The following is a 144,179-nucleotide window of genomic DNA, read 5'->3' as shown; positions in this document are numbered from 1 at the left end:
TGTACAGAAAAACCATGCATAGTTACATCCTACCCCCAAAAAAGGGCTGAAAAGAAAAATACCTCTATTGTAGCAATGATTGTTCCAGGGTAGCAGAATTTATATTTTATATTTCTTCTCTTTACACAGTTTCTATGCTGAACTCAAATTAATTTTGTAATTGGCTGCTCAATTCTATTTCCTTGTGCTCCCTCAGAAGGACAACCATTTAAAAACGGTAAGTTACCTATGTTCTGCTAAAATTAATGAGCTAGAACTTGTTTCTGGAAGGAAATTGCAGGAAGAAATCTTCCTCCAAAAGGATCAACTAGTTCCCCTAAATAAAAATCAAGCAAGCAGAATTCCATAAGGGCTCTATTTATATAAGATAAATTTCTAAGCTAATACAGACCCAAAATTAATAAGATAACCGAATATCATGTATATAGCATTTAAACCAGTTACACTAATTGGAAAACTATGAAAGCAGTGGTGTTCATTTAATTGTGGTGTATTTCCCTGCCTCAACAAGGTAATAATCAGAAAGCATGTGTTACTCATTATGCTTAATATAAATCACCAGTTACAGCCACTAGGAAAAGATTGGCCGTGAGGTAACTGGTAAATTAACCTGAGATAAACATAAATGTTAAGATCTTTATAGCAGTGTATTATATTTGGTCATTACTATGATGTTGTGCTCCATTTCATGCTTGCCTTCTAAGCTTCTCTGGTGCTCATATAGAACCAATAAATTATTCGGACTCTCTTTATTTAACACTCAATGTTTTCTCTTTGGATAATCTACACTTATGAACTTATTTTTATAAGTATTTCTAAAGTAGACTCCACACATCCCCAGGATGAGTTTAATGACAGCAGATAACTGGAGTTTATGATTTTTCCCAGCTATTTATGGAAACAAAGAAGAGCCTATTTATTATTCAGATGTAGAACCCCTATTCATCAAAAAGGCATTGATTTCACATTTTCAACTGAAAGAATCCTGAATTATTTTCAAGTCATGAAACAAATGCCATCCAAATTGGAATTTCAAGATAAGCTCACCATCAAAAGGAATGTAGCGTGGAGTTGAAATTCAAATAAATGTTCAGTTTCATCTCATTTTTTTAACTTGAGTATCAGGAATGTGAAAGAGAAAAATACACACATAAGTACCAAAAAATTAAAAAAAAAAAAATCCCCTTAAACCAATAGACATTCAGAAGAAAAAGCTGCTTGTTGTTGTTGTCAAAAATAGAAATAGACATAAATGTGAGTACCTTAGTTGAAAGGATAAAGCAGACATACTCATACACACACTTGGCAGTGTGGTGCCAAGATAAAGGACCAAGGAGCACAGGAGACTGAAGTCGGGCTCCCACGATGCTCACAGTTGCACAATGATCAAGCCCAGGGCCAAACCAGAGAACTTGTCGATTTCTGTTTACAGCCTCTGTGTAGAGCTCAGGTTCTGAGCTTTCCCCAGTGCAGAGATGCCCACGTTCCTGGTGCCATTAACCACATGCCACACTCTTGCTTTCAGAGTTCAGCTGAATACTGTGGACTTTTCAAAACTCCTGACTCACATCTGCACCCTCGCCTGATGCCTCCCTGCTTCTCTACAGCAAAGTCGGATGAAGCTGGTGATCATCTTAAACATCTTCTCTTTCTACTCCTTTCCTGAATCCCTTCTGGTATCCTGCCTAAGAGAAGTAAGTGACCACCCAGCCTCTGCAAGGATTCACACACAGAAAATCGTCCACCCTCCCCCACTCCTCTACTCACCCCAAATACCAGTCCTGAGGACCTTCCAGGACCACACAGAAAGAGCTAAATTTCTGTGCATTATCAACATCCCCATTTTTACTAACATCTCTCAGGTCTTTACTCATGCACCAGACACTCTGTTAAGATATTGATTTTTTTTAAGATATTATTTATTTATTTATCTAAGAGGGAGTGAGAGAGAGAGAGAGAGAGAGCGAGCATGCACATAAGTTGGGGGAGGGGCAGAAGGAAGAGAGGGAAAAGCAGGCTCCCCAGCTCCAGACTTGATTCCAAGACCCGGAATCATGACCTAAGACAAAGACAGATGCTTAACGGACTGACCCAACAGGGCGTCCCTCTGCTAAGAACTTTAAATGGTTTGCCTCATTTGATCTATCAAACCCTTCAATCAGCCGGTCCTAATACTTGTTCCATTTTACAGAAGAAGAAATCAAAGGTCAGAGCCGTTGAGTAACCAGCCCACAACCACAAAGCTAGTGAGTGATAGGGTCAGAATTTGAACTCTTCACTTGTAACCATACATTGCTCTCCACCTATTAGGCAACAGCTTTGTCCACTCCGTGAGATGGCTCTCATGAACCCGAAACATTCTTGTTTTCAAAGAAAAGCAATCATCTCATTCTGTCTAATGCAGTGAACATTAGGCCATTGCTCCAGAGATCCTAACTGAAATGCAAACAGCTCATCAGAGTAGCTGGTGAGATTCAGAATATGGTGAAAATAGGATAAGGAATGGAACTGAAAGCGCTTTCACATTTGCAGTGTCAGAACGGAAGTGAGGATAACTATGTCAAACTACCCACAATCGCACTTCCCAGAATTCCCCAGGGTACCCTCGCCATTCCTCCTTCTTCTGAACATTTCAAGAGTTATGGAAAAATCTCAAAAAATCTTCTATGACTATCTGGCACAATAAGCTTTTTTAGATCATAAGCATCTCAGTTTGTAAACTCTGGGCATAGGAAGAACATTTCTTAGCTTTGTGCCACATATGCATACTTTTTTTTAATGAAATAAAAGGGAAAGAAATCAGTAAGCAACAATCTGTATAGAACTAAGAAGAGTTGACACTGCTCTAAACTCACAGCCAAAAGTTAGCCCAGCCAAGGCACCACTTGTCTTAGTTTAGGGTCCCCAAGAAGAAAACCCTGAGACAAAGACTTGGAGCACATCATTTATTCAGGAGTTGATCCCCAAAAGCAGGAGTAAGGCCATGGGAAAAGTAAAAAAGAAAGAGAGAAAGTCAGTCAATGGAGTCTTCATGAGCTAGATAACACTGTGGGCTTCTGTGGCTCAGTCTCACTGGAGATGTGTTGGGCAACTGTGCAGAAGGCTCCTCAGAGTTGTCGTACAGGGCAGTGAAAGGCTGAAACAGTGCCCACTTAGAACATTGCCTCTGAAGATGCTGAATCCCCTGAAATCCTGGACCACACCTGACCAAGGTGAAGCAGTCTTCAACAGTTCTGGTGATAACAACTCTGAGAGCTTCTGGCACAGGTGACTGGGGAAGAACCTTGGCGGTGGTACTTGGGGCAACTATCCTGAAATTGGGTGGTCTGAGGGCATGTGGCCTGGCACATCACAGTGTTTGCTCTACCATCTTCATCCAGCCCCTCTAAAAGAAGCTTGTAGTAGAATGTCTCCTGTAGTCTTAGATCTTCAAAGAAGCTCTGAAGTTTAAGACAACTTCAGAGTTAAAGAGATAACCAAGAAAAAGACACTTCCCAATTTGTTGATGTGGGGGTGCCTGTTCCAAGTGGAAATGGGGACCTATATTAGTTTGCTAGTGGGGCCATAACAAGTACCATGGACAGGACAGCTCAAACAACAGAAATGTATTTTCTCACAGTTCTACTATTCTCACAATCAAGGTGTCAGCAAGGTTGGTTTCTTTCATGACCTCTCTTCTTGGCTTGTAGATGGCTGCCTTCTCCATGGTCTTCACATGGTCTTCACCAGTCATTTGGCTCATGTTGTCTTCATTACCCCACTAAATATTTATCTTAAAGTATAATCACATTTTGAGGTACATATTTCAGCCCATAATAATTTCTCTCTCTCTCTGTAGGCTTGCTAAGGTACAGAAATGCTTAGTTTCCTGAAGAACAACATGGTGGGATTATTCTCTGAAGAGCCTGACATGGATGCACTTGAGTTTAGGGGTATCCGTGAACATAGAGTCTGTGCCTGCCTCCCATTGGAGACTGTAGAAGACAGAGATGCCAGTGGGGGAAAGGAAAGGAAAAGCAGAGGAAGGCTGAGTTTAGAATGGCAAGGAGTTATGTGTTTTCCCACGGATTCAGTGAACACTGTAAGGGAGCCAGGCTTGAGCCTTATTATTGGGAGGGAAGAGGCTAGCAGTATAACACAGGGCAGAAGGTGATCGAGGGAGGGTTTGGAAAAAGGCCAGCTGTGGAGTGAATCTCCTGCCACACCATCCAGAGTTCACCGAGAGCACACAACCAACCGCACAGCACTCACAAGGGACCCAGTACTTGGAGGCCTACCACACAAATCAGTGACACCAGAAGGAACCTACAAATAACATGAACTCTGGAAAAATAGCTTTCCCTTTTCACTTTCTTCCTCCTTTCCCATGTCCCAACCCAGGATGACACACTAGCAGGGGGTAGAAGAAAGAGCCAAAACCAGGAAAGAATAACAAAAGAAAAGACCATAGCTCTATCCCAGATGATGAATCAGACCTGAGCTCGGGGAAGGAGAGGAGCTCGGAATTGAATTTAGACTGGATGGGAATGTTTAATACCTGATAGTAAAATAGGGCTTTTTTGATGAGGAAAAGGACAAGCAAGCTATGAGACCTTCCCCAGTTTCATCCAGGGATAAGCAAAGGGAATTGGACAGAGAATATTTAAATACAATAGATGAAGAAAAATAAAATCTTGCCTAATTTCTATCCCTCCTGAGTTCGGCTCTATCAATCAACCAATGTTATTTCATGTTCTCAGGCATAGATCATTGAAAAAAGTATTCTGAACTGGCCTCTTTCCTAGAAAGCCTTCAGGTTCTTTTGTGCCCCACTTCATATGCTTTGGACCCTACTTCTTACCCCATTTTTCCTCTACCCAAAAGTTTTCATTGACGCTTCGGTCTAAAGGATAAAGCCCAGGGTTTTCAATTTGACCCTAAAGACCCTCCCCACCAATCCTTATCTCCAGATGTCCCAGGATTCCTCCTTCCCAGGGAAAACTACATTCCAGTCGTAAGGTTGGAAGGGCTACCTCATCAGTGTCCTGGGGATCCTCCCCTTGTGCCCTGGAGACATTCTGAAATGAAGATTATTTTCAATAACCTAGATCAGGGAACAAAAATCATCCACCCCATCACGAACCTATCCACAGCCGGAGTTGGCTGTCATGTGTCAGGAGTCTAGGGCTCTTCCTTGTCGTGACCTCCTTACAGAGTTCATGTGACCAGTAAATGGCACCCCATTATCTTCATATCTGTCCTTTCCCATTCTGCAAGACTCTACATCATGACCCGATCATGAATTCTATTTTATATATTGGGATGCTATGGAAGAAACTAAAGTCTATCTCTTTATATTTTCCCTAGCCGTCTTCAATATACAAAGTGAGACAAAAGGAAGAAAAAGAAAACATAGACTTTTTTTAACATGACCTGAATTTCAAGGAAAATCTACATAAAGAAACTTGATCCTACCACCCTTAAAGAGATAGAGCCACATAAAATACGGCCCCCCAGGAGTTCCGTGTGCTTAGAAAACTATGGGGTAGGTATTGAGCCTCAAGTAGACAAGTCTGAAGAGGGTCTCTTTGGCCTTGTACATTTTCTTGCAACAAATGACACATTTAAAGGGCAATAGATCTCCTTCTTCATCTACCAAGGAAATACATTTGCAGAATCTAGAATAGAGTCTAGAATCCAGATCAATATTTTTCTTTCCTGTCCTTTTATTTATTCCTTTAAAATCATTTTATCATTATCATGCAAGCTTGTACCTGAATTAGAGCCTTTAATAAAAGCAGTGACAGTTTTATTTCTCAGATGCCTCAAGACCATATTAACCTCTCCTCAGTGGAGTTATTAATTGCACTTTCTGCCCACACTCCTTTGGTGTGGCCTCCGAGGACAGAGAATCAGAAAGCGTCTCTCCAAGGGAAGGACATGTTTATAGCCAGCCTCGTGGGAGAGTTTGCATAATTACTGGGATGATTAAGGAGGTGTTTTCTAAAATAGACAAGTGTACTAAGTTTTAATATGTTTCGTGACAGTGCATAAGACGAGTGCATGTTGTACCTGATATAGGACCCTGCAGGTCGCCAAAATAAATAATTCTGTGGAGAGGCACCGGAATGGACCCAGTCATGGGTATAAACAGAAACCTCAAGAGGAAATGAGCTTTGATTCCTAAGGAGAGAATTGTTTGTGATCTGAATGAGGACAGCTGTATAGGAAAGGTAACAGAGAGCCCGAGGACATGAAGTCTTAGATGGTTCGCTCTAATCCCACGTTGTAAAGACGGCTTAATGCGAGGGAGGAGGGGAGGGGTGGGGGCTTTGATGAGTTCTGAGATTGGAGTTAAACCTTTTCTAATTTGACTCACTGATATTTAATCGTGTAACTGTGCATTCTTAATCAAAACTCACAGGGAATCTCTAATCTTGTATCTATAAAACAGAAGATGATTAGGAGCCTCTGACCTACTGATGCTTTCCAGCTGCTTCCTACTTTTTTATTTGCTAGGCACTTCTACTACTCCCTTATTCCCTAGTAGCCCCAGTTATAGCAAAATGGTCTCTGAAGTTTTAGGGAAAAAAATACGAAGAACGTAATAGTTAACGTTAATGTTCAATCTGCTGTCCGGTTGTTCACTAATTCCTTCCTTCTTTGAATGGTTAAACAGCATCTATTACATGGCAGGTGTTGTTTTACGTAGTAATATAGAGCGTGAAATGGACCGACATGACTATTTCTACAGCCTGCGTCTAGTAAAGACTTTTTCATCCTTTCTTTGCCAAGTAAGCAACTGTAGGTGATCCAAGAAAATAAATAGGCTTTTAAGGAGTCAATGATACTCTAAGAGAATTCTTCTTTTTCGGATAACTGCAAGGTACAAATTCTTTACTAAAGAAATTCAGTCATTTGTCTGGTAAAATGTTTGGATGCTGTTAGATAGTTAATAATCAAATGATAAAATATGTCATTACAGCATCACAGAATTTTAATAACCAGACAAAGGTTGTAGATGGTCCCTGATGGACCTGGTATATACAATAAACAGAACTCCAGGGGTAAGTCCCCCCACCCATGACCCATCCTGAACACAGCTTTTATAGAGAAATGTCCCTGGGGACAAGAAGAATGGTACTCTTACTGCACCTGTCCCTTGACCCAAATCCTACGACATCCAGGCAATACCTGCCTCCTATTACCTCTTTAGAAAGCTATGCATTTTAACAATGTTATTAAAACCTTTCAATTCTTCAGCATCCAAATTCCATTTCAGTCATGAAACCAAATTTAAATAACCAACAATTGACAGAAAACAAACAAAATATCTCCACAACAATGAAAGATACTAACATCCTGGGGAGGCATGTCCCTGTTACTGTGACCAAAATAATAATTCTAAAATAAATACAGATATTCAGGAGAGAGAAAACATGCTTTCAGGTTTTGAAAGAACCTTCTAGGTTGGATCTTTCTAAATTTGCATCAACCCAGGCAACTCCTCTGTATTCTTTCCTTCCCTGGTCCTCCTTAATAATAATAATATTAATAATTAACCTTAATAATGAGGCTGATATGCAAAATGCCTGTAAGAGGGCAGCATTATTGAAAGGACACAAAAAGTCATATTCTGCAATCAGATTTATTCTTCCCACTATCCTACAATACTTGGGCAAAATTCACAGTAGTGAAGTAATAATTTCCAATACCCACATCCAAAATGATCTCCTCCGTTGACACTGGTGTATGGAAAAACATAAGCAACAGCAAGATTATTTATCAACTCCAATGGGAAAAAAAAGCTCCTCTTTTCAGATGTTCTTTTTGGTTGAGCCCAGATAGATTCCCAGAGAAGTGTTATAAGCCACTCTGGAGACACCAGACTCCAAGCTCTTGATTCTTATTTATTGCTTGTCTAGAAGACCCTTCGGTTGTGTAGAGGGGCAATATTAGCTCATGTCAGTCACACTTTATTTGCTCACTAAGAGCATGTTAATAAAAAGCACACTAGAAAACATTGAATCAAAAATACCTTGTCACACACGAAAGACTAGAAACCACAGCCACCCAGCAATAAAGAAGTACTCACTCTGAGAAGAAAACTTCTTGTTCAGATAGTACCTTATCTAAAGCAGGAGGAAGTGAATCCTAGGACAGAAACACGGGGACTAGGGACCTCAGACAGAGAAGGAGCAAGGTTCTTACGGCACCTCTCTTTCCACCATTATTCCAGAATACAAGGGGAGGGAAGGAAAGCCAGAGGAAGCAGAGATTGTGGCCACTTCTGACCTTTTCTGATCTGTAGCCCCAACATTTGACTTTCTGATGATTCGCTTGTGTCTCACAGTTTTCAGTAGCTGACAGCCAATCTCTTTTCACCTTAAAAAACGTACTTTGGAGCGCCTGGGTGGCTCAGTCAGTTGAGCGTCTGCCTTTGGCTCAGGTCATGATCCCAGGGTCTTAGAATCAAGTCTCTCTCATTGGGCTCCTTGCACACTAGACAACCTGCTTCTCCCTCTTCCCTCCCCCAATGCTTGCTCTGTCTCTCTCTCAAATAAATAAGTAAATAAAATCTTTTTAAAAATGTATTTTTGCAATATTTAAGACACAGAAAAAGAAATAAAGAATAATCCAGGTACCTATGCACCGACCACCTAGTTTAAGAAATAAAATAGCATGAATCCATTGTATTTGATGCTTCCTGTTTACCCATTCCAAATTACAACTTTCCCCTCACTCTCAAAGGTAATCATTGTCCTGAATTTAGGGTTTGCCTTTTCTAATAATTTCTTTATACTTTTACTCTACCTATATGTAGTGCTTCACAATTTTTGTATTGTGCTGTATGCTTTTAATCTTATATATTCTTTTGTTTTTTGGCCTTTATGTATTCTTTTATTTTTGAACTTTTATACAGTCCTTTTTATATGTTTTTAAGTCTTTTTTAAAATGTTTTTTACTTATTTATTTGACAGACAGAGATAACAAGTAGGCAGACAGACAGGCAGAGAGAGAGAGAGGAGGAAGCAGGCTTCCCACCAAGCAGAGAGCCCGATGCGAGGCTCAATTCCAGGACCCTGGGAGCATGACCCCAGCTGAAGGCAGAGGCTTTAACCCACTGAGCCACCCAGGAATCCCATGTTTTTAAGTCGTATACACTCTCTGCAACTTTCTTTTCTCTGGCAACATAATGTCTGGGAGTTCTTTTCATGAATGTAATTTGGCTCTGGCTTAATGTTCGGTGCTGCATAGTATTCCATCATGTGAGCATGCCACATGTTTAATCCACTTTTCTGTTGATGGATACTGAGGTTGTTTCTAAATGTTTGCTATTCAAACAATTTTGCTATGAACATGTCCCGATCTCCTTGACTATCTGAGCAAGTCTCCCCAAGGTGTATTCCTATGCTGAATGATAGGACACATGAAATTTTAACTTTACTAACTAGTGTAAAATCGGTCTCCAAAGCAGCTATACCAATCTACATTAACCCCCAACATATATGGGAATTTCTATGGCTTTATATCTTTGTCACTGTTTAGTGTTGTCAGATTTTTAAATTTTTGCCAAGATAACAGGTGCACAATTGTCATCTTTTTGCATAAGTATTAGTCATTTATGTTTCTTTGTCTGTGAGGCTCCATGTTCTGTTTTTTTAGCCCATGTTTTGATTGTGTTGTTTCTCTTTTCTTACTGATATGCCAAATTTCTTATATATCCTGCATTTTAATCCTCTGTTAATTATACATGTTGCAAATATCTATCTCTTTTTCACTATTATTATGAGGTCTTTTAATGAACAAAGTTTTGTTCATTGTTAGTGTAGAATATGCCATCAATTTTTTTTATAATTTGCATTTTCCCATCTTATGTATTCCTTGCCCTAAAGTCTTACAGAAATTCTCCTTTGTTTTCTTTTAAATTTTTTGAGTTTTTATTTTCACAGTTGAGTTTTTAATGTGCCTTGAACTAATTCAGTATGATGTGTAAAGCAACATAGCATTCTTAATTAAAATCATGGAGTCAGGAGCCAGACTGCTTGGGGTCACATCCCAACTTCACCATTATTTTAGTCAGTCACTTTACCTCAATGTGCCCCAGTTTTTTAATCTGTAAAATGGGTTTACAAATGATAGAACCTGCTGATAGGTAAGCATGAAGTCACAACTAGGAAATGTAAAAACCTCCTAGAGCAGCACTACTAAATGCAGTGGAAGTGAGGACTTTGTCATTATTATTATTATAGTATGAAGTAGGAATCTAATTGTATTTTTGCATATTGACAGCCAAATTTCTCCCTCCTATATATTAACAAGTTTACGTCTTTCCCACTGATCTAATAATGCCATTTCTCTCGTGCATCAGCTCTCGTAGATGTGGACATTTTTCTAGCTTCTTTCTTCTCCCATTGAGATTTCAAACCTAAAGTTTCCTAAGTTCTAGAGGTCCCTGAACTCATCACTCTTGGCTCTTCTTCTTTTGTGTATGTTCCTACCTCAACAATATCATTTTAGGTGTTTGATGAACAACTGAAGAAGGGCCCTATTGTTTTCTCACTGCTGCCATGACAAAGGATCGTAATCCACTTTTCTGGATTGACTAAAAATCACAGAAACTTACTGTCTCTTGGTTCTGGACTTTTGAAGCTCATATTCAAGGTGTTGGCAGGACCATGCTCCCTCTGAAAGCTATAGAGGAATTCTTCCTCACCTTCTGGTGAGTTGCTGGCCATCTCTGGTATTCCTTGGCTTGTGTATGCCTCCTTCCAACCCTCTATGCTCACATGATATTCTCCCTGTGTCTTCGTCTTCACATGGAGTCTGCTCTTTGTAAGGAGGTTAGTCATATTGATTAGGGACCTGCCCTACTCCAGTATGATCTCATTTTAGCAGATTACATCTGCAACAACTCCGTTTTCAAGCCGGGTCACGTTCTGAGTTATTTAATGTTGGCACTTTACTGTCGTCATACAGTTCAATCCATAACCAAAGAATCACCAAAAACAATAACCCTGGGCTTCCCTCAAAGCCTCTAAACCTCACCTGGACATCTCCATCCACCTGCTGAGGATTCTGCCAGGCCTCCTTCAATTACAGTGATTCAATCCTCCTAGATCCAGTTGCCCTAACTCAGATTATAAAACAAATAATTGCAAACATCAAGTAACCAACCACCCCAGGTCTCAGAAACCTACCCCCAAAGATTCTGATTCAGTGGTTCAAGTGACTGATGCTAATACAAGTAATCAAAAGACCACACTTTGGGAAACAGTGATCTCGACAGTGGTGTTAAACGACACATCCCTAAGGAAGAGGCAATTAGTGGAATAGCCAGTCTCAACGCTTGACAGTCAGACAGCGGCCCATCAACCAAAAGGTCTTAGAAGAGCCTGCTGGCAGAGAACTGGAGTTTTCTTGATAAGTACTCTGAAAAGTTAGATTAATACTACTTCACAGCTTAAATCCCATTTTTAGAGGATCATAGAATTGAACTGGTTCCAATTTTAAATTAGCAATTCAATTGTGTCTTCAATTTTCACAGGCTGCAGATTCCCCCAAGGCCCAAAGTAGGACACTGCAGGAATCTATTCCAATTAATGAAGCTTGAACTAGGGGTTACCTCTTCATTTTGAAAAATAAAATAAAAAGACAACAGCTGGTATTTGTTGAAATCCTACTATTTGCCAGCGTTCTTCTGGCCACTACTGATACAGCCTTGAACAAAACAGACAAAATCCCTGTTATCACAGAGATTTTATTCTAGTGGATGGAAGATGATTGAGGAGCAAGGTAAATAAATAAAATGTATGTAAACTCCATGGTGATAGAGATTTTTGACTGTTTCAATTCACAGGGCATTCCAAGTGACTGGAACAGTCATTGGCACATAGCTGAGGTTCAACAAATTTATATCAGTTACTAAATGGGGATGAGTGCAATGGCAGATTGTGGCTGTATTTCATGGATATTATACATCAGTCAGAACTCATTGAATTGTATACTGTAAATGGACAGAGTTTACAAGACATAAATTACATCTCCAAAAGTTGATTTTAAAATTTTTTTAAAGAGGATGAAGCCAGGTTGTTTAGCCTCAGTAACTGGAAAAATGGAGTTGCAATTTACAGAAATGAGAAAATCTCTGAGAGAAGCCAAGTTTGTTAATGGGAAAATGTCAAAAGCTCAGTTACAGACAAGCTATGTTTGAGATGCCTACTTGACTTCAAAGTAGAGAGGTCAAGTGGACAAGCAGATATATAAATCTGGAGTTCATGGACATCTGGGTAGCTCGGTTGGTTAAACGTCTGCCTTCAGCTCAAATCATGATCCCAGGGTCCTGGGATCAGAGTCACACTTTGGGCTCCTTGCTCTGAGGGGAGCTGGGTTCCCCCTCTGCCTGATGCTCCTTCTGCTTGTGCATTCTCTGGGTAGCTCAATCAGTTAAGCACCTGCCTTCAGTTCAGGTCATGATCCCAGGGTCCTGGGATGCAGCCAGCATTGGGCTTTCCACTTGGTGGGGAGGCTGCTTCTCTATCTCTCTTTGTCTTTTGTTCCTCCTGCTTGTGTTCCCGCTCTCTCACTCTCTCTCTCTCTCTCTCCTCTCTCTCTCTCACACACCCATGCACAAATAAATGAATAAACCTTTAAAAATAATAATAAAAATAAAATCTGGAGTTCAGGGAATGGATCAAGCTGGAGGTGTATATATGATAGTCGTAACACATAGATAAAGCCAGGAGGTTTTTCAGACTATTACAAGAATGAATATGGTTTGAAAATAGAGGAGCTCCAAGAACTATTCCCCAGACTCTCCAGCATTAAGAGCCAGCGGAGAAGGAACATCCAAGAATCTGAAGAGAAGTAGAATGATTAAAGAGGGAAAGAAGTAGATGATGCAGTAGAAGAAACAAGTAGTACCCAAGAAAGCAAGTGAAAGCAGGTTTTCATGGCCAAAGGAATAATCCTCTGACACAAGCTGCTGATAAATCACTGTAATGAGGACTGAGAACCTGAACCTGGAGGCTGTTACTGACCTTGATATGTGATGGTAAAGAAAGAATGAGAAGAAGAAGGTTGGAATTAGCCAGCATAGTTAGTTCATGCATTCGTGGAACTCTGTAAGAAATGGGGGAGTAAGTGATAAGTAGAGAAGAAAGTGAGGTCAAGGAAGAGATTGAAAGGTGATGGGACAATTATTAGAACAATGTTCCTGAGTAAGTGGGAAGCACTGGTATATAGCGCACAAGCAGAGGAGCTGGCCTGTGTCAGGAGTCCAGAGAACTCGTGCAAACAGAGACATGGGAGAGAATGTGGGCACAATGATGAAAGGGGTGACAAGAGAGCCAGAGCTAGGTTTTTCCTAGTTGCCTCTATTTCCTCAGTGAGAGAAAAAGCACTCTCATCATTGAGAGGGAGCATGAGTAACAAGCTGTTGGAGACTCGAGAACAGAGAACAAACTACATGGTAGCCAACTACTGCAGGGACCACCCAACTCCAGCCCGTTGGCCCACCTGTTTTTTAATGGCCTGGAAGCCAAGAATGGCTTTTACATGGTTCAAAGTAAGTTGTAAAATGACTGTAGTTTTTCAGTGAGTACAAGAGCCTTTTACGAAAAAGTTGGCCAACCTTTATGTAGAAAAATGAGAGTAAATGTACTCAGGACCCACAGCATGACATGCCGGGCAACAGGAGAGCAATGGGCAGGAGCCTGACAGAATGTCAATCCCTTAATCCTCACACAAGTACTGCAAGTTAAATATTAATAACCTAATTTTAGGGATGAGCTAATTAGGTTTCAGGGAGGTTCAATAATGCTCTCAAGGTCACACAAATAGTAAGTAGTGGGATAAAGACTTAACAAATAGACACGTACCTCAAATTCCTCTTTCCTTTCCACTCTGCCACACTGTGTTGCAAAAGACTGGCCTCTTTGTCTTTACCTTGAATATTTGCATCTGCAGCTGCAAGGTGATTTATAAAGAAGCAGGATGTGCAGCAAATGAGCCACCTTTTGAACCAAACAGACGTGGGTGAAGACCTCAGTGGGCTCTTGCTGGCTTTGTGACCGGGAACAAAGTATGTAACCTGTTGAAGTCTCTACTTTTCTCATCTATAAAATCAAGTTAATAATAATTGAACCATTTGAAATTGCTGCTATGCAACCAATTTTGACCTATAAAAAGATAATCTCAACAGTTCAAACTAATACCTACCATCCCAGAATATTGTGTGGATTAAAGTTAATATATATGCAGCACAAGTACTCTGCAGACATTTGGATGGTAGTTATTCTGTGGACAATAATAATAGGAACAAACTTAAGCCTCAAGAAGTTTTTATTTAAAGAGAAGGGGCTCTGGAATGATCTCAGCTCGGCACATGTAGCCTGGAGCCACGGGGGGAAATGAGAGGAGGAAGTCTGCAGGAATTCTGGATGTAGCCACTCAGTGTCAAGTCATAGGAACCCTAAATGCAAGATCATATTGATATCATTTGGCCTGAAGGAGACCTGAGAGCCCCTTGAAGGCCATCTTCCAGTACCCAGAAGACTCTCATGGGGAAGACAGGTTCATCCCACTATTTGGCTACACCGGATAGAAGCAGGGCTAGTGGGTAGAAATTATATGGAGATAGACTTATACAGCATTCAGCTAAAACTTTCTGATGATTAAAATTATTAACCATAGAACGAGCTGCAGAAGGAGGCAGGGAGTTCAAGGGGAAACTGGGAAAGCATTAGGTAACATATTGTAAGAAGAATCACTTAGCAGGTAAGTTCGCCACAGAGTGAATTAAATGACCTCTGAGACATTTCCCAGCTCTCAAACATCGTGAGTTGGTGTCACTGGCAGAGTAGTGTTCCAGAGTTGGACCAGCTAGTTAAGCATCTAGTATAGTACCCAGCACAGAGCAGGCATTCAGGGCATATCTTCCTGGGTCCTCTGCCCAAAGATGCATGAAGTCCTATAAAATTGTCCTATCACCAGCAGTTGTGCCATACCTCCCCTTTATTTCATCCATTCTGATTTGTCATCTGTCTACTAAGTAAGAAATAGAGGAGGAAAGAGATGCTTTTAAAAGTAGCAAGTAGAATTCCAAATTTGAACCCAAGTGTATTCTCATGAAACTATTATCAGATCAAAGTCAGCATTTTTATGTTTAAATTGGTTTTTTCCAGAATAGATCACTGAGATTTATATGGCTAATAAGGGAAGAAACTGTTTTCAGAGAAGAAAATATTAAAAATAAGCAGTTGGCATTTGAGAGAGATTCAATCCCTTCCCTCACAGGTGAATGAAGTAGAAATGCTACCTGTTTTAGTTAGAGTGGCCAGAAAAGACATCAACTTGACAGACAGTATTTAAGCTGATTTCCAACAAAGGAGTCACATATGACAACAGTGGAGAGAAAAAAGCAGAGGTAGTAGCATTTATGAGAATCTTGAGAGTGGAAAGACTTGGGTCTGTCTGAAAAAGAGTGACTTTGGTACAGTGTGAAAACGGCACACCTGATGTTGGAGAATTCAGCAGAGACTGATCACCTAGATCCATAGAACCATCCAGCCCTTGTAAGGAGTTTGGATTTATTACAAGCATAATGAAAAGCCACTGAAGGTTTTTAAGGAAGGTTTTATTTGTGAGTTCTAGAAGACGACTGCTCTTATTTATAACGTGGAAAATAAATTATAGGGGACTAAATGTGGAATCAGAGAGACAATTAAAGAGGTGTTAATGTAGTCCAGGATGGGGTACATCCTGTAGTGAAAGATGGGGTACATCCAGAGTTAACTGTGAAGATGGAAAAAAAATTAACAGAGTCCAGATATTTTGGGGGATAGAATCACACAGAGCTATTGATACTTTGGATATAGGGTTTATGGAAAGGGAAAATCAGGACTGACTGTAAGTTTTTGGATTGAGCAAATGGAGAAGAATGGAGCCATTTGCTGGGATAAGACAGATGGAGGAAGGATTCATTTGTAGAGAGGAAATGAGAAGTTTTGTCTTGGATACTTCAAAATGTATACTTAAAAATGTCTGCAAAACATCCAGGTTGAGCTATCAGGTAAGAAGAGTTTGATATGGTGTTCAGAAAAATTGTCTGGGTTGGAGGTATAAACTTTGGGGTCTTAAGTCATAATGATTCTTAAAAGCCTGGAAAGAATGAAATCACCCAGGGAGAAAGAGTAAAAGGAGAAGAGAAGGGAATCAAGAACTTAAACCAGAGGAAGGCCAACACCTAGGGAATGACAGGAGCCAGATAGGAAAGGAAATTGAATGGAGAAGCCAATGAGTTTGGAAAGCTAGGACATAATAGTGCAATGTTAGTAAAGAGAAGAGAGTGTTTCAAGAAGTGAATGGCCAACTCTCCCAAATGTTGAAAGGAGGATGCAAAGAGGACAGAAGAGTGTACATTACATATGGTTGCCTGGGATTACCAGTGATCTGAAGACCAGAAATTTCAGGAGGGTGGTGGGGCTTAAATGGATGAAGGAAGAGTTAAAGACATGAAAACAATAGAGTTAGCAAACTCTTGGGAAGTTTGATTATTCAGGATAATGGAGGAATGGTGAAACATTCGGGCAGATATGGAACCAAGGAAGTGATTGTTTGTTGTTGATGTTGTTTTATGATAGTTGGAGGAGAGCCTGGGTGGCTTATTCAGTTAAGGGTCCCACTCTTGGTTTTGGTTCAGGTCATGATCTCATGGGTTGTGAAATGGAGCCCTGCTTCAGGCTCCACACTCAATGGGGAGTCTGCTTGAGGATTCTCTCCCTCTGCCCTTTCCCTCAACTCTCTTGCTCTCAAATAAATAAATCTTAAAATAAAAAGCTAGAGTTGGAAAATTGGAATATGGTTAGAGAAATGATCCAATTAAAAAACAGAAAAAGCTGATACAAGGAGAGAGGAAAATCAAAGTGACATGCTTTAAAAGGTCAAAGAGCAGGAGTCCAGAGGACAAGAGGAGGAGCTAGAATTGGCTACAGTGAATAACGTGCCCTCCATACATCATGACAGAGGGGAAAGTGAAGAGAGCTACAGATGAGGATGGTCTTTGTTAAGTTTGCATTCAGAATTTTAGAGTTACCATGCTCGCTTCTGCAGCACATATACTAAAATCAGAACGATACGGAAAAGATGAGCATGGCCCCTGCACAAGGATGACAGGCAGAATTTTAGAGTTATCATCTGAAGGCTTTATTTCACTTAAGTAGAAGGCAAGGTCTATGACTTAGGGCGGATAAAAGAGTGAGGAGTTGTGGAAGGTTTGAGGAGAACATATGAAATTATTCTGGGAAACAAGGTGATTTCTGAGTCATAGTAGGTGCAAGTTGACACTTTAGGTCATCAAATTAAGGAGTTTTCATTTCAGTTAGATATTCTCTGGTCAGCTGCTTAGACACAGGTGCAGAGAAGATAGAGAGCTGAGGTTTTGCTACACCCATGTGAGGAAGGTAAGGGGTAGAAATGCAGAGTCCCTGAGGGAGCGATTATAATGATGGACCATGGATATTGAATGATATGCATAAATGTAGAATAGGAAGAAATTCAACAAAGCGTTTAAAAGGGATATTTCTAAGTAGGGAGAATACGGTAATTTTCATGTTCATGAGTCTTTATTCTCTAATTTTTTTTTTTACAATAAGCATATGTTAGTTTTAAGCACAGTTATAAAAAATAACCAAAGTGATATGGAAGCAGTTAGGTCCTGAGTTTTAGAGCAATCCTCTTAAAATTAAGAAAGAAACGAATTGAGCACCCATTATAATCCATTGTAATGGATTGAAGTATATAAAATAATAATTAAATATGTCATAAAATCTTTAATATATTTACTTATAAAATATATACATATATAATATTTTTAAGTTCTTAATGATATTTTGAAAAGTAAAAACCTCATTGGTCACATTTGAAGTTGTTGAGCTCATCATTCTGAATTAGATAAAGGTAGAGAATCAAGCATTTATCCTGCTTCTCCTTTATAATTAAATTAATTATACTTTAGATAATTAAACCCATGTTTTTAGACTTTGCTACCAGTGAAGAAATATGGGACAATCAAAGTCTTTATCACTCAAAGTCTATAAAGGACCTTGTTTGGATCCTGACTGAACAAACAGGACTACTAAAAAAAAAAATTTTTTTTGAGACAGTCAAATTTGAACATGGCCTAGAATAATACTTCAAATAATAATTTTGTTAGGTGTGGTAATACTATTGTGGCTATATTGTTTTAAAACCCTTATCTGTTAGAAATTAATTCTGAAATATTTACAAATAAAATTAATGTGGCCCAGGAGTGCAGACCAATTAAATACCATCAGCAAAATAGGGATAATTATGAAGGCTGGATGGCAGTATTGTCAATGTTCGTTGCACTATTCTCTCAAATCCTGGGTATGTTTGAAATTTCATAGTAAAATATTTAAAACAAAGTTGAAATAAAAAAGATAATGTGCCATTAAAACCAAAGGGAGTGTTAAGACCTGAGGCTTATGAACCCTTTAAGAACCTGAAACCACTTGCAATTTTATATTACGCAAGAATGATCCAAATATCAATGAGTATCATTATTCTGTTGAGCTGACATTTGCCTGTTTGCAGTGTCTTCATAAGAACGTATAATAACTGGAGCCATCCAGCAACCTGTGAAGAGCTTCTTGTCTTTAGCATTTGGCAGAGAAAGAAGCAAGTTACCAACTCACTAAAGCATCCGCCCACCCCAATTTTTTAAGCAGGTGAATGACCATGAAGATGGGATTAAAATTCACAGCCAATTATCTCATAGCCAGCAATTTAACTGACTCACAGATGCTTGGGAGACAGAACAGAACAAGGAAACATAAGTCATAGCTGTGTGCAGTCAAATGCGCAAATATTTATCTAACTTACTCTGCCAGTGCACAGAGTTTTAATATGCAGTCTGAGAGCATAAAATGCAGATACCAATATTCTATGAGTCTGAGATGTGACAATTAAGCTGTCCCTCTGGGGTCCTGAAGCCATCTAGGAGTTTCATTACAGTGAAATCCAAACAGAAGATGCATCCGGCTATCAGGAACACATCGGGTTTTCTTTTTCTCCTCTCCCCTCTCACTTAGACCTTGGGAACCTGGGCTCATTCCAGAAGCTCTACCGCTATCTCACCATGAACTCTCTGCAAGCTTTTGTGTGTCCAGATGCTGCCCTGGTCAAACCTACCTCTATGCTAGCGGTCCCACCACCTCCACAATTACCAATAGGCATGAGCGTGGCGCGCACACACACTCACACGCACACACACACACACACACACACACACACAGGAATTCCTATTTCATGCACAGAGCACAGTAGCTGTAGATCTCAAAACCCGCTGTCCTGAGACAGGCAGCACCAGCCTCACCTGGGAACTTGTTAGATATGAACATTCTTGGGCCCTGCTCCAGACCTATGGAATCAGATACTCTGGAGTAGTTCTAGCAGCCCAAGTTTTTAATAAGTTCTTCAGGTGATCCCGTTTATGTAAAGCATGGGAAAAATAGAGGAGAATCATGCCCACAAAGGAAGGGTGAACTACGGGGGAATACTGCAGCTCCTCCTCTAAGTCTTAAAAAAAATCAAGGGCTCGATGAGTATAAGGCATTCTTCTTCTACACGGGCAGAAAAGGGAGTAATTAAGAAATCAAAAGATACATAGTCAATTTGAATTAATTAAAGAAAAGATGGGAGGGGTGAAGTAGGCCAGATAATGTAAATCAAATGTTAACAAAGTAAGTGTTAAACAACTGTCATGGTTCCAACATGCTTCCAAATAGAGGTTAATTTAAAATTGGTTTGTATTGAATCAATTTGCCAACAAGTGTTAAATGAACACTTTTATGTCCATTTCTTCAAAATACACCAGCTATAGCTACCCAGAGAGCATTTGGGGAACTCTGAAGGACTTACAATTTTAAAGCCATATTGTGAGCCATGTGTATAAGTCATAGCGTAGTAAACGTTAGTAAATTCCTAGAAAATTAAAAAACACACCAGAACTTCAAGAGGAGTCACTCCTCTGTCTCTCTCTGTCTAGAATATAGAAGAAAAATCTATGTTTTTTAGAGGAACAGATGTAAGGGAAACAAAATCTGAAGACTGTATATTTCTCCTCTGTATCTCAATTCAAATAAAATAAAGTAAATTGCAGCTGAATTTATTTACTTCATATCAAGCTTTATATTTGCTAGGTCCTGTAGAGAAACAGACTCATGGGATCCCCTTCTTTGGACAATCTCCCGGGAAAGAATGAAGATTCTAAAGTGCGAATATGTTGGTAATGTTTCTAATTTCCCAGAATACATATGATTTCTCCTAATTAAAATGCCCAGGGATTTTCTTTTACTTTGATTTTTATTAGGTTATAAAACTGGTAGGATAATTATTCATGTTAAGAAGAATTATTTTCACGTTTTAAGCTATCACCATATTTCAAACCCTTTTCATTTTATCTTAATTACGGTGAGACTGTATTTATCAATGTGGAATAAAGTCACCCAGATGATAATATTTCAAATACTCCCTGCATTCTTTTTAATTAATAAACCCAGAAGCCATCTTTTCACAGAAATAACTGCCTTAAGCTTCAAAAAAAGTTTTCAGCTTAAGAGTAACAAAATTCAACATTTTAAAGTGGGCTGTTCTATTACAATCAGGAAAAATCAGAAAATGGAATCAGGAGGAAATTCGAAATGTCCTACAGGGAAGATTTCCCCCCACCACCCCTTAAACTTTTACAGAATACAAAAAATATATATATATATTATTTTTCCTCTCTGCTGTGTTTTATCATTTTAATGAAGGCCTTATTATTATTTTGATTATCTAAGTAGTTAGAATTGAATTTACTGCTTGGAAATAAGTGAAGACCAACCAAATGAGAACAAGCAAAGGCTATTATTTCAGAGTTAAGATAAGAAGCGGGTCGACCATGGTCACTTGCATTTTGGCAAAGACTCAAAAGCAGGCAGGGAAGTGGGAATGCTTTTGAGTAGGAGAAGGGAAGGCTCCGGTATGCCCTGATGGGAGGGTGTGGGCACATGGAAGCTGGAGGATGGGAATCACTAGCAAAATATCCTCTGAGATTGACGAAGGACGCTTATTTGACTTTTTCCACTTCATCCTCAGTTGGAGGCAGGAACAAAAGTTCAGGAAACTGTCAGTTGTTAAGCCAGTCCTGGCCAGTTTGGGGCCAATTTTTACAGAGGCCCTTGTTCAGGTTTCTAGATCATTCAAGATGGTGGTCTGACTTATACAGTTTGGCTTCCTGTGTTATTTATTGTGGATAAAGGGGGTTGGTTTAATAGGAAGGTGGCTGCAGGTTGTGGGTCAGCGTTCTATTTTTATATATGGTTTTGCCATTGTCTTTTTGTATATTTCGTCTCTCATTCCCAAGTCAGAAATAATTTAATGTGCCCTCGAAATATCGGTATAATTCAGATCCAGAGTGGCACGCCTGTCTCTATGGAAACTTGGGTCCAGCAAGTAGAGGTGGCCTTGTATAATTCCACTTGTATGAGGACTGGTCTAAGTGGGAGATAAGCGGGGAGGACACTTTAAGAGACAAATTAGAGCTAATAGCCCCTGGTCAGAGACCAGACCCCAAAGAAAGGTTTAAGAAGAGTCTGGCACAGCAGATGGTTTTCAGGAAGCCAGGGTAACATAAATTAGCAAAGCCATCAGGCTCTTAGAAATGAGACAAGAAGGGAAACTGGGAATGGAGAGTGTGTGCCTAGCCTAAAGGCTCAGAAACAGATTTCAAAACCATTCTGCATATTGAACAAAGCTAATGTACTGGCAATGAGGCCCAGGAGCCTGCCTGTCTGGGACCCCTGCCCAAGCTGATACTCAACCAGTACGCACTGGTTTGGCCATACTGATTGTTCAGGGCCCAATTCCATCATGGTGACCAAGCCAACTGGTCATTAAATATGCATGTTGAATATTATCCCACTCGGAAGTAAGGAAGTGGGGGTTTTCCCTCAACTGTTGGTTGCCAAGAACAAACAATTTGGGATGTACTTTTGTAGGTATGCTGCTTTCCTCCAGTCTAGGTGCTAGGTAACTTGTATCAAGCTCTGAGTTAGGAAGGCATAGGAATCTGAAAGAAGGAACCAAAAAAAAAAAGTACCCCTGGTTAAGAAGTGGATACTCTTCCCTTGATTGGTGAGAGCCACATGGAAGCTGTGAATCTTGAAATCACACACTTGTGTCACCTGGGTAAACTGGAGGCAAATCACTGGGTCCTATAGACACTCCAGGAATTATGTCAACACCGCTGTTGAAGCCATGCCAGGAGCTGCAGGAATGAAAGCCCCACCGAGCGGAGGAGAGAGAGGACAAAAAAGAATATGAATTCTGGTAGCCTGAGCAAGAGAACTGCCAACCCCACTGACAACGTGAGAGTTACCCCCATGACTCAGCCAAGAGGTCATGGGGATGGAGGTTCCAGGGGCATTTCTGGGGGTTGCTCAGAGCCCAAGGCAGCCCATACCATTTCATAAGTTAATGTGCCACCTTTCCAAGGTAACATCTACTTCAAACTAAAAGAAGGTGGGGAGAGGACATCTAATGTACCTTTTTTACCACTTGAATTTTTCAGAATAGCTAAGCCTGCTTCCGTGATGGTAAATTAAGATGGTATTTGAGAAAAAAAAAAAAATTTTTTTTTTAAATTCACAGTTCCATACTGCAAATTTGGTGACTTTATTTACTAAAATGACCAAATAATATAGAGGCAGTTTTAAAATGTCTTTTTTTTTCCTGGCCAAATTTAGAAATCCTGTACATCTGTAGTTTCTGAAAATAAAATTTGCTGAGAGTAAATGTGACATGAATTTTTTTCTAGTCCTTTCTCTTCGATGAATGTGCATTATAAACCAAGATATCACTCATTCTGGAAAAGGGGGATTCCTCCTCTGTTTTTTTGCATTTTTAATTTCCCATCTTAATTCTGAAAAATACCTGCCTGGGGACAGTGTTGCAGCTATAATATAAACCAAGTCCACCCTTAAATCCATAGGCCTTTGCCCAACTAGACAGTCTTTACGTGAGACACCCTTCTTGGCAGTGTCCACAGGCATGTTTACAGACGTTTCTAAACTTTAGTCTCAGATCCTTCCAGCTTAACTTTTCAGAATATGGGAGGAGTAGATTGTATGGATCTCTTGTTCCATATGCCATGGGGTATTGATGGTATTATTTCTGTTGTCTCAAAACTGGTTACCAAGACCCAGGCCTGAAGACAAAGACCGATCAAGAACTCACAATCTAGGGGCGCCTGGGTGGCTCAGTGGGTTAAGCCGCTGCCTTCGGCTCAGGTCATGATCTCAGGGTCCTGGGATCGAGTCCCACATGGGGCTTTCTGCTCAGCAGGGAGCCTGCTTCCCACTCTCTCTCTCTCTCTGCCAGTCTCTCTACCTACCTGTGATCTCTCTCTGTCAAATAAATAAATAAAATCTTTAAAAAAAAAAAAAAAAAAGAACTCACAATCTAAAGAGAGCTGCCAACAGCTGGAGGCTATGAACCCCTCCAGAAGGTTTTAATCAGTTGGATCTACAGGTCCAGCTGCTCCCTGGAGCAGGGAGCTCCTACTCTCCCAATCATCTGCTCCCAACGGTACTGATCCCAAGCATCCCCAGACCCATCTCATTCCCCCACCCCCCAAACAAGCAGAAGATTAAGGAGAACAGAGGAAAGAGGGATTGCTAGTTGTAAGTCATCCGTGGAGAGTAGAGTGTTCCGATACTTTCCATGAAGACAGGGGCGCACTCTCAGACATTGGGGGTATCAGAAACAAGTCGAAATGGTCATCTTGATCCACAGGATTACACTGGCTTATGAAACAGACATTGCTGATCTGCCTACTCTCTGAACCTGTCTCAGCCAGAGTGTCCTTTTACATCTCTGCTCCCCAGGAAAGGAGAAAGGTACCAACAAAGGAAGGAGTAAAAAAGCAGACCAAGCCTTCTCCCTAGTCTGAGTCACTATGGAGAAGCATGGCCCGTGCTGGGAGGAGGGGAGGAGATGGTTGGCATCAGAATGGATCTGAAATGGGTATTTTAAATTTGACTGGTCTTTTGAAATAGTCAGAAATAAATAAGAATGTATAGAACTCTGTGAGTACTAGATAGAATTTTCCCCCAGAAAATTAACAAATATTTATAGGCTTAAAATTGGGGGAAAAGCCCTTCCATTGTGAAGAATGTGGCCCTGCAGTCAGGGAAACACCACGATAAACCAGAAGCATCTAGGAAGTGAGCCTTGTACAGGATTTAAATTCCAGAATACCCTTTCTTTGGACCGCAGGAAAAGTAAAATTAAGCAGCAAGGTTTAAATTATTTCTCTCCTACTTGCCCCAATATATTGATAACACTTGGCACAGGGTTTGACAGTTTGAAATAAGTGAGAGGCTGGGCCATAAAAGCAAAAGGAGGGAGAGCAGATTGCGCCCAGCCTCCCTCTTCACCTGCAGGGTTTTGCAAAGGTAGCAGCACTGAGCCCAGGCCCCTGCTGGAAGGACCAGGTGCCCAAAGGCTGGGGAGGAGAAGGCAGCCTGCAGAATCAGAAGTCAAGAGGACCCTGCCAGAGCAGACATGCGGGAACTTCCCAGCTCAGTGAACACAGCAGAGCAGTGACTTTCAAACCTCTGTACCAAGATCCACAGTAAAAAAATACATTTTACATCGTGACCCTATACATGCACAACAGACTCAAGTTTTATAAAACAATATTTACTCCCCATGTGCAGTGGACACTGATATTATATATTCTGTTCTGTTTTGTTTTTTTAATGCTGGTCACAACCCATGTAAATTGGTTTCTGGACCCTAGTCGTCTATGACAAGCAGCATAAGCAACTCTCTGCAGAAGGAGATGACCCTTAAGAGGGAGGGAAAGTTAAGGGCATACAAGCATGGACAATGTCATTTCTTCTCTCTGAAATACGCCTCCCATTTCTGCAGCCCCTTCTTTACCACCAGACTGGAATCATGTATTCCTGATAACCTAGTTTCCAGAAGAGTCCTCTTCTCTAGCAGTCATACCTCTCTACTCTTCTCTTATCTCACTACCTTCGTGTCTTTCTAGCTCTCCCATTATACATGGACTTCTTGGACTTCTCAAGACTCTCTCCACTAAGTAATACTTTTCAAGCCCTTCACTACCCATCAGGTTCAAATCATCCCGAGAACCTTCTCGACACACATGTCTAAGCAATAATGATAACAAGCCACATTTGAAGAATGCAAGTAGGTATTAATCATTGCTCTCAGCCTTGTCTACCTATGGCTCTCTATCCATAATCTTTGTAAACAACCCATAATAAGGAAACAAAGTCCCAGAAAGGTTAAGTAAAGTAGCAGAACTGTTATTCTTATGTGGTAGACCTATCCTTTGAATGAAGGTGTTTTTGGAAAACTTGCAGGTCATAGAGAAGCATTAACACAAAGGCTAAGTGTAACCTTCCAATGGGGGGCCTCTTCAGGGCTCCCTTCTAGACCAAAGGGTTCAAATTAAGAGACATCCTGCTGTCTCACCGAGACACACATTTATTCGTTGAACTTCCCCATTGAGCGACTGTGCTTCCTGTAGACCCCGAGGATGAGACATTTGAGGATCTCTTGCTTCCAGATATAGGAGCAGAGGAGAGACAGAAAACACCTGGCACTCCTGGCTGCCTTGTTCTCTAGACAAGAGAGATCACTTAATAAGTGCCTAAATATCTGTCTGAAGCTTTCAGTCACCACCCCTACTTCGTAAGTGAATCTTAAAATAATTTGATTCCAACAAAACATCATGATAGCATTTAGATTTGTTAACCATGCCCTCCGCCCATTTTCACTTCTTTCAACAACTTTACATTTTGTGTCACTTGGGGCACTACTTAGAAAAATCTTTCTCAAGGGCAGGCCTCTCAGAGATCGTGTCCTCATAGCTCCTGGACTGGTCCTCAGGTTTGCTAGTTTATGATGAGAGGAGTAGTCTCTAAGGGCACTCAAATCATGACGATGCTAGATCTTTCATGGAGGATGGATGCTATTCTTTTCCACTCCTCCAGGGGGCACCATTTACATAGACTTCAATATGAATGGTGTTCATAGAGAAAATGCAAAGAGGTAGTCCTGAAAAATAGTCATACTTGCAAAGCATCCTTCAGGTACCAGATACCTGGGAAAACAAAACAAACTAATCAAACTAATTAAGTTAATCAAAGTAGTGTTCATAAGGTTGATTGGTGTCCCGGGAATCAGAAGGAAAGGTAGAAACTAACCTTTTAATCACTTCTTCCTTCCAGATGGAAACTGTCAGATACATTTCCTGCCCCATTATTTAATGCTCTTATTCTGACCATCCATCCGTGATAGACATAGTCTCTTAAGAAAGTGTTAGTTTTATTATCAGGACCCATTCTCAACCTTCTCTCTATGTTGACTCTGCAGATCTCTGATTTCATTCCCATCAATGTCCATTTTCACATCAAACTTGGCTCTCTGAGTTGACCTGAATGCCGTGGAGGTTCTCCAGTGCAGTCCCCAGGTCACAGCATCAACATCACTTGGGAACTTGTTAGAAGAACAAATTCTTGGACCCTAACCCAGACCTGAATTGGACCCTCTATGTGTGATGCCAGACATCTCTGTATATAATAAGATTATTTTTTCCTACGACTGTATGTATTTATTTGTCAGAAAGAGAGGGAGAGTGTGCACAAGCAAGGGGAGCAGCAGGCAAAGCAGGCAGAGGGAGAAGCAGATTCCCTGCCAAGCAAGGAGGTTGATGAAGGTCTCAATCCCAGTACCCTGGGATCATGAATGGAGCTGAAGGCAGACAGCCAACCAACTGAGCCACCCAGGTGTCCCTGTGCGCAAGAAGAGTTAAAGGAGATTGTAATACATGCAAAACTTGGAGAGCCAGAGCCTAATGTACAGTTTCCAACGCAACCAACACTGGAAACAATCATGGAGCTTTTTAGGTGCCCTGGATTCTCCCAGAGCCACTGGGAGAGTGGGAAGAATTTTGGAATCAGAAGGATCCAGTTCAAATTTAGGGTTTTCTTTTTAATGTTATTTTATTTTTAAATTTTTTAAATTTTATTTTTTTTCAGTGTTCGAAGATTCATCGTTTGTACACCATACCCAGAGCTCCATGCAATACATGCCCTCCTTAAAACCCATAATAAGGCTCACCTAACCCCCCAGTCCCTTCCCTTCCCAAACCCTCAGTTTGTTTCTCAGAGTCCACAGACTCCCATGGTTCTTCTCCCCCTCCAACTTACCCCAACTCACTTTTCCTTTCCTTTTCCTAATGTCCTCCATGTTATTCCTTATGCTCCACAACTAACTGGAACCATATGATAATTGACTTTTTCTGCTTGACTTATTTCATTCAGCATAATCTCCTCAAGTCCCCATCCATGTTGATACAAAAGTTGGTTATTCATCCTTTCTGATGGAGGCATAATATTCCATTGTATATATGGGCCATATTTTCTTTATCCATTCATCTGTTGAAGGGCATCTTGACTCTTTCAACAGTTTGGCCATTGTGGCCGTTGTTGCTATGAACATTGGGGTACATATGGCCCTTCTTTTCACTACGTTTGTATCTTTGGGGCAAATACCCAGTCGTGTAATTGCAGGGTCATAAGGTAGATCTATTTTTAATTTCTTAAGGAATCTCCACACTGTTTTCCAAAGTGGCTGTGCACCAACTTGCATACCCACCAACAGTGTAAGAGGATTCCCCTTCCTCCACATCCTCTCCAACACTTGTTGTTTCCTGTCCTGTTAATTTTGGCCATTCTAACTGGTGTAAGGTGGTATCTCAATGTGGTTTTGATTTGAATTTCCCTGATGGCTAATGATGATGAATATTTTTTCATGTGTCTGTTAGCTATTTGTATGTCTTCTTTGGAGAAATGTCTGTTCATGTCTTCTGCCCATTTTTTGACGTGATGATCTGTTTTTTGGGGGTGTTGAGTTTGAGTTCTTTATAGATCTTGGATACCAGCCCTTTGTCTGTAGTGTTGTTTGTTAATATCTTCTCCCATTCTGTGGGTTGCCTCTTTGTCTTCTTGACCATTTCCTTTGCTATGCAGATGCTTTTGATCTTGATGAAGTCCCAAAAGGTCATTTTTGCTTTTGTTTCCTTTGCCTTTGGAGATATGTCTTGAAAGAAGTTGCTGTGGCTGATATCAGATAGGGTACTGCCTATTTTCTCCTCTAGGATTTTGATAGATTCTTGCCTCATGTTGAGGTCTTTCATCCATTTCTAGTTTATCTTTGTGTATGGTGTAAGAGAATGGTTGAGTTTCATTCTTCTATACATAGCTGCCCAATTTTCCCAGCATCATTTATTAAAGACACTATCTTCTTTCCACTGTATATTTTTTCCTGCTTTGTCAAAGATAATTTGACTATAGAGTTGCAGGTTTATATTTGGGCTCTCTGATCTGTTCCACTGATCTGTGTTTCTGTTTTTGTGCCAGTACCATATTGTCTTGGTGATCACAGCTTTGTAGTAAAGCTTGAAATCAGACAACATGATGCCTTCAGCTTTGTTTTTCTTTTCCAACACATCCTTAGCAATTCAGGGTCTTTTCTGGTTCCATACAAATTTTAGGATTCTTTGTTCCAGCACTTTGAAAAATTCTGGTGGAATTTTGATCAGTATGGCATTGATCAAACTTAGTTTTGTCACTCACCAGTTGTGTGCCTGGTTGTGACTCCATTTTCTCATCTCTAACATGAGTGTAGTAGGATCTCTCTGATAAGAAGGTGTTTGGGGTGAGATGCAGCAAATGCCTCATACACAGATTGACCCTAAATCTTCTTCCTTGGCTGCCATAACAATTGGATTTGCCTCACCTGTGAGGGTGCAGTTCTTATCTTATTCCAGAATCACAAAACAAGTAAGAGTTGTTAGAAGCTGCTTCCCAAAGTTTCACAAATAGCCTAACATTTTCACAGCAGTTATTGGGGGTTTGCCATGAATCAGTGGGAACAACACAGCCCTGAGATCTCACAGAGCTATTTCAAACTCTAGATTGATGAGTAGTGGAGTTCCTGGGAAGCAATATTTACCAACTGAGGGCGTTATAATTGTCAAAGTAGCTCTCATGAGCCAGCTCACATTCCTGCTGACAACAGGGAGGAAAAGAATTAAAATGGTTGCCTAGAAAATTTAGTGGAAGCTCCCCAAGTTACCTGCCACACACAGGTTTGTTTTTCCTTAATTATCTGGGTAATTGCTTTGGTTCCTCTATTTGCCTTTACCAAGAGATACCTGCGCAGAAGAGTGAGTATTTATGGGGGTCGCCTGTTGAGTATGCTTCGGGCTACTCATTCTGGTGCAGTTGCTCCTCAGCTGTCAGTGGGATGTTCCTATCAACTCTCCCTGCACTGGAACTAATGAGGCCTTTCTAATTAATCTAGGTCCCTGCTCTTCTGGAATTGCATGGATTGCTTTTAATGTATTTGAAATTATTAGCTTAAAATCAAATCAAATCATTATATCTAAAATCTATACTCAGGGGCACTCAGGTGGCTCAATCAATTAAGTTTCTACCTTTGACTCAGGTCATGATCCCCAGGATCCAGGATCAAGCCCTACATCAGGTTGCCTGCTCAGTGAGTAGTTTGCTCTCCCTCTGCCCCTCCCCCCTGTTCTTGCTCGTGCTCTCTCTCTCCAATAAAGAAATAAAATCTTAAAACACACACACACACACACACACACACACACACACACGCAATACTCAGATTGATTTCCTAATACACAAATTTGGAGAATAGTTAAGACAAAAACCCTCAGGTTTGTCCAGGGTACAGTTGTTTTCTCAAATATACTTCTCGACAACTTTGCACAAATCAAAACAGAGTTCATCAGTCTCTCTGAATTAGTCTGAGTACAGTGCTCATTAAACAGCTATCATTACAGTCCCTGGAGGGACAAAAGTCAAGATAGGAACTGGTGAGAAAGTTAACCAATATGCCACTTAGGTAGAAGAAACATTTTGGAAGAGTAAAAATATACTTTTTGGCCTGACATGAAAGTTCAAGTATAAATCAAAGAGTCAACCAAAAGGCTCATAGGTCTCCAGTCTGCAGATATCACATAAAATAGATCAACACCCCCTACTGGATGGCAACAAAAGATACAATTGTCCATGATCTACTTCCTTTGTGTTTATGAAAAATCCCAATGTATGAGTCAGGACAGGACAAGTTTTGTTGCAGTAAGAAATAATCCCAAGGTCTCACTGGCTAATAGCTATAAATGTTGATTTTTTTTGCCTACTCTATTAAGTTAGGGTTCTCCAGGGAAACAGAATAACTTGTAGATAGATAGATAGATAGATAGACAGACAAACAGATACTTGATAGATACATAGATGATAAATTGGCTCAAGTGAGTATGGAGTCTGAGAAGCCCCATGATCAATAAGCTGGAGACCCAGGAAAACTGGTGTTATAGTCTGACTCTAAAGACCTAGTGCCAGGACAGCTGACAGTAGAAGTCTCTGTCCAAGGAGAGGATAAGATGAGATGAGATGTCCCGAAAGACACAAAAAAGAGCAGATCACCATTCCTCCTCCTTTGGTTCCATCAGGCCTTCGGTGTGTTGGATGATACCCATCCATGGTGAGGAGGGATATCTACTTTACAGAGGCCCCCAGTTCAAGTGTTAATCTCATGTGGAAATACTCTCACAGAAACACCCAGAAATACTGTTTAGTCAAGTATCTCGGCACCTTGTGATCCACTAAAGTTGACACATAAAGTTAACCATCACACCCACACACGTCAAATGAAAGTTGACTGTGGCTTTCTTCACCTCAAATTCATTCCAGGATCCTGAGTGATGGGGCAACACCAACTGGAATGTTGCCAGGCCCAGGGCTGAGGAAAGGGAGACATGAAGAAGTATGCTCTGATTCTTTTTCTTCTGCCCAGAAATGGTCTTTCCTGAGTTAGCAGAGTAAGAAAGTAGAATCCTTCCACAGCAAAAAGATGGAAGAAAAATAAATATTTAGCAAAGAGAGACACAGTCTAAAATACCAATGGAATTTGTACATGGTCCACAAATCAACTCTCATTCTAGACCAAGCTCCAGGGACTTTTTCCACAGATCAGCACTGCATCTCTTATCATTTTTCCATGGAAGCCAGGTTCATTCCTATATCCAAGGAGAATTGTAATCCCCTTTCTTAAATCCTAAAAGTATAGCAAACATCTGAATGAGCATTTAAGAAAATTTACTAAAGTATTAAGAATAACAAGGAAATTATAATAGAGAAAAAGAAAACAGTAGTACTGGATAGATAATATATCACTGCTTCTTGAGTTTTGGCAGCTCAAGATATTAGCTCAAGGTATCAGTCCTCTTTCTTCTTGGCCTCCTCCAGCCCACCCCTATCACCATGATCCTATCTATAGTCCCCAGAGTATACTCCCCAAACCTCCCTTTCCTCAGTGAAAGGACATAATCCACCACTCCTCACCCACAAGAAACACCATCATTCTCGCACAGAGATTCAATTCTGCTCACAATGATTTCAGTCTCTAATAAATTTATTCAGAGTTGTTTAGTATGTGAGGTTTAAGCTTTTTGATTCAAGGATAGGATTTTGATTTTGCATAAACAAAGTATCCATTGAAGAGTAATTGTACTGAAAGATAGTAAGTATCTACTCTCTGAGCAAGAGAAAATTACAGGTGGATTCAAAATACAATTTGCTACTACTGCACATCAAAAGAAAATGTGTGTGTGTGTGTGTGGTGTTGTGGGTGTGTTTGTATGTATAAAGTGGGTACTTCATGGGTGACCTAATATACATAGTGTAAATATTCATGTAAATACTATTTTACTCAATTGACAGTGATTGTAAATAATTTTACCACAATATTAAGTAACATTTTAATTTGAAATTTGTGTAGTCCAGTTTAATCTGATAAACCAGTAATCTCTCGCGAAATACAGATATTAAAGCTTACTTCTAACATGAAAAAAATTCATCCCTCTCCAAAAGTAAGCCTTAAAAACTTTACACTGGAATAAAGAAAGCCTCTTTTTTATATAAAGTCCCTCTGATACGGGAAAATTGTCTATGTGGATCATAATCCCTTGTCCGCAAGTAACAGGAACCAAGTTTATAGTAAGTTATACAAAGAAGGGGAGTTTGGGGAGCTATGGAGTAGCCCACATCACAATAAAAAAAAAAAGCTCAGATATCACAAGAGACCTTGGTAAGAACAAGAATATTATCAGAGGGCGCCTGGGTGGCTCAGTGGGTTAAGCCGCTGCCTTCAGCTCAGGTCATGATCTCAGGGTCCTGGGATCGAGTCCCACATCGGGCTCTCTGCTCAGCAGGGAGCCTGCTTCCTCCTCTCTCTCTCTGCCTGCCTCTCTGCCTACTTGTAATCTCTCTCTGTCAAATAAATAAATAAAATCTTAAAAAAAAAAAAAAAAAACTTTGACCCGGCCTTAGGTGGTCAAATTCAAATTATAAAAAAAAAAAAAAAAGAATATTATCAGAACTCTCCACCTTCCTTTCCCATCTGCTTCCATGTAGAATTTGACTCTGTCTTCATCTACTGTAGACAGACATCTCCACATGGAGCTCATTCCCAAATGCTCCATGAACAAAAAGGAAAGAAGTTGTTGTGATGTATTGGAAGACCAGTATCTCAATTCTTCATCCTTCCATGTATCCACACACTAGCCGTGGTCCCCTCATGGGTGGTGTGTTCTTCTGCCCCAGCTTTGGGCTTGTCCATGGGACTTTGGCCAATAGTATATGGGCAGAAGCAACAATGTGCCATTTCTAAGCCTTGGTCTATAAGACTTTGCATATTGTCACTTGCTTTCTTATAGCTCATTCTCCAGCTAGTATGCTGGAAGGTAAGAGGCATATACAACACACACGCAAACTTGCAGTGTGGGGTACAGACACCCCAGTGCCACAGCCTAAATCAGTCGACTTATCTCCACCCTGAAACCATGTACAGAAGCCCAGATGAGATCAGCAGAGCCTGCCCAACCAACGTGCAAATATATGAGCTAATAAATGCTCACTGTTTTAAGCCACTTTTATTTTATGGTTCTTTGTTATGCAGCAATAGCTAACTAACACAGATGGTTTCTCTCTCCTGGCTACAATTTGAAAAGTCCCAAAGAAGGATGCTCTGACCCTGCTTGTTTCAAAGGTCCATGTGTGTCTCCCATCAGATACCATAAGAACAGAGTACTGGTGCTCATTGTCAGACAAAAATAATAACCTTCTATTCAGAGTCAAATTTCAAATATTCTAGTCATCCATCATTTTAAACTAACGTAAGAAGTGAGTTCAGTTGGGGTACCTGGGAGGCTCAGCCAAGTGTCCAACTCTTAATTTTGGCTCAGGTCATGATCTCAGGTTTGGGGTATCGAGCCCTGCATGGGGCTCCCCACTTAGCAGGGAGTCTGCTAGAGATTCTCTCTCTCTGTCCCTCCCCACTGCTTGTGCCCTCCCTCTCCTAAATAAATAAATAAAATCCTTTTTTTAAAAATGTGAGCTTATTTAATACAGAAAATAATAATACCATGGGTCATTTAAATCTCCATTACCACCAGAAACTGAAGAGAAAGGGGAAAAAAAAGTAATATTCAGCAAAACTCTGAGAAACACCAATACTTCTTTAGATAAAGAATACTAAAAAGCATATTTGCAAGTAGATAAAATCTATTACTTATTCTTAATCTGTTACTTAAAATCTAACTAAGAAAGTAGAATTTTTAAAAATATCATTTTACCCCCAACTAAAACAAAATAAGAACTGTTTTTCCAGGGATGTAAAGAGTATTGTCTCTCAATTCACAGGTTCAAAGGGCTGCTTTTAACATCTTATTGCCATCTGGCTGACAGCAACAGCTCCCAGCGAGGGATTAGAGCAAACTCCTGTTTGGTGCCAAATGCAGAGCGCTGGGAAGAACAGAATTAATGTGAGTAGATGGAAAAAGAAATCCACCAGAAAAGTGAGGCCGAGGAGAAGGGAACAAGAGGCTCAGATCAGGGATTAAAACTCACAGCTAGAGAAAGTACAGAGAAGTGGGAGTTTCACATGCATTTGACCCCAACAGACTAGGAGCCACCACAGCGGGCAGTCTTTGGTGAGCAAAGCAGAATGCAACAGAGCGGAGAGCCCTAGGACACCAATGGGGGCTTCCAAAGGAACGCATCCAAAATCAGAGCAGGATCCATGGGAATGAAGGCTGCAGGAGGGAAGGAGTTGCCTGCTCCTGGCTAGGGAAAGGACATAATAGCATTTGAAAGCCAAGCACTTCAGTGTCAAGCAGAAAGAAGCAGGGTCCACAGCCTGGCCTCCCCAGGAAAGGCCTTTTGAGGATCGATAGCTTTCATTTATGAAGCGGCCAAAAATTATTTTCAAATTTCATTATTTCCAAGGACAGCTCTATTGATATACCGCCCCAGTGGTCTTCCACTGGACCCTGGATGAATTGAAAACAATCTGCAGATAATTGAGCACTTAGGAGAAACAGCTGGGATGGGTCTAGAGCAAGGCAAAGACTGTGGAGTTCAGGGGCCCTTTAGGATTCTGCTGCTGAAGACTCCAAAGATTATGTTACATCTTTATAACTACAGGCATATGTTGATCCAACTTTTGCTATTTGAGGAGGAAATTGGGTTAAGTGCCAGAAGCTTTCTACCTTGCCTCATATCTTTTTAAGCATTTATGACATCTATAAAGTATGAAGTTTTCCCTGGTCATGAATTAGTAAGAACAATGAGTTGTGTTAGGGTTCTCCAGAGAAACAGAACCAATTGTGTGTGTGTGTGTGTGTGTGTGTGTGTGTGTGCGCGCGCGTGTACACATTAGGCCCCATTTCTAGAGATGGAGGTGGGATCTGTGTCACCCGTAACACATGTGTGCCTGGCTGGAGAAGGATACCTTCCATGCTGGAAAGCTGACGATTGCCAGATGGCAAAAGAAATGTCAGGACCCTATCCACTTTCCTCATTCCCTCTGTCACGCTGGCAGCTACAAATAATTACAAGGAGAAGAAATCAAAATAATTTGGGGGACACTTATCCTATAACAGCTCTCCTACAGGCTTTAAGGGTTAACATGCTTCAAGCTTATGCACTCCTTGCTCGCTGACCTAAGTCTCTTGATCTGTAGCAGAACGAACTTACTTTCTTTGAGATTTGCAGACCACTGGCCTTGAGGAGTGAAGAACCAGACCCTCCCAGCAGATAAGGCCTGGGTACATTTGAAAACAGCAAGTCTGTTCAAGTTGATGCCACCCATGAAGAACCCCCTGGCCACCTGCGTCTCCTACATGCATCCTCCCCACCCCATTTCTTCCCATGCCCCACCCCCTCTGAAACTCTCCAGATTTGCCTGGGCAGGTCAGATGGTCTTTGAGACATTAGTCTACCATCTTCCCAGGTTGCTGACTCCCTGAATAAAGCAACCTTTTTTTTTAGACCTCACTTGTCTCTGGAGTGTTGATTTTCGATCAGCGAACACCAAACCTGAGCTGGGGACCGGCTCTGTCTGTTAACGATTCCATCTTTGAGTGCTGACTATGTGCAAGTAAGATGCACAAAATGCTCGTTCTCACCTAGTTGTGGCTTCAAAGCCCTTTCTCGCTCAGCACTTTCCCACATAACAGCAGCTCCAGAGGACAGAACAGTGGACGCTGTTGCTGTTAACGGCTGTTAGGGGCCTGAAGCCAGTCAGGCCTCTCGCTCTCATGCAGTGGAAATGCTCGACTGGCATGTAGGCCCTGAAGGAAGGTTCCAGGAGAGTCTGCTGAGAGACAGACAGCACAGAAGGAAGTTCAGGAAGAGGAGGAGAAAAGGTTAAAGACAAGAAAGGAAAGAGACAGAGTTATGGAATAAAATCACCACTACCAAAAAAGGAACTATCTTTGGTTCTTTGTACTAATTAAGTACAACAAAGAGGGTGGCTTAAAACACCAAAACGAATTGTTGCACAATTCTGGAGGCTAGAAATCCAAAATCAAAGGGACAGGAGGGTGGGTTCCTTCTGAGGGCTCCTGGGCTCTCCTCCAGCCCCAAGGTTTGCTCACAGTCTCCGGCCTTCCCTGGCCTGTGGACGCATCACCCATACCTCTGTCCTCCCTCTGTGTGTCTGTCCCAGATTTTCTCCTTTGACAAGGATATTAGTTATATTGGATTGCAGTCACCCTAATGACCTATCTTAACTTAGTTAAGACCCTATGTCCAGGTAAGTCACATTCTGAGGTACTAGGGACTGGTCCTTCAACATACCAATTTTGGAGAGATGCACTTCAAACCATAACAAATAATGAGGTTGGACATTACAGTGACCACTGGCGACACACAGAGATTGAGCACTCGAAGTGTGGCTAGTCTGCCCTGAGATGAGCTGTGGGTAAAACACATACACCAGATTTTTAGACTACTTGGTATAGAAGAAGGGAATGTACAATATCTCAATAATCTTTATATTGATCACCTGCTAAGTATTTTTAGATGCATTGGGTTAAATGAAATATTATACAGAATTAAGATTAACATCACCTCTTTCTTTCCACTTTTTTCAGTGTGGTTTATAGGAAACTTAAAATACACAATGCAGTTATCACAGGTAGCTCACACCTGTGCTTTCGTTTATATTTCTGTTGTACAGCACTGATCTAGAACCAGAAGTTCCCCAGGTCTCTGACGTCTGGTCACGTTGTGAGAAGAGTTTCTGAACTCTTCACATAGCTCTCTGACAATGATGACAAGATTAAGCATGTCACATGCAACATCCAGTGGTTAGTAAACATCACGCTTTATACCTGTGCACTCTAATCTAAACATTAAATAACTTCTCTAACTTAAGTGGTGGACATATTTGATTGATAAGGATCACACTTCATTTTTATTACTAAGAACTTGATTTGGAACAGGCCACCCAATAATATCCCGAATGAGTGGCTTGTATTTAAGGCAATCCCCTTTTCATTTACCCTATGTAAGAAAAATGAGGCTATGTAGCAAAGGTGACTTTTATTAATGATGACATCAGAATGGTAGCGATCCTTATTAAAGATGGTTTCCATGTAAGATTTTGCATATGCTTCCTGCAGATAAATCATGGGTTCCTTAGCGAACTTACATTAGTGTAGATGCATTTTGCTTTATGAAATGCACCATAGTTATAAATACCCTGACCTTGTTTATAAAGGAAGGCAGTTAGTTCAGTTAATGAAGACATTAATTTGCCATTCAGCTTGGACTGATTACTCATTAGCTGCTCTCTCCTGACCAACAGCTCTGACTTACGAACTCAGCCTGTTTATCTGATCGTAGGCAGTGGTGTGCTGCCATCTATGGCTGGGAAAAAAGAGAGATCATGTGCAGTAAGTTCTGACAAAGCCAGAACAGTTGAAAAGAGTAACAGTGGGGGAGAGGGAGAGGTTAGACCAAAGTCCATTCCAAAGTAGACTACTACGGAGCTTTCTTCATGTGAAAGTCGCTGTAAGACATCGATTGATTTACATGCAGAATAAACCTAGATAAATCAAGCCATATAATATCACAGCTGCACTAACCCAATTCTTCTTGGGGAATTGGGGGGGCGGGGCAGGTGCCATAGGGTCACCAATACCGGTAAGTCAAAAGGCATAAGATTATAACAACTTTCCAAAGAAGCCACTGCTCACATTGCCCAGAGCTCAACTAAGAATTTTTTTTTTTTTTCACTCTTCTTCCTTTCTCTCATCCCGGACACCAAAATCAGTAATATTCAACAAACATTTTGGACATCCTCCTGTGTCCCAGACATTGTCCTGGCTACTTGAGGTGCAGCGTGGATCACTCAAATCTCCCGCCCTTGAAAGCCTACACTCTGGTAGAGCCAGACAGATCATAAGTCCTAGACAACAGAAACAGGCTAAACCTCTAGTATGTTAGAAGGTGACGGGTATTATGGAAAGAGAAAATTGAGAGTGGTGGACGGGGGTTGGAAGTAGGAAGAGAGGGTAAAGGTAGGATGCACTTTGAGCTAGGGGATTCTCACTGCAAAGGGGACATAAGACAAATGTCATCCCGAAGGGCATTAGGGGTATCTACAAAAAAAAAAAAAAAAGCATTCCAGGAGAAAGAACCACTTGAGCCAAAGCCCATGGAGTAAAAACACCTAGTGTGCTGAGAAAGAAGAGTCTTATGGAACTGGGGAGCCAAGAGAGGGACAAGGCTGGGGTGGGGGGAGGGAGACTAGAGAAAAGGGGGCAAAGTTCAAAATGGCAGCCCTTGGAGGCCACCAACAGGATTTTGGCTTTCAGCTGAGTGAAACATGACTTCTTGCTTTTAGATTTCTGGCTGTCATACCCTTACATTTTTCTCTTTCAGCTTTTTATTCTTTAAAATTATATTTGATAGTTTTATTGTGGTGGTAGTTACTGTCTCTAGATTCATGTGTACTGACAAAAGCCAATTTGAATAAATAAGAACAAATGTTCACCTTGGATGGACTTCTTTTCAATTTTTTTTATCCACAGAGAGATATTGATATGCATGCTTATAATAATACTGACTGATATAAGTGTCTTACTTTTATACTTAGCATTTGCCAAGAGCATTTCTCCTTCTATTCCATGTTTATCATAAACAGTTTATTAGCTGAACAAAATTCTTAAAGGAGGATAAAAATGGTATATCTGCCTTTTGAAGTTATTCTGAGGATTAGATGAAAAAATGCATGAAAAGCACTGAACATAGTGTCTGACACCAGATATGCCCTTAATAAATCTTAGTTTTGAGTCTATGTATAGGGATTTCTTTATTTCTATTTCTAAAGGAAATCACAAGTATTTATTAGACTAAATAACACTACAATGAACATCTTGATACATAAAGGAATTTTTAGGATTATGCCTCAAAATAGATTACTAGGAGTACCGTTACTGGGTCAAAGGTTACGGCTAATTAAAAGTGTTTTAAATAATAATTGCTTTCCCAAAGCATGAAATGTATTTTATTTATTTTTACTTAAAAATTTTTTATATGAGTCTAGTGGATGCATAATATTACATTAGTTTCAGGTGTACAACATAGTGGTTCCACTTCTCTATACCCTGTGCTGTGTTCACAAGTGTAGCTCCCATCTGTCCCCACTCTACTACAATATCATTGTTGGTATTCCCTATGCTGCGCTTTTTATTCCCAGGACTTCCTTCTTCCCTCACTGGAAGCCCGTATTCCCCTCTCCCCTTCACCTGTTTTACTCACCCCCCACCCCCTTCCCTCTGGCAACCATCAGATGGTTCTCTGTATTTATAGGTCTGACTTGCTTGTTCATTCAATTTTTTTTATTTTTAGAGTCCACATATGAGTGAAATCATAAGGTATTTGTCTTCCTCAGTGGCTTATTTCACTTAATATAATGCCCTCTAGGTCCATCTGTGTTGCTACAAAGAGCAAGGTCTCATCTTTTTATGGCTGCGTACTATTGCATTCTGAGTCTTATGTGTGTGTGTGTGTGTGTGTGTGTGTGTGTATACATGCATACATATTCTCATGAAATCTATTTTAAATCCTACCCCTGTGTGAGAGTACTAATTTTACTACCCCTCATTGTTCCTATTTTTTCTAATTTAATAGAAAATTTCGATCCATTGTTTTTTCTACTTAGCATTTTTCACATTTCAAATGAGATAATAATCATCATCATCTATATCATTTAAATAGTGTATGTCCTAAGAATAGTCTAAGAGCTTTATATTTATAAAATCACTTGGTACCTGAAACAATCATGTTAGGTAGTTGTTATTATTAATACTTTATTATTTGTACCATCATCATCCCCATTTTACAGATGAGGAAATTGAGAAATAGAAAGATTAACTAACTTGCGTAAAGATACACAGGTAACAAGGGGAGGCGGCAGAATGTTAACCCATGCTGTCTGGCCCCAAAGTCCTTGAATGGATGCTTGCTGGGTATCCCTGTTTTCTTTGGTATCTTGCTTGTTCATGTTTATTACCTGTCCATCCTTCAAACTTTGGTGTTCTTTTTACTGAGCCTTACCATATGGTCATATAGGAAGGATATTAGCCCTTTGGGAGACTGCTTTAAACTTGCTACTAAAATCGTTTTCCTTTTTACGCTTAATTGCCATCACCTCGCAGCTCCCTTTAGCCCCTACCCATGAAGAAAAGGGCAGAAAAAGTGACATGACCGTAGTGGTTAGAGTCCACCTTCTTCCCTGGGCCCTGGATAGAGCATCTGCGCATCTTCCAGGACCAGCCATTCCAGCAGGAAAGCTTAAGAAAAGAACCGAGGTGAGGGGGCAGAGTTCAAAGGGCTCGAGGAGACAGTGGCAGTGAGATGATGGGACAGGAAAGACTTGTAGCAACTCCAACAGATTCATAGGAGAAAACAGACCTGGCCTTTGTGAGGTGGGCTCATAGCCCACCCAGGTCCCGATCTTCCTAGCCTGACACTCCACAGTGTAGGTAAGACACGGTGGTCCTCAAAACAGTTTGGCAGGAGAAATAATATGTGATTATGCTGTTTAAAGAGCAGATTACACACACATACATATACACACACACTCTCACGCAGCCACCATTGTACATACATGCACACACACACATACACATACCCTTGAATCCATATATATTTTACATAATCGGGAAGAGAGTCAGTAACCACATGGCAACCAGCCAATGCAAAGGGAGTGCCCGCACTATGAATTAAAATGTTTCCTCACATGCTGCCATGACATCTTTCATTCAGGCAACAAACGGTTTTTATTATTTTTTATTTCTCCTTTTTAAACATACAGAAGTTTTTACTTTTATCTACTAAAATGTATCTTCCATATACTTTTACTGCCATTACTTCTGAGTTTACAAAGTACTGGCATTGTCAAAGGTTGGATAAAGATTCACTTGCATTTAATCTTTCTATGATTTGATTTATTATTTAAGTATTATATATCTGGAATTTGTTTCTGAGTACGATGTGAAGTAAGGAATTTTTCCTCAGTTGCCATATTTTCTAGCATCATTTATCACTCACACACACACACACACACACACACACACAAATATAAACTTTTTTCCTGAAGATTCATGTGTATATTTTATACTATATAAACACTGAAATATATATTTCATGTGTATAATATATATGTTTATATATAAGTTTATAAATATATAATACATACTTTATATATCATATTGTATTACATATAAAAATTACATATGACATATAATTAATACACATTATATATAATATAAAATAATAATATAATAATATATCATGTATAAATATATTTATACATGCTTAAAAGTGGATATTCAGGGATAGCTATTCTGTTCTACTGAAATGCTAACCTTAGCCCATTTCCACAGTGTTAATTTATGAAACTTTATAATATTTTCAGTACATAGTGTGAATAATGTTCCCAACCTCGACCTACCCTCATTTATCTTCTTTATTAATTTGTGTTGAAGTATTTATCTTTTCAGTTAAAGGGAAGAGTAATTTTATTTGAAGTTCTACAACCCTGCCAACACACAAAATCTTTTTAGTATTTTAATTGAAAATTCATGGATTTGGCCACAGCCAACATCTGCACATTTTCCTTCTGCTTGGACTGAACTGTGTCCCCTCAAAATTCATATGTTGAAACCTTAAACCCAGTGGTACTGTGTTTGGACATAGGGCCGTTAGGGAGGTAATTAAGGTTAAATGAGTTCCTAAGAGTGGGGTTCTAATCCTATAGGGCTGCTGTTGCCGTCATATAAGAAGAAAAGACATGAGAAATCTCTCTCTGTGAGCATACATAGAGAAATCCATGTAAAGGCACAGCTAGAAGATGGGTGTTTACAAGCCAAGGAGACAGGCTTCTCCAGAAACCAATCCTGTTGGCACCTTGGTCCAGCCCCTAGAACTTCAAGAAAATAAATTTCTGTTGTTTAAGCTACCCAGTCTGTGGTGTTTTGTTATGGAAGCCCAAGCTGACTAATACACCCTTCTCCCCACTCAGAAATGCAGTATCACTCTCCATTTATTTAAATTTTCCATGACATCTCTCAAAAATAGCTTTTCAACTTATTTTAAGTAAGTTTCAGCAATTTCTCACCAGAATTACTTCTAGAAATGGCTATTTTGTTTTTATCATTATATAAGGTAACCCTTTTATCTGGATGTTTTCTGGCTGACTATTGCTGATAAATAGGAAAGCTGTTAATTTCAATATCTTATATCTATCTACTTTATTGGACTATTATATAAGATAAATTCACATATAAGCTACAGACGAATTGAAAAATAAATAATTTAACAGAAATGGTGTTAAAAAAACACATTGCTTCTATAAAGTTCTATATAGTCAGAAGTGGGTTTCAAATTTTCTCTATCTTCCAAACAAAAAAAAGCAGCACAGGAAGAGACACAATTGGTTCTAAGTTACTATAACTAGATATGATTCACTTTTCCTACTTCTAAAGTCTTCCCTACTACTGAAAAACATTTTTATCATAAAGCCTCATTAAAAAAGCACACAGCTTCCTCATAAAAGAAACTACTGTGTTTTTTAACAGATTATGCTTTAAACAGGTTAACTTCTCAAAAGAAAGGACTGAAGTATTTTTGAAATTTCTCCTTATCTTGGACTTCCAGGCAAAAATCTAGATTCAGAATCGTATTTCAAAAGGAAGTCACGGTATTTGCACACACAACCCAGTTTCTCTGCAATAACTTGTTTTTCTGTGACTTGGGCTCACAAATATTCAACTTACTCAGCTCCTACATGGGGAAGCTTCTAGAAATTTCAGCTAATTACTAAACCAGATCAAATAGTTCATTTTTCAGTTCTTTCTCCAGAGATGATGCAATTGGTAGACATTCCATCAATTCCAAAAAACCACACCCAAGCTCCCTCAATCCCCTGAAATGGAAAGTCCAATCCTATGTACAGAAACTTCTCTAGGTTTTCCTCAGTGATAGTGCCTAAAAGTAGACATTAATCTCTCTCTTGAAATTATGCAGGAGTTAATAGATGAGAATACATAGTCATACAAAAGTCAATGGAGAAACATGCATAACTTTCTCTCCTTATTTTAACTCAGTAACTCACCTTATACAGTCATTAAATTTAATATGTATTATATTATAAAATATGTATTTAGAGTACACATATTTAATACATACTCATTTAATTGCATTCATCTGTATCTCACATTCCCCTTCTTAAAACCAAATTAATTTTTATTTTACGTATAATTCCATATTCAAGACAACAAATGTGTTTGCTTGTTCTCTTTACTCATAATGGTTAATACAATACTCCATAATTTTTAAAGTAATTAATACTAGAACGACCATTACTTTAAAACGTCACTGAGGATATAGTCATTGATATTTTAATAGCCACATAATAGGACATATGGTAGCTATACTGTGGTGAATACAGCATAATGCATAAACTTGTCAAATTGCTAAGTTGTACACCTAAAATTAATGTAACACTGTGTGTCAGCTATACTCAAAACAAACAAAAAATATTGAAACAGATGAATGGATAAAGAAAGTGTAGTATATAGATACAGTAGAATATTATTTGGCCTAGAAGAGGAAGTTCTGAGACATACTACAATGTGGATGTACCATAAAAACATTGTGCTAAGTGAAATAAACTACACACAAATGGATAAATATTATATGATACCACTTATATGAGTGGTTAAATCATAAAGACAAAAAGTAAAATAGTGGTTATGGTGGCTGGGCAAGGGGAGAATTGTTATTATTTATTGGGTAGAAAGTTTCAGTTTGGATAATGAAAATTTCTGGAAATAGACACTGGTGATGGTTGCATAACATTTGAAATGCACTTAATGCCACCGAATTGTACACCTGAAAATGGTTAAAATTATAAATTTTATGTTGTATTTATTTTACTATAATAAAAAAAATAAATTGAGGAAAACAAACCCATTATAATATGCAGGGAGTCCCCTACCCTAAGCCTTCGTCACCCTACCATTCTGTTCTAGCCACATTTCTCCAACTAAACCATAATATCTGGAACAATCTTGTGAATAAATCTGTAGGTGTTGTCAAACCACCATTAGTTAGTTTGCACCAATTTACCTCTCAAACGATAGTACTCATTCTTCACCTACTTGTTGACATTAAGTTTGGATCATCTTTTAAATCTTTGACTGTAAAACCTTGGTTTTATTTCAGCTTCTTGTTATTGTACTTGAAGATCTTTTCATGCATTTGTTGGTTACAGCAAAACAAGTATTTCCTATAGATGTTGTTTTTGCTTTTCTGCCTCCCACTAATCAAGTTCCCCAGTCCCCCTAGACTTGGTCATGGTCAAGCTCAGTCTGAACATTTCATCATCAGTGGAAATGTCCTAGCCTTCTTTTTTTTTTTTTTTTTTTTGAGATTTTATTTATTTGTTTGACAGACAGAGATCACAAGTAGGCAGAGAGGCAGGCAGAGAGAGAGAAAAAGGGAGAAGCAGGCTCCCTGCTGAGAGAGAGCCTGATGTGGGGCTCAATCCCAGGACCCTGAGACCATGACCTGAGCCAAAGACAGAGGCTTAACCCACGGAGCCACCCAAGAGCCCCTGTCCTGTCCTTCTTAATACCACTTTTCTTCCTAACACACTTCTTCCATGTTATTCCTGTCTTCTGATATTTCCTTCCCTTTGGTGGTCTTCTGTGGGTTCTTTCCTTTTCTAGTGCAGATTCCTTTGGGATCTTCCCTAGACCATCTTCTCTGTTCACAATACACACTCCACACACATGGCTTCAAACATGGACTATATGTTAATTGCATACGTGTGAAGCTTTGACACAGCTCTGCCTCCTGAGCTCAACTCTTATATATCAGCTTGCACACTTTGTCCTTCACCTGTTGTGCACTCATCACTGAATATGCACCTGTCCCTCAAACCTTTGCTTTGATCTTGTACTCACCACCTCATGGAATACCAACATCTTCTACTCCATTATTCGAGAAAGAAATCTGGGATTCGTTGTCCATGATTCTTCTTCTTTTCCAGTCATCTTCCCACCTCAAATCCACCACCTCTTCCTTAAATGTCTTGTGCATCTGGCCACTCTTTTGCATTCCTGCTGGCACGGCAACAAAGTCCAGTCTCCTGTCTGTCACCACAGTCTCTCACTGACCTCCCCAATTCCACTCTTTCATGCCATAAGCCATTCTCCTCACTAGAGCCAAAGCCGCTTTGAAAGTCAAACACAAAGCCAAACACAAGACTGGTCAGATTGCAACTTTCAGTTTCCCACTGTCGTTAAGATGCATTCCAAACTTCACAACATACTTAAGAAAATCTGGACCCTTCTGTCACTTCTCCCAGCTCGTCTCATGTCACTCCTCCATCTGGAGCCATCATCACCCCGCCCCTCTCACATCGCAGTTATACAAGTAAGCCAGCCCCGCTCTTGTCCCTCAGTTTTTGCACGTGCAATTGCCTCTTCACCTGAGAAGGCACAGAAAGCTCTTCCCCAAGCCTCTTGCCCCACTTCCGGCTCATTGTTTCAATCTCCACAGGTTGGTTGGTTGCTTGCTTGGTTGGTTACTTGCAGTTCCTCTTCAGCGGCTGTACCTGAGAGTCAATCTCAGCTTCTTTTCAAAGTTGTCTTGCTGCCTGGCTGAAACCCTCTTACAGAGGATCCCTTTGGAAATAAGCCCAAGCTAATTGCTTTCCTTTGGGTTCCATACTTCTACAGCTCTGACCCACACCAGTCTCAATTCCAATTCCTCTCAAATGTAGCTCTCTATTCTGCTGCCCAAGCTGTTCCATCCACCTCTCATCTTGTTTTTTATTTTCATGAGTTGGTACCAATCCTTTGTGTCCCCCAGACTCTAGGTGGTTCATGTCCAAGGCTTCTCTAACAACCTTCTCATGGCACCTCTTCCTAAGCTGCAGCTTAGAGTTTCAGTCCCATGAGCGCTGCTTCCTAACGCGATTCTCTATCTTTTCTCAAGAGCTCCTCTCAGCCTTGTCAACCGCCTTTGCAGGCTGGAGGGGAGTGGTCACCAAAGGGTTCCAAACCAAGTTCTTGGCCAACTCCTTTTCAAGTGCTCCATAAAGGACGAAGGAAAACTTTGGCACATCGAAGGAACAGGGAGGACCTCTGACTGAACGAGAATAACAAAAAAGGGAAGTGATATGAAATGTAATGGGTGGGGTAGAAAAGATAGAAAGCCATCGAAAAGAGTTTCTATTTTATTTATTTTTTTTTTTTTCAAAAAGGGAAACCACTGAAGCATTTTAGGCAAAGAGAGATGTGACCTACTCCCGTGTCATAAAAATCCCCCTCTTTCCTTTGTGTAGAATAGAAAGCAAAAACATGAGAGGAAAATCAAGAGAAGAGTTGGAAGACATCTCAGCCACATGGAGAGATGATATCTTGGTATCAGGCAACGAGACCCCTCAATGGGATTAGAGCTGGGTTTTATGGTCAAACCACCAGCCATTGCTGGCAGATGGGTTGTAAAAAATAAAGCTAAGGGAGAAATAAGGGATGAGTCCAAGGATTTTGCCATGAGCAATGGTATAATTTACTGAGACAGAAACAACCAGAAGGAGAGCAGGGTTCAGATCAGAAAAGAGTATTCGAAGGTCTCTTTGGGCTATTTTAAGTTTGCGGTGATGATTAGACATGCAAATGGAGAGAAGGCAGTCTACGGGCCAGATGTTCCAGTCTATGGTCCTGGCTATCGAATGCTATGTAACAAATCATCCTCAAAATTCAGTGCCGTAACTGTAATTTTTCTTTTCTTTTCTTTTTTTTAAGATTTTATTTATTTATTTGACAGAGAGGGCACAAGTGGGCAGAGCAGCAGGCAGAGGGAGAAGGAGAAGCAGGCTCTTCACTGAGCAGGGAGCCCGATGCGGGGCTCGACCCCAGGACCAGAGATCATGACCTGAGCTGAAGACAGCCACTTAACTGCCTGAGACTCCCGGGTACCCCTATAATTTTTCTTTACACTCATGGATTCTGGTTTATCTCTATTCCACGCAATCAGAGACCTCAGATGGAGAGACTCAAACAGCTGGTCACGGCTTGCCTGACCGGGGGCTGAAATCATGTGGAGGTTTCTTGACTCACATATCTGGTACCGAGCCTGACATGACTTGAGGCCTGGGCTTAACTGGTACTGCCGATGGAAGAGCCCACACATGACCTTCCCATGAAACTTGGGCTTTCTCACTGCCTAATGGCCTTGGAGTAGTTGGGCTCCTTCGTGGTGACTGAGGGGTCCAAGAACAGTTGTTCTGGACATTTCTTTTCTTTTCTTTTAACATCTTAATTTTATTTTTTTCAGTGTGCTAAGATTCATTGTTTATGCACCACACCCAGCGCTCCATGCAATACGTGCCCCCCTTAATACCCACCACTAGGGTCACCCAACCCCCACCCCCTTCCCTCCAAAACCCTCAGTTTGTTTCCCAGAGTCCACAGTCTCTCATGCTTCATCTCCCCGACCCGCCACCCCCAACTTACCCAATTTATTTTTTTAAGGGAAAACTGCATGGCCTTTTGTGATCTATTGGTCAAAGCACTCACAGCTAGATTCAAAGAGAGGAGACGGAGACCCCCCCCCTTTCACCAGGAGGAGTGCCAGAAGAATCTGCAGCCATACCTCGGAGATGCCCAGATGCCCTGCTCGAGGGTAAGGACCTAGAGGAAGAGCATGGGAAGGTCCTTGACTGCAAAGTGAATTTTAGAAACCAGTTTCATGAAAGACAGGGAGAGAAAAGCCAGACCACAGCACCGTAAATAGGAAATAAAGAAGAAAATGTGCGCGTTTCACTAGCAGATGCCTCAGAGCCACAGGAGAAGATCCTGGACCCTGAAGGAAAACGAAACCTGGCAGTTAGAGCTGTCACCGCCACATGAAATGGGCCCAACTCGGAAGACACACGATCCAGTTAACAGTTTGATTTTTTTCCTCCACCACTTCTGATACCCTGGCCATGTCTCTTCCCTACCCCCTGGTGGTGGCTGGTGCACATCTCAGAATTTTACCATCGTTATGGAGTCTAAGAACAGTTTTTTGTTTGTTTGTTTTATTTATTTTCAGCGTAACAGTATTCATTATTTTTGCACCACACCCAGTGCTCCATGCAATCTGGGCCCTCTATAACACCCACCACCTGGTACCCCGACCTCCCACCCCCCGCCCCTTCAAAACCCTCAGATTATTTTTCAGAGTCCACAGTCTCTCATGGTTCACCCCCTCTTCCAATTTCCCCCAACTCCTTTCTCATCTCCATCTCCCCTTGTCCTTTTTAGGTATCCCAAAACCCAGGACAGAATCTGTTTGAAACGTATATTGTTTGTGAAAATCCAGTCGTTGCACACGAAAAGCCGGCAGGGCGGCTTCTTGTGTTCCCACAGATCTGGGAACCCTCAGCCTGCGGGGCCACAAATGTCCAGAGCCCACGAGCAATGCCCGCAGGGGCAAAGGTGCGCACCCTGGGTCCAGCAGCCCCGCGCCTCCGGCTCCGGGCAGTGGCTGATCTCCGGCTCTGGGACCCGCCCCGTGGAAAGGTACGTGGCCTCTTCCTTCAGGGCCAGCCTCTTCATTCCCCTCCTCAGCAGCTCCTGTTGATGCTTCCTGCTTGGCTGTCAAGGCAGATAGCCAACCGTGGGACCCAGCCAGGGCCTCCTCAGAGATCCTCCCCAGGGACGTGGGTGAGGCCGTGTCAGACGGACCGGGACCGCTGACAGCCACCGTTCCACTGAGACACTTGCCCCTCACTGCATATGGACTTCGTCCCTTGTCATAAAGGCTGTCCCTTATATGGTTGTAGCCTCCCAACCCCCTATGACACACGCCTGGCCCCACTGCGGGCTCCGGTGTGTGGTGGCCACAGGTGACAGTGCAGGCTATGCCCCAGCTGCCGTCTCTCCTCAGCCTTCCCACCAGCAGACTTTCCCCTCTCTCGGATTCCTAAGAACTCACCTCAGATTCACCCAAGAACCCTCTCTTAACTTGCCTCTGAGAGCGACAGAGAGGGAACATTCAAGGTTCTGCAGACTAGAGGCACCCATTCAGGAGTGAGAAGTCAGCCTCCCCTTCCCGCAGACAATCCCATCTCTAGGTGAGGAGTTCTTGGTGCCCCTCCTCTTGACTTTAGTAATAGAAGCTTCCCCTCTGCTCCCCCAGCACGCTCTACTCCCATGAATTCACTTGAAAGAATCTTATCTCTCAATGAATCATAAACTTTCTCTTATCTAAGCTGGCAAATGGGGCGACCTTTAGTAAGTCCTGCGTGATGTGTCCCTGCTGACGTCTCTCTAGTCTGTGGTCCTATTTGTCTCCTATTGTCCTGAGTCTAGAGGCTTGAGCTGAAAGTTTAAGACAACAAAGTCCCATTACGGTCCTGTTATATTTTCTTTGATTTATCAATGTTAGACATTCTATTTAACACTATCCAACAGAACTTTCTAAAAGGATGGAAATGTTCTATGTCTGCACCATGCAAAATGGCCACTAACCACACATGGCTATCGAAAACTCGAAATGTGGCTAGTGAGACAAAGAATTTTTAATATTATTTTAAGTAATTTAAGTTAAAAATAGCCTCCTGTAGCTAGAAGACACTGTATTGAATGAAACCATTCTATCTAATAAGAAAACTAAAACTTACTACATGCTAGCTGTGTACTAACTGGTCTTCCAATAGCAACTTTTCCATACATGGTCTCACTGGATCCTACAACCATACAAGATTGGTACTTTCTCCCTCTCTGCTTACAGCTTAAGCCAGGAATAATTCATAACTTGCTTCACCTCCTTTAGTTTTAACTCAAATGTCCTTTTCCTCAGATGGCTTTCCACTGTCACCTAGTTAACATTAACACTTCCATCCCCTATCCTCCTATGCTTGTTTTTCTTGTGCCTTCTTTCATCATCAAATATACTAGATGCTTTATAATTTTGTTTATTGCCCATTTACCCTAACTAGAACATCAACTCAGTGAGGGCAGAGATTTGGGTCCCTCTCCTTCTCTAATGGATCCCGGGAACCAGAACAGTGTTTAGTGGTTCCTCCTAGAGCTTAGTTTTGTTGAATGAATGGATGAGCAGCCTTCTGGACAAGCCAGGTCCTTCTCCATGAATGCCCTCTGTTCTGCTGAGCCCTTGCATGGGTTTGTAAGTGAAGATGGTAGAAAGCAAGTCCTTAGAGACCAAGGCTGGGGTCAACTGACTGCTCCACAAGTTCAAGAGAGAAGAATGTATGTCTCTCAGACAACCAAGGAGCCGAAGGGAAGAGAGGAGCCAGTGGGATGGCATGAAGCTGAGACACAACATGAGTTTGAGCAGCCTATGAAAATTTCCCAGTGGAGGGGAAGGTGTTAAGACAAGGCATAGTGTTTTCTTCACAGCCATTTACATTACTGTTATATAAATACAGTATTTCCCAAATTTTAATTAAAGCCAACTCTATTCATAAAAGTCTAGAGCTGTAGGTATATTAATTAATTGACTTTGGTGGAACTAAAGGAAGACATTGAGTTTAATGGCTCCATCAACAAGGTATCAAACCCAGCACACAACTGATAGTTTGAACTGATTTGATGGAAGTAGGCATCTCAGACTGGGTTACTATGAAACTGACTCTAAGCCAGTCTTACCGCTAATCCCCACACTCACACTCCAGAAATCCAGCTCCCTCTCCAATTTAAGGACAGCATTTAATAAATGTGTGTTGGAGAGTTGATTTGTATTTTCACAGAGGGTTAATGGAAGTTTGGGTCAATCTTACTTTGATCACAAGGGCCAGAAGACCCAATATGGAAGATATACAGATAAGAAACAATGTCTAGAAGAAATCAATTTCCCATGGTTCTATGGTGATTAAGTGTCAAGGCCAGGCTTCAAAACTAGGTCTCTCTTAGCGCCAGGTCTGTGCTCTTTCTATCCGTCCCCACAGCACTTTGTGGAAGGGCCTGGATCTGTGCCCTGAGTCATTGCCTCCATTTGTGCAATTCCTTTAGTCCTTAAGTGCATACTTCATCTTTACCCTATTCAAAGTATGTTTGCAGCTGTCTGCTCTCCCAGGCCCTAGGGAACAGAAGGTCAACCTATTAAGTGCTGATATGAGCCAAATTCTCCTATCTTATCTTAGCAACTTGGTCTCCTTAATTTATATGCGCTCCACTCCTGCTTCTTACAAATTCCACACCCCATCCTTGATTCCACCACACGTTCCCCTCCTCGATGCTATCTTATTTATCTGTCCAGCTGAAACAGAGCTGTTTGAACAGATACCCAAAGTTCTAGGATTAGTATGGAAGACTTTTGGGAAGATTAGGTTTTCTACCACAGACCCCTCAAATGTCAGCTGCAAAGAAGCTATAAGTGAGGTCTTCTATAAATGAGAGATGAAGCTCAAATGAAGTCCAAACAGGGCATTTAAAAATATTTGCTTCAGAAAAAAAAATTTATTTTAAAGGTACTGGTAGTGGTCCTGTTCATTAAGGTTATCACTTAAATCAAAGCAAGCAAACCTAAGTATAGTTATTTTACAAAGGACAATTCTTGGTGATTAACGGTCCAAAGCAAAAAGACAGTAAGTTTCCAAAGTGGACCAAAGCGGTGTTACTTTAGAAAGATTACATTACAGTGGATATTTCCATATTGACTAGTGCTCTGGGTATTAACGGGATCTCCTTGCAAGAGATTAACATCACGTCAGAAACCTGCGTATCAAGATGGTATCTAGAAAATCATTTAGGTGTTGCCTCCTGGAAGGAGGAAATCGGCTCTTTGGGAAACAGCCGGCCTTCAGGACAGTGATTAAGTGTGAACCCGGAAGGGAGGAGGGCCACGTCTGCTGAAAAGACAGCTATGTTTAAAGGAGAAAGGAATGTGCTGTGCTCAATTTTTTAAATCTTTTCCATTGTCTTTTCATTTATACTTCAAGAGCAGGAGAGAAAACAGAGGTGAGGAGGGAGGAAAAAGAGGTGTTTGGGTTTAAGCACCAGGTCACATTTTGTTTGTAAACCTGAACCTAGGTCCCTACAGAGGCCACCCGGGAGGGCAGGAGGACAGAGGGTGGGTCCCGGACATCCGGTGGGGCTGGCTTCTCTGATGGGTATCTTGCTGCTTCTCTGCTTGTAAATTTTTCAAAGTCCCCAGCCTCGCTGCTTCCACACGATCCCCCCCCACCCCGCCCCCATGGTTCCCTTAACCTCTGATTTCTGGGAGGAGATCGACCCTTAGCCTCTTTAGGTATCCTTCCCTGGAGAGGTGGTGACCTAGCTCGTTGATGATTTGGGGAAGAATAACTGTTTGCTCTTGGCTCGGCAGGGTCATTCTTCTCAAAACTGCAGTGGTTGCCACCCCCCGCCCCCCAACATACACACACACATCCATGCTGATGAGTGAGGAAGTCTGTGGGTGTGGCGCTCGCTAACAACAGGAGACGAACTGACCTGGCAAACTGGCCCCATCCTGGACTTCCTCTAGGTCCTCTTAAGCTTTTCCTTCAGCTATTCTTGATCAGCACCCTGAGGTTTTGTTTTGGGTTTCCATCCACCATCCCCTCATTTTATTTCTCTAATTGTTCATAATTCAGGAGGAGAATAAGGAATGCTCCTCTGGAGGCCTGTGGGCAGCAGTATTAGAGACGTGGAGCCATCAACATCGGAATAGGATATGTGATCCAGAGTCACGTGGGCGGGTGCTGTAGCGTGGAGGCCAGGGAATTTTAAATTTGGTGACAGGTGGAGTCTCCTATTGGCCAGGTGGGTGTTTGCGGTAGACCAGGTGGCCTGGGTGAGAGGTTTTAGACCATCCTGTGAGCATTTTGGATCCGGAGGGTCATGGAGCTTCTGGTGCTTTACTCACCAAATGGGACTTTCTGTGGAGTCCGAACGGCCCTCCTTGGGCCTTTGAAAAGGCTGAGTAAGCCTTTAAGCAAAAGGCATGAAGACCTCAGTAAAGGAGTGGGTCACCCATCATAGAAAGTGTCATTCCTTCAGGGATGCAGAAGTTTACTGGCCCAATGCCAAGAGTCTAAAGTGACTCAGAGTTAATGAGATACACAAGATCACCACAGCATTTGCACCACCTGTTTTGAAAGTCGGCCAATCTCCAGCCATTAGAGCAGTTATCCCAGGCAAAGTTCTACTCCTAGAACACAGTGCGTGGCATGCCCAAAAGCTATGGTCCACACTCAGGTTTCTGAGATACGGAAAGCAGATGGAGAGATTCCTTGTATCAGTTTCCCCCCAATGCTGGTCTGTCAATGCCCACTTTCTAAAATCTACTACCTGCGAACTTAAATTGGAAGGAATATCCCCAATAAGGCACCCTTTGGAGGACAGCAGGAGCCTTAGAAAGTGAATGCAATGTGCTCGCTTCGGCAGCACATATACTAAAATTGGAAAGTGAATGCAACATGGCATCAGTTAAGTCAAGCTGCAGGCAGCAGGCCTGTGGATGTCCAAATACCAACAGCAGGCCCTCAGCTCAGCAGGGACCCTCCGGGCACCACTGCTGCAGTTTCCAGGGCGCAAAGCACTCTATGCCAGGCTTTTAGGCAAACCTGGGAAGAACATGTGCTTCTTCCAGCTGTTTCAAGGCAGCTAGAGTCCAATGCAGCAGAGAGTGCTAGCAAGGCTCTAGCTCTTGACCAGTAATGCCAGGCCAGTGTCCCCAGCACTACATCCACTGCCCCAAGTGCCATTTTGTGTTCAGGCCCAAGGAAGGAATGGTGGAGGGACTCGTGTCGGGTGCACGTGGCTCGTCCACAGTTGGCACTGCAGAGCTGAAGTCCACATAAAGGAGAAACCATCCCTCAGAGGCAGCTTTCTCAGGCCTCAACACTGCAAGTCTGCCTAATTCCAGAGTTTGCTTTTAGCAAATTCACTGGGCGAAGCGGCTCTCAAGCTGTCTTACAACCCGGCCTCCATCAGCAATGTGGACTTCACCTACCATCTTTTTATTTCTCAAATGGTCCAGACCATGCTCTAGACTGCCAATAGCTCTGAGCAGCTGCTCCAAGCTCAATTACAAGGCCTGATTAGAAGTTGAATGGAACCTAGCAAATAAATCTTTAAATCTTTAAAAAATTAAGAGGATGGGGCTCCTGGGTGCTTTGGTTGATTAAGCAAATGACTTTCGCTCTCAGCTCAGGTCTTGAGCTCAGGGTCATGAGTTCAAGCCCCACACTGGGATCCATGCTGGGCGTGAAGCCTACTTAATAGGTGATAGATAGATAGATAGATAGATAGGCAGACGGATGGATGATAGATAAAATTAAGGACTAATAGGGTACCCCCTTAAAAGCCCTAACAACCCTTAAAAAAAACCCTACAACTCTATCTGAAGATGGAGATTAAGTAAATCAGTAATCAGGCTAAAATCTGTGTTTCCTTAACTATCTGAGTGCTGGGAATATTTTTTTCCAAGCATAATAAACAATGAAAGATTATCTCATACAAATTCTGTAAGTCATACTGATTTGGACCAAAAGCATAAAATTAGTAAATTCACATGAAAGGTGAGAAAATGGAAATGGAATGTACAACTGTATTCAATTAGAGGCAATTTTAGATAATTTTATTATCTGTCAATTTATCAACCAATATCTAACATTTATGGTTTTGCTACATTTGGATAAGCACGTTGAAGAAGAATGCAAATTAAATACTATAAAAGTTGACTTTTAATGAATCATGACCTTAACAGGAAATGGATATATAAATTTAATGGTTTTATTGCATTATTAGAAAATTATATTGTGAAAGATACAAAAAAATCAATAGATGTTATTATTTCCGTTTATTTACCATCAGAATGCCAACTTTTCCATTATGGCTTTAAATTTTCAAACTGCCCAACAGATCTCAAAGAATAGTTTATTACATGCCTAATAAAACACTTAAAATATTTACAGATTCAAAATAGATGTTTCAAAACTGAAAAAAGTTCACCTGAGAATTCATTATAGCATTGCCATTTGTTTGATTTTTTTTTCCCAAGTTGTTAATGTGGCTAAGTGTCCACATGCAACCTGTATCGTCTACTGCATCAAATATATTTAACTCCTTATTTAAAACTGGTTAAGCATTAAGCTACAGTAAATTATGTGATTAAATTTACAGATGGAGAACCAAGATTTAATTTACAACCGTATTTGATCTGGATGTAACAATTTAACAGATTATTTGCTATAGCTGTAGAATTCAAACAATGAAAGCAATTTTAAGGTAATGTTACTTTACTGAGTCAGACATAAATGTCTTGAAAATAATCAAGCACTGAGAAGGCCAATTAATAAAATAAGGAACAATGATCACGTAAATATGCCATATACAAACTGAAAACAACCTTTCCAAAATTCTGCATGAAGGAAAAGATATACACTGTATATACATAATCCTGTCATTTGTCCTCTTCGGCAGCCTTAAAAAAAAAAAAATCAAAACAAACTTTCTTAGAAAAAACTTCTTTAGAAGTTAATGTTAAAATAGGCATAAATGTGTAATGCTATGCAATATATAGAAAACTTCCCCACCTTATGGCCGAAAAACAAAGATAAAATCTTTTTCTCTCTGTCCCTCTGTATTACAATGTGAAAATCATGTAGGTATGAGGTAGTGTAGTTACTTGTATTACATGCTGGCTATTAAAAGTAATGCTATGTTTTACAAAATATTACCGTTGGCCAATAATCAGAATATCATTAAAATAAACCCCTAATGCTGAACTGTTTATATGCAGAGAGAAATTTAAACCAAGTGTCTTAAAAATCATATTTAAATTCTGGAGACAACTGGGTTGTATCATAAAATATTAAGTAACCGTTCAAAGCAGTTATTTACAGTAGCCGTTAAAGCAAAAGGTTATGTGACATTTGCACATACACAAACTGATATGACAAACAGCTGAGTGTACACTGAGGTAGGAAATCAAGGATTCCACTGGTTTGTAAAAGATTTTACAGTTTGTAAACCAGAAAAGTTTTTATATTATTTTATATTTTGAAGTTAAAATTTAAAATTACAAGTATCAAAGAAATAGCTACATGGGGATATTACATAGATAGGGCATACACACACAAGTCTGTGCAGCATGGGATGCATTATCATAGAATTCCTCTCCCTGACGAGTTCTTAGGGGTACTTATAAAAGCCTCTAGAAAATAAGCAAGCCCAACTAGTTTTCTCTTACAACTAAGTCAGTAACAGAGATAACATACAACCACTGAAAATACACTAGCAGTATCTCCCCCAACCACCCACCACCCCATTGAAAAGGATAAACATTTGACAAAATTATTCGGAAGTAGTAAGTCTGGTCCCCATAAGCTGTCAGGACAGAGGTCTGCTTGCTTCAGACTCCCTCCTGCAGGATGGATGCTCATCTCCAGGGTCAGCTACCCAGGTGACTTCACTAGACTCAGAATGCAAGAGGTTAAAGCCTCTCGGGTGCCTGATCTCGGTGAAATTCAGTACTTTCCAGTCCAACACAGTCAATTATTCCTGTGTACCCTTTAAAACTCCGCTCTGCAAATGCTTCTGCCTACGTGAATATATGCAATTTTTAGAAAAAATTGTTGAGAAGGTTCATAATCTATAGGTCTATTTGACTCTCAAACAAGCCTGTAACATCAGAATGGCCAAGAACCACTGCAAAATGTTATGGGGTACGTGCTGAGATTATAAAAACTTTATTTTCAAACAGGACTGAATGAGTGCAAGGACCGATTACAAAATGCCCAAGTCAAAATGACTGGTGTGCCCTTATATACCAGATTTGGGGAAAAAACATTAATTCTGGTTCCCAAATTCAAACCCACAATGGAACAAGATTGAGTTTCATCCTATTTCACAAACCTTTATGTTTGCAGATACATTTTTATCTACAATAATGCTTTGTACAAGCAAACCACGGGACTTCAAAAATAGGAGGAAAAACAAACTGCTGCTCCGGATCAGTGTCAGCAGTCGTCTTTCCCCGTAGTGGAAAGATGCACAGGTGACCTCTGCTGGAAAGACCGACAGCCTTGGATTCTGGAAAGTTCTCCGGGAGTCTAGGGAGGCTACAACAATGCTGCCAACGCATCCCTCACGCTACTGTATCCCAAGTCCTCTTTCTTCGAAAAGGAGAACGTCAGGATGTTCATCATGGACCTAGATGTGGTAGAGACTGCAGGGAAGAAAGGAGGGAGCACACTTCTGTTGACACAGCCAGAATCTCTGCAGCTGACACCGAGGGAGAGCAGGAGCCTCTGCCTCAGGCCACCCGCATGCTGCTGTCTCCTACCTATTTCCAGCGGAAGTTAGCAGTCGCGGTGTAGGCTGACCAATCCCTGGCTTCAGTGGGAGAAGAGCAGAGCTCCAGGATTCAGGAAAGACAGTGTTGTTCACACACTGCGATTCTACACGAGTTTTTCTCAGTTAGTTGACTTCGAGGCAGAACTGAGCTCCACTAGCATGACTCGGGGAGGCATCTTCTGTTAAACCCAGTGCAGTGCAGAAAGGTCAGATTACAACACTTTTGCGGGCTCCTTCTTCAGGAGGAACCTTGTAGACGTTTCAGGCTGTAAGACTGTGGACTGATACGCTGCTTTCATTCTCAAACTTATTTTGCGTGCTGGGAAGTTACTACTCACTGTTATTATTCTTAATAACATGAGCTTTTAAAGCCTTACTGCTTTTTCACAGGTGGTTTTTTGGGATCCAGGAGGCATGTAATTTCTGCATCTCATGGAAATCAGAGAAAAATCAGGATTAACTGCAGAGGAACTCCCTTAACAGCAAACTACCAGGGGCAAAAAACAGTATCATTAAGAGACAGAAGTTATATTATGCATTTAAGACATTGAAACTGCAGTAGATGAGTGGTATGGAGGGCGTGAATGCAAGCTTACTCATCAGTAGTACATTTATCCGTCATCTGCTGGCAGAAATCAGAGATGCCTCCTCCCGGCTGGCACGGTTCTCCGAGCCCGGCCTGCTCAGGTGCAGTGCTGGCAGCGGCCCGGGGCTCCTGGCCGGGCGCAGAGCCCGCCGACCCGCCGCTCTGTGCACTGGGGTGGCAAACGCTTGGTTCGCAGGTGGGTGGCCCTGCTGGGGGCCCCTCGGGTAAACTCAAAAGGGACGGTAACACACGTTCACCATCAGGAGTACTTTTTTCTTTTTCAGAAATTAAAAGTGAGAGCGGGCAATCTGAAGTGGAGTACTTCGCAAGTATCTGGATCTGTTCTTGACTTAGCGCTGCTTCTTTACAGACCTGCTGGCACAGTCCAGTGAGGTTCTGCTTTGTCTCGCCCAGCGTGGACAAAATGTGATCTCTCTCTTTCAACAAGCTCTCCTTTTCGTTTTGCTGGGAGGGGGAAGGAGACAATGACTCGTGTTTAGTAGCTCAATCCACATTTCTAAGGTAACCAAACATTTCGTATCTACTGTCGTCTTCTCATTAAATAAGATCACATAGAATTTTTACTTTCAACTCAATCCAAAAATCTACTAAGTACCTCAGAGGCCCATGATCCCTCATCCAAAACTCTGAGGCCCAGATGTATCACGGGATTCAGAATATTTCAGATTTTAGGAAGACAACGTGGATGCACACATAATCCCTTTAGCAGGGTCTGGGGCAGTACCCCCACTGTCAAACATCTTCACATTTCTAGATAAAACACATTAAAATATAAAATTATGCACAACGTGGGAGAAAGGAGGACACAGCCCAATGTCAGCCTACATCAGTTTTCTGATCAAATACTTCATGACAAACTTGCTGGGTGTTCAGAGCTTTCTGGATTTGCAGATTGTAAACAAATGTGGGTGGGCCTGACATTTGAGACGGAATATAACCAAAAATACGAGTACAGTCCTCATAACTATTGCAACTCAAATCACTGAGCATTGAGTTCATGCCAGATATTGTGCTAAATGCTTTCAGATATGCAATCTCATCTGTCATTCATGCAATGACTCTGCTGATTTAAGTACTAATGAACCCATTTCACGGATGGGACACCGAGTTTAATGTGCTCAGAGTCACAAAGCTAGTGAGTGAATTACTCAAATATGAGGAGTTCGGGGAGGAATTTTATGCTTCTTAATTATTATTTTTTGTGCTGTTATTATTACTACTTAATTTTTTTTTTTTTTTAATCCCTACAGGAAAGATCCAACCACAGAATGTTTCAAAAGTTTTCCTGGTTCCTGCCTTCCTGTCCACCATCACTTGCTGATGCTGTCTCTTTCCATCAAGGTCCTACTTTGTCCTTCTTATTCTACCAACCACTGCATTGCTTCTTACCTAGTATGAGCTAGGAAACCAAATAATCAAGTTATTTATAAATTAAGAGTAAATAAATGTTGATAGGTCCAAGGTTTCTCCTATGCAACTTAATGACACTCTCTTGACTTTCTGCTCACTGGCAGGCCCTGGAAAGCAGAGGTTGGATGCTAACATCAGACCGTTTATTTCAGAGTGATAATCAACAATGACCATCCTTTAAATGGATTCTATTCTGGAGCAAAAACAGCTAAAATGGTAAAAAGAAATTTACTTTATATGAAAGAGCTGCTACGGTTTTACGTAAAAGTTTTTCTGAAACAATTATACATGAATCTAATTATTGATAGTTTTTAAATATTTCAAGGCCATCTAATGTTTTGAATATAAAGTACTAAATTGTATTTTTTTAATTTATTGTATTTACTTATTAGAGAGAGAGCACAAGTGGAGGCAGAGGGAGAGAGACAAGCTGACTCCCCACTAAGCAGAGAGCCTGACGTGGAGCTGGATCCCAAGACCCTGTTATCACGACCTCAGCCAAAGTCAGGTGCTTAACCAACTAAGCCACCCACCACCCCAAAGTACTCAATTTTATATCATCAAGTATTCTCTAGTTTGTTCATATTTTTACAGAATTGTTCTGTTTTGAAAATACAAGTACAGGTCAAGAATATCAAATTTTTTTAAATATAAATGAGTAAATAAATAAAACCAAAATCAGTGTTTGACAGTATATTTTTGGTTACAGAAAGTTTGCCAGTTGTAGGCTTCTGATAAAATGAATCTACAGGTACCGAGAGGGCAAGAACAGGGCCTACCACTACCTGCCCAAGAAGGAATATATTTAATGTGATCAGTGCCCACTTCTTTTTTTTTTTTTTTTTTTTTTTAAAGATTTTATTTATTTATTTGACAGAGAGAAATCACAAGTAGATGGAGAGGCAGGCAGAGAGAGAGAGAGGGAAGCAGGCTCCCTGCTGAGCAGAGAGCCCGATGCGGGACTCGATCCCAGGACTCTGAGATCATGACCTGAGCCGAAGGCAGCGGCTTAACCCACTGAGCCACCCAGGCGCCCGAGTGCCCACTTCTTTTTATGGCCTCCTAAAAGCCAAACCAAATGAGGATGGCAACCAAGCTTCTAGAAGAAAATAAGAAGTACTTTTCCTGAGTCACAATACTCAGCCACGGACTACTCTATCGAAGTTGAATGAGTCTCCATTCTAAACAGAAACAGATGAAGTGTTTCTTTGTTGTTTTTTTAAAGATTTTATTTATTGGACACAGAGAGATTACAAGCAGGGAGAGAGGCAGGCAGAGAGAGGGAGAACCAGACCCCCCACCCAGCCCCTGATGTGGGGCTCAATCCCAGGACCCTGGAATCACAACCTGAGCCAAAGGTAGAGGCTTAACCCACTGAGCCACCCAGGCGCCCCCGAAAGATGAAGTGTTAACTGCTGATTGGTCTTTTAAATTAAACATGGCTAAGCAAAACCATGAGTTCTAAGCTTTCTTCCAGAAATGAGAATGGCTACTTTAAACCTACAGATACTAGAAAGATGACAAATACTTAATAACTTCATTATCTTTAGATAAACACTGATATGACCTTAAACATTCTCCCTACTCCTACCCCACTAAATAACGGGTGACATGACACTCTGTGTGTGTCCCATACGGAATGGCTTGCTTACAACTAAAATCAACAGGTACAAGCCTGGAACTCTACCATGATTAAATGCTCCCAGATTTTCCCCTGCACTTAAACTCCCACACAGGTAAGTTTCCAGGCAGTTACGGATTTTTCCATTTCACTCTAATTCTAAAACACAAATTTACTTTGGTAATATTCATTAAATGAAAATAATTCAACTTAATTGCATCATAGTATCTTATTAAAGCTACCTCCCAAACATACTCTACCAGCAACTATATTTTTTACCTATTCTACCTATTTCTACAATATATTTTAATTCTCCTATATACACCTATTCTATATTTCCATTTGTACAATACACCTATTTCTACAATATATTTTGCCTATGTATACCATATATTTTAATTTCTCTATCTACTTCTACTATATGCTTATTTTTCTACCTATTTATATAATATATTTTAATTTTCCTGTAATACAATCATATAAAGCACAAGTCTGAGGTACTGTGGCTTTAAACACAGATCTATAAGAAAAATAAAACTGGCATCCTGGTGCCATTCCACATTTTATCACAACAAATTTACATTCAAACCACATTTTCAACAGCTAGTATGCAATATTCAAACACATGAAGTTTAAAAAATACATTTTAAATATAACTCATCCAATAAAGATAAGGGATAAAAGACTTTGGCACCAAAAGGACTAGCTGACAGTGACAATTTTTTAGGTTAAAGAGTACTCACTATTAGGAAATGGTGATTAATGGTTCCTTATGATGTAAAGCCTCTACATAAACAGGAGAAATATACAAGTGGCCCTTAAAAGTATAAATACAAATGCTCGGGATGCCTGGGTGGCTGGGTTGGTTAAGCGACTGCCTTTGGCTCAGGTCATGATCCTGGAGTCCCAGGATCAAGTCCCTGCTCAGCAGGGAGTCTGCTTCTCCCTCTGACCCACCCACATCTCATGCTCTCTCTCACACTCTCTCTCTCAAATAAATAAATAAAATCTTTAAAAAAAAAGTATAAATACAAATGCTCAATTTCACTCATAAGAGAACAAAAATAAAAGCCACCATGAGGGGGCGCCTGGGTGGCTCAGTGGGTTAAAGCTTTTGCTTTCAGCTCAGGTCATAATCCCAGGGTCCTGGGTTCCAGCCCCACATAGGGCTCTCTGCTCAGCAGGGAGCCTGCTTTCCTTTCTCTCTCTCTGCCTGCCTCTCTGCCTACTTGTGATCTCTGTCAAACAAATTAAAAAAAAAAAAAAAAAAAAAGCCACCATGAGATACCAACTGTTGTCACGATCAGATAAAAAAACCCAAAGCTGAGGACAAACTCCTTGCTGAGGCTGTGGGCAGACAGATACACAGATGCAGCTAGCTGGTGGGAAGGCAAAATGCTACAACCTCTACTAAGCAGAATTTATTCATATCTAACAAAATTACTATGTATTTACCCTTGATCCAACAATCCTACTTCTAGGAATCTATCCCTAAGGTCACATCTCCTTAAACGCACACACACACACAAAAATGTACAAAGTTATTCATTGCAGTGTCCCAAATGTCCACCAATAAGAAACTGGTATGGACACTGTGCTATAGTCACAGCTGAATATATGGAGCTGTAAAAGGAATGACAACCTCAGGGCACCTGGGGGCTCAGTCAGTTGGGTGTGTGACCCTTGACTTCAGCTCAGGTCATGATCTCAGGGTCATGGGATCGAGCCCCACAGTTGGTTTTAAGCGCAGTACACAGTCTGCTTGAGATTCTCTCTCTCTCTCTCCCTCTGCCTCCACCCCATCCCACTCTAAATAAACAGATAAACAAGTAAATAAATAAAATCTTAAAAAAAAAATGACAACCTTTTTGAACTAAAAAAAGTATTTCCTGTAAACCACTTCTTAAGTGAAAACAGTGAAATACAGAAAAGTACATATAGAATGTTTAGTAGGAGAAAGAATAAGAGAAAAGTAGGAGAAAGAATAAGTACTAAGAATAAACATAAAATACTAGCCTGTTTTTGGAAAAAAAAACACAAGGAAAAAATTCAGAGACTAATAAAAAGTTACCCAAAGGAAATAGCTATGACTAGGGTATAGGGAAATCATGGGATCAAGACTTTGGAGTACAGCTTTTTTAAAACATAGTTTTAACTTCTGAAACGTATCAATGCTTTATATATTTGAAAATTACACAAAAACTTTGAAAAGCAAATCACAGTAATAAATACAAACAGAAACAAATTAATTTTATCATATATCAAATTGCTAGCACAGACAAAAAATTACTTCAAATAACTTTTAAACTTTTAAATTTCAATAGTATGGAATATATTTAAGGACAAAAAAAGGCAAACAAATCTTAAATTTTGCTCCATTTGCTTATTGTTAATAGTAATACTGATGCTGTAATTTTGTGACTATTACATATAATATATAATTATATATTTTTAACATATAATTCTAATATAGTTATGATACATTTATTATTTACTTTATACTAACATATAATTATATTTACTATTACTTTAACAAAATATTTCCTGTTTGCTTTATACTTATATATATGTAGTCATTATATTATAAATATATTTGCATAAAGCAAAGAGAAAATATATTAATATAACCGGGAGCCAAGATTTTCCCTGTAATGGAAAGAGGTAAAAGACAAACACAGAAGCAAAGAGAAAAGCTCTATACTATGAAATTTTTACTGAAAATATCTACATGAACTTGTGATTTCTATTATGTTTTTACTTTTATTTATCAAAGCATGATAAACATACTGAATGTACACATGATTTTATACATAAACATACACACAGACACATTTCCCAGATCAACACACTCCAGCAAAAAGCATGCTTTCTTAAGCTGAATACCTGCTAAAAGGAATCAGGGAATTTTGAAGAAATGATTCCAAATCTTGGGACACAGGAGATCCAAGGTAAGCCTGTGACATATTACTCCAGGGGGCACAGAACCACTAATGGGGTCATGTCAAAAGGACACAGCAGCTGGCTTGAGGGGGGCGGGGGAAGGCTCTCTTTGGCCAAGTTTGAGAAAATATCAACATCAAAAAGGCTAATGATCACTATGGACTGTAAGAAATTAAATTAGGAAAAAATCAATCCCTAAGTCCATAGTGTTACTAAAAGAATGTGGTAGGAGGGAAGGAAAACAGGAGGAAAGAAAAGCTGTTTTTAAAAGAGGAATACCAGAACGCCTGGGTGGCTCAGTCAGTTAAGCCTCTACCTTTGGCTCAGATCATGATCCCAGGGTCCTGGGATCGAGCCTCACATCAGACTCTCTGCTCAGTGGGGAGCCTGCTTCTACCTCTCCTTCCATGCTCTATCTCTCTAAAATAAATGAGTAAAAATCTTTTCAAAAAATTAAAAATAAAAGTAAATAAAAGGAATACCAATAAATAAATAAATGAAATGAAAAGAAAAGAAAAGAGGAGTATCAATTAAGCCTGAGTGTGAGTGGAACAAAGGAGAGAACTGGAAAAGTCACTATTTTGCAACATCCATGGTAAAGGTCACCAACATATACTAGAAAGCAAAAAATGTAGGAGTAGCGGGGAACAGGCCTAAGTAATACTTCACAGATTACTGAGCAATTACAGAGGAAAAAACATAACCTGGAAAATCCGCACCTATGCAAGTGGGCCGCCCTACCAGCGCGTGCCCCCCCTCCACAACACAACAGAGAGGACACAACACCAGTTCACATTTCACTTCACTTCAACATCGTAAACTTTCGCAGTTTATGTGAAAATGGAAGAACGAGCTAAAACTAATTGTTAAAAACAATCAATTATTAAAAGTGGGACATTTAGAGAAATCTGGCCAGGACTCCTCAAAAAAATCACTGTGATTTTAAAAGGGGGATGGGGAGCGCTCTAGACTGAGAGACTAAAAGGCATAACCAGATGTGTTCTGTGATGACTGGAGCCTAGTTTGGGGGAAAAAGTGTATATATGAAATATATCTGGGGAACAATGAGCATAATCTGAATAGGGAGTAAATATAATATTGAGGATTTATTTTTTTCTCAGGTGGGATAAAAATACTGGTAAAGATATGTAAGAATGTCTATTTTTTAGGTGATACATGTGTCCGCATTTAGGGGTGAAATGTCATAATGTGGTGGCTTTTAAATGATTCAGAAAATAAAAGAAGAGCAACAGAGACCAAGAGAGAAAAGACAGTGAGACCAAGATCAACCAACTGTGCTTAGAAAGAGACCAAAACGGACTGTCAGGGAGAGACACAGACAGACCAGCCTAACCAGAGCAGGGACATACATCTGCCCAGAAAGACCAACAGAGAAGCAAATGTGACAAACTGGCAATAACTGTTGAATTGACATGAGGTTGTTTATTACACTGTTCATTTCACTTTCCTGAAAGCTTGAAATTTTCAGAAGGCAGGGGAGGAAGACGAAATCTAAAGAGAACATGAGAACACATTCTCGGGCTCCCTCTGAGAATACACGCATTTTATTGGCAAGGACTACCTCTCGTTTATCTTTGATTTCCTGGTACCCAGCACAACATTTAATATGCTTGGCAGATGCTCAGAGAAAGAAGAGAGAACTACTTTTACTTAAAAATACTGCAAGATGGGGCGCTTGGGTGGCTCAGTTGGTTGGACGACTGCCTTCAGCTCAGGTCATGATCCCGGGATCAAGTCCCGCATCGCGCTCCCAGCTCCATGGGGAGTCTGCTTCTCCCTCTGACCTCCTCGCTCATGCTCTCTGTCACTGTCTCTCTCTCAAATAAATAAACTCTTAAAAAAAAAATACTACAAGATTTGCTGAGCCCTGGACATGTGCTGAGTAATACAAAACGCTTCCCATCCCTAATGGCATGTGATCTTTGCACCGATCCTGAGGGTGATGCTACCCTTATCCCCATATCGCCAATGAGGGAACGTTGGTATTAGAGGTAAAATAATTTCCCCAGGCCACAGAGCTACCAAAGCTACCAAAGTAGTCAGACAAAATTTCCGGCCATTTGACTCCATAGCCTCCATCTGAACTCTGTGTCCCAGTGCAACAGGCTCTCAGATTTAAATGGGCATAAAGATTTTCCCTGGAAACACATAAAATGTATACTTCTGGGCCCTCTCTCAGCTCTGGGGTGGGATTAAGGAACATGCATTTTATCTTCCTATTGATCTTTTTTTTAGGAAAGTGCATTTTTGAAAGGACATCCCCAGATAACTCCGATGCCAATGGTCCACAAACCCCATTTCAACGTGTGCTGCTCAAAGGTATCACAGAACGGCAATGGGCAAATCCAGAAGGGCCCCGTGGGTGTGTCTGGAGATGGCAGTGTGCATGTGGGCAGAGCAGCCAGTAGCATGTGGTTTGTTATTAACCTGTGCTAAAACAGGTTTATTTTTAATAAAATAATGTAATCTTCCCCATAAGATGCAAACATTAAGGACAGATGAGGTCTCTGTACTCCTATACCCTCAATGGACAACGGCAATGAAACAAAATGATGTCTGAATTCAAGTGCTTTTCTGAAGATTCTGATTCTGATATCAATCAGTATTTGATGCCATCTAAGAGAAACACACTTTGGTAATTTTTTTCTTTAAAAGCTAAGTTCCTTGGGGTGCCTTGGTGGCTCAGTGGGTTAAGCCTCTGCCTTCGGCTCAGGTCAAGATCTCAGGATCCTGGGATGGAGTCCCACATCGGCTCTTTGCTCAGCAGGGAGCCTGCTTCCCCCTCTCTCTCTGCCTGCCTCTCTGCCTACTTGTGATTTCTCTTTCTCTTTCTGTCAAATAAGTAAATAAAATCTTTAAAAGCCGAGTTCCTTTGATTTCAGGGTTACCTTTCCTTGAGGCCAAAATGGTATAGAAACATATTATTTGCTAACTTTGGAATTAATGTTCCAGAAAAAAAAGAAACACGGGCCTTACAAAGAATCCTATAAAGATAAGAGCTTTGTAAGCCAAATATATAAACAGAAGTTGAATGATTCTTGAACTTTGTATATTGGTTTAAAAAAAAAAAAAGCCGTGTTATTGGTTGGTTTGTAGATTATACATATTCAAAATCCTTATTGTGAATGCAATGCCAAATAAACACCTAACCTCTAATACACTATCAAATTTTAAATAAATGTTAGAATTACCATCAATTTAAATAAATACACATCTTTCTTTTTCTTCAAGGGTTCCAGTTAGATTCTGACAGGAATTCTTGTTGAGAAATACAGCTCATTAATTTACTGAATTCGAACTAACATCACCCTTTCGCTTTCCCAGCACACTCAGACTATTAAAGTGTTTTTTCTATATGATCATTATTCCATGGACCCATCTTGAGGACTTTTTAGAATCACTGTTCTTACTGTAACCAAAACACTTCTTTCATGTGTTGTTCCATCCAGTCTATTATGCTATTACTCTTAGGACAAAGCACAAAAAGTTTATAGCCAACAGCCGAAGACTGAAGCTTACTGAAATATGGGACCCTTCACATGAATATTACCAGACCAGTTACTGAGCATTTATTTATATGTTAACCTAATCAGTTGGTGGCTATACTGGATATAGTAACATGGCTGTTTAGTTATGAAACAAGTATTTTCCCTTAAATAGGTTTGCTAAAATACCACCCAGACTATAAATACTGGGAAATACTGCTGGTCTACTGGCCATGTTTCCAAAGAGTATCATCTAAAAACAAACAAACAGATCTGTCCCCCACATTCTCAGCTCTCCATACTACTAAACACAAACTTGTGGTAGAAGTGTGGCTGTTAACTACTATAGGTCCTGCTCTCTTTACCAAAAAAACAAGACCCATAACATCACCCAATAACCAGGGTCTAAATTCTAAGCAAACTTCTTAATGTAATAAAATACCTTAAGGCTCAAATTATTTTACTTCTAGGAAAAGGGCCAGCTTTCTTAGTCCTATAAGCTAATAAGTAGCACACTCTCCGCTTATTTTCACCAGAGAGAGAGATCTGTGGCAAGACTGAACTTTACAAGTGCCCCTTACCCTTTGCAACTGGAGTGTGCCTGGATAAATTACTAGAACGGTGAGCAGTATGAAGGATGGGGCAGAGTTCAAGGAAGCTAAAGCACAAGGCAAGTCACTCTGCTAAAAAAAAAAAAAAAAAAAAAAGCTAGCATGTCTTCTCTGGTGATACTGGGGAGAAGAACGTAACTGGGCTGAGCTCGGACCGGTGCACACCTGGGTGAGCAGATCCCCGGCAGACTATCTACTCTGCCTGCCCAAGGGGGGCTCTCAGCTTGGGAATTTAGAACTAAAACTGTCATCTCCATCTGCACTAGACCCTGGAGAAGAGTGAACTATACGGAAGTCACACTGCAGCCATTCCTCCCTTGGTGGCACAGAGAGCCACCCACGGAGTGCCACGTGGGCAGGTGCAGAGAGATGAGCTGAGAGATTAGACTGTCTGGGTTCTTGGCACTTTTCCACTTGCTCGTTCTATGCTACTTACAAGGTCTGCTCCATTCTTTGGTCTCTATATGGGACACACCTCTATCCTTACAACAAATGCATTCATTAAGTCATTCATTCATGCTTCAGATGGTTTGTTTCTTACAGCCAGTACCAAATTACTGTAACAGGTAAATAGGGTACTGACCACAATGTAGGAGTAAGTTTTTATTTTTCCTCTCTTCTGAAGGTATATAAAGGCACAGATTGGTTTTTTATTTTGTTTTTATTTTGTTTTGTTTTCTGTGATGAGGGCAAAGATAGATTCAATGGAGGAAATCACAGCATTATCATAAAAATCAGATACAGCATAACATAAGGATGCATCTCCTGGACAGATTGTTTCTATTTACTAAAATGTTGCTACACTATTATTATTCATAGCTAGAATGTTTGTGCTTGAAGACTTGCTACAATCACAATTTTAAACGTTCACCAATAATTAACAAAGACTCAAAACCAAATATTCAAAGAATGTTTTTACTACTTCTAGGGGCTGGTTTCCCCGCTTTCTCCATCACAGTTATTTTCTTTCATACAGTGCTTCCTTCCACCAACTATTAGGAGAACAGTGAAACTTGGGTGCAAATGAATCCATTTTTCAATTAATTTATTTTGATGGTGGAGTAAATAACAAGATTCAATAAAGTAAGCATTCTTCTACTTAAGAGTCTCATTAGATCTTAAAATTTCTATCCATATCAGCATATGAGTTTTTTCCCTTAGATGAAAGATCCAAGTTGTTTTTTTTTGTTGTTGTTCTGGTAGCAACCAAAACAAGTTATTCAAGTTTACAGTTCATTTAAATGAACAACAACTAGAACATTAGCTTTTATAGACACCAAACACTGCACAAAGAGATTAAAGTGTTTCATCATTTCTTTAATCTTTACCCAAATACTAAAAATTAGGTAGACAGTGGGGCACCTGGGTGGCTCAGCTGGTTAATCATCTGCCTTCGGCTCAGGTCATGATCCTGGGGTTCTGGGATCAAGCCCCACATCACTGAGCTTCCTGCTCTGTAGGGAGCCTTCTTTTCCCTCTGCCTCTGTGGGCAGCCCCCCTCACGTTATCTTGTACTCATGCATGCACTCTCTCTCTCTCAAATAAATAAATAAAATCTTTTTTTAAAAGAATTAAGCAGTCAGTAAAATTACCCGTAATTTGTTTATCATTAAAAAACCACCCAGAAATAGTTCTCAATTTACATATTATAGCAGAACACCCTAAAAATGTAGAATTCTCACATAAGTAAAACAGTCTATGAAAACTCTTCATTTTCTCATTTCTTAAACTTTCTAAAAATGTCATATAATTTATTTTCTTAAAATGGTAATTGGTAAATTTTGAAATGAACGTATCACTGAGCATTATAGCTGACTTGGGAACTGAAACAGCGATTTCCTCTATAAAAAAGAAAAAATGAATGAATTTAGTAGATTTTAAGCAGCAAGAAACTTGTATCCTTACCAGCTTCTCAATTTCTGATTCAAGATTCTGTATGCAGTCAAGTTTCCTCTTGCGACAGCGCTGTGCAGCAATTCTGTTTTTACTTCTTCTTCTAATATCATGGATACATTCCAGTTGTTCTGGAGTCAGCTTGTGCATTTTCAACAAGGATTGAAAATCATTTCGAGAGAGTGAAATTATTCGTTGTGCATTAAATGGCAGTTTTACCTAGAATGTAAAATAAACATGAGTAATTGTTGCCATAATATGGAGTTACACTTAAATCTAGGAAGAGGAAGATACACATCTAAATTTTCCAGGGAATTTTATTTAAACTTAAAAAAGAAAGACCTCTATTTCCAATTTCTATATAACCCCTTATAAAAAATAACTGATAATTTGATATTTCTAGATTATTTAAGAGCATTCAGAAAACAAGAAAATTGAGAAGCATATTTCTTTAGCAAATAAAAATATTAACACAAATATTCATGTATTTAAAATAAAGAGAATTTAAGTTCTTTTACTAGGGTATTTTAGTAACACAAAAATATCTTTAAACTTCTTTTTTAAAGTGTTTTTAATGTGCTTAACCAAACAAAAAAAAAAAAATCTATTTTATACTTTCACTTATACTACTGGGTAGCACTGACTGAACACTGGTATAATTACACTAGTAATTTCTAAGGCATTTCAGAAAATTAAGTTTTCTGTCAAGAGAATAGTAGTTTCATATAACTCAACTGAAAAATCTACACATTTCACTTTCCAGTATAGGAATGGTTAGAAAAGCCTTATGAATATTTTAAAGTCATTTTCAACATACTTAAATTTGGAAAAAGGAGGATTTTTTTTTTTTTTTTAATAAACTGTGTGTCAATTTAATGATATCAAAAATGCTTACAAAACGCTGATCAAGTTTCTCTGGAAACCTACTTAATTTGTCTTTCAAACTTAGAGAAACTAGTTATACAAAATGTTTTAGATTTCTTAAATGTTATTTTTCTTAATATTATTTTCATAGTTTCAAACACTGGGTTTATAAATGCCATAAATAAATCTATAGAAATATCTCATGCGTACATATTACTTCTTAAATTCAGTCACCTATAACCTCCCTTCCAAGCCACGCCAGCGATGGGTTGACGGAGAGAACATCAGTCCCTCTTTTAAACCCATGTCATCCAACAGCTAGAAACTCAAGAAAATGATAAAGCACCAACAAGCATTTATTATCACTGGAACTATGGTAATGTTTTACAAAAAAGCAGCTATCAAATACAAACATTTGTACACAAACTACACAGATCATGCTTGGTAAGGTTAATACCATACCAGCTACATGTAACTCATGCTGAATTATTAAGACATTAAATTAGTGGCTGAAATGGCTAAGGAAAATAAGAAAAAAATTAATGGCTCTGAAAAACTAAGGCAGAGAAAACTCAGCATTAGAAGCCACATTCCTACACCTAGTCACTACTAAGTCACTGCTAAGTGACTAGTCCAGGGATCCTGTGGCAATGAATGAGATAGGAACATATGTTGCATTTTTCCAGCAGTTACCATGTCACAGTCACACTCTTTTTTTTTCCCCCTCTTGGGACACAGTATTCGATTTAAACCATTATACAGCCAATGTGTGAATCCACTCCAAGGCAAACATAAATATACCTGCTTGAAATATATGAACAGAGAAGTCCTTCAAACTTGGTCACACTCTTTTGGTACTGATCATATGGCCTATGGGTTTCCAACCCCCTGCCTGAGCCTGCTCATATGTCCCTAGTGGCACAACAGGAGCTGATAGAGAGTGAACCCTGATTAACACTGGTAAAACAAGGACTTAACAACACACACATTTTCCCCTCACCTCACATTCTTGTTCTCTGGCTGAACAGGGTTCGCTGTCCCCTTCAGTATCGGTCTCAGAGTCATCTCCCAAGCTAATCACACAAGCATATGGGTAAGGTTCCTGCTGGGGTTCTGAAACATACTCAACATTTCCAATTTCCAAATTGCTTGAACAGCCTTCGGTACTCAGAGTACTTATGAAAGGGCAGTTGACAGAACTCAACGTTGTAAAAGTCCTCTGACCCGGCTCCGGGCTCTCACTAATCCTGATACCTAACCAGGGACACTCAGACCGCTTCTGCGAGTAGATCTGTTCTGAGCCATCTTTGGCCACAGCAGGGGATAACTGCATTTGGCAAGAGGAGTCTGTGCTGCAAATGTCACTCCAGAAGCCTTTTGCCAGGTGTTCTGCCACTTCTCGCTCCACACTACTCCGATCGCTAGAGGTAAGGCTACTGTCTTCCCTGGGGCCAGAGTCAGATTTCAAATGTAAATCCTGACTTTCACCAAATGTTTTCTCCTCTTTAACCTCTGTACCTGACAAAGGCTTTTCTGTTAACACTGCTGTGTTTTGCATTCCGGCAAAATTCAAGTCACCATATTGGTCGTATGTGTGTAAAAGAGACAGAGAATAGAGTCCATGAGGGTCTGCAGAAGAATTGTGGGGGAAAGGAGTCACTTCCGATTTTTCTGACGGGCAATGAGAAGCAGGATCTTCCTTCTTGGTTTCTTCATGTTCTGTTGCTAATCTACTTTCTTCACATTTTAAAGTCACCTGCAGATCTGCACAGTCCTGGATTCTTCCCAGACACTCATTTTCAGGTGTCTCATTCGGCTGAACAGAAGAAGCCTGAACGTCCTTGACACTGGATTCCACAGTACGGACTCGGTCAGTGCCGAAAGCTTTTTGGAATTTTCTGTATTTGGGGCATAAAGATGGCAAAGCCAGAGCAGCATCTTTTTCTAAGCACATGGATTCACAGGTTTGACTGGCACTGTCTTGTAGAGGAGATGATACTTTTGCATTTGCTTGATACCTATGCAGTTTCCACTGAGAAGTCTGGACATTTTTATTTTCCAAAAATTCCTCCACTTCATCAATTTCTAAATCCCTCTGGTCCAAAAGTGAACATTTAAGGTCTGCTTTTTGACAGTGTGATGGGATGCATTTTTTTCTTAGGCATTCTTGCTGGTCAGCAGTGGAGTCCAAAAATTTAAATTTGAGAAACTGAAAGCAAGACTCCTCAATGTCACGTACACCTAAAAATTCCACACACTTGCACACTTCATCCACATTGTCCTTATTTAAAATCAGTTTGGCAGTGTAGGCAAACTGAATCAAAGGTTCAAATCCTTTCACTGTCACCTGTTAACATACAAAATAAAAACAAATGCATCACTGGAAAGCAGTCGAGTAGATAAAGAAAAGCTGAAGGGAAATAGAGAGATGAATAACTTACTTGGATCATGATAAAACAGTCTTTTAATTTGAAAGTAAAAATATTCTTCTAGAAAATATAAAGTTAATTAGGAGTCTGGAAAAGCATGCTTAACATACCCCATTCACTGGAACCATACCCTCCACTTTATGGAATTGACACATGATTTAAGATACCTATGCAGTTTCCACATGAATATAAAGACACATGAATTACAGTTTTACTCATATGAGGTAAAGACAGTAAACACAGCCATTATGATATGTGTTGCTCCTTTCTAAAAACAAAGGCTAACCTACAGTTGGCCTTTATCATTTTCTTGGTATTGCCTTATTCACTGATCTCTGCCACAGAAGTGACAATCTGTTGATTCCCCAAACTGTAATGACAATTTCATGGAAGCATGGGTGGCCAGCATAAGCCAAACTGTATGTAGGCTTAGTATCCATGAGAGAGTTGCCCACACAGACCCGTCATAAACAAAAAAGTTCTATATACTTTCTCCAAACTCCTCTTAACAGCTGCTATTTTGTGTCCCAATGTCCCAAGGCTCAACATTCTTCTAGCTGCGTTCACTCACTAAGTAAAAGCAAGCTATTCTATTCAAGTAAGAGTGAGTGTAACCAGCACTTCGCAGACCTGTGAGAGGTCTCCTGGAGGCAGGACATAACAAGGACAGAAACATTTACATGCTTGAGCTCCAAACAGGCTGCTGTGAAAGACATGTGTAAAACCAAGCTCCATAATTAAGACACAAAATCACCTTTGGTTTACCAATGCACAGAAACAATCTCAAGAAAGAAGAAGGGGGGCAGTAGAACACTTATGGAGTACCTGCTTTCCATGAGGCCATGTCAAAAATGATTTCTAGAACCCTAAACCCACTCAGTTTCCCATTACAAGAAAAGATCAAAAGGAGAGAATGTGAGACAGTGTGTCCATGACTCTAAGCATGATCTCTCCCAATGTCTACAATCCACTGGCTGTGCCCTGCTTTGGTCATTGTATCAGAAAATAACATAGGGCCACCTGGGTGGCTCAGTCAGTTAAGCGGCCAACTCTTGATTTTGGCTCAGCTCAGGATTTTAGGATTGTGAGATCAATCCCTGCCTCAGGCTCCACACACTGTGTGTGGAGCCTGCTTTAGATTCTCTTTCTCCCTCTCCTTTGCTCCACACTCCCACATATGCTCCCTCTCAAAAAAAAAAAAAAAAAAAAAAAAAAAAAAAAAGAATATAATAGTAGGTAAAGTTATTCAACTGCTCAATATTGCTAACTAACATCCAAAACTAACAATTCTACATGTAAAAATGTTGTAATTTCCATGAAAAAAGTTAAAGAAATGAGTTGCTACAGAACCTGGGAACTGCTCCTCAGCCTCATGACAAGAAGGACTCTTTTATTTTTTAAATTTATAAACCATAAAGAGATTTAATTAGGTTCAGTTAAACTAAAATAAGGAAGCTTCCAGAACCAAGGACCTCTTTCCCACCTCTTCTGGTAGAGTAATGTTAAGCTCTGCATCAGCCTGTCCTACGATTCTCGAGTGGAGGTAACTGCTGCACGCCGCCAACACAGATCGGTGGGCACGGAACCGCTGGCCCTCCACAAGGACAGTGACATCACACAGCACGTCCTTCTTCCGCTGGTCATTGAGGCTGAGCAAGACATTGGTGCTGTGCACCGAAGATTCATAGGCAAAAACCGCAATCTCACTCAGAGACATTCTGCATAACAAATGGTGTCGGGAAGTTCAGTGAAAGCATGCTTCTCGTCGTCATCAAACCTGTAAAAACACATGCAAGATTTCACTTGAATAAAGTCTTGTTAGAAGTATTTTTAAAAATGACAGTGTCAAATATAAATGAAATTACTCATCACAAAAACAAAAATGAAAACAAAATCCCCTAGAGAACCTAGACATATTTATTACTTTATTTCATTTAAAATAGGTCCTTCACCACCATTTTTAGTTAGTTTTTCTAATTTTAGGAAAAAGCATCTCAGGATGAGGGAGGGAAGAACTTTATGTTCTCTGAAAGTAAGTCATTTCACCCTGACAAAACACCTCCAATGAGCAAACAGACTCATTGGTCCGGGAAGTTTCTGGGTGGGATCCCAAACCTGTTGCTTTATGACATGAATGGGCGTGTGTGCCTCGTTCCCCAGAGGTCACCCTTGGGATGGGCCTGGCAGGAGAACAGGCGTATGGACCCACGGTTCTCCAGGCGCCCTTCTCCAACACTTGACAGCTGGCAGGAGGCTTTGGTGCTTTATAACAAGAGACACACTCTACATAAGGTAAAGTTCCTCCAACATAAGGAAGAAATGACTTGAGAAAAAGACTCAAATCTGTCAAGCCAGATCTTAACAAGTCTTTTTACAGAACAAGTCATACTTTACACTACAAATAGAGGAAACGGAGTACAACTATTTCATCATTAAGAGCATGATTTACCATACACAGAAACTCTCAGTTTGCTGAAAATGTTCAAAGATAAGTCATCAAAAAATGTGTATGTATTTTAAAATACACCATATTTTAAATATTATGACATATCATAACCACCATTTTTATCAAGATAGCCACAATATATGTTGTATCTACATAGTTCAATCGTGTACTATTCTTATACAGGATCTATTATATAACAGAGACTGAAAGTAAGAAATTAAAAGAGAGGTTCTAGTATCTTCCTCCGGAGCCCAAAGGCCAGTGGCGAGCACGCCCAAGGAGTGTATGCATACCTCTCTATGAGAAACTCCTCACACGTATTACCTGTCATTCACTTTTGTTTTTCTGAACTACTGCACTGCCTAAAACAAGAAGGTCCTCAAAAGTTCAGTGACTGAATAAACTTTCTTATTCCCAGATTCATTATACGCCAAGCGAAAATGAGAGGAGACAAGAGGACTACTGGTGTTCAGGCACTCCAGGTCCAGATCACGGGTACGGGTGACTTCTGCCTCACGGACAGGCTGTTTTAGTCACAAACATGTGAAATTCATCTATAAATTCTACCTTACTTACGTGTTTATCTTTGAAGTACTCAATACAGCTAAAACGTTGAGTTCTTCAGAAGTAGTCAATGAAAACAAAATGTCTAGTTATGTGGCTGAACTCTGCCCTAAGTTAAGGCTTACAACGGATCACTCACTGGTTCAGCACACCACATAAAATCACGGCGACTGCAAAACAGGCACTAGGACTAACTTAACTTCTGGATTGCGCCCATTCAAAAGAGTAGTGAATTCCCTTTGGCAACTGGTCTTAGTATTTCACTTACCAAAACAAGGAATTAGAGTTAGGAATTGTAAGGAAGAACTATCAAAGAGATCACGTGCCCCATGTGTGTGGTGCCACACAGACCACCGCCCTCCACTTTCTCTAAGACGATGTACACCTCCCCCTGCCAAGCCAGACTCAACAGCTTGCCTTTCTCTGTCCCTGCACCCAAGTCCCCAGCCTCTTTATTCGTTTCAGGCATCTGCCCTGCAAACCCCTGTAACTAGACTAATCTTACTTTTACATCTTGTCATTCTGCTGACCTCTGCACAGCCAGGCAAAATCATAAAAACACACAGGCTGGGGTCACTATAAATTCATGGCCTCAGCACTGTTCATCAATTCTTTCGTGTGCCCTGATATCCCGTTCTCCACAAGAGCCTTCCAAGTGGACACTTTCGTCTTCAGTAAGTGTCCTTCCCAGTAGACAACCACAACGAGGATCCAACCTCAGAAATTATTATCCCCCACCACCACCTCCACAGGCCCCCTCTCCTACTGAAAACAGTCCCCAGTGTCTGCTCTCAACCTCAAAGCACCCTCGCTTCTTCAATCCAGGACCTTCCCCTAACACTCTCTTCTCACGTATGCCCAAACTCTCTCTCTATGCCAGCTTTTTCCCATCAGACGTCGCTCATATGCTTAAGTCTCTCAAGAAACTATCCTAAAACACTAAAGCAAATATTCATCGAGCTATCATTCCGTACCAGGCACAGGCCTGCGGTGCTGACACAGCTTCCCTTACCTACTCTTCAACATAGCCCTATGACACTGATGCTCTTACATCATCCCAACCTTACAGATAAGGAAACTGAGGCTCAGTAAGAAGTATCTTGGCTGTGGTCAAAAAACCAGTAAGACGAAGAATGAGGAGTCATACCAAGTACCGACTACTCCGTATTTGTCTCCCGTTAGTAGCTGCTGAACACATAGTAGAGAAAGTCACTGCAGTACTCCCTCCCCACAGTATTACTAAAAGGTTGTGTATGAAAATAGGGAAATGAGCCTCCCAGAGCGCCAGGATCAAATGAACTGGACCTGAACTTCAACAAAGAGGACTCTGGACTCTTCAACACTGCAACCTAAAGGGACGCTGGTTCTCAAGGAAACCACAACAAAAGCAGTTCCCATACCTTCACTTTGAAGCTGCTGTCAGCACACATATGAGCCCTCACTACTCACCTCAAATCCCAGAAAGAATTTATTCTTGGCTCAGCCCTCCTGTTTAGGCAGGCTCAGCCCTCCTGTTTAGGCAGTTTGGGGTGACAGATCACTTCAAAAGTTCTCAGCCAATTTAGAGATTTGCTGTGAGATACAGATTTGGGAGATAAGCCAAGGAGAGAGGAGCCAGTGACCCCAGTAGTACAACAAACAGCCTCTCAAAAGAACCCAAAGTGTCTCGCTTAAGTGGACTAAGCATATGCATGTCATGACTGATCCTGCTCCCGGCAGAACCTGGGACTCATCTGACACCTCCCTCGGCCCTTGTAGGCAATCTCTCACTGACACCAGCTACCTCTGCTTCTCAACACGGAAACCCACTTCTCTCCATCTGCATTGCCACAATTCTAGTCCAAGCCATCACTGGCTCTAGTCTAGACAGGTGCTGCCTACCTTTGGTAATGGTGTCTAAGCTCACACATGTACAAATACACTAAATAAAAAGTGAAACTAAGTTTCACCTATTAATATTTTATCCTTACTAGTGCAAAGTACTCTAATATCTACTCTGTTCTATTAAAAATAAATAAATAAATTCCAGTTGTGATCCACTCGATTTCAAGAACCACCAAGGGACCACCATCTCAGGCATGGAAAACACAGTCCAGTGGCTAACTCCACACACGAGGTTCAAATTCCAGCTCTGCCATTACCTAGCTGTATGACCTTCGGGCAAGCTGCTTTAACCTTGCCAGGTCTTGGTCTCCTCACCTGTAAAATAAGGATAACAAGAGCACCTCACTGGATTGTCATGAGGTGTCTATGGACAATAAGGATAAATGGTTTAGCACAGTACCGGGCCTAGAGCAAACAACTACGAAGTATCAGCTGTTCTTAATGACAGTAATAATAACAAAAGCTTCATCCCCCTCAATCCCCTCTAGATCCCCTCCAATGTGCTCTCCCACATCAAAGTGATTTCTCCCTTGCCAAAACCTAACATTGTCTTCCAAATTTCTTATGATTAGTTCTAAATCCTTAGCCCATCCTCCAGACCTGCAAAAATCCAGCCTTATCTCGAGTTTTGTCTCTCTTGCTATTCTCTTGCCTCACCACCCCTTCTTCTTGCCCCAGGGAACCAAGCTCCTCTCCACCTCAGGGCCTTTGAACACACTGTGCCTGCAACCTGCACTTCTCCTACTCCTCAGCTGGCTAACTCCCCACCTTTTAGGTCTCTGCTTAAACGTCAAAATCTTGTCTGACTTGTTTTCTGCCATAACTCAAGCACATAACATAACTGTACCTGATTCCATGCAGGAACTTGCTTCTGAATGAATGATTTCACATATTTACTACAAATCCAGAACGCAGAGCATCTACATTTTCTTCCAAACACACTGCAATCAGCTATTCTGGTATATATAGGAACAATGCCACTAAGCCCAGCACTCCGAGAAAAGTCCTTGGATACCAGCTTTCTCACAGTCAGGAGCAGCGAAAGAGAGCCCGCCTCTGGGAGCCTGAACCGTATCTGCAAAACAACTGGTCAAAGAAGAACAAAACTTGGCAACTATAAATAAAGCCAGTACAGCTGACTTGCATGAACAAAGACATCATGACCCTGGCCTCATCAATATGGGGTACTACAGAAAGTTAATCTGAAAATCAATTTTCCTAATTCTGAAAACCACCTAAGTGGTCAGTAATCTATTTTTTCACCCAATAACATGATGACTAAAGACTGGCACACATCCTTCTAGCATCTGTCAGTGTGACCTTGTAACATTTCTCAAACCTAAAAGGTAAAATACACCACCACCCAAGGAACCTTCCAGATTCATAACTGTTAATTTATTAACACCAAACTTAGATTCTTACATTACACATGAATTTTTCTCTATTCCTGGAAATATAACTACTGTTATATATAACTATATAACTATATATATAACTACATATATATAGTTATATATAACTATATAACTACAGTTATAATTCAAAATAAAGGTTTGTTGACCTTTGTAGCTTGCTGATTCATTCAGTAATGCTGATAAAGGATGAACAAGCATTTTAAAGCTTCCTGTACTTCGATTTAGAAATAACTTCTGCTCTCTGCTCAACATACACAATTCAAGTTTTAAAAGTCACCAGTTGATGTTTTTGCTTTCAAAATGATAAATAAACAAAATGCTATGGTTTCATCCCATTTTCATAATTTAAAAGATAACCTACTTTTTTAAAAAAATCTTTTAAAAGCCTAAAGTGGTTATCTGATCATGGACCAAGTACGATGCTTCACAACCAAAATTCAGAAAGTAACTGTATGAGGATGAAGTTCCACACATACAAGAGCTGGAATTTTGTTTCCCTCAAATACCATAGAACTTTGGTTTCTTGTTTTTAATTATGAGTGTGGAAGGGCACACAAAATAACCAAGGAATCACTTACAAGGAAAAACAAAAACAAAAACTCTCATCCAAACATCCTTTATCTTCACTGAACAATGATGAATGTCCTTTCTACAAGTGTATACCGAGCTACCCAACAGATTTAGTGCCATGAAAACACAAGTAAAAAACAGTCTCTACATTCAAGAACATCACCTACAGATGTTCAAAATAAAAATGATGCCTTGGGGCAAAAGCAATGACAATGATCGTTATAATCAATTTACACAGGAATGTGAACATTCCTAAAAGTATTTATTTGCAATAACTCTCCAAACAAAAACTACTTCCTAGTCAATTCTCATTTAACCATAATACTCAATTAATGAAAATGATGATTTCCAAAACAGTTGTTAGCTGAGGGTGTGTGTGTGGGGGGGGGGGGGGGGGGTGACGTGGTTGGGCATCAATTGGACATCCCATACGGCAAAATGGGCAATTGAGTTGGCCTTTATAGAAAAAACAATACTCTTCATCTACAAACATCTTCATCTAAGGAAGAATTCCTCAGAACCTCCCTCCCCTTCTCTCCAGTGGCCATTTGTAATTTCTACCTCTTTCTCCTTATTGCTTCTGCCCACCACCAACTGCATCACACAATGACCTTTACCTCACTCAGTTTCAGGTCAGGGTCCCCAAAGGCTCAGAAGACAGGAAAATTCCTCTTAGCACACCATCCTTCTCAGCTCCCTCCTAAGCTTCAAGCTCCCCTAAGCCAGTTTCTGTTACAATCTACCCAAGATACCTAGCGTTTGAGTGTTCTTCTGCAGTTAGGTGCACCTTGTCTTCTACTGCTCAAGTAGATGGCAAAGACCCAACAATATTGTGGGTGTACACCTTTAGTTCTTTGTCTTTCCTTTTGAAGCCTTTATATATTTATATATTAATGCCTAAATAAATACATAAATAAGTTTGCTTTTAATGTAAGGTAGAGATGTCCACAGAAAAATGTCTTTTTAAAAAGAAGGGCTTTTCTTATTACCATTCCCAATCTGGAAAGAAGCTTAACATCAAAAAGTCTGTGGGAAGACCTGTACCCTGGGGCAAAGAATACATTATAGGTTAAAAAAAAAAAAAAAAAAGCCTGTGGGAATTTAAATCAGAGACAATAATTTAAGTCTACATTCTTTCCTATATTCTCAGAGCTGAGTCATCTTCCAGGAAGAGCCAGGAAGAGTAACTCAGTTTCCAAGATTTGCTATTTTCTTTATGTTTTTAACATAAAGATCTTAAACATCATACTTGCTTAAACATATCTGATAACCCCATTTTCTAAATCCATTCCTCTTATGAAAAAATCCCAAGTATGAAGAGATAAGATATACAAATGTGTAGATCAAAAAAAACTGAGTGAAAATAGAAAACAAAACAAAAATCTGAGTAAGTAGCAGAAGACCTTATAAAAGCTCCAAAACATGGATGTTGTTTTTAGAGGACTTTTATAATAACATATGGGAAAATGGAAATCGATGTTAACTATGTGACTAAAGATACCACAGCTTTTTTAACCCACTGAGCCACCCAGGCACCCCTGCCACAGCTTTTGTAGAATGAGATGTGGAGAATGGAGAAGGTGAGCAAGCAAATCACTAAAATTTTGCAGCTCATGATTCAATCCCTGCTTCCACAAAGGGAAAGTTGGACTTTTCTCCACTTACTCTTCCTCGAATTAAAAATTATGCATTTAATCATGGATCTTTTTTGTACTTTCTTGGTCTAATTCCATATCTGAAATGAAAGAGCTAAAGTTAAACACAGAGGGGAGACATCTGAACGGTTAGAGAAGTGTGAAGACCCTATTTACAGACTCACCAACTCAGAGGTCAGAAACAAAAGGTTTTTTACTTCCCAAGTCAACAAATTCAACTTTGATAACTGTGCGTAGTACATTTAAAATAGCTTGGAAAGGAATAAAGGAAGAAAAAAAAGAATTAACATAGGAAACCCGAGCTCGAGAACCAAAACAAGAATAACAGACTCCACGATTATACCTTTTTAACTGAAAAGAATTTAAGAAAACAAAGCAGTCTTTTATTTGCTTAACATATTTGGCGGCTACTTGATCCTTAATAAGACTGTTGTATCTCAAGTGAAATAGATCATCTTATGAAAATATGAACTAGCAATTAGAACTGGCCCACAACCAATAAGGCTCATTTACTGAAAACACTCTCTATCATGTATTTGTCAGCCACTACTTTCTGTACCAACATTGAGGTATGATTTACATAGAACTGCACTATTTAAAGTGTTCAGTGAGTTTTGACACGTGCATATGGGCACGAAACTACCACCAATAAAGATACAGAAATTTTTAAAAAAAGATAAATTTCATCACTCCAAATTCCATATGCCCCGTTTGCTCTCTCCTTCCCCGTCCTCCTAGCTCCAGGTAACAAAAGATTTGATGTCACTGTAGATTAGCATGCATTTTCTATGATTTTTATATAAATAGAATCACACATTATGTCCTCTGCCTCAGGCTTCTTTCATTCAGCTTAGTGACATTCATACTGCATACATCAGATGTTTCTCTATTGCTGAATAATATTCCATTGTATGACTGTATCACTCTTTGTGTATCTAGTTAACTACTGATGGACGAGTCTAACAAAAATGGACGTAACTGCATTGCTTCCAGTTTGGGACTACTGTAATAAAGCCTCTGTGAACGTCCAGATGGACATATACTTCATTTCTCTTGGGTAAATAAATACCTTTGGAGTAGAAGAGCTGAGTGATATGGTAGATTTATGTTTAACTTTTCAGAAATTGCTGAGCAGTTTTCCAAAGCAAGTGTATCATTTTGAACTGCTCCTTAGCAGTGCACAAGCCCAGTTGCTACACATTCTAAGCAATCCTTGGTATTCAGTTTTTTTTCATCTTAGCTACCCTAATAAATGTACCGTGGTATCTCAGTGTGGTTTTAATTTACCTTTCCTGATGGCCACTGAAGTTGAGCATCTTTTTATGTGCTTATTGGCCATTTGTATATCTTCTTCTGTGAAAATCTGTTCAATTTATCTGCTCATGTTTAGTGGGCTGTTTTCTTACTGAACTGTTAAAGCCAGCAGAATTTTTATCAGGATTGCAGTGACTCTATATACCAATATGGGGAGAACCAAAATCTAAATTGAGTCTTCTCATGCACAAACATAGCAAATCTCCCCGTTGACTTAGTTCTTCTTTCAGCATTATTCCGGTGTTTCTAGTAAAGAGGTCTTGCATATCTTTTGTTATATTTACTCTTAACTAGTTTATGGGACTTTTTTATAGTTACTATAAATGAATCTGTTTATTAAACTTCATTTTCTGGTTTTCTGCTGCTACACTGTAAACAAAAAATCAATTTTTTAAATATTAACCTTGAATTCTGCAATCCTACTTAATTCACGTATCAGGTCTTAACAGTTGCTTTGAAGATTCTTTACGAGTCTCTATGTACCATAATCATGTCAATCTGCAAACAGAGACAGTTTTACTTTTTTCTCATCTTTAGAGTTATTCTTCTTCCCTTATTGCAATGACTGAAGAGCGACAGCGCTAAGAGCTGGCACTCTTGCCTTATTCCCTTATAAGTTTTTGATAATTCACCATTAAATATTATGTTAACTGTAAGTTTTCTAAGATGAGCAACTGATGGGCAGTAAAGGAGGTGTGGTAGTTACTATCCCAGTTAACTTCGGGCTCATATAAGAAACTCAAAGGGGAAAAAAAAAAAAAAAAAGCAAAGAGTGAAAATTCCCCAAAATTCCCCAGAAGAGTGAAATTCCCAAACTCACTCAGCCTCCTCTAAGGGCACCCTTCATTCCTACACCACTTTCTAAGTATTCACCCAAGACATCCAAGGATCCCAAAATCAGGGGCTATAGATAAGAAGGGCACAGGGTGGTTATCAGAGGGCACACCCACGACTGAAAGACTGTCAGAACCATACAAACATAGCGCTTTTCTGCTCTAGAGATCGCGAGGGCGGACAGCATGGAAGAGCATTCTGCAGCTCGATGACAAACCCTGGCAAGCTGGGCTGTCCTGTACATTGACGGCATTCCCTCTGTTTTTAGGTAAAGTAGGGACAAGAATACTACTTTCTATTGGGAGGATCAAATAAAATAATACACATAATGTTTCTAGAGCAGTGCCTGGCACATAATGACTGCTCAAGAATTACTGACTAATTAATTAAATGTTAGCTATTATTTGAGTAAATGTTAGCTATTATCTGAATCTGATGCTAGAAAGTTTTTTTGAGTGGCATAGAAGACACTGGAACTCTAGTTAAAGAAGTGTAATAGCATACTGCTTAGCTTTCCAGGGCCCCTGCATGAGAATATGGACACTTAACTGGTTTTCAACGTTCAGAATGACAAATAGCAGAAGACTTAATTATGGTTATAATTAATATAATTATAAAAGGGATATAGATATATATATTATATATATAATATAAATAATATAGATGGAATATAGACATTGTTAATCTTGACAAAATGAAAGTAAAATGAACAGGCTGGGAGATGGAATCAGAGAGAACTGAAAGGAAAACTAGTATTTCTATATGACTTACAATGTGGAGTCAAAAGATACGTCAAAAAAAAAAAAAAAAGGTACTTCCTTGGATGAGTGAGACCAAATTAAAAAATAAATTCTGGGGTGGTAGAGGTGACCAAGAACAAATGAAATAACAGATTACAAATATAGGTGGAGTGATGGTGGAAGCAACAAAATTAATATCCAGAGTAAAAGGAAGTCAACAGATAATATATTAGGTTCATAAACTGAGGTCTAAACATCTTAGAGATACACAGGTAACTACCAAAAAAATTGCACAGCAGAAATGGGTAAAGATGAATATTATCCACAAAGCAGAATTAGGGGTAGGATGGGGTACAACAGATAGGGTTGCTTCATGATAAATCTTTCCATATTTTTTAAACCAAAAACATGTAATACTTTGACTAATAACATAAACTTAAAGATATTTAAATAGTAAACAAAAATATTAAAACACAGTTAAGCCTAAATTGTTGATAACTTCGTTGTGAGACTTAAATTTTTTGAAGATTTTCCAAGTAGAAAAGAAATTTGACAAAGAGGAAAATCAACCTTTAATTAACATTTTACATTATTCTGACTGAACTAGAAGGTGGGAGGGTAAAGAAATAGAGTAAGATTTCTCACTTGGGAACAATGTTATACATATGGTTTAATATTTTATCCTGATAGCAATACCAACTGAAACAGATTCTTCAAAAATCTTCTAAAGAAATGAACTATTGAACTGCCAAACCACTAGAGCCTTACAAAATCTGATGAAACTTTTTTCCACCAAGAAAACTACTCACATAATTTTATTATTGCATTTGCTTTTAGTTGAACTGATAAATGAAATCAAGAGCTGTTGCTTTGAGAAGACGAGTAAAACTGACAAGTTTCTACAGTCTCACCAAGGAAAACAGACGAACACAGAGAATTCCCGTTATCACACAGAGCATACTAGAATGGCTCTTCTCGCAATGCCCTTCCATCTACAATACAATTCTCTACTCCCCTTCGTAGAAGTCCTCAAAAGAGCCATTTACATCCTCCCTATTTTCACTTCCCTCTCTTCCCAGTTTCACTTGAGCCCACTAAAACCAGGCCTTTCCCCCTCCGTTCCACGGAAACTACTGCTAAATGGCAAATTTTCAGTCTTCTTACACAGCATCTCAGCAACATTCAACAGGTTGAGCATTCTCTCCCTGAATCCCTTTCTTCGCTTGGCTTCCAGGATACACAATCCTGATTTCCTACCTTGCTGGCAGCCACCTATCAATTTTCACTGATGGACTGTCCTCCTCTTCCAAATCTCTAAACCCTGGAGAGCCCAGGGCTTAGTCCTCAGGTACCTCCTCTTCTTTGCACACATTTCCTAGGTGAACTCATTCAGACCCAAAGTAAGAAGAGGATCCCTCATGGACTTAACGGTATATTCTCATAATTATAGTTGGTCTAATCTCAACAGCTCTCTTGAACTTCATATTCATGTACCTAACTACATACTCAAATTACTACTTGTATATCTAATTGGCATTGCACACTAACGGCTCCAGAAATATTGGTTCCCCCCACCTCTAGTTAGAATGTATGTCAAGATATTTACAATGGTTACATTTAGGTAATTTTTGTTTCTGCATTCAAATTCTTAACTATAAATACATGATACTTTATAACCAGAAAAATGAATGGATAAAGAAGATGTGGTTCATATTTACAATGGAATATTACTCAGTCTTCAGAAAAGATGATTTATCTACCATTTACATTGACAAGGATGGAACTGGAGGGTATTATGCTAAGTGAAACAAGTCAATCAGAGAAAGAGAGTTATCATATGGTTTCATCATATGTGGACACAAGGAAGAGTGCAGAGGACAATAGGGGAAGGGAGGGAAGACTGAAGGAGAAGAAATAAGAGACCGAGACAAACCATATGAGACTCTTGACTCAGGAAAAAAACTGAGGGCTATGGAGGTAGGTGAGGAGGATGCGGTTGGTTACCTGGTGATGGGCAACAAGAAAGGCACATGATGTGATAAGCACTGGGTATTACACGCAACGAATGAATCACTGAATATTAAATCAAAAACTAATGATGTACTGTATGTTGGTTAATTGAATTTAAATTAAAAAAAAGAAAAATACTACAATAGACAACTATAAATCAAACAATGTACTTTCATTAAAAAATGCAGTTGACATTTATTTCTTGTCTTGAAGGCTCCCAAAGAGGCAATTCCAAAGAATGCCAAATACTTTTTCCTCCTTTATAATGGATATTTCCTCCAGTCATCAGTGGTACTGGTTTGTTACTATGTGTGAAATTCATGGGCAACTCTACAACACAGGAGCTTCCACTGGTATCTTCACAGTAAATATGAAAGAACAAAGGAAACTATATAGGTCTCTCAAATAAAGGATGATTTAATGTGGAAAAAGAACTCTGTACAGAAAATAAGGAGGAAGGATGCATCAAGTCAGGTGTAGCTATTTAAACAAGGGCAAATGTGCATCCATTAGACTTAAGTAGGTAGCTCCTAACCTATTTTGTCTCACAAAGGCCTTTAAAAGGGATAAAGAGCTAAACAAACACAGAGAATTAGGAAACGCAGAAGAAAATTCAGTTTAGGTTATTTTAACACTGCCAGCAGAATATCTCTGGAAAGAACAGCAGTATTAAATACAGTTAGAGCTTTGCCGTTATTACCCACCAGGTGTGTGTTCTTCTGTGAGCTACCTGACTTCATGCTTCAGGTTTCCCATAAGAAAAACACTTACTCTAAGGATTGAATGGTTTGGTGCATTTAATAGCACAGTGTTTGGCACAAGATCATTATTATTTTATCATTATTACTGCCATCATTATGCAAGTGATCAACAGAAAACTGTATTTTAAAAGGTTCTGCAAACCCAAGAATTAAGTTACAAAAGGCAGAGACCCCTGTATCTTGGAAGAATAAAAATTTAGTAAACTTAAGATCTCAACAAGGTAAAAAGAAATCTTTAAAACTGGAAAGTCTGCTCAAGATAACTGCCAGTGGCACAGAACTAAAGCATTTCTAATTAAAAGAACACATTCATCCAGTATGACCTGCTTCCCCACTTCTGTTACAGATGCAGAAACCGAAACCCTGAGGGGGTCAGTAACTTAAAGGCTACAGAGGACTTCTACCCCCACATCCAAATAGTACATTCCAATTCACATGCATGACCTAAGTGACACATGTGTGCAGGTTTTCTTGGGGTGGTGGGGGACAGGGTGGGTGAAGTGAAAAGGGATGGAAGAATAAGGGAGAGAGGGAAATGCCTCAAGTATCCTGCGTGTGATGAGAACAGTGTTAGACTAAAAGGGCGTTCAAGAAATAACCAATTTCCCTTTATTATTCAATACTGATTAATTAATTTCTGATTAATACTTCTTAGGGGGCACCAAGGTGGCTCAGTGGGTTAAGCATCTGCCTTTGCCTCAGGTCAATCCCGGGATCCTGGATCTAGCCTCAAGTTAGGCTCCCTGCTCAGCAGGGAGTCTGCTACTCCCTCTCCTTCTGTGCTCTCTCTAATAATTAAATAAAATCTTAAAAAAAAAAAAAAAACACTTCTTGGATTACATAAATAATCTCATGTATCATTAAAAGGAATCTGACATTAAACTATGCGGAACTAAAGTCAAAAGTCTATAGTTATACTCAACTATATATGGAAAATTCAAGGACAGACTGCTATAAGGTATTTCACTAAAAGTTACTTTTCATATAAAGTATTAAGTGTTTATGTCCTACAGTCAAATGAAATACTATAAATTCTTCATATGTCACTTTGTTTTCGAACTATAAAAAGCATAACCATGATCCAAATTATTTATTTCTGATTGTGTAGAGGAAGTCAAAGTCCCAAAGCTAGATCAAGGTCAGAATGACTCTGTAGATCTAACAATTAACACATACAGTATGCAAAGTAACTGGGGGGGGGGGGGGCGCGGAGGAAAAAAGACAACAACCAAAAAAAGTGCCTTCAAACTCCCCACCCTTCCTTAAACATCATCTTATTCCAACTCATAATAAATGTGAGTTAAAGAAAAAAAAAGGTTTTAAAAAGTTATCAATTTTAATTAAATAAGGCAGCAGTTATAGGGGAGCAATTAGAATATTACATGAATCACAGATCTGAAATTGTTTTTAATTAAGTAAGGGTATGAAATTGAAATGCTTTATTTAAAAATAACCTGATCCACTAATCCCTGACAGTCACCATAGTGCTACAGTATTAACTTGGAAGTCAAAATTACCATTTCTAAACGGGGATATCCAAGCTGTAGACTTTCTACCTAAACCCTCATAGCCACTTTCCCAAATACAGTAATTATAAGATTTTGTCAAATAAGTAAATATGAGGCCTATTAAAAAAAAAAAAAAGCTGAAATATTTCTCAGTGCAAATATTATTTAAGGAACACTAAGTAGATAAATATTATTGCTTTTTACTCTAAATTCTCTCTAAAAAATTAATACCATTTCAAAACACTTACCATCTATATCACAGCCTCTCAGTTATTATTAAATAGGAAAAACTCTTAGCAATTAGCTTCTACTTTGTGAATTTACAATGCTATTTGTGTACTTATTTATTTGCCTTTCACATACCATGAAGAACACTATATAAACCTAAAGTGGCCTTATTCTTGAAGTCCCAAAAGAATAACTAATGAACTGACCACAGGATCACCTTCCCCCCTACTAGGGGAATGTGTGTGGAGAGGAAACAAGATGCTCCTGTTTGTTACTCAAGAGTTTGGGTTCCAAAGAATCCTGCCCATCCAAGTGGGCATTCTTTTGAATCAACCATTCTAATTCAAGCCACTCTAGCCTCACCACTCAGGAGAGCCACAGATATCACAGGAGAACATGTCCTGCAGATTAAGAGAGAGAGAGAGATTCTCTTGGCATAGATACAATCAGAAACTACAAAACTTAATTGTATATTCTCCTTTTCCCCTTAAGAAATGACAGAGAACTTTAGAACTGTTGGAGTACTTAAAGAAATAGATTTAGATTACTTCCATAGGGTTTTTTTTTCTTTTTTCTTTTCTTTTTTTTTCTTGTAAAATGGGCATTTTGTTTTCAATTTTTAAATATTTTTAAATAAAATTTATTTAATCTGACTGTAAAGGTCAAGAAATATAATAAGATGATAAAGGGAGGGGGGAGTCACCTAAAATTCCAAATCCAGAGACAACCACATTTTCTTTTTCTATTCAGAAGTATGTGTCTGCAACCATAAGAGACTCTTAATCTCACAAAACAAACTGAGGATTGGGGGGGGGGGGGCGGTAGGGTTGGTGGAGTTGAGTTATGGACATTGGGGAAGGTGAGTGCTGTGAAGTGTGTAAACCTGGAGATTCACAAACCTGTACCCCTGGGGCTAATAATACATTATATGTTTACTAAAAAATTTAAAAAATTTAAAAAGAAATATATAATATCCAAAATATGTAAGTAACTTATACAACTCAATAGCAAAAATAAAATAAAATTAAAAAATTTTTTTAAAAAGAAGTATGTGTCTGTAGTGATGGGTTAAGTGGCAGGCAAGGAGGGCACCACTGATCACCCAATACCATTCATCACCTCATTTTCTAACCAACCTCTGATTATGTTCACAAATCTACTTTCTCCCTGAGGCTATGTGTTTCGGGGGAAGCAGGTCCCAGTACCAACGAAGACGAACGATGACCCATTTAAGCTAATCGTGATGGTCTCATTTCCCTTGATATTGACTCATTTAGGTATGGGCTTATGTAAAACGCTGGCCCATGAACAGAGAGAAGGTCAGGATGGCATCTATTATAAGGCTTTTGGGGCAGGTTTTACTTAAGAGACATCCCGTGGGGGGGGGGGCGGGAAATAGTCCTCTCCCAAGGAACTTAGTCACTGACTTACGACACTTGAACTTGTAGCAGCCACCTTGCAACCATAATAGGAACTAACCAAGAACAAAGCAAAGATACACACTGCATCTTCAACCTTTTCCTACTGACATTTTTTTAAAATTCATACATACACAAACACACACCCTTCCTGACCCAACTTCCCCCTACTAAAATCCCTCTTCTCTACTCTTCTTCAATGCTAAACTTCTCAAGAGATGTCAAAACAAACTGTTTCCTCTGTTCAACTATGCAATCATCATTGACATTCCTAAGGCTTTCCTGATTTCTTAAAACTTAGGTTTCTTACATTCTATGGCTCCCAGGCACATTCTACATGTTGCTACTACAGAAAGTAATACATGCTATTACATGGCTTGTCTACTAGACAATAACTTGTAAGAAGTTCTATACTACCAATATCTATAGAAGTTCCTAGCATAAAAAGGCATAAATATTTGTTTCATTAATCAAACATAAACCCAATACCTAATACAAAGGCATACCACAAATGCTGAAATGAATTTACCAACCCTACTACTTATATACAACAAAAGCTGATTATGTGTTTGTGTTTAAGTCTGGGGAGAGGAGCACCACGGACAGAAAGATAAGAGACCAAAGTGCCTTGAAACTTAGAATCACAATTATTCCTTAGTCTCCAGAGATAAGAAAGCTGCTCAAAGTTAACTGAGTACAGGAACAGGGCAACGGCCTGAGAAGCAAATGCAGGAAGGCAGGTCTCTGAGTCGCCTGCCATGCGGGTACACCGCTGCGGACCTGCTCCAGAGAGGAAAAGGGGTCCCAGGTCCCCCTGGGGTCTGGAACAGACAACAAACCAGGCCTATAGCAACAGACACGCCAGGAGGGGCAAAACACATTTTTTAAAAACCCAAAGAACTATATCTAGAGTTTGAACAGAACTTGCGACAATCCTTTACCACAAAGAGACCATTAAATAGGCCAAATTAGAGTAGCTACAGACTCATCCCTATCATTTCATTTGATTTCTCTAGATAAAGGCTGGGAATGAAAGTATGCAACCCTATCAAGCTAAGCAAAATGCTTTTCTACTTCAAAAGTCTTCCATTAATGTGGAAAAAGTTATTTTAAAAGTCAGTGAATATTTTCATTCACCTTCTAATTAAGTGATAAATCTATCTGTAGGAGAACCCTGAACCATGCTGGGAATACTCCTCAGAAAAATTTAATAAATAAGGAAATGTTAGGTTCTTTGAAAATGAAAAGTGTCTTGGGCCAACATTTGATAACCACTTTGCATTTCTGAAAAATAATATTTAAGTGAAAAATACACACTAATGAAATCACTGATCTTACTGAAAACCACTCTAAAATGACAACCTAATAATTATAACCTCATAAATTTATTCAAAAACTAATAAATCTTTTATAGGCATATTTTATAACAAACTCTCTGATGCATAATTTCCTTCACTGATACAGCTGACTTCTAAAAGATGATGGCACACTTTAAAGAAGGAATAAGGCATTAGGCATAGGAAGATACCAGTAAATAGGAAGCTGAGTGGGTGCCTATCACCATTTCTTCAACAGGACCCTAAAAGTTCACCTCTGAGGCCAAAACCCACTTCCCCCTTGGAATCCTGGAGGCAGGCAAGTCAGTAAAAAGATCAATGCGAAAAAAAGGCAAGAGAGAGGGGCAAAACACTTCCCTCACCACACTATTTAGTCTGTTACCATGAAGGTAGGATACTGTCAATGTCAATTGTCAGCTCCATTATATGAAACACTTTTGAGTATAATTCCATGTTAAAGGGAAATGGGGAAATGGATTATAACTGTCTAATGTAACTCTGATCCAATCTAAGAAGTAACAAAAAAAGTGAAAATAACTTCATCAGACAGAAGCTGGGAATAAAAACTTTATTACAAAAATATTCTTTTGAATACTTCCTAAGTTTCCACAGCATTAAGAAAATTAGTTTTTAATAGAACATGATTCACACATAGGTTCAACTGCATTAAAGTAACATTTTCTAAACTGTGCCAGTGCTGAGAAAGAAACCTGCAGCCTGCCAACTTCACAGCATGCCCACTGTGCTCCTACAACAGTCATTAGCAACCAAGTTCCTGGCAACTCCTATTTCTGCCTTATGTTTGCTTTGGGGCAATTTTTATTACCCCATTAATATTCTCTAAATTGTCCCTGATCCTAAATACAACAAAGAATCTGTTCTAAAGGAGTGAGGATATGACGGAAAAGTATTAGATACATAAGAGGTCTAACATCTGGACAATCCAAATTACATTTTGCTCAATTCAATTCTAAGTCAATTACAAGGTAAAAAAGAAGTCACAAGATGAATTTTCTTTCTGTCCCAGGAGATGAACCAAAAGAATGATTTAATAAATTCAGCTGCTTCCCTCTATACTCATATCAATAATGAAAACAGAAAGCAGAATTTTATTTATTTTTTTTAATATTTTATTTATTTATTTGACAGACAGAGATCACAAGTAGGCAGAGAGGCAGGCAGAGAGAGAGGAGGAAACAGGCTTCCTGCTGAGCAGAGAGCCCGACGCGGGGCTCGATCCCAGGACCCTGGGATCATGACCTGAGCCGAAAGCAGAGGCTTTAACCCACTGAGCCACCCAGGCGCCCCAGAAAGCAGAATTTTAAATGATCAAACGTTTTAACTTACACATTTAACATAAGAGGTACAGCACATGTTCTCACCTTCACTCTCAAAAATTCCCAAGTTTGAAAACCACAAGACTAAAAGGAATCCATACCATACCACCACTGCAGCAACCAACCAAAAGTCTGCAACACACACAGCCAAGACACATTCAATGTTCCATGGGAGATAAAACAGAAGATAAGTATCTTCAACATCAAGAAACTCACATTCTGGGGCGCCTGGCTGGCTCGGGTGGAAGAGCGCGTGACTCTTGATTTCATGTTGTGAGTTCAAGCCCCACATTGGGTGTCGAGATTATATACATACATAAATACATAAATAAATTAAAAGAAACTCACACTCTAGCCTAAAGGATGGTCAGAATGCTTGACACAACCTTTCTGAATGACCTACAGGTGCAAGAAGCCATATGATAAACATATCCACTGTTTCTTATGGCTAATTTTTCTATCTTGGCATAGGCATGTCATTTCAGGAAAATACAATACTTAGAAGTAACTGGCAGGTATATTTACATTTCAAATGTTCCCCCAAAACTGGTCAGGAGTAAGAATTTAGAAATGAGTCTGCCCTGATATTAATAAGCAAGGAGGAAGTGAACAGGTTACTAAACCTGCCAGACCAGAGTCCTCAACTATTACATACAGAATTGACTAGATGCAGAATGGAAAGTGCTTTTATTTTTTCAAAAGCCAATTCCAACCAACTGGTGATGACCACCTGCAGGCCTTTGCTGAGATGGTTAGATCCTTTTAGAAAAAAAGCCACATCCTGTGTTCCCTGCCATCAGAAGTTGGGTGTTTGAGTTCCTGCTACTGACTTAACATCAGAATGTTCCCTGGGGCTGTTTTTCCAGTAGTATCAACGTGTTGCACATCCACATGCTCTCTTCAGTCTTCCTGATGATCAGTGGTTGCGATTCAGTTCAAAGAGACTACAGAATGTGGCTGTGTAACAGAGCACTTCCCTCTGATTGTGAACAGATAGTAACACCACACATGTATTAAGATGGAGCCAACACTTAACACATATTAATGCATTTATTGTCCAAATAGTCTCTAGGATATACATTCTATCACCATCATCATCACAATTTCGAAGATGAGAAAGGGAGGCACAACTAGGGGAAGCAGCTTGCCCAAGGCTTCAGAGCAGGTAAGTAACGAGAGCCAGAACTTGATCCAAGGCAGTCTGGCTCCAGATCTCCCACTCTGAACCACCTTGCTTACTGCTTCTCTGTCAGCTGCACGCTGACTGAACCTGCAACTTCAGTTTCGTTAATGCTGTCCATGAGTAAGCCAGAAGTCTGGGTTTCAAGGTGCTGTAAGTCTATTTCATCTGCAGTTCTGAAATGTTTCATCTCTTCAAGGGGCCTGGATTCTGGCAAAGAGTGCTCAGTTTCCCTTTGGTTTTGGGAGATTATTGGGCATTTTTTTTTTTAAATTGAAAGTTTCTTAAGTCAACTATTCCACCACATACAACAAACCCTCCGGGACACCTGGGTGGCTCAGTCAGTTAAGTATCTGCCTTCAGTTCAGGTTATGATCCCAGGGTCCTGAAATCAAGTGCCATATGGGGCTCCTTGCTCAGCCAGGAGCCTGCTTCACCCTCTGCCTATTCTGCCTGCAGCTCTCCGCCCTTCTGCTCTCTGACAAATACATAAAATATTTAAAATAAAGAAGTAAATAGATACATAAATAAACAAATACAACCCTCCATCTAACAGAACCCTCAAGAAATGCAAGTTTTCAGATTAAAGCAATGCTCCCATTAACAGAACATTGTTAACAGAAAATTGTTAGGAGCTGATTCGTTAACACCTAAGTCTTGGAGAGATCTCTACAGTGAAGAGAACTTCTGACAACTGGTCATTTTAAAGAACTTCGCAATCATTATTCTAAACATTATTTCTCACAATACAGGAGTGTAGAAGGCACACGACCTACAAGATTTAACTGAATCTTAGCATACTCAGAAACTGATTTTCTAAATACACACATTCTCCTACGGGGGGGAAATTCCACTTCCCAAGTGATGTACTGAATATGTAGTCTTTTTCTTTTTTCTTTTTTTTTAAGATTTTGTTTATTTATTTGCCAGAGAGAGAGAGAACACAGCAGGGGGAATGGGAGAAGGAGAGGCAGGCTTCAACTGAGCAGAGAAGCCTGGATCAAGCAAGACCTGAGCCTAAGGCAGACGCTTAACAACTGAGCCATCCAGGCACCCCTGAATATGCAGTCTTATTAATCCTTACTAAAACAGATGTAAACTCGGCCCCCCAAAAATGGCTTCAAGGAGTAACAGAACAAAATAACTTTTAAAAGAATTTGTTATATCCAAGTCCTAATCCAATGTGTACATTATCTTCAGGTGCTCCCACTGCACCCTTTTCCAGATTACTACACTTCAGATCGCATATATTTAACAAACCAGCCAGCTGGCTTGTTTCCAAATTCAAAATACATGGTATCATACGTAAAGAGCAACTCTGAGTTTTTTATTTCCACTCCCGATACCAACAATGTAATAAATTTACATTCAAGCTTCAAATCTTTAAAGTACAGCATAAAAAAGAATAGAACTACATATGCAATAAAAATTAAATGAATATTAAGAGTATTCTGAAAGAATGGTAGCTCTTAAGAGGAAATCAGAAGTTTGAAAAAATACTCCAATTGCTGAATGATATTGGCGGCGGTTAACAAATTCTTTGTGTTCCCCAACAGTAAAAGAGGAGCCCGTACCCACATTTTATAATATGTATGGACTCCTATTTATCTGTATCTTGAAACTTCCTTGTTTTACATAAAATTAAAATTGTAAAAATCAAAGTTTTATTATTTTCTTCCAAATGAATCATCCGGCACTTCACCTTGGAGATCCTAATACTTACTTGAAAAATTCATGTTTTCTAATCTCCTATAGTCTCAAACTTAGAGCAACAAAATTAACTACTTTTCCATTTACAAAATGTTTTAAGTGAATTACCATCAGTAAGAATTAGTCATTCTTTTGACCACAGGTAAGGGCCAGTCCCTGCCCTCCCCACCCCCCAACTTCCACATTTTCCATTCCTAAACTTTGTTAATAAGGGGGCTGTCTGGTGAGCTTGGGTCATTTTTACAGCAAGAAGTAATGAACTAAGATGCAAATACACTCTAGCACCATAACCAAGAGAATGAGATTTGTATATATATGGTTTACTTTTCATTAGACAGCTCCTTCTAGACTTGACCCAATGCAACCTGCCAATTCCATTCATACGCTCCCTTACCCCTGTCTCTCCACCAGAAACTAGTACTATATGCATGAAGAGCCAAGGGCCAAGAAAACCAAGAGGAACAAATTAAGTTCACTTTCTGAAATGTATAAACCACATAACAACAAAACCACAAGAGGGAAACAAAAAACTAAGTACAGTAATGGTAGTAAATATTTTTATGACAATCCTGTTATTAGGTTACCCCTAGCTGTAAACTTCTGGCTCAGTTTTAGCTCTCTCCAGCACAAATTCATTCTCAGGCAGTAGGTCATGAGGCCGCTCTGTGTTTAAACACAACCTCAGCACCACTTGGCCACTTCCTAAGACTGCTGTTGCTCTTCACCCACTCTTTACCTGTATCAAAACAGACAACCCTGGCTGGGTCCCCTTCAGCCCTCCGAAGCAGCCCCTCTTGAGCGCTCCTTGGCCTTTTATGGTGGAGGCATGTGATGAGCGTATCTGCACCAGCTGTTCTTAATTACCTCTCAGGCTGGGGTGAATGACTCAGCAACCCAACTTTTTTAAGGAGTCATCATCCTACCTTGTTATCCAACCAACATACTGAACAATGGTAAACCACCAGACCCAGCCATATTAAACAACAATAACACACCATGCAATGCAGTCACTAAACCAAAGCCATCCCACTCCAAGCTGACTCACCAAGAGTCCTTTTCTCCCCAGGCTTCTTTAGCCAAAGACAGAAGTGGCAAGTGCCTTCAAGCCCAACCCAGCCCAGCCCTTGCACCACTACCCAAGACCAGGAAGAAGCCAGCGTGCCCACCTCTTTCCATTTCTCTGCTTGACCATGTGAAGCGCTCAAGTGCTCGGTCACCAACACGTCCGGTGTGTCCCCCCCACCTTGTCCTTCTGGACGGCTCTAAACGCAAAGCCTCCAGTTAGTCAGAAGGAGCGTTAAAGTATAGGAACAAAGACCCAGTAGTGGCATCCACCAAGGGTAACAGTCCCAACACGGACACAGTTCTCCAAAGAGATAAGCATCCCTACAAAACAGCCTTTGTTCCTTCGAGCATCGCACAGTAGCTTGTTTTCCCCCCACGCGTCTTTCACAATTCCTACTACACTATACCTAAATCGGCCCAAGTTTCACGCAGAAGGCTCGCTGCACAAAGGCGTTCCGCACAATACTACTCAGTGACATAAACCGCCGCGCAAGAATGAGAAGGCAGTGGCACTCGTGCTCCCTTAGACAGGCACAAAGCGGGTGCCTCGGCCATGGGCGCCCACCCTCACCACACCGTGGGAGTCTTAATTACAGCGTGTGGGCAAAACTCCAACAAAGGGAGCTCGGCGATGTCCGGTCCTTCCAAACCCATCTCGGCTCAACCCAGCCCCGCAAGGTGGCATTTCTTTTTTTTTTTTTTTTTTTTTTTTTTTTTTTTTTTTTTTTTTTTTTTTTTTATTTTTTATAAACATATATTTTTTATATACATATATTTTTATCCCCAGGTCTGTGAATCACCAGGTTTACACACTTCACAGCACTCACCAAATCACATACCCTCCCCAATGTCCATAATCCCACCCCCTTCTCCCCAACCCCCTCCCCCCGGCAACCCTCAGTTTGTTTTGTGAGATTAAGAGTCACTTATGGTTTGTCTCCCTCCCAATCCCATCTTGTTTCATTTATTCTTCTATCCACTTAAGCCTGCAAGGTGGCATTTCTGCTCCGGCCACGACCTCGGCCATTCTCAACGCGACTCCACGCGCCGCAGACACCCAGGCCGGGCAGACCGGACGCGGGCAGCTCGCGGGACGCGTCGGGGGCGGCGGAGCGCGGTGGGAGGCGGCGGGAGGACGACACGGAGCCGGGGCCGGCCGCGCGGGCGGTGCTGATGTGTCACACGGTCCCGGAGGGCCGGGCTCGGACCCCGGCGCCGGAGAGGGGGCGGGGGGGCCGGGCGCCCCGCGGCCGCGGCCGCTTCCCCGCCCCACCGCGCCCACCGCGCCCGCCCGAGGGGAAAGTGCGGCGCGGGCCGGTCAACAACAGCGCCGGCCGCGCGCTCGCAGCCCGGGGCGCAGGCAGGTCGCCCTTTCCGGCCGCCGAGGCCACTTCCAGGAAGAGGGGCCGCCGCCGCCCCCCGCCCAGAAGGCCGCCGCCCGCCTCCCCGCCTCCCCGCCTCGCCGGCCCGGCCCGCGGGCGGCCCCTCACGGGCGGGCAGCCCGGACCGCGCGCCGCCGCGCGGACCCTCCCGGGAAGGACGCGAGGGACGCCGAGCCACTCACCAGAGCCGAGGCGCCGCGCGGCCCGACTGACGGCGGCGAGCGAGCCCAGCGGGCGGCGCGGGCAGCGGTCAGGTGACTCACTCCCTCCCGGCGGCCGGCCGCCCCCCTTCCCTCCCCGGCCCTCCCTTCCCTTCCCCTCCCGTCCCCTCCCCTCCGTCTCCCTCCCTTCCCCTCCCTCTTTTCCCCTCCCCTCCGCCGCCGCGGCGGCCGCCACCACCTCCTGGTGCCTAAACCCCGCCTACCGGAGGCCCCGCCCCGTGGGTCCGCCTCGCGAGGCCCCGCCCCGCCCACCCCGCGGCGCTAAGCCCCGCCCCCGCCGGAGACCCCGCCCTCACTCGAGGCCTCAATCGGCGGGCTGCAGCCCGCTGGATTCCCGCGGCTGCGGCGGCTGCGGCGGCTGCACCCTCCCGAGGCCGACTGGAGAGGTCGTGGGCAGGGACTGCGCGGGCCCGGAGCAGACCTCCCAGGGGCGGCGGCGGCAGCGGGGGGGGCGGTGGGGGGCGGCGCTCGGCTCCCCTTTGCGAGGACAGTCCGCCGCCTGCACGGAAAAGCCACCGAAGACCACCTCCTCCTCCTTCCCAAGGGTGCACAGAAAGGAGAAGGCTGACGGCCTTGTGGACCCAAGCATTGCCAGGACGCTCAGAATTGAACGAAGCTGCCAAGAGCCCGGACAACAGGAGGTCCCTCCTCTGCCATGCCTTACTGGTGGCTGGGCGCCCAGGTTCTCAAGGTGGCATTTGAGCTTGCTGGTAGGACGTATCGAATGCGTTCAGGATTTTGTAGAAAGCATCTGGCAGCCCTACTTCTGCTGTCTGACAAAGAAAATAAGGGCGTCCGCCTAACAGGTGTTCCCCTTTAGGCCGTGGCTGCCAGGAAACTTGGAGCCAGGTCCAGCGCCCAGTGGTGTCAGCCAGGTCAGCTCGAGCCCTGCTCAGGCTTTCCTCCTCCGATGCTTATTCTGGTGTTTATCCAATTGTCAGTTTTAAAACTCTGTCCCAAGCCATTTAGCACCTCTGTAGTGCAAAGCACTGTCTCTGCGAAAAGATACACACGAGGCAAAGCCCAAGCTTATCAATCTAGAGAGAGAACTGAGACTGTGCCAGCCAACCTGATTGGAGTTGGAATTGTCTGTGCAAAGGGATTTTGCTGTTGGCTTTGAGTTCAAGCGGAGAGAGAGAGGAGATGGAGAGAAATTGGAGGCTGAAGAGCCGCAGCACCAGGGTGTGGGGACTCATTTTTTAACACAGGAGGAGAGCCCTGGAGCTCCCAGGACCAAAAAACGTTACCAAGATAGTAAAGTCAGGTATTATCACTAACGTGACTGAATGTGTACTCACAGGTTAGGGACAGCGGAGTTTCATCCAGAATACGTGAGAAAGTGACAAGTGCAAGGAGTCAAGTGATTGTGTCTTCAAATCAGGGCAGGGGACAGCATTGCATGGGATCTTAACTGGGAAGATTGGAGCTCTGCAGTGTGCAACATGCTCTTAGGCCAGAGGTAGGAGGCCGATGGAATTCCAGACTGCCAGAGTTCACAGTGGGGGACAAAGAAATGCTGAGAAATGAGGAGAGAACACAGACTATAAAAGGATTTTGGTTCTTCCACATGTTAGAGTTTCTAAGTCTTCACTCTCCTTCTACCTAAGCCAATGAAATTAGGTTCTTCTTTCCTCCCACACTTGTACAGTTGTTTTCTAGATGAAGAACAGATCCTCCCCTTTGGGAGGAACTCTTCCTCCTTTGAATGACAGTGGTGATATTTTCTAGCACAAACTCTGATTTGCTTCATTATTTGAAAAGTTTTACAAATGTGGTGAGGAGACCAAGACAGCTAGGAATGACTCTCCAATTTTAGTGTGAGAATCTCTGGGTGCTTGTAAAATACAGATGCCTGGGTCCTGCCCCAAAGATTCTGATTTCATGGGTCTAAATATTATCCAAGGATCTGCATTTTTAATAGTGACACAGGTGGTCTTCAAACCACTCTTGAGAAGTACTGAGTTAGAGCTTATAGTATGCAGTGGGGACAGGGTAAAAATTAAATTAGAGAATGAAATAAAACCAGGTCAGAATGGGCATCATACACTGTTCTTAGAGTTTGGCCTTTGTTCCATGGGCTGACGGGAGTGCCTAGAGGTCTCTAAGTCGTATGATTCTTTCTAAAACTTTTTTTTTTTTTTTATTTGACAGACAGATATTACAAGTAGGCAGAGAGGCAGGCAGAGAGAGAAGGGAAACAGGCTCCCCGCCGAGCAGAGAGCCCAATGCAGGGCTCAATCCCAGGACCCTGGGATCATGACCTGAGCCAAAGGCAGAGGCTTTAACCCACTGATCCACCCAGGTGTGCCCCAAGTCATATGATTCTTTTTAGAAGCTAATTCCAGAGAACTTCATTCACTCCATCTCTGTTGCTTTAGCTCCTTTTGTCTTTAAAAATTCATGTGCTGTCCAGGCAACAATATTTAGGGAAGGGGATCAAAAAATAGGCTTTAAACTGCAGATGATTACCAAGAGAAATAAATATTAGTGTCACCAACTTGAAAAACAGCCAGTTGACATGTCTTCCCTCCAAAGGGATTGTGATTGAAACATATCTCCCCTGTCCCTGATTGGGAGATTTTCGTGGAAAATAAACATATTTTATTAGAAAACAAGGAGGACACCCCGAAACAGCATGGGCGAGCATGCCCTCATGTTCACCTGACATCTGAAACAAAGGGGATAGAGATGTAACCTCCGGCTGGAGATGTGCACAAAGTCTAAGATCAAACCAACCAAAAAAGGCAGATGAAGGAGAAAAAAGAAGACCGTATTGGAGAAGAGCTTCGTGGAACAAGACCCAAACTGGTGAAAGTGGTGCTGCCCAGACACCAGATTTAATGACAACCAAAGTGGTTCAATGAAGAATCCCAGCATGGAAAAATCCTTGTGCCTCCAAAAACCAATTGGAGGCCAGAGTGGACTAACAGTGGCTGTGAAATTTGTGTCGCCCTCCTCGTTAAGAAAGGGAGTTTCTTTTTCATCCCCTAATTTGTAAGAAGAATCGCAACCCAATGATCAGGGCTTAGAGGGAAGTTCAGCTCAATAAGAAAAAAATCTATAGAAAAGACTTTCATCTTAAGCCTGTTTCAAGCTCCCTGACCTGACACTTAAAATTTCCCACAATTACAGACTGATGGTGCCCCAAATTTCCCTCACTCTGTGGCATATATTTATATAATGAAGTAGAGAAAATGTTATTCTCTTGGAAGGTCATGCTGGACAGTATACTTATTATATAATGAATGAATGAGATTACTGAAGTTACTAAATGTTTGATGCAAATGCTTTCCTGTGGAGCCAGTGACGTTTGTGCATGTTGCTAAGTCAGAAACAGCACATAGAGTGCCTTCAGCCAAGGTCACATGCCTGCAAAGAACGGAGAAAAATCCAGCCCGATAGCTTTGTTATATGTATTTGTTGACGTTCACATCAAGGACTATATAACCTTGACTCTTGATATTTTATCTTTAAAATTCATGCAAGTATTAAATTCTACTCCATAATAATAAAAATTTCTTCAAAACTAAGGATATATAATATATATGTGTGTGTGTGTGTGTGTATATATATATATATATATATATATATATATATATATATAGTAAAAGTGACACAGTTGGCAGAGGGGCTGTGTTTTAACTCACCTCTGGCCTATATCATTTTATTCACCTAGAGCAGTGTTGTCAACAGAGGCCAGTTTTACCCCTCTAGGAAATATTGGTGTTGATAAGGAAGGGAGGAGATGCTACTGATATCTAGGGGATAGAGGCCAGAGATGTGGTTAAACACCCGACAATGTACAAGACAGTCCCCGTGGATAAAAAAAACTTAGTGAATAAGCACACTTCATTCCCCATTCAAACAAAGAATCCTCTGTCCCCAAGTGTCAGTAATGCCAAGATTGAGAAGCCCTGAGCTAGTTGTACTCATGCTTCAATGGGAGAAATGTGTATATACCCTTGATAAAGATAAGCTACTGAATTTTCTGTAGCTTCCTAACAACCAGGTTAAAAAGGAAACCTGATCGATCAGGACTGAGCTAAATGGGGGTTGCACTGAAGTGACCACAGTGAGAGAAAAAAGTACTGAAAGCCTAGGGAAGAGAAAATGAACACAGCCGCGAGGACCCCACCCTCCCCACCACCCCCAACACACCAACTTGTCCCCCAGGCTGGGCTGCTTTAGGTAGGAAGCACTTTGGAAATGGAGTAGAATGATGGCTGACCTCTAAGATCTAAGAGCCATAAAAGGAGACCTCTTGGATCAGAGGACAGATAAGTATAGTGCCACAAAATCACTGGATTTTCACTATTGGCCACTCCAGACTCCCTCTCTAGCCTTCTCCACCTTGCTCTGTGTTGCAGGACAAAGGTCTCTAGCCACAGAATCCATGGGTTCCCCTCCTGCCTCGCTTCTGGTTGTGTTTGGATGGTGGGAGGCATCAATAGGAACATAGCTGTTTCTCTGCCAGGCAATAGGTTGGCTGTAGCCATAGTCCTCTACCAAGACCTCAGTTCTTGCCAGGCAAACATCTCCTAGAGCTATAGCAAAAGCAGCATCATTCTAGGAGTGAAAGCTATACCTCCCCACCTTGGTTAGCCCCAGGGTGCACCATTATCCCACTATCCCTTAGTGGGTTACATGTCTTCCCCTTTATAAGCGGTCCCGTATGTTTCTTGCCAGTTCCCTGACTGATTCACCAGGCCAAGACTTGCAGGTAGCCAGAATGAATATATGAACACATATCAGGAGCGGGGGTGGTTCCTTAAAATCTGAAGCCAAGAAAAGGGAGAACTAGAGGCATAAATAAAGGCACACATCTCTCATGCTGCCCAGAGGGAAGGGTGCACTGGCCAAGGATACAGTATTTTCTTCCCGAGTACTATCTATTCCTAAGTACATAGTGAGGAGAGAAGCCACAGGCTACTGTGGTTTGGTTCCACTAGATTAGCCATTAAGGTCACCCCCCTCACATCCCTCTGGTTTCTTTCTAATGACTTGCACATACATTGCACATATATTGCACACACATACATTTGCCTGAGATTGGTTGGTGAACATTTGGTACGCTTGCTGGCAATATTCTCACAGTGAACCAATAAATGATCTTGGCGGTTTTCTTCCTGTCTCTGCAGCTTTGGGCGAGCGTGCATCCGAAGGATGAATTGACACTGATGCATCAGCAGTTCAGCTTCCTGTATCTGCCGGTTCAGAATGTGGGACGTTTCACAAGGCAAAGCAAAGCCCAACATGGCTTAGTCCAGGTGCTAGCTAGTTCACAGAAACACTCTGTATATTCATTATTGGTGACTTCGGGACTGACCTCTAGACCAGGGACACTTATTCCCACTCACTTCCCTTTTCCTAAATCCCTTTTTGGCAGACATTGCTAGTCATCTAACCAATTTCCCTTCTTCCTTCTTCCTTTCTAAAAGAATTCTAATTGTGCTCAAAAACACTTAAAAACACCACCCCAGACTCCATTAACTATGTGACCGAGCTCTGTTCAACCAGATATAAGTAAACATGCACTTTACTGAACGTCCAGGAAAGCTTTTACTGTTGTGATAGCAGAAGAGCAGATCAGCTGGTTTGCACTTTTACCCTCTTCTCTCCCCATCAAAAGACTGGAGGTGCAGCTCTTTTCTTTCAATCTTGAGGATGAAAACCACAGGCTAAGGATAGCAGAACAGGAAGCTAAAGGGAAGCTCAGGTCCTTGATGTCTACCCTGAGCAGCTGACCAGCCCTGGTTGTGGGGTTTACTTTCTAATCATCCCAGAGAAAGAAAAGCCTATTTGGTTAAGCTTCAGGAGTTCAGTTTCTATTACATGAAGCCAAATGCAGTCTCAACAGACACCCCTTCTACATCTCAAGGCTTTGACTGGTCCCCCCATATCATTGTGTTTAAATGCATGCACTAAGGACCCCTACAGGCATGCATCCTAGGTTATCTGGGAATAAACGGATTGTTATGAACATACACAACCTGGACACGTGACCCTGGAAGCTGGCAAATGAATGGCATTCCGTAGCAGCATAATAGTGTTGAGAGTAGAAGGGCAAAAAAATAGATTTTATTTATGAAATTTGAAGAATAGTATTATTGATTTCAGGATTTCCATCTCCTCTTAGATATAACTAGGTCACAAATAAGAAAACAGAGATGCAGAGAAATCATAAAATTCCAGGAAATGGCTCTCTGAAACATGGGACAGCTGCCAAATGGTGGTGGGGAGGTGGGGGAGGAAGTTAAAAATCTTTCAAAACAATTTCATGGATTTAAGCTCTGCAAAAGCATTAGGAGGGCATAAGAAATTGCATGGAATTATTCTGATCATTTAAATTCTTCCTCTGTTATTGTGCATTCTATAACTGAATAATCAGAAATCTGCATCATAATGAATAGATTACATGAACTAAAAGAGGCAAACCCACTTAAAGCAGCCAAAATAAAGAAATATATGTTAAATCCACATCTATCCCAACCAACCCACACTGGGCTTAGGGGAAGCAATAGGAATGAAGAGATGTTGAATTCCAGTCAGGAAAAAAAAATCTTTGTACTAATAATTTGAAATTTTTACCTAAATAAAAGGCGGCTTTAGAATTAATATTAAGCTTAGAGTTCTAAAAGCATCAATTTAAATTGATTAGAACACTAGAAAATTGCCTCCTGGCTATATAAGATTTCCAGAAGAAATACCACTGGGAATGTTTTTTTAATATCCCTCAGGATAAACAAGAAAAGGAAACCGAGGGCATATCTCTAATTAGCTACATGTGCCCCTTGGGTTTCTAAAAACAAGCTCTAACATAATTTGATTCTTTGTCCTCAGCAATGAGAAGTCAAGCATAAAGCCATTTGCAAGCACCACATGATGTGCCATAGAAAGGAGCAAAAATAATCATAGACATTTCCATCAGTCTATTTAATAGACAAAAGTCCATGTTTCTGTTATCATATCCAGATAAATCAGGCTTCGCCTTTCTTACTTCTTTACTTGGTGCCTGAAATCCCTTGGAGATTAATTTTTGGGGATGAAAGTTTTGCATATTCAGAAGTTCTCTGTAGAATTAAAGTTCTGTCAAAGGGCGTAAGTACAGTAAGCCACACTCAAGGACAATCACAATCACTCTAGAGAGAATAAGTTTATAAAACTACAGCAGATAGGGTTCAAATATGTCTTCGTGGGGAAATGGGAGGGGGTATCCAGAATAGGAACCATGAAGTCTTAAGAATGTAAGGGTCTTAAGATGGGGCCGAGGAGGGCAATAGAAAGGAAAGAATGACTAAGCAGTAGGACACCACCCAAGACCAATTCGGAATCATTGTGAAGAGCTAGTGCAGCTTTTGGAAAGTGTATCTATTCATTAAATTTTTACTATAAACCCATCTCTAAGTATGAGATTGAAAATAAGATCCTCGCTGGAATGCCTGGGTGGCTCAGTCCCTTAAGCCTCTGACTGTCCCTCAGGTCATGATCTCAGGTCCTGGGACCCAGCCCCCCACGGGCCCCCTGCAGTGGAGCTCCACACTCAGTGGGAGTCTACGCCCACCCCTCCCCACTCCTACTCACAGATGTGCACTCTCTCTCTCTCAAATAAGTAAAATCTTAACCCCCCCCAAGAAAAGGAAAAGACGATCCTCAGAAATTATAAATTAATCAGTATTAGTAGAAAAATTAAGGACCGCAAATATAAAAGCATGAGCAGCAGGAAAGGTTCAGATACATCTATCTTAATCGTCATTAATATGCTAAAGCTATGTGTGCATTTCATACTTGATCATTTACAGGCCATTTTCATAGATTTTGTTTCATTTGATACACTACTCTCTAAGATAAAACAGAGTATCCGATTTTTAAAATGAGGAAGCTGAATTTGGGAGCCAAAAGCTAGTAAAGGTTGCCACACCGTGCTTCGGGCTCCTTAACCAAAAACCCTTTCCTCTACCTGAAACAGTTTCCCTGAGGACCCACAAATAAATACAGAGAAATGAACTTGAATCCATGGAGCTCAATATTGTCCATTGCATTGAATTATACGCATGTTTAAATCTTTATATCGCACAAGGTGCAGTGATACCCTTTATTTTTCATGAAGTATGATTTGTGATACTTAATCACAAATTTCTACAAAATTTGTCAACTCTCTCTTGCAGTAGGATTTGTAGGGGATTTTTTTTAAGCACTTTTACCTGTAATGATCAAACACGGCAAGATCTTGGCCTCTCTGGAGGCCTCGTGGGAGGGACTATGGGACAAGCCAGGGATGGCCTAGATTAGAAGCTGCTATCGGAATCACCAGGTCCAGAGACTAAGTGTTTTTATTGGTATTGAGTACTTATTAGTCCAATTCAAGTTGACAGGGAATCATTGATAAGACAATAGATGGAACACAAATTAACATAGGCTGGTTTGGGAAGAAATTTTTTCCTCTTGGAGAGGCACTTCAGCATAGTGGGGACAAGCTTGGGCTCTAGAGCCAGACTGTCTGAATCCCAATTCTACTTCTTTCCTATTTTGGCTTGTTTCTTCAACCATAAATGGGGGTTATGCTAATATTCATTCCTAGAGTCGTTGTAAACATTACATGAGCTAATACACAGACAGCATTTAGAACAACACATAGTATAAGTTATGTAAGTATTAGCTTTATTATTATGGAAGCCAAAAATGTTCAAGAAAGGTAACCACATTAAAAGCAATGGAAAAGCAGAGATCAGGTCTTGCCCAGCCCCAACTTGCTGATTCTGAGAAGGGACTAGAGAGCCTGAAGAAAAAGATGGGCCCCACCGATTTTACGGTTTTGTTCTTAATGTAATGCAAATACAAATCATTTATTAGTGTGAAACTACACAAGAGCTCTTTACCCTAAGTTAAATTTAAATTCAAATCTTAGTTACCAACTAGCATAATGCTAGGTTTCAGAAGAGAGAATGTATGTGGGCTTTGAGATGAGCATGTTCTAAAGTGAAACAAAAACCATGGGAACAGCTTGATGGGGAGTAAGTTGGGGGAATAGTGGACAATGTCTGTGATCCAGTCTGGCCCTTCAGACCCCTTTGACATTTTTGTTCCCCTCTCTACCTTTCATGTGGTTTTGCTCCCCATGACTAGCACCTGTAGTCCTTCTCTAGACGACTTCATTTGGTCTACTGATCCAGAAATGGCTGTGAATCGGGTGGCATTTAGTTGATGGGTACAGAGGTATAAAAGCCAACTCCATTGCTTCAAGTTCCCCTGTGGGATCAGATTGAGCTTACTTTCTGTAGGGCCTTGTTTGGCATCCACTTCCCTTTCCTTCTTCCTCCATTTCCTTCCTGGCTTCCATAAGGAAAAAATAATAAATAATAAGTAAATCAGGTGCACGTGAATCCTTGTGTCAAAGTCTGCTTCTGCGGAGCCTGACCTAAGATAGAACTAAAGATAATTTTTGTCTTATTTTATAATTACTGATCTGTAATTAAGGCAGGATCTGGGGACAGAAGATCTGCATTCAAATCTTGTCTTGGCACTTAGCTGTGCCAACTTCTCTGTGCCTCCTTCTCATCTGTGAATGTTTTTGATTTAATTCTTCTTGACACAACCAAGAACTACCTTAGATTCTGTGTCACCTAGGTAGAGGAACAAATCCACATTTGATGAGTGCTGGGCACAGGGCTAGAGATCATCAATACTATCTCATGTAATCTTCACAACAACCAGATGTGATGATGAAGAATTTGTGAGTCAGAGAAGTTATTTGCCCAATGTTATATGAAATTAGTCTTTAAATTCACAGAAGCTAATGTGGAATGTATAATTATAAGAAGGATTTCCCAAAAAAGGTAAACTTCTGTTATGCATAATGCCCTTAGTTGTATAAAGATGCCTTCCCTTCTGGACTATAAAAGGTACCTACAAGCACATCCTCCATAGTGGGACTACAGTAAATATTGAGACAGTACAAAGATATGTGAAACAGATTCTACTGAATGATATTGTTGAGAGATGGCAACTCAAGTTTTCCAGGAGAAGAGAGAGAAAAAGGGGTAGATAAAGACTGGCCTACTAAACATCACTGGCAGGAAGGAAATCAGAGAAGGGGCAGGGGGCTCTCAGTGTTAAATTAGGATGGGAAATCAGATGAAGTGAAAAAGGAACCACTGGAGAAATGGAGACATAAACTTCTCAGAACAGTGGTAATCATCATTTCTCCAAGGTTGGTGCCAGGAAAAACTCTCTGCAAGTTGTGATTAGCATAATTACCAGGGTAAACCAAATAAGAACTCAAGTGTGTTAGTCCAGGTCCTCCAGAAAGCAGGCACCAAGATGAGATTAAACATTTGATTAGGAGGAGTGCCTATACGAAAGGAAGTAGGGAGGGAGCCAAAAAAGACTGGCAGAACCGTAAGACTCCAATACACATGGACTTCAAGTGAAGGCAAGAGGGGGAGAAGGTTGCATGGAAGAGTCCTAGGAATGGGGTACAAGCTAATGAAGGGTCAGCAAAACCATCAGGAAGGCCTTGAGTCTACACTGACTCTGGTAGGAGTCCTGTGGCTGTGTCAATGGAACTGCCTCAGTCTCCCCCACTGCACTCCTTCACTGACAGGGAGCAACCCATGTAAGGCATGGACCTGAACTAAGATGTCATTGATTTTCAAAGCTTAGCAGCCGTGACCCTCAGTCAATTACAATTGCATCTTGCAGTAGAAGGTTTAGGAGATGCATTCTCGTGGCTTATCAAGTTCCCAAAAGTGTCTGAATGTTACAAAGCTACATCCCTTTTATTCTCAGTGTTTCCTAGAAAAATCATGCAATTAGTCACCTTTTTTGAGTACGTATGTGCAGCAATCCCTACACTGGATATCTCACGTTTTTCTTCTTTTGTAGTCCTTGAAGTAGCCCTGTGAAGGAAATACTCTTACTCCCCTCCATAGATAAAGAATCTAAGGCTTGGAGAAGTTAAAAACTTACCCATTAATACAAAGATACTTAGGGGTAATGCCAAGATTCAACTCAGACACTCTGACTTCTGGGGCTAATCGTCATACTATAACAATATTATCAATTTCGGTATTAGATAAGATTCTTCTGAAAATTTGGTGAGCCAGTACATGTACAGACCCTTAACACAGGGGCGCCTGGGTGGCTCAGTGGGTTAAGCCTCTGCCTTCGGCTCAGGTCATGATCTCAGGGTCCTGAGATCGAGCCCCACATCGGGCTCTCTGCTCAGCGGGGAGCCTGCTTCCTCCTCTCTCTCTGCCTGCCTCTTTGCCTACTTGCGATCTCTGACTGTCAAATAAATAAAATTTTTTTAAAAAAAAATTAAAAAAAAAAAGACCCTTAACACAGTGTCTGGCCAAGTAGGAAGAGCTCGAGGAATGTTGTTATTTGGTAGGTAAGCCAGGACTCACAAGCAACTCTGATCAATGCTAACATCTGTACTCTTGGTCACGGGTGCTGAACAGTCATCCGTGTAAATTCAGTGTTTCAATCAGATAGCATTAGGAACAGCTGAGGAACAGTATTTAAAAAAAGAAAAAGGAGGGCTATAACGAAACTTTCGTTCACGAAATAATATCCGTCACACAGATAGAATTCAATGATAGGAGACACTAAAAATGTAAGTCATGCTTTCTTTCTTTGGTTCCCTAGGGAAGAGAGTCACACAGGTGTGGCCTGTTTACTGCCTATTCATAAATAGAAATAGGTAAGATTTATGAGACTGCCAATGGGAAAAGGTTGAGACAAGTTACTCTCTACATTTTTTTTTCTTTGTTTTATATAGATTTTTCAGCAAATTTATTGTTTATTGTTTATCAGCCCGGTTTATCAAACATATGCCTCTGGTTATTTATTTAAATTCTACTTTAAAGGCAAGCTATTGCTTTTTAGGGAAGAGGGCAGAGCTGGTTTGTGTTTACTGTGCTAAATTAAACAGGTGACTTTGGATCTTGAGCTAAGGATAAATCTTCTGTTCTAGGAAATGTCAGTGATCTTGTGATTTTTGAAATTTTTTTTTAATTTTTTCAATTTATTTATTTTCAGAAAAACAGTGTTCATTATTTTTTCACCACACCCAGTGCTCCATGCAATCCGTGCCCTCTATAATACCCACGACCTGGTACCCCAACCTCCCACACCCCCCCCACTTCAAACCCCTCAGATTGTTTTTCAGAGTCCATAGTCTCTCATGATTCACCTTTTTTTTTAATCTCTCTCTTTTTTTTAAAGATTTTATTTATTTATCAGAGAGAGAGGGAGAGAGAGGGAGCACAGGCAGACAGAATGGCAGGCAGAGGCAGAGGGAGAAGCAGGCTCCCCGCCAAGCAAGGAGCCCCATGCGGGACTCGATCCTAGGATGCTGGGATCATGACCTGAGCTGAAGGCAGCTGCTTAACCAACTGAGCCACCCAGGCATCCCAACCTTTTCTTTTTTTAAAAGACAGCAGAAAGGGAGAAAAATAATGTTTGTAGGAAAAGATATCTGGACTTCGGCTTATGACCAAGATGGAGTAAGAGGGACAAGATTTATCCTCCTGCCAGAAAGAGCCAAAAAAAAAAAAAAAAAGAAAAAGAAAAAGAAAAAATCAGAAAACAATGTGAAACAGTGGCTTTTAGACATTGGATTCTGACAACATAGGTCAGGGCTTGCTGAACGAGGGGAACACACACAAGCTCAGTCCTATGAGTCCTATGAGGGACCTCAGGTGGAGCTTGGTAGTCAATCTGAGTTGAGATGAAGATAGAGCAGACACTGTTAGTCTAGAGAAACCAAGGTGTCTGGAATTAACAGAGCAGAATGCGGAAGAGAAGGAGCTACATAGAGGACTCTAGCAATCTGTAGAGGGTCCTCCTTGGGTCCTCAGTGTAATAAGTGCACATCTGTGAGGAAAATGCTGGAGGACAGGGTAGGAACCACCCAAAAGGAGCAGAGGGAGCCAATACTGGAGCTCATAAAGGCTGGGAATAGTTCAGGTTCTACAAGCCAGAATGGGAAAAAAAAAATCTCATCACCCATGGGGTATCAAGTGGAATATTCAGAAGGATCCTCCTTCAGTAATGGGGCAAAATTGGCCCTAAACGAAAGGCTGCTCCGGTCTCAATTAACAAAGCTTAAAAGCAAGACTTGAAACAATCATACTGTCTTCACAGCTGCACCTCAATGGAACTCAAGAAAATTTATGAGAATAAAAAGTATCCATCACCCAACAGGTAAAACTCACAGTGAATGACATCCAATCAAATATTACCAGGCATACAAAGAAGCAGGAAAATATGACAACCCCTAAAGAAAAGAAAAACCAATCAAAAGAAAAATATTCAGAACTGATAGGGATACAAATGTAGAATTAATAGGCAAGGATATTAAAATTGATACTGTAACTATATTCTGTATGTCCAAGAAGATAGAGAAAAAATTAGATGTTTTAAGTAGAGATGTGGCTTATTAATATTACCCAAATCCAACTTCTAAGGGGAAAAAACACGATGTCTTAATGAAAATTCCATCAGTGAGATGGGATTAACATCAGTTTGGACATTGTGGAAAAAACAAGTAGTTAATTTGAGGACACAGCAACAGAAGTAATCCAAAATGAAATGGAATAAACAACTGGGAGAAGAAATAAACAGAATATCACTTAACTGCGGGACAACCTCAGCAACGGAAGATCCATGTAATTGGAGATCCTAAAGCAAAGGAAGGGAAAGAAAAACCATTAAAGATGTAATGGCTGGAAATTTTTCCAAATTTGTTGAAAACCAAAAACATGCACATCCAAGAAAGTCAAAAATCTCAAGCACAGGAAAAGGGATTTTAACTGTACAACCCAAACAAATTTAGAATGGATGGATTGCACAACCATAAACATTGTCAAGTTAAGGAGACAATACCTAGAGTCATATTCAAAACAATTAAAAGTTTTTATTCAGGAAGTCAGGTAAAGTAAGAAACCTCCACCCAACCATTTCAAAAACATGATGTTATGTATAAGGAAGGAGCAATTAGAAATGTGAAAGATAAAGGTTTTTTTTAATACTTTATTTATTTATTTGTCAGAGAGAGAGAGAGAGAGAGCGCACAAGCTGGCAGAGTGTCAGGGAGAGGGAGAAGCAGGCTCCCTGCTGAGCAAGGAACTGGATTTTGGATTTGATCCCAGGACCTTAGGATCATGACCTGAGCTAAAGGCAGAGTCTTAACCAACTGAGCCACCCGCGTGTCCCCATAAAGTTTAATATATTAAAGTGTAGAATAAAGTCAAAATTAAATCCATAGAAATGGATGACTTAAATATCTCATATGATAATGGTAAAAATATCACCATCCCTAAACTATGGCTAAGCTTCAGAATTGTACTTTCAATGATCTCTTGGCATATTCATGTTCTCAAAGATTCTTAATTTGGTACTTTCATCTTATTATCATACTACCCCCACCACCCCATCTTAGTCCTCACCTCAAATTCCTCTACTGTTGATATTTCAATCTTCATTAATCAACTACCTTCTTCCAGAATATCTTGTCCCCACCTGTTACCTCCACTTCCTCAAAACCAATCACCAAAGCCTGTGGATTTTACCTCTGAAATATCCTTAATATCAAGTAGTTTCCACCCCTCACCACCCCCCATGTCTATTCTCATGGCCTCAAGCCTTTATCAGTCCTTTAATTTTAATCTAAATATAAACATTTTACTGAAACAAAGCATAAAAACAGAAAAGGCACAAATCACAAGTGGACAACTTAAAAATTTTAACAAAATGAAAATGTACCTATTTAACCACCATCTAAATCAATGTATAGAATTTTTCCATTCCCCCAGATGACTCCCTAATATTGTCTCTCAATAATTACCCATTTCCCCAAAAGATAACCACTGTTCTAAAACCTCACCCAGAAAATTAGTTTTGCCTGTTTTGTGAACTTTTATATAAGTGGAATTACACAGTCTATGATCTTGTATCTGGCTTCTTTAGCTCTGCATTATTTTTGCAAAATTCATTTCTGTTTTTAGGAGTAGCAATCATATACATATTCCATTGCTGAAGAATGAACCACAATGTATGCATCCCTTTTACTGTTTGTCGCCATATGGATTATTTCCAGTTTGGGGCTACTGTAAATAAAGTTGCTCTGAACATACCTGCAAATGTTTTCTGGTGAACTTACTCACACGTTTGTATTAGATATAAAACTAGGAGTGAGATTGCTAGGTTAAAGGATATCCAGAGGTTCGGCCTTGGTAGATACTACCCAGCAACTTTACAAAATGGTTATTGAGTTTACCTTCCTGCTCTTGGTACATGAGAGTTCTGATTGTTTCATGTCTACCAAAACCCTTGGCATCATCAATTCTCAGTTTTTCCATTCTGGTAGTACATAATATTTCCCTGTGGTTTTAATTTGCATTTCCATGATGTTAAACCCCTTTTCATAAACGTATCAATTGTTTCAAAATTCTGATATATGAGGTCTTGTTTGAGTCTTGCCACTTTCTTTTGGATTGTCTATATTTCCTTAATGAGTTCTAGGAAGACCTTGTCACTTTTTTCCTCACCCTGTGGCTTGCCGTTTCAATCTTTCAGTTGGTTTGGTTTCATTTAATCAATTTTCTAGTGATGTAATCTATATACAATTAACTGCACAGATTTTAAGTGTATAGTTCTCTGAGTTGTGACAAATGTATACACATGGGTATTCCAATTTCAGTCATTTGAGGAACTGGATGTCTTAACAATCCTGAATCTTACAATGCACAAAAATGATTTAATTCATCATTTACTTAGATGTATTTCACTTTTTCTCTGCAATGTTTTTGTAGTTTACAATATACTGGAGGTAATAGCCTGTTCAATAGGACAAGAAAAATAACTAAAAGGGATGACAAATGGATAGAACCAAAACTTTATATTAATAGTCGATACCTTTTTTAATGCAGAAAATTGTAAGAAAAAATTTAACTTACAAGAATTAGTAAGTGAATTTAATGAGGTCACAGAATACAAGATTAAGGTACAAAAATCAACGGTCTTGCACACATTTTGTTACATTTATTCTTACTATATTATGATAGCTGATGGCTACAATAAATGGTATTGTTTTTAAATTTTACTTTCTAGTGGACTGTTACTAGTATAGAGAAAGTCAACTTCTTGTTTTCCTACCTATTATTATCTCACCCTCAAGAGCGTCATGCCCAAAACCACCCATTTACCTCTCCTTTGCTGATTACTTACTTTTAAGACCTAGCTCGAAAATCATTTCCTGATTAGAACTTTCCCTAACTTTCCCAGGAAAAATGAATGACTCTGTGCTACATGTTTCTGAGAATATCCAACATGGAAAATAAATTTTTACAAAATTAGGAGATTTTTGCTAAAATGATGTTAACAGTCTCAATCTTTAGAGATTATATCATGGTTTTTAGACAATTATGACATTCAATATAGAATTATAGCTCTTTTAAAAATAGAAGCATTCAATTAAGAAAATATAAATGACTAAGAGCAATAAAATCATATTTTAAATTTTAGGAAGTCGATTCATCTTTTATGATTCATTTTTTTCATGATAAAGTTCACTCATGAACCTAGAATTACCAAACTCCAATTTTATTATCTACTATGCTATAAAAGGATACAGATAATTTTTTAAACTTAAACTACAAATTACTTTTTTTTTCCCCCTCAAGATTTTTATTTATTTATTTGACACAGAGATCACAACTAGGCAGAGAGGCAGCCAGAGAGAGGAGGAAGCAGGCTCCCCGCTGAGCAGAGAGCCTGATGCGGGGCTCGATCCCAGGACCCTGAGATCATGACCCGAGCCAAAGGCGGAGGTTTTAACCCACTGAGCCACCCAGGTGCCCCCAAATTACTTTTTATTAAAGTGAAATATATTTTAAATTTAATGGGCTGCCAGTTAACTGACAATATGTTTTAAGTGTTTCAAAAGGAAAAATGAAATACAAAATCAAAAGAAATATTTTAATGAAGCAGTATGAATGCTCTTCAAAGAACTACCAAGAAGAAGGAAGATGTAAGTAATGTTTTATATTTCTCTCTCTCTTTTTCTTTTGGTTTTGGGCCTGCTTCCTGGATCAAGTGTATTGCTGGTCATTGCCCTCCTTTCTGTAGGTCTAGCTCTTCTAATTCTTCTAATTTAAATGAAGGGACGAATATAAAGTTCTCAGCACAGTGGTTACCCTGGGTAAGTGCTCAAAAAAATGACAGCTATTATTCACTCTATAAATAATTTCTAGAAATTAAGGCTTCCAGTAAGACATAGCCATGAATAATTTAGAAGTTTTAACTGAAATGATCAATTCAAAAAATGAGAATTAGAAAAACCTTTAGAAACGGGGTGTCCAGGTGGCACAGTTAGGATGAAATTCTAGAACCTAGGTGAGGTTCGGTGGGGTGAGGTCTGGAGCCGATGACCAAGAAAGAATTCTTGAGACATCTTTGGTGCAAAATGGTGGTTTATTAAAGCACGGGGACAGGACCCGTGGGCAGGGAGAGCTGCTGCCCCGGGGTTGTGAGGGATGGCAGGTTCTGTACCTTGCGATTGGGGGAAGGTGCGGGGATGGGAGGTTTCAACAGAGCTTTCACATGCTAAAGAGGGCCTACAAGGTGCGGGATACCAGAGGTCTTGCAGCTTGTTGATTAATGTTGTCTTTTCCCCTTTGGCAAGCCATTAATATCAAGATAGTTGGGAGATTCCTAAAGGATGTCACATTTGTCCCGCCCAGGAGTGGTGGGAGTGAGGGGGAGATTGCGAGGTGTCAGCCTTTTGCTTTGTCCTCAGCCAGCCTTCTGCTCCCTCCTCAGTTAGGTGAGCATCAGACTCTTGCTTTCAGCTCCGATTCTGTTCTCAGGATGGTGGGATTGAGCCCTGAGTCTGGCTCCGGGCTCCGCGGGGAGTCTTCTTAAGACGCCTGGGTGGCTCAGTTGGTTAAGCAGCTGCCTTCAGCTCAGGTCATGATCCCAGTGTCCTGGGATCGAGTCCCACATCGGGCTCCTTGCTTGGCAGGGAGCCTGCTTCTCCCTCTGCCTCTGCCTTCCACTCTGTCTGCCTGTGCTCCCTCTCTCCCCCTCTCTCTCTGATAAATAAATAAAATAATTTAAAAAAAAAAAAGACTCCCTCTCCCTCTCCCTCCACCCCTCTCCTCTGCGCTCGCTCTCTCTCAACTAAAATAAATCTTTTTTTAAAAAAAAACCTTTAGAAGTAGTCACTAAAAATATAAATTCAATAATTTGTAGTCATCCTAAATTTAAGTCTGTTGTTGTTTTTTTTAATACCAGTTTTAATACGCCTAAAGGAAAGCTGCTTGTGGTTTAGACCCTGAAATTTATATCATCTGGTATATGAAAACTGCAAAACTCTGTCATATTGAGATATTTGAACAATGTTTATATCATACAGACAGTGATACATAACAGGACAAAATGTTATTTTGAAACAATTTATTTGAACACGTGAACATGAAGGGACTTGGCATAAAGAAAATAAGTAACTGCGGAAACAGGGCTTTAAAGAACAATAACTAATTAACTTTGTATTAAGTATCTATTGCTGTATAACAAATTCCTGTAAACAATAGCTCCAAGTAACAATTCGCCCTTGGGGCACCTGGGTGGCTCCCATGGTTAAGTGTCTGCCTGGGGCTCAGGTCCTGACTTCCAGGTCCTGGGATAGAGCTCTGCATTGGGTCCCTGCTCAGCGGAGAGTCTGCTTCTCCCTCTGCCTCTACGCCCTGCTCATGGTCTCTCTCTCTCTCAAATGAATAAGTAAAACCGTTAAAAAGGAAATAATAACAAACATTCACTATCTTAAAATTGCTTTGGTCAGAACATACCAATTTTGCATCAGTCCTTTCTCTTAGTATATCCCAGTGTATGTGAACTTTAAGAAGCACAGTTACAAGCCATGGGTATACCTTAGATTTACTTGCACAATCTCTATCCATTTTTGGAACAAAATAATTTCACATTAGAAATATTTTTAAACGATTGTTTCAAAAGACTTCTTATATACCACAAGTGTCTCTTGAAAAATAGGTGCTTTGTTACTGTTAAAATGTCGTATTTACGTTGAAAGGACAAAGTGTGTTTATTTGTCAAAACTGTGTGCTACATAGCATGGTTCTAATAGTCATTTATCTTTCCAAGAAAAGTGAGAAATTTGTCTTGTTTGTATTATGCATGCTATCTTTTTTTTTTAAGATTTATTTATTTATTTATTTATTTGAGAGAGACAGTGAGAGAGAGCATGAGCGAGGAGAAGGTCAGAGGGAGATGCAGACTCCCCATGGAGCTGGGATGTGGGACTTGATCCCAGGACTCCGGGATCATGACCTGAGCCGAAGGCAGTCGTCCAACCAACTGAGCCACCCAGGCGTCCCATGCATGCTATCTTTTAATACATCTTTATTTGTAGTTTAATTTTTTTATCTTTATTCAAAAGACAAAAAGTAGGATATCTGGAACTTTTTCATTATATGCTTTTCTTCAATTAGAATTTATATTTTTATCCATAGATTCTTTTGGGTGTGTGTGTGGTTAATTTTATTTTTTCAGTGTTCCAAGATTCATTGTTTTTGCATCGCACCCCGTGCTCCATGCAATACGTGCCCTCCTTAATACCCACCACCGGGCTCACCCGACCCCCCAACTCCCTCCTCTCCAAAACCCTCAGTTTGTTTCTCAGAGTCCACAGTCTCTCATATTTCATCCCCCCCAACTCCGATTTCCCCCAATTCAGTTTTCCTTTCCTTTTCCTAGTGTCCTCTATGTTATTCCTTATGCTCAACAAGTAAGTGAAATCATATATGATCATTGACTCTCTCTGCTTGACTTAATTCACTCAGCATAATCTCTTCCAGTCCCATCCATGTTGATACAAAAGTTGGGTATTCATCCTTTCTGATGGAGGCATAATACTCCATAGTATATATGGACCACATCTTCTTTATCCATTCCTCTGTTGAAGCTCTTCTTGGCTTTTTCCACAGTTTGGCTACTGTGGCCATTACTGCTGTGAACATTGGAGTACAGATGGCTCTACTTTTCACTACATTTTAATACATCTTTTAACTACTTTGACTAAAATTAAGCCAGGAACTTCTCTGGATCACAAAATATTTTCATCATTTAATAGTTCCACCTCTGTGATTGCTTGCTAGGTAGCCGTAAATTCTGCCCATCCCTGCAGTATGATTTTACAGAATTTCCCATCAAAAGACAAAGTATTTTTCTCTAACCTTTGAAGCTGGGGTTGGCCATGTGTCTTGCTTTGGCCAATGGGAGATTAGCAAAGATGATGCAAGCAAAGGCTTAAAAAGTGGGATTCCTTTCTCTTTTCTGCTTTTTTGCTCTTTACTGATTACCAGATGTAGAAACCCAGACTAATCTGCCAGAGGACAGAGACCATGTAAAGCAGAAATGGATCATCCCAGCTGAGCTGCCCCACTGCCCGGACTGCCAGCTTATAAGTGAAGGTATCCTAAACCATACGACTCCATATGAGTCAGCTCAGACCAGAAGAACCACTCAGCCTACCCACAGAATCATGAGAAAGAATAAAGGTTGCTGCTTTAAACCACTAGGTTTTGAAGTGGTTTGTTATATAACAAGAGCTGCTTAATACACTCCATCTCAAATACAAAATATTACCCATTCTATATTCGAAGGTCTTATTTTTATAAATTGACTCAAAATTGACTTCCCATAGCATGTAACTGATAACCTGTCCCTAAATTCTCCAAAATAGACCAACGGTGGAAGGATCTGCTCTTGACCCTTCTTCCCTCCAGAGAGCACACGTTCTCAGACTTACTGACCCTTTGAAGACACTTATATTAATCTGTATATTACCCATCAGCAAACTTAGTTTATATTTTTAAGGGTTTTTTTTCAGTTTTAGTAAAATTAAGTAAAAATAGAAACTGTACTATTTTCTTCATTTACCTCCATTTTGGAGCTCAGTGGTCTAGTGAATGGTGAATGTTATATCTATCTTTCTGCTTCCTTTTCTTCTCCCTGTCTCAAAATATTGAGAAAGACAAGAAAGGTGTGGTGATTTCTAGTTTTCCTTTCACCAAACACCCTATTTGTTTGATGCTGTTGAATTAACACCCGATGCTATTCAATATTCACTTTTAATTGTGGAGTTTTCATTAAAAGTAGGAAAATAAAGTACAGTATTGTGCTCACAATTTTGTGGCAATTACGTTGAAGCTCATTTTTTCAGGTTCATCATTAGTGACCTAGACTGACCAGCCCTTCCAGTTTTCCAGGGAGTATGACTGTTTCTGGCATTTGAGACTTTCAGAGCTAAGCCAAGGAAAGTTCCAGGCAAACTGGGATGAGTTGGTCGCCCTCACTGCTGACTGCTCAGATGGCTTTCAAAGGACTTGAGTACTTTGGTACTTCCTTTGCCCAGAGACTTCTGTTTGAGCTTCTCTGTGCAAGAGCTCTCAAGAAACTGAGAAGGGCAGTGCAAAGTAGGGGAATGTTGGGTAACTTTCAGTTTTTTAAATAATTTTAGTAAGAAATGTGCCATAACCCTTCACTGAAATAATACCTCAGTATTCTGAGGAGTAATTTCTTAATGCTGTAAGGTAATTGGAATGAGTCTGAATGTTACTTGTTACGGAGAACTTTCCTCAGAGGTTATACAAGTGTAAATAAAATCAGATGGTTTATTAAAATGACCTGGTCATGAATCTTCCATTCAAAATACAAAGACAATTATTTAATTAAATGTTAAATAATACTTGTAGCTGCCATACTAATTTAGAGCAAATTTACATTGAAGTTACATTTTTATATACTATATATATATATTGCAGCAAATTAACATTCTTTACATAATTAACTTTACAGTATATTTCTATTTGTTTTATTGGAGTTGAAGCATTAAATGGCCTATTTCAAAAGGCCATATAGAAATTTTGCTTAAGATTTTCTTTTATGATGTTTTGGTCAGAGCTATGAATCAGTTTGTGGTGAATCAGCAATGTAACCCCCAATTATACCATTAGTCCTATGAGAAAATCTTGTTTGTAAATGATGAAGTTTCTGAGAAAATGCTGCAAATAAAAGTGAGAATGTTTTTGTATTATGATATTTCAAAATGCAAACTCCAGATTTTCCATCTATATTCACATACTCGGTGTGTGTGAGAGAGAGAGCATGAGAGAGAGAGAGAATGGGAGGGAGAGAAAGAGTGAATCCCAGCCACCAGCAACACAAACTTGGTGTCTGATGTTCAGTGTTTCTCAAACTTTTATGGGCACATGAATCACCTAGGGAGCTTGTTAAAGTACAGGTTCTGATTATGGGGTAGGTTTGGGTAGTTCCTGAGATTCTGCCTTCCTAACCACCTCTCAAGTGACACTGATGTTCCTAGGCGGTTGACAATGCTTTGAGCAGCAAGTTCTAGAAGTCTACTTGAAGAATGTACCTCCCCGTAACCACCTACGGTTTTATCCTGTCATACATTTTTTTTTTTTTTAAGATTGACTGATTGATTGATTGACTGATTGATTTGAGAGAGAGAGCGAGCGAGTAGGGGGAGGGACAGGGGGAGAGAGAGAGAATCCACAAGTAGACTCCCCACTGAGCACAGGCTCATGTGGGGCTTGATCCCCGGACTCTGAGATCATGACCTGAGCTGAAACCAAGAGTCTGCAGCTTAACCAACTGAGCCATCCTGTGTGCATTCTTAATAACATCATCCCCTACCTGAATCATCGTATTTCTTTATTTGGTGTATTGCCTATCTCTCAACCAGAGTCCATGAAGGCAGGGACACTTTTTGTCTTATTCTCTCCTGAATCTCCAGCATCTATGACATGACAAGCTACTGCTTCTAAAGATCTACTGGTTAAATAATGTATATGCATGAAAACATATTATATGTGCGGTGTTGATCACTGAATACACACCATGTTTATATCAAGCAAGGGTATTGATGGTGAAGATCATGGCTCATAAGTACACTGCCTAGCTATTTGACACTGGCAAGTGACATAATATCTCCCACTTCTCTGTCATCATCCAAAAAATAAGAGTAATAATAGCCACACTTACAGCTGTTGGAGGGGAAAGTGTCTAGCACGTAATAAACATTATGTAAATATGAGCTCATGAGCTAAAATGTTTTACCATGGATAGGTATTTGTATTTACAAAACCTAGAAGCTTCCAAAAGGCAGCAGGCATGTCCTATGTTCTGTTTGAAAGAGATCAAGCCTGGATGGATGATTTTCAAACCATGCTTCTCAGTGAGACAAGGGGTCTGTGTAAATCTCCAAAGTCTATCCCTGAGGGGTGGGTAGATTGAAAGGTTCACAGAACCCAGCGCTCAGGGTTCAGCGCCCCCCATCACCACCATCACTCAAACAAAGCCACTCCAACCTCTCTCACTACACACTGACATTTCAAATAGGCTTTCTGCCTTTGGCTCAGGTCATGATCTCAGGGTCCTGGGTTCGAGCCCCGCATCGGGCTCTCTGCTCCTCGGAGAGCCTGCTTCCTCCTCTCTCTCTGCCTGCCTCTCTGCCTACTTGTAGTCTCTGTCTGTCAAATAAATAAATAAAATCTTTTAAAAAAAATATTAAATGGGCTTCCCAAATAAAGGGATGTATTGCTTTTAAAAAAAAAAAAAAAAAAAAAACCTAACTTAGGAGATGCCTGGGTGATTCAGTCAGTTAAGCATCTGCCTTCAGCTCAGGTCATGATCCTAGGGTCCTGGGATGGAATCTCGCATAAGGCTCCGTGCTCAGCAGGGGGCCTGCTTCTCCCCTTCCCTCTGCTCTTTCCCCAACTCCTGTGCGTACAGTCTCTCTCAGACAAGTAAAGAAACAAAATCTCTAGAAAAAATTAAATAAAGTAAAATAAAATAACTAACTTGAGAAGCACAGCACAAGGAAACCTCCAAATCTTTATTTGGCTCTCTAATATTACCAATTTCTAAATATCGATTCTTAAGTAGCACTGCTTACCACTCACAGCACTGTTGGGGAAGTCTTCAGGTCAGTCTTCTATCTAGTAAGACTTTTGTATATTATGCGTTGATTAGTTATGTTATTGCATTATATAATGTATTATGTACTGATTATGCATTAATATATAGTGAAACGAATTAGTTATTGAGGCTTAGTAAGACCAGTTTCAGGAATATGGAGACAGGCCATGACTACTAACTTCAGGTGGACTGAGAATGAGGAAACAGCTTCTACTTTTCCGACAAGTGGTGCTGAGGCAAGCACTTGGCCTCTCAAGTGGGTTCAAGTTGAAAGCAAGATTCTTTAGTGGAAGCTGGACAGATGCAGGAGTTCACTTTTTTTTAAGCCTCGTGCGCTTAATTCATTTCAGCAAGTGTTCATTGTCCTTTTAATTGGCTTAATTGGGTGCTCCTGCTTTTTCTTGAGACCAAAGTCTCAGCCATGGATGCCTAATAGAATCACTGGGGAGTTTTCAAACAATACTAGCTCTCTGACCAACTCACGCTCAACCCTTGGGAGGGGCTCCCAGGCCAAGGGCACTGAACCGCTAATGCACATCGCCTCGGGCAAGGACCCAGTCTCCTGCTTGTCCATTCACATAGCTGGTGTTACATGAAATATTGCCTTCCTATCCAAAAAGCTGTTTCCTACAGACAGAAATAATTAAGTCCAAGAAAATATAATACAATATTATTTTCATTTCATTAACGCTTTTCTTAAAATAACCAAAAAGTACATTGGTAAGGTAACACACTAACATCCAGTATCATCTGCATTATTACCTAGGTATAGTTATCTCGGTAACTAACCTCTGGCATTTCTGAATTGCTGCTTGTTCTAACACTGGTCTAATCTGGTCTAAGTAACTTGAATTCAAGCTGAAACTCTTAACTTGGATGTTAAGTTTCCCATGGCTGTTCTGGCTTCTCGACACCTTTGTGTCTCCCTCTTTCTCTTTTCTCCCCTCACTGACTTGTGTCTCATTTCTGGACCCAGTGAAATGAGAAATATTCACCAATACCATCCCTGTTGACTTGGGTGAAACATGATCTTCCTCCTAGTTATGAGCTTCCTGACAGCTTTCTTCAAAGTCTTCATTAGTGTTTTCTGTTGGAAAAATTCTGTACCTTTCTCTAGCCAACTTCTGAATATGTCTCAAACATATTTCTCAGAGCAAGACCTTTCATATAGATTCCTTTCCGTAACCAAGACAGAAAATTTACCTACAATAGATTCTAATTCTTTAAAATCTATTTACCTAGGACACAGTAAAACTTAAACAGTTATTAGCTATATACTCTGTAACTATAGTATTAAATTCTAATATAGAATACTTATATGTTACAGCCAAAATCATTTGCAACATTATTGTAGAAATTCCACCTTTTATAAACCAATTCTTGGGAACATTCTTAAGGAGCAGAGTAGACAATTGCTAATAGACCATACTAAAACCTATGCCTTCTACTTTGGCTACTAAGTGGCCAGACGAAACTTGAGACAATAACAAATATAAGTAATTTTTAAATAATTTTCATTATAATTTTTCATTATGATTTTCATTATAGTTTTTATAGTTTTCATGATTTTATTATAATTTTCATCATCATTTTAACCTTATAATAATTGTGAAAGCTAACATGAAATGAAACTGTGTCCTGTGCGTATGCCATTCTCACTGTTCACCTCTATTAACATATAACCATGACAATCTAAACAGATGTCTGCTATTAATTATCTCCATCTCACCGATTAAGAAACTGAAGTGAAGAAACTTGCCAGGGGTCACACACCTAGTTAAGCGTGGAGCCAGGAACCAGGCCCCAGCCAGCTTCCTTCTCCACTGGGCCACACTGCCTCAAGCAAGTGCCTTCCTTCACTCACTCATTAAACTAATATTTATTGAGTGTTACCTCCCCAGTCAGGGCCTTTGCTCTGATGGACGGTCAGGTAATTAGACAAGAGTATAGTACCATGATACTGACAGCAAACGGGAGTGGTAGAGGAGCGTACAGCCCAGTCTCCAGGACCTTAAAGGCCCTCAGTGAGAAGGGATGTCTAAATTGAGTCCTAAATAACTAGTGGATAAAGTAGGCAAAAAGCAGCTGTGGGGTGCGGATGAGTTTCGCCAAGCAGACAGAGCAACATGCAGAGCTCAGGAAGACCTGGAGACGGGAAGATTTTTAGGTAACTCTTCACTGAGCAGTGGGACCAGCATACAGATTGGGGGTCAAAGCAGATGAGAGGGGCCAAAGGGACAGGTACGAGCCAGATCGTGCTGCCCAAATCTGATGGTGCCCTTGCAAGATACAAAGCGGATATGATCAGATTTTCTCTTCAGAAAAAGATTGCTCTGGCTTCAGCGTGTTAGAAGACTAGAAATCGAGGGCCCAGGAGACCAGACAGGAGGCTGATTGGATTCCTGGAGCGAAAGATTTTAATAGTCTAAACCAAGCTCGCAGTGGCTGAAGTAGCCAAATGTTGCAGATCATTATTTTATCATTTAAAGCCACGATGTCCAAAAGAATAAAGCCAGATGTATGACAAACGATACATGTTATACACACACACACTCACGCTACAGATATCTTAAAAAATAATTTTTCAAAAGCACCCAAGAGAAAAACAGCCCAAACCCTAGGAACTATATTTAAGAAGGAACAAAAGAGAGGATAAATCAGGAAGAAATCCTCAAGAATTCATTGAATTGTAGGTACTGTAAATAATCATGTCCCACAGGAAATCTCCAGGGATAAGTTTTTCCTGTCAGTGATAACGCAAAGGAAATATGAACAAAAATAAACAAGAAAAGGTTGCACAATTTGCTACAGTTTTTAAAAGGGAGATGATTGATTTGAGGTATGCAACAGGCAAAATCACGTAGGCATAGCCTCCAGAAATTGGAAGGTACGGGATAAACATGCGCCAGGAGGCTGCACCCACATTCCGCCGCCATCTATGACATGAATTTTCTTCCAGCTTCCCGCGGCTCATTCTGGCCGAAAGCAGGATTCCTGCGATCAGTCATGAGTCCTCTGTTCATCCCACCATGCACCACCCTTATCTCCTCATGCTCCTTTTTCCCTAAACTTTGGCATTGTTCTTTCCAATACCAATTAAATCATACTGACTGCAGGGAAGTCCCATGTTTGTGAATACTACTGCATTACATCACCTTGTGTATAAATGGTCAAATACGCTCAAAACAGGACTATGTCTTAACCCCTTTCCTGTGTGGTCCATGCTCAGCCTTGTTTGAGTGTCTCAGGGCTGATGAAATAATTATAGCTACAAAAAGAAACACCAATACCAAATACGTACCGAATGTCTCCAACATGCTAGTCTCCGAGACAGATAATCTTCCTATGCTTTGCTTTCTTTACTGTTTCTCTTATCCAATCCCACCAAAAAGGTGGTATGATCTCCATTTTTACTGCTAAGGCGCCTTTCCCAAAAGTACTCTGATCTTTAGTGGCAAAGCCAGGTTTGGAGCCTTGATCTGATTCTAAAGTCTAAACCCTTCCTACTACATCACATTCTAAAGTCCTCTAAACTAAAGTCCTTGGGGAGGGGAAAAAATAATATTTTCTTCCTTCATCCTTTATAAGAACACATCACTAGGATAAAAGAGAAATTGAAAAGAAACCCAACCCCAAGAAAAATGGCTAGATAGAAAATATTTTATGAAGGTCACTTCCTTTGGAAAATCCCAAGAACTCTGCTTTTTGCTCATGTGTCCATTTAAGTAAAAATGTATTTTTTTAAATTTTCCTTACGAATTTACTAGGTTGTTTAAAAAACTGTAACCTAGATGCAAGAGTGTTGCTCTTCTTGAACAGAGGCAGTGGCGGAGAGATGTGGCAAAGGTCTCCACAGATAAACAGATTGCCAGCAACACTGACTTTGCAATTCATGAACTACATAGCTTTGGGTAACTGATTAAACCTCCCAGACCTGGGACGCCTGGGTGGCTCAGTTGGTTAAGCAGCTCCCTTCGGCTCAGGTCATGATCCCAGCGTCCTGGGATCGAGTCCCACATCGGGCTCCTTGCTCCGCAGGGAGCCTGCTTCTCCCTTTGACTCTGCCTGCCATTCTGTCTGCCTGTGTTCCCTCTCGCTCGCTCTCTCTCTGACAAATTAATAAAAAAAATTAAAAAAAAATAAACCTCCCAGACCATCTGTGTCATCTATCTTATAACCTCACCTCAGAAATCATAGACGACCTTACTTCTGTGGGGTTTCTGATGGTTAAAGTAGTTCCAAGTTCGCCCAGATTCAAGGAGTATGAACAGAAAACACAACTCTCAATGATAAGAGTGTCTCAGATAATTTTCAAATACCTATGTAGATCTGACCTACTACCTAGCGTGACAGGAAGTTAGAGACTGCAGCCAAAATGTCAGGAAGAGACAAGATACTCAACAGAAAAGGAGCTGCTTAATATAGCAACAGAAAAGGAGCTGCTTAATATAGCACAGCTGCGGAGAAGCTTATTGAAACCAAAATTCTATGTTTATGTCATATCACAATGAAAATCCTCAATAAACAACTTACAACAATTTTCCGTATGCAAGAAGAAACCAGAAACTGAATCCTTGCTTGAAGACCAAGACAAGAAATCTATCATTGAAAACAGGACTTTTTGTCACAAGCTTGGCTTCCTCAGACTCAATTTCTTTTGAAACATTTAATAAGTAAGAATATTTTTGACCTGAGTATCTTTTCAGAGTTAAAACAGAAGGAATATATATCCAGTGAGAATTTTCATTTATGAATAGCTTTATAAATCTCATTAGTGCATAGTCCTGCCAAGTACACTGTACACTGTACAATGCATGAAGATAATTTGCCCCTTCTCAACAATTTTTAAATATGAGCTCTAGGAAAATAGATGTCTCACTCAAGATCACAAAATGAACTTAATGGCAGCCTCGTATTTTAGCATATAGCCCAGTGTTCCCATGGCAGATGCTACCTAGAGAGCAATGGAAGCTTCCTGAAAGAATATATCTTATTAAAATACACTTCGAGCAGTCCTTTACAGTGAAAATAGACAGGGAAAGCAAGCGATGGCATGCCTACAGCTGGTAGCTCCAATCTGCTGCACTCTTTTTCCTAGAGAGATAATGACTGTGAATCATATCAGCTCCCGTTCTGAGAACAGTCCACAGACACTGGGAACAGATGGTTTTTTTGGCAGCAGAACACCTTTTTCCTGTCAACCTCAGGTGAGGAGTGGACTACCTTCTGAAATAAGCCACACCTGCTAATTCAAGGACTAGCAGGTTCCAAATGTGATAGCCAACTCATGACAGCATGCTATATGTATTTAAAGAAGGTGGGCAGCCTTTGGGCTTTACTTAAAGGAGCTTATACATTTGAAAAGAGTAGCTGATCCATATATCAAAAATCATGCCAATATTCATAACTGTGTACTATCTGGAAAGCAAACAGTGAAACTTTCTTTCAAATAGGCAAACATTGCATAGCAGAGGATAAGATTCTCAACTCTTGTGGTAGCAGAAAACAGTGTGCTGGGATGCCTGGGTGGCTCAGTTGGTTAAGCATCTGCCTTCAGCTCATGATCCCAGGGTCCTAGGATCAAGTCCAGCCCTGGGTTCCTTGCCCAGCAGCAAGCCTGCTTGTGTGTGCTCTCTCTCTCTCTCTCTTTCTCTCTATTTCTCTCTTACAAATAAATAAGTAAAATATTTAAAAAAACAACAACAACAGTGTGCTGCAGTACAACAAAGGGGGGAATTGTGACCATGAGAAAGCATTGAACAGAGAGAAAAACAGACTATCAACCAATGCCAAATATGTGGGAAGAACTATAACCCACACGCAAGGAGACGCTGATTTCCCCTTCAACATCCAATCCCAGTCAGCGATCAAGTAGACAATTCAAACTACACCCGTGGGGGACACGGGTGCCCATAGCAGGATGGAGGCAAAGATGGGAGAGAGGAGAAGGAAGAGGATTCGCTGTTTGTGGGACACACCACCCCTAGCTTAAAAGACTTCTGGAGGATGAGGGGGAAATGGGATCCTTACACAAGCTCTCGGGAATGTAACATGGTCCGGCCACTGTGGAGAAACAGTCTTGTAGTTTCCTAAAAAGTTAAACATACACTTACCATAGGCTTAATAATTCCATTCTAAGTACTTACCCAGGAGAAAGTAATATATTTTTTTAAGATTTTACTTATTTGCCAGAGGCAGAGAGAGAGAGAGAGCCCAAGCAGGGGCATTGGCAGGCAGAGGGAGCAGATTCCCCAAAAAGCAAGGATCCCAATGCAGGTCTCAATCCCAGGACCCTGGGATCACGACCCAAGCCAAAGGCAGATGCTTAACCGGATGGACCACCCAGGCATCTGGAGAAATGAATACTTTGTAGTGAATGTTCGTAGCAGAATTAGTCATAATAGTCAAAAACTGGAAATAATCTAAATGTTCTTCAGGTAGTGAATGGATAAACAAAATCTGGTATGTTCTTAAGATGGAATACTACTCAGCAACAAAAGGAATGAGCTACTGATACCAGAAAAGCATTTGAAGAAAACTCAAAAATACTATACTAAGTGAAAGAAGTTAGACACAGGGGGACCTGGTGGCTCAGTTGGTGAAGCGTCCGCCTTCAGCTCATGTCATGATGCCAGGGTTCTGGGATCAAGCCCTGCTCTGTGGGGAGTCTGCTTTTTCCTCTCCCTGCCCCTGCTCCCACGTGTGCACACACCCTCTCTTTCAAGTAAATAAATAAAAAATTTAAAAATAAAAGACACAAATGACTACATGTTCTATGATTCAAATTTTATGAGATTTCTAGAGAAGACAACAGAGAGAGAGGGGGAAAAAATGGGCCAGTGGTTGCCTGCAGCTAATAGTAGAAGAAAGAAATAACTGTAAATGGGCGGCTGTGAATTTTTTGTTGTTTGAGAAAAGATTTTAAGTATCCAGGATTTAATAAAAAATTACTACTCATACCAAGAACCAAAAAGACCTCAAACTGACTTAAAATGGCCATCAATAAAACACTAACACAGTCTGAAGGAATTACTTTAAAATTTCAGTAATAACATACATTTTTACAGGAGAAATTTGATAAAATGGTGGTTTGGTGTATTTAGAAATTAACCAATCACTTTGGATATATATCTCATTAACATCAAGCTTCTACGGTAACGTAATTAAAAGAGTGTAGTACCGATGTAAGGAAAGACATATTTTATGCTTTCTTATTTACCCACGAGAAGTAAAAACGTGTGTCCACAAAGTACATGTATACAAATGCTCATAGCAGCTTTATCTGTAATACCCAAAGCCAGAAATCACCTAAATGTCCATGAAGAGGTGAACAGATAAACAAATTATGTGAATCCATATAATAGGATACTATCTATAATAAAAAGGAACAAACTAATAAATGTAACAATGTGAATGAATCTGGAAAACATTACACTGAGCAAGAGAAGCTGGGCATAAAAAAATGCACAAGAGCTGATTCTACTTATATGAAATTCTAGGATAGGAAAACTTATCTATAGTGATAAGAGTATCTGGTTTCCTGGGGCCATATGAGATGGGAGATCATTGCACAGAAGCTGGAAGACACTTTTTTTCTTTTGTTTTCTTTATTTTAATTTAATTAGCAAACTTATAGTAAGTCATCCATCTCAGGTGTACTGCTCAATAATTTATCAATTTTGTATAACACCCGTTGCTCATTATATCGTGTGTGCTCCTTAATGCCCATCACCCACCTCCCCGACAGCAACCCCCAGTTTGTCTCCTAAAGTTAAGAGTCTCTCATGGTTTTTCTCCCTCTCTGATGCCTTCTCATTCTGTTTTCCTTCCCTTCCCCTAGGGTCCTCTGCCCTGCTTCTTAAATTCCACATATTCCCTATGATAACTGTCTTTCTCTGACTGGCTTATTTCACTCAGCCCAATACCCTCCAGTTCCATCCATATTGATGTAAATGGTAAGTGTGCATCCTTTCTGAAAGCTGAGGAATATTCCACTGTATATATACACCACAGCTTTTTTACTCATTCATCTGCCCTTGAATGTCTCGGGTCTTTCCAGTTTGGTTATTGACATTGCTGCTGTAAACATGGGGGTGCAGGTGCCCCCTTGGATCACTACATTTACATCTTTGGAGTAAAGACCTAGTAGTGCAATTGCTCGGTTGTAGGGTTATTCTATTTTTAATTTCTTTTTTTTTTTTTTAAGATTTATTTATTTATTTATTTGACAGAGAGAGAGAGAGAACACAAGTAGGCAGAGAGGCAGGCAGAGAGAGGGGGGGAAGCAGGCTCCCTGCTGAGCAGAGAGCCCGATTTGGGGCTCAATCCCAGGACCCTGAGATCATGACCTGAGCCGAAAGCAGAGGCTTTAACCCACTGAGCTACCCAGGTGCCCCCCTATTTTTAATTTCTTAAGGAACCTCCATACTGTTTTCCAGAGTGGCTGCCCCAGCTTGCATTCCCACCAGCAGTGTAGGAGGGTTCCCCTTTCTCCGAAAGTGCCAACAGTTGTTGTTTCCTGTCTTGTTAATTTTAGCCATTCTGACCAGTGTGAGGTGGTATCTCATTGTGATTTTGATTTGTATTTCCCTGAGGCTAAGTGTTGTTAAACATTTTTTCATGTGTTGGTTGGCCATTTGTATGTCTTCTTTGAAAAAATGTCTGTTCATGTCTTCTGTCCATTTCCTAACTGGATTGGTTTCTGGGTGTTGGGCTTCATAAGTTCTTCATAGGTCTTGGATAGTAGGCTTTTATCTGACATGTGGAGGACATTTTTTGATATGATGGAAATGTTCTGTGTCTGACTGTGGTGTTGGCCGTTACCTAGTTTGTGCCTGGGCCCAGTGGGTGTGCTTTGCATCTTGGTTCCATTGCTTACTTTGCCAAGTTATTTTTAACCTTCCTGTGCCTCAACTCCCTCATATTTGAAAGGGGCATAATACTAATAATACCTATTTTATAAGGTTGGTGTAATTAAAAAAAAAAAATGAGCTAATAGTGGCACCTGAGTGGTTAGTCAGCTGAGCATTCAACTCCTGATTTTTGGCTCAGGTCATGATCTCAGGATTGTGAGATCAAGTCCCACATAGGATTCCGTACTGGATGTGGAGCCTGCTTGAGATTCTCACTCTCCCTCTGCACCCCCTACTCTCTTTCTCAAATAAATAAATAAGTCTTTAAAAAATTAATTAATAAATATGAAGATGTAAAGGAGGCTGATAGGAGTTTCTATATATGTGATCCATTATTATTGTTAACAAAGTACAGAGTTATAAACATGAAGATGCTTCTTAAAGAGGTGGTTACAAAAGCAAAAACTGGCTTGCATAGAAGTGGAAGCTACAAGACCTTCACTAATGGAATATTCTGTCATCAATAACTGCATTGTTAAATCTTAGAGAATCTATTAGTATAACTTCTGGTATTAATAATTGACATGAGGGATGCCTGGGTGGCTCAGTGGGTTAAAGCCTCTGCTTTCAGCTCGGGTCATGGTCTCAGGGTCCTGGGATCAAACCCCACATTGGGCTCTCTGCTCAGCAGGGAGCCTGCTTCCTCCTCACTCTCTGCCCTCTCTTGGTCTACTTGTGATCTCTGTCAAATAAATAAATAAAATCTTTAAAAAATAATAATAATAATTCACATGAAAAAATATTAGGTAAACATCAAAATCAATGCAGAAATGACATAAAATCCAACATCTATCCCTGATACAAAGCGAAAGAGATCAATTTTACATTTAATCACATCAAAAGCCAGCATCAAATTTGATGGTAAAACTTTCAATTTTCTATTCAAATTTTTTTTTTAAAAAAATGGTGTTGTGCACTACTGCTATAATTCATTGTTCTAGAAGTAAAACCTAATGTAATCAAATAAGAAAAGTAAATGAGGAGTCTACATATTGGAAAGGAAGATGCATAATTGTCATTATTTGGAGATCGTATGTATAAAAGGATTAAATAAATTAGCTAGTTAAAAATTATCATTTATGAAAATGAATAATTTTCCTATATACAAATCATAACAAAGGAGAAAATAAACAAAATCTTATAATAGCAAAACTAAACAAATAATTAGGAATCATCTTAATGGTTACTGTGTAGAACAAATATGAATAAAGTACCCCAACTTTACTAAGGACACATAGAAAGAGAGTTGACTAAATGTTCCTATATAGAAAAACTTAAAACTATAAATTTACCAATTCAACCTTCATAAAAATCAACTAAAAAAGAATAAAATTCTGCAAAAAATTTGATAAAACTATATTAAGTTCTTCAGGAAGATCAAGTATGCCAGAATAGCCAGGGGGAAAAAAATCCAGAAAAAATAAAATGAGAAAGGTCTTTTTTAAATCAAATATTAAATCATATAAAACTACAGGAATAAAAACCATCTTGTCTCAGAACTAGTGGATTCATTATCTATCGTTGTTTAACATGTTTTCCCAAAACACTGGCTTAAACAACACAGGCATTTTACCTCATAATTTTTTGAGGTCAAAAGTCTGGGTATGGTTTAGCTGGGTTTTCTGACTCTGGATGTCTCCCAAGGCTACAGTCAAAGTACCTAGCTGGTACAGTCATCTCAAGTCTCAACTAGGTAGGACCTGTTTCCAAGCTCAATATTTGGTTGTTGAAAAGATTTAGTTCCTCACAGGAACCTGGAGATCTCTCTCTTTACTTGCCATATCCTTCATAGTGCAGCTCACATGGCAGCTCCCAACAAAGCCAACAAATGGGAGAAAAAGAGAGAGAGAGACAGAAAGAAAGTGAAAGAGAAAGAGAGAGGGAGAGAGAGTCCTAATAAGAAGTAAGTCTAGGGGCACCTGGGTAGCGCAGTGGATTGGAGCCTCTGCCTTCGGCTCAGGTCATGATCTCAAGGTCCTGGGATCGAGCCCTGCATCAGGCTTTCTGCTCACTGGGGAGCCTGCTTCCTCCCTCTCTCTCTCTGCCTGCTTCTCTGCCTACTTGTGATCTCTGTCTGTCAAATAAATAAATAAATTTTTTTTTTTTAAAGAAGTAAGTCTAGAGGTCACAGATTTTGTAATCTAATTGCAGACATGACATCCCATCACTTTTGCAGCAAGTCACTAAGTCTGGCCCACACTCAAGAGAAGGGTATTACACAAAGTCATGAACACCAGGATCAATAGGGGCCATCTTACAAATCTCTCTAGCATAACTAGAAAGACAAACCATTGGAAGAACATAAAGGATATAAAAATAAACAAAATTCCTTTGAGAGTTTAGTATATCATAAAGATGACATTCCATATTAATGGTAAGTGATAAAGAGCTCTATTGATGATAATGCCTTTGCCAAATCAAATTGAGATTTGGCAAAAAAAATTCGGACACCTACCTTTCCATATGGAAGTTAATTCCTGATGGATTAAAATAGTACATGTAAAAAGAATATTAAGTACTAGAAGTAGACATAGGATTTTAACAATTATTATCTTGGAGTAAGAAAAACATTTCTTGACCAGACACAATATCCAGAAGCTATGGGGAAAAAACAAAAAACAAGCAAACAAACAAAAAAAAAAACCTGATACCATTTGTCTGTATAAAAACTTTTAAAAATCCATATGGAATAAGAAATTGGAAAAAAATATTTCCTGCACATCTGACAAAGAACTTATTCCCTTAATATAAAAGTAATACTTTTAAGTAAGTTAGGAAAATATTTTATTTCTTTATCTATTTGACACAAAGAGAGCATGAGTCAAAGGGCCCCATCAGTAAGGAAAATACTTACCCAGGAGAAAAGATACCCATCTGAACTCAAAATTAAATACATGTAATGTCAAAGAGAAAATGAAATACCATTTTTACCCATAAAAATGGCAAAAATTTTAATGTTTTACAACTGATAGTTGGTGAAAGTCCAAAAAGGATGTAAATTCAGGGTGTCTTTGGGATAACCATTTGGCAAATCCTTTAAAAGTTAAAAGGTCTTTGTGACCCTTGGCCCAACAATTCTACTGCAAATTATCTATCCTGTGGCATTCATGAAAGCATACAAAGATCACACACACACAAAAATCACCATTTGGATTACAGTCTCAAGGCTGCCAGGTCTTGTCTAGGTGGTGCCCTACACTGGGCACCCTGACAAAGTATCAAGGAGTTGGGGAGTGGGGATGGCAGGTGGTAATCACCTACTCCAAACAACAAACTAAACATTCTGGTTTGGGGCTATATCTGTTGAGAGAAGTGTATCCGTTAGTGTCCTACAAGGAAATCAGTGGCACAGTCCATATGGGTAATTTGAGCTCTACCTCCTTACAAAGGTAGAGCACAGTGTAGAGAAGCAAGAGAGGAGGGTACAGTGTCCCAGGACTAGAAAGATAAGAGCAGCTACCAAAGGAAGGAAGTAGAGCTTGAGAGAGAAAGTTTAAGAGAGGAAGCCAGCCCTCAGCAGGCAGACAGGAAAAGAACCTCAAGATGAATACCCCAAATTCTCCTTACGTTTCCCTTCCAATTTCCTGCAGCTGCTCCCATTGGCTGAACCAACACAAAAGGAAAAGAGTATATTGATATGATCCGAATGTAGGTCACCTTCCCAAGGAACAGAGCTAGGCTGGAAATGGTGGAAAGCAAAACTGGAGGGACTCGGAGAAGACATCCCTCACAGAAGAGTGTCATTTTCTAATCTGTACAAGGGCATCATGGAGTTCGTGTCCACATTTTATCATTGCACAAGAAAAGAAAGAATTTAAAGTTCACTACTAGAGGACCACGTGCCAAATTAATGTATGCAACACAATAGAATGTTAGTCACTGAGCTTTTTTTTTTTTTAAAAAAATGAGGAAAATGTATAGGGATTAGTCTGAAAAAGAAACCACTAAGACATTTTATTAAATTACATATGAATGGTTCTCTCAGTGTATGGTGTGTACACAAACTTAGATAATACGTAATGTAGAAAGTGTTTCATTGTATAAGAATATACTTTTATATGCTTGAAAATTTCTGGAAGGATAGTTGAGACTCTTAAAAGTGGTTATTTCTAAAGGGGGGTAGTAAGAGAACCAGTTAAGAAACTTTAGGACCAGTTAGGAGACTTCCTATGTTATTTTATTTTACTCTCATAACAAAATAATAATAATTTAAAAGGTTACATTGGCGGGACATCTGGGTGGCTCAGTTAAGTGGCTGCCTTTGGCTCAGGTCATTATCCCAGGGTCCTGGGATCAAGTCCTGCATCAGGTTCCTTGCTCAGCTGGAAGCCTGCTTCTCTCTTTCTGCTTCTGCCTGCCACTCTGCCTGCTTGTGCTCGCTCTCTCTGACAAAAGAATAAATAAAATCTTAAAAAAAAAAAAAGGTTACTTTGACAAAAACTATTTTTAGTATTCTCTACCAGAGATACAATAATATTACAGATAATATATATGATATAACATTAAGTCACAGAAAAATTGCATATACATTTTTTAAAATTTTATTTATTTATTTGACAGAGATATTGCACAAGCAGGGAGAGCTGTGGGCAGATGTTGAGAGAGAAGCAGACTCTCTGCTGAGCCAGGAGCCTAACTCTGGGCTCAATCTCAGGACCTTGGGAATATAACCTTAGCCAAAAACAGATGCTTAACCAACTTGAGCCACCCAGGCACCTCCTGCAAGTACTATGATTATAAAAATATTTGGAAAATATATATAGGAATAAAACTAAAAAAAAAGAAGCATCAGACATTATCAATGGTTAGTGTATAGGTGGGATTATTGGCATGTTTTAACACTTTCATATTTCCTAAATATTTTCAGTGAGAATATGGTACTTTTTTAATGGAAAAAGGAAATATTCTAAAGTGATGGCTCCAAATTTTTGAAGAAGTAGAACTCATTTTCAAATAAATTCTTACACAGAACCCCAATCATAAAGAAAACATTTAAATATTTTCTGGATGAATTTTGAATGTTTCAAGTTAAAAATAGTTGGGAATACCAAATATAATAAAATACTAAAACATCTTAAATCTTGTTACATAAAAACTACAGAGAAGTGGATATTGTTGTCAGTCATCATTGATTTTTTTTAAGGGCGGAGGGGGACAAGAGGGAGAGAGAGAATCCCAAGCAGGATGCATGCCCAACATGGACCCCAATGTGGGGCTTGATCTCATAATCCTGAGACTGTGACTTGAGCCAAAATCAAGAGTCTGACGTTCAACTGACTGAATCTCCCAGGCACCCCTACTAATTTTTTAGAAAATGTACATACACATTATTAGCACTCTCTTAAACTAAATTCTGATTCCTTAGTTTTGTTCTTCATTGGACAAAGAATCAGATTATAGGAAAAATTTGAAAGCTGGACATGTTGAACTTAACCATAAAAATAGAAATTTTAGTCCTCGCTCAAGCAAAAGAGAGAGTTTCATTCTAAAAATCTCTCCATATAGCCTTCTTATCAGAAGAGGAGAAACTGACGTAAATTATATGATTTCAAGAGCTTGGATGGAACCCTGGGTTTCTAGAATCTGTAATAGGAGGAAGACAAAGGAGCATTTGTCTGTTTCTTTAGTGATGCTGATTCCCACCCACTGTGCTCACCACACAGAGGGAAAGTCATGTTGTAAAAATTCTGTTTCTCATTTGTGACCAAATGAAGTATTGGAACACTTGCTGTACAGTATAACTTTTAAGGGAAGGTTAGCCAATTTTCTTCTTGGAAGAAGAAATGAAATCATCCAAAAAAAGCACTTTGGGAACTATGAAGGAAATGGGGAAATAAGCCCTTCCTCTTGTGAATAATACTGTATCTAATATTAAATAAACTGAAAATAGAAAATGTTTAATAGAGATTCTTAATGTCTGTTAAAATAAGAAAGAGAAGTCAAACAAAATTTGCTGACTACTCAGATTAGAAGTTCATGTGACCAAAAGGCAAAATTCTACTGGACAAAAAGCAACCACTCAAAAATATTCATCCTGGGGGTGCCTGGGTGGCTCATTGGGTTAAGCCTCTGCCTTCGGTTTGGGTTATGATCTCAGGGTCCTGGGATCGAGTCCCTCATCGGGCTCTCTGCTCAGCAGGGAGCCTGCTTCCCTCTCTCTTTCTCTCTCTCTCTCTCTCTCTCTCTCTGCCTGCCTCTCTGTCTACTTGTGATCTCTCGCTGTCAAATAAATAAATAAATAAATCTTTAAAAAAAAAAAAGGCATCCTGCTTTTTGTTGAATATTTACTCTATGCATCAAGAATCATTATATAGCAAAGGAGAAATGGCTGTGTGAAATAACACTGGAAATTTTTTTATTTTTAGTTAACTCAAGAAACGTAGAATACTAAGGAATTGAAATGCTGAGCATAAATCCAGCTTTTTCCATTAGAAAATGGTGAAACCCATATTCTCACCAAGGGTTAAATCAAACTCCCTTGCCTACACATGCTCACTTTCGTTATGTTGTGTTTTTTTTTTTTTTAATTGATTTATTCACTTTAGAGTGAAGGGGAAAGAGAGAGATAGAGAGTTGGGGGAGATCCAGAGAGAATCTGAAGCAGACTCCAGTCTGGAGTCAGAGCCAGATGCAGGGCTCAATCCCAGGACCCCGAGATCATGACCTGAGCTAAAGTCAAGAGTCAGACGCTTAAAAGACTGAGGCTTCGCCACCCAGGTGCCCCTGTTTGGATTTTAAAGTATGAGAAATCTTCACATGGACATTCTTGAGACAGATGAAAAAAAACGTTTTCCATTTTTCATCTTGTACAACCGATTTAAAAGATAAATTTTAAATATAAAATATGAATTTGACTATGATTTCCAGTATTATTTCTTTTTAAAATTATTTTTAATAGACTCCATTTTTCAAGAATGGTTTTAGGTTCCTAGCATTGGAGAAGCAGGTGCAGAGATTTCCCATACTCCCTGCCCCAAATCGTGCATAGTCTTGCATCGTCCCATTTTTAACATCCCCCATCAGAGTGCTACGTTTGTTACAATTGATGAACCTCTAATTGATGCATCATCACTCAAAGTCATAGTTCCCCATAGGGTTCACTCTTGGCGTTATGTATTTCATGGGTTTGGAGAAATGTATAAGGACATGTGTTCATCATTAGAGTATCACACAACAGTCTCACTGTCCTCAACATCCTCTGTGCTCCATCTTTTCATCTCCCCCAAGCCCAGACAACCAGTGATATGTTTACTGTCGCCATAGTTTTGTCTTTTCCAAAATGTTGTACCATTGGAATGATACGATATATAACCTTTCAGGTTGTCTCCTTTGACTTAGTAATAGACATTTAAGTGTCTTCCATGTGTTTTCATACCTCAATAACTTTTTTAAATGCTGAATAATATTCCATTGTCTGGAGGTACCACAGTTTATTTATCTATTCACCTACTGAAGGACATCTGTGTTGCTTCCAGATTTTGGCAATTATGAATAAAGCTACTATAAATGTATATGTGAAGGTTTGGGGATGGACAAGTTTTTAATTCTCTTGGGTAGATACCGAGGAACACAAATGCTGGATTGTGCAGTTTAATTTTATAAGAAATCGCCAAATTGTCTTCCAAGTAACTCTACCATTTTAAATTCCCACTGACCATGAACAAGACTTCTTTTTGTTCCACATCCTCACCAGGATTTGATGTTGTTAGCATTCTGGATTTTCACCATTCTAGTAAGTGTGTAGTAGGATTTCATTGCTGTTTTAATTAGCATTTCCCTAGTGACATATGCTGTGAGGCATCTTTTCATATGCTTATTTGTCATTTATATGTCTTTTTTGGTGAGCTGTCCAGTTTTATTTACTGATAGGAAAAAGTATTTCTGTGGAAGCACAGCTTTGAGAGTGGCCAACCTCAAGTCAATACCTTTGCATAAGTTTTGCAAAGTTGCCAGGTGGAGGAACTTTTTTTCCTTTGGAACCAGGGGTTTGCTGAAACCAGCAAATGACTCAAAATAAGAAAACCTGAGTTTCAGACTCTGCTCACCCTTAAAAGCTTGAGGCTATTTCTTCATCCTAAAACATCAGCAGGTTCCAGATGGTGGTAACACCCTATGATTCTCACTGAGCAATATTATGTCCTTACTCTTACAAGTCCAAATTCAAGTGAAGATTGCCTTATACCTTAGCTGTGTTTTCTTTCAAGATCTTTCCTATCAAGATCACTTATTTAAATACTTTAGCTCATTCAAAATAATAACCTTTAATAAACCTATAAGGTAATTAATTCTCTCCTAAGCAAGCATTCTATTGAATGTATACCCTTTAGCTAACAATCTGGCCTGTGCAGTCAGCTCTTAGATTTGCTGAAATGTATTAAAGAGTATAGTCTACACATTCTTCTCATCCATTTTTCTCTTCATAATTATTAAAAAGCCTCAAATAAAATTGCGTGGTACATTTTCTCTTCCTGAAGCCTTTTCTCATGAATATAAACTCTGAATTAGGGAGAAATAGCAAATTGTAGGCATATTCATGGAACATTTCTTAAAATCGTTTCCAAGTCACAACATCATTATGTCTTTATAACATGCAATCACTCAGATGTAGAACACAATGTAACCAATAATAGTAGTATTATTATCATAAAACTTAAGGAACTTAATATCTACAAAAAGCTCAAAATCTCAGGTTGAAAGAAAACATTTATAGAAATACTTTTTTGTGTTTGGTTTTATACTTGATTGCTGCTGTATGGAACGAAAGAGTAAAGAATTCATGGCTCTATCACTGAGCTGTAACTTTGTAACTGTAATTTTTTACCCTGGCCATTGATTTTTTTAACCTTTCTACAAAATGGCCACCATTTTAAAATGACCCTCACAGTTTGGTGTGCAGAGAGTGGAAGACATACACACAACTCCCACTTAACACAGCTGTGGGTGCTGATGACACAAGAAGCTTGGTTCGTTTGTTCCAGTTAGCTTGATGGCTCTGAGAAAGAGCTGAGGAATGGCACTCAACCACCAAAATTCATTTTGTTGTAATGGTGGTGGAAGTGGTGATGATTTTGCAGTTGTGTCGCAGAGAGCTAGAAGTTCACTGAAATTTATCTGACCAAGATCTGCTATAAGGTGAAAGTATGTAGCTTCTAAAATTGCAAAAGTGAAACAGCTACTGCATAGTTGGGTCAGGTCTATGCTTAGAACAGTGGTTCTTTCTGTTGTTGACAGAAACGTATGCCCAAAATGAGTTCACCTTCTTCGCCTGCCAGGATTAATGCTCCCGTGGAGCAGGTCTGAGCTGTTTTTAGGAGCAGGGCTCAGGCAAGCTGTTGAGAAACGTGGCCTAGTGTACATTGGTTTCCCGACATAGGTAATTACAGCTGATGGTCCAGTTTCCAGAACTATCCAAAATTACAGAGGAGGCTCGTGTGGGGTCTGGGCTTGCCCAGCTCTGTCATCATTGTTTCCTGTCTCCCCAGTAAAGGCCTGAGGAGACATCTGCCAAGAAGCTCACATGGAGAAACCAACTTACCCTGGTACTTGGTGGATCAGAAAGAGAAACTCAGTTGCCTGAGTTTTAATCTAGTATATTTCCCAACCACACTAGGGGAGAGTAAATAAACCATTACTGTTTTAATCATTTCACTATGAAAATAACATTTCAGCCTTCCCCCTAGATAGAGGAATGCATGGAGATAGCACTCTTTGCCATATGTTTTGGTTTGCATACAGACTGGGCACAGACTTCTTTGGGGTGGGGGGGCTGCTAATTTATCTTATTTTGATTTACAGGACACCCACGTGGAGTTTCCTGAGGAAAAGCATGTCAAAATCTTTGAAATAGCCTAGACCTACTCTTCTTAATCTTTAATCCACTGTCTTCAACAAAATTGATCTATATTTTTCAAACATGAAAATATAAGACTTCAATGTGGTTCTGAGTTCTGGAAACCATCATTCCTGAAAGTCCTTACTTTTTTTTTCTCTCAAGTTTTTTATTTAAATTCAGTGTAAGACTAGTTTCAGGTAGAGAATTTAGTGACTCCTCACTTACAAACAGCACCCAGTGCTCATCACAACAAGTGCTCTCCTTAATCCCCATTATCCATTTAACCCATTCCCCACCCAATTCCCCTCCAGCAAGTCTATAATTAAGAGCTTGTTTTATGGCTTGCCTCTTTCTCTATTCCCCCCCCCCCGTATGTTCATCTGTTGTATGTCTTTATTTCCATGTATGAGTGAAATCATAGGATCATTGTCTTTCTCTGGTTGACTTATGGTTCCATCTATGTCCTTGCAAATGGCAAAATTTCATTCTTTTTGACGGCCGGTTATATTCCATTATACAAATATACCACATCTTCTTTATTCACTCATCAGTTGATGGACATTTGGGTTCTTTCCATAAAATGGCTATAATTGATAATGCTGCTATAAACATCAGGGATGTATCCTTTCAAATCAGTATGTTTGTATCCTTTGGGTAAATACCTAGTTGTACAATTGCTGGGTCATAAGATAGTTCTATTTTTAACTTTTTGAGGATCCTCCATACTGTTTTCCAGAGTGGCTGCACCCGTTGGCATTCCTTCAAGAGTGTAAGAGGATTCCCTTTCCTCCACATCTTCAAGCACTTTCTTATACCATATGCAAAAATAAATTCAAAATGGATCAAAGACCTAAATGTGAGACAGAAATCCATCAATATCTTAGAGAAGAACACAGGCAGCAACCTCTTAACTCAGCTGAAGCAACTTCATATTAAACATATCTCCAGAGGCAGAGGAAACAAAACCAAAAATAAATGATTGAGACTTCTTCAAGACAAAAAAGTTTCTGCACAGCAAAAGAAATAATCACAAAACTAAAAGGCAACCTTTGAAATGGGAGAAGATATTTGCAAATGACATACCCAGTAAAAGGTTAGTATCCAAAATATACAAAGGATTTATAAAACTCAACACAAAAAATAAATAATCCAATTTAAAATTGGGCAGAAGACATGAATGAACATTTTTCCAAAGAAGACATACTGATGACTAGCAAAACCACGAGAAGATGCTCACCATCAATCATCATCAGGGAAATACAAAACAAACACAATGAAATAGCACCTCACACCTGCCAGAATGGCTAAAATGATCTTTTGGTGTATGTACTTCAAATATTCAAAAATCGTAATAGGCCATAAAATCCGACGAACAAGTAATGGGATACTGCCTTATTCTCCCCACAGTTGGTGCATTTCTCCCTCTTCCGTACAAATTCTAATTGATTAGGCGGAGGTCAATTGATATTCTAGTTTTTTTATTAACAAAGCATGAAAGAATTATTGCCATTAAGGATGAATCCAAACCCTTAAAGAGATGGTGATTATGGGCAGAGACATCCAAAAGAGGGGAAGAAATGTTATCCTCCTACCTTCTTAAGGTCACAATGACACATATGGAGTGCAAACACATCACGTCAGAACAAAAAGGGACTTAGAAAATATCTACCCCCAGCTTCTCATTTTATGGAGGAGGACACGAGGGAAAGCAGTTTGACCCATCTCAGAAAGCCCTTGGCAACTGATGATGTAGAATCAGAAGATAGAATTCCTGTTTCTTTTCATGAAACCAGAACTCCATTGCCTCAGTTAAGGTAAGTTAAGAGTGTTCTAGAAGAAAATCTGCCTTCCATTCCAAGAATAAACGGGAGATAAAACAAGGGCTATGTAGGAAGTATCAGGAAGGGGTTATCTTCTTACTGCAGTGGGTAGAAAAGTAAAACACAGAGTGTCCCGCCAAGTCAGGAAACACAGGATAAACTCATTTTCATCACTGCATCATTTATAATGTCAAAACATACACAGTCTGTATCTCTTCAACTTTCAGACCCTTTACAAAGTATCATAATTATCCTATGTTCCCTGCACTTCCAGAATTTGGGGTCAGTAGCGTTTTCCTAAGTTCTTTTTCTTTTCTTTTTTTTTTCCAGATTAGTAATTAGGCCTGTTGCTTTACACAGCACATCCACCTCACATGATAAGCACACTGAGCCTATTATTTGAAAATGTAGCTAACATACTGTTTTAATTGAAGTTTATCCTGAGCTTCCTGACTTTGCAAATACATGGTAGAATGGAGACTGAAAGACAAACAGCAAGAAATTATTTGTCAAGAAATACAGTAGATGGGGATGCCTGGGTGGCTCAGTCAGTTAAGTGTCTGCCTTTGGCTCAGGTCTCGATCCCAGGGTCCTGGGACTGAGCCCAGTGTCATCTTCCTCACTTACCGGGAAGCCTGCGTCTCCTTCTCCCTCTGCCCTCCTCCTTCCCACCCCCGCACTCACTCTTTTCTCTCTCTCAAATAAATAAATAAATTCTTTAAAAAAAAAATGCAGTAAATGAATAATGTAAGCTGACTTAGACAAGTGCCTAAAATTTCTTTTTT

The 144,179-nt window shown here is 40.1% G+C and overlaps 1 protein-coding gene and 1 pseudogene across 3 annotated transcripts; one reads left to right on the top strand and one right to left on the bottom strand.

The window, feature by feature from the left end:
• Positions 1–17,075: 17,075 nt before the first annotated feature.
• On the top strand, positions 17,076–17,190 carry LOC131826173 (U6 spliceosomal RNA; annotated as a pseudogene).
• Positions 17,191–54,759: 37,569 nt separating this feature from the next.
• Positions 54,760–98,873, bottom strand: BACH1 (BTB domain and CNC homolog 1). 3 transcript variants are annotated; one of them, XM_059164559.1, is made up of 5 exons: positions 98,768–98,873; positions 74,711–75,004; positions 71,799–73,145; positions 69,947–70,153; positions 54,760–58,397 (listed from the first exon to the last, which is right to left on the bottom strand). In XM_059164559.1, the coding sequence occupies exons 2-5, from the start codon at positions 74,942–74,944 to the stop codon at positions 57,939–57,941; spliced, it is 2,247 nt and encodes a 748-aa protein (XP_059020542.1). In that variant the 5' UTR covers positions 74,945–75,004; positions 98,768–98,873; the 3' UTR covers positions 54,760–57,938. The 3 variants fall into 3 exon arrangements, with proteins under 3 accessions (XP_059020542.1, XP_059020543.1, XP_059020544.1); XM_059164560.1 differs by lacking the exon at positions 98,768–98,873 and adding an exon at positions 97,305–97,870; XM_059164561.1 differs by lacking the exon at positions 98,768–98,873 and adding an exon at positions 78,969–79,433.
• Between the last annotated feature and the right edge of the window lie 45,306 nt (positions 98,874–144,179).

The sequence above is a fragment of the Mustela lutreola genome, chromosome 2 (assembly GCF_030435805.1).
Source record: "Mustela lutreola isolate mMusLut2 chromosome 2, mMusLut2.pri, whole genome shotgun sequence".
Lineage (NCBI taxonomy): Eukaryota > Metazoa > Chordata > Mammalia > Carnivora > Mustelidae > Mustela > Mustela lutreola.
The sequence above is the reverse complement of the archived record's forward strand: the minus strand, read 5'-3'. Positions and strand labels throughout refer to the sequence as shown.

What these genes read in the sequence shown, in the direction of transcription:
- BACH1 (XM_059164559.1), bottom strand. Translation starts at nt 74,944, where the DNA reads ATGTCTCTGAGTGAGATTGCGGTTTTTGCCTATGAATCTTCGGTGCAC. An exon ending in CCAGAGAACAAGAATGTGAG is followed by an intron (nt 70,154 to 71,798) that starts GTGAGGGGAAAA and finishes TTTACATTCTAG; the next exon opens with GTAAAACTGCCATTTAATGC. An exon ending in AATCAGAAATTGAGAAGCTG is followed by an intron (nt 58,398 to 69,946) that starts GTAAGGATACAA and finishes TCCCCCTCCCAG; the next exon opens with CAAAACGAAAAGGAGAGCTT.